Source organism: Hemiscyllium ocellatum, chromosome 15 (assembly GCF_020745735.1).
Source record: "Hemiscyllium ocellatum isolate sHemOce1 chromosome 15, sHemOce1.pat.X.cur, whole genome shotgun sequence".
In the NCBI taxonomy this organism is placed as follows: Eukaryota; Metazoa; Chordata; class Chondrichthyes; order Orectolobiformes; family Hemiscylliidae; genus Hemiscyllium; species Hemiscyllium ocellatum.
In genome coordinates, this window is record NC_083415.1 from 55,482,703 (window position 1) to 55,585,035 (window position 102,333).

The following is a 102,333-nucleotide window of genomic DNA, read 5'->3' on the forward strand; positions in this document are numbered from 1 at the left end:
ATCTGCAGTTCGCATTTCCTTCTGTTTAGTTTTTCTTGTTAATAAACTCAGGACACACCATTGTGAAATATTATTTAACAGATTGCAGCCTAAAGTAGAAGCTATAAGCATTTGCACTGATGTATACTGTCCCAAATCAATTTGTACAAAAAGACCACATTTTGCTTCAGAAAGCAGATATATTCAAAAAAGGTCTGCAATTGCCTAAAGTTCAAAAGGTCGAGGAGTGATCTATATAAAGTGTTATAATTGATGAAGAAAACCTTTCCAATTCAGGTCAATATCAAACAGTAAGAGTGGGAGAAATTTCTGGTCAGCTTTGTAAGGGAAATAATCTGCAGTGGGCGGCACGGTGGCACGGTGGTTAGCACTGCTGCCTCACAGCGCCAGAGACCCGGGTTCAATTCCCGCCTCAGGCAATTGACTGTGTGGAGTTTGCACGTTCTCCCCGTGTCTGCGTGGGTTTCCTCCGGGTGCTCCAGTTTCCTCCCACAGTCCAAAGATGTGCGGGTCAGGTGAATTGGCCATGCTAAATTGCCCGTAGTATTAGGTAAGGAGTAAATGTACGGGTATGGGTGGGATGCGCTTCGGCGGGTTGGTGTGGACTTGTTGGGCCGAAGGGCCTGTTTCTAAGTAATCTAATCTAATCTAATCCTTGCAGAAGCTGAATGGCCTATCCTGCTCCTATTTTCTATGCTTTCATCTTTCCTTATATAAGGGGCCTACAATTGTTCACAGTATTCCTGCTGTGGTTTGACTAGGAATCCAGTAACAACTTGGTCTATTTGCCCAATATGGAATAATGCCAAGAGACCTTTTAATTCAATTTCAGTAGACAGACACTTTATGTCTCACCTGACAGGTAGCACTTCCAACAGTGGTGCACACATTCAGTGCAAGGAGATAGTGAGGACTGCAAATGCTGGTGAGGAAGGTAAAAAGCCACAAAGGAATCGGTTCCATGTTTTACTTCTCTTTCAAGACATACTGGGGACTCAAGGGTTAAATAATCCATTACCAAACAGATTCACTGCAGTATTAATTGCATATCTGTCCTCTTACAGAACAGACAGATCATCTCAGTAGGGAGGAGGCTGACTGAATCTTAGAGAAGGAATCTGTTGGAGCCACACATGTGGATTCCTCTGCAGCCTCAGGCAAAGGTATTTGTCCTCCCTAGGCAATAGTCTTGGCCACGGCCCTGTTAAACTGCCTCCTGCTCCCATTATCTTGGTTCCCCTCTGTACTAATATAGGTATGTGAATCCCCCATTGAGAACAGGCAAAGCCCATCTGCTTTAATCTCTTCCCATCCCATCAACACATAGTCAGAGAGTCATAGAGATATACAGTATGGAAACAGATCCTTCGGTCCAACCCGTCCATGCCGACCAGATATCCCAACCCAATCTAGTCCCACCTGCCAGCACCCGGCCCATATCCCTCCAAACCCTTCCTATTCATATACCCATCCAAATGCCTCTTAAATGTTGCAATTGTACCAGCCTCCATCACCTCCTCTGGCAGCTCATTCCATACACACACCACCCTCTGTGTGAAAACGTTGCCCCTTAGGTCTCTTTTATATCTTTCCGCTCTCACCCTAAATCTATGTCCACTAATTCTGGACTCCCCGCCCCAGGGAATAGACTTTGCCTATTTACCCTATCTATGCCCCTCATAATTTTGTAAATCTCTATAAGGTCACCCCTCAGCCTCCGACACTCCAGGGAAAACAGCCCCAACCTGTTCAGCCTCTCCCTATAGCTCAAATCCTCCACCCTGGCAACATCCTAGTAAATCTTTTCTGAACCCTTTCAAGTTTCACAACATCTTTCCAATAGGAAGGAGACCAGAATTGCACGCAATATTCCAACAGTGGCCTAACCAATGTCCTGTACAGCCGCAACATGACCTCCCAACTCCTGTACTCAATACTCTAACCAATAAAAGAAAGCATACCAAATGCCTTCTTCACTATCCTATCTACCTGCGACTCCATTTTCAGGGAACTGTGAACCTGCACGCTAAGATCTCTTTGTTCAGCCACACTCCCTAAGACCTTACCATTAAGTGTATAAGTCCTGCTAAGATTTGCTTTCACAAAATGCAGCACCTCGCATTTATCTGAATTATACTCCATCTGCCACTTCTCAGCCCATTGGCCCATCTGGTCAAGATTCTGTTGTAATCTGAGGTAACCCTCTTTGCTGTCCACTACACCTCCAATTTTGGTGTCATCTGCAAACTTACTAACTGTACCTCTTATGCTCACATCCAAATCTTTTATGTAAATGACAAAAAGTAGAGGGACCAGCACCGATCCTTGTGGCACTCCACTGGTCACAGGCCTCCAATCTGAAAAACAACGCTCCACCACTGCCCTCTGTCTTTTACCTTTGAGCCAGTTCTGTATCCAAATGGTTAGTTCTTCCTATATTCCATGAGATCTAACCTTGTTAATCAGTCTCCCATGGGAACCTTGTTGAAAGCCTTACTGAAGTCTATATAGATCACATCTACTGCTCTGCCCTCATCAATCGTCTTTGTTACTTCGTCAAAAAACTCAATCAAGTTTGTGAGACATGATTTCCCACACACAAAGCCATGTTGACTACCCCGAATCAGTTCTTGCCTTTCCAAATACAAGTACATTCTGTCCCTCAGGATTCCCTCCAACAACTTGCCAATCACCGATGTCAGGCTCACCAGTCTGTAGTTCCCTGGCATGTCCTTACCACCCTTCTTAAACAGTGGCACCACATTAGCCAAACTTCAGTATTCCGGCACCTCACGTGTGAATATCGATGATACAAATATCTCAGCAAGAGGCCCAGCAATCACTTCTCTAGCTTCCCACAGAGTTCTCGGGTACACCAGATCAGGTCCTGGGGATTTATCCCCTTTTCCAGTTTCAAGACATCCAATACTTCCTCCCCTGTAATCTGGACATTTTGCAAGATGTCACCATCTATTTCCCTACAGTCTATATTTTCCATATCCTTTTCCACAGTAAATATTGATGCAAAATATTCATTTAGTATCCCCCCCATTTTCTGTGGATCCACTCAAAGGCCGCCTTGCTGATCTTTGAGGGGCCCTATTCTCTCCCTAGTTACCCTTTTGTCATTTATGTATTTGTAAAAACTTTTTGGATTCTCCTTAATTCTATTTGCCAAAGCTATCTCATGTCCCCATTTCGCCCTCCTGATTTCCCTCTTAAGTATACTCCTACTTCCTTTATACTCTTCTAAGGATTCACTCGATCTATCCTGTCTGTGGCTGACATAAGCTTCCTTCTTTCTCTTAACCAAACCCTCAATTTCTTTAGTCATCCAGCATTCCCTATACCTACAGCCTTTCCTTCCACCCTAACAGGAATATACTTTCTCTGGATTCTCGTTATCTCATTTCTGAAGACTTCCCATTCTCCAGCCGTCCCTTTGCCTGCGAACATCTGCCCCCAATCAGCTGTCGAAAGTTCTTGCCTAATACCATCAAAATTGTCCTTTCTCCAATTTAGAACTTCAACTTTTAGATCTGGTATATCCTTTGCCATCATTACTTTAAATGTAATAGAATTATGGTCGCTGGCCCCAAAATGCACCCCATTGACACCTCAGTCACTTGCAGTGCCTTATTTCCCAAGAGTAGGTCAAGTTTTGCACCTTCTCCAGTAGGTACATCCACATATTGAATCAGAAAGTTTTCTTGTACATTCTTAGCAAATTCCTCTCTATCTAAACCCTTAACACTATGGCAGTCCCAGTCTATGTTTGGAAAGTTAAAATTCCCTACCGTAACCACCCTATTATTCTTACAGATAGCTGAGATCTCCTTACAAGTTCATTTCTCAAGTTCCCTCTGACTATCGGGGGTCTATAATACAATCCCAATAAGGTTATCGTCCCTTTCTTATTTCTCAATTCCACCCAAATAACTTCCCGGGATGTCCTTTCTCAGCACAGCTGTAATACTATCCCTTATCAAAAATGCCACTCCCCCACCTCTCTTGCCTCCCTTTCTATCCTTCCTGTAACATTTGTATCCTGGAACATTAAGCTGCCAGTCCTGCCCATCCCTGAGCCATGTTTCTGTAATTGCTATGATATCCGAGTCTCATGTTCCTGACCATGTCGTGAGTTCATCTGCTGTCCCTGTTAGGCCCCTTGCATTGAAATAAATGCAGTTTAATTTATTAGTCCTACCTTGTCACTGCCTGCCCTGACTGTTTGACTCTCTTCTGTTCTCAACTGTACCAGTCTCAAATTGATCTCTTCCCTCATTATCTCTGTGGGTCCCAACACCCCCCCACACCTTACTAGTTTAAATCCTCCTGAGCAGTTCTAGCAAATTTCCCTGCAGTATATTAGTCCCCTTCCAATTTAGGTGCAATTCGCCCTTCTTTGTACAGGTTACTTCTGCCCCAAAAGAGATTCCAATGATCCAAAAATGTGAATCTTTCTCCCACACACCAGCTCCTCAGCCGTGCATTCATCTGTTCTTTCCTCCTATTCCTGCCCTCATTAGCTCGTAGCACTGGGAGTAATCCAGATATTACTACTCTCGAGGACCTCCTTTTTAAATTTCTGCCTAACTCTCTGTAATCTCCCTTCAGAGTCTCAACCTTTTCCCTTCCTATGTCGTTGGTTCCAATGTGGACAATGACCTCTTGCTGGCCCCTCTCCCCCGTGAGAACATTCTGCACCCTCTCTGAGACATCCTTGATCCTGGCACCAGGGAAGCAACACACCATTCTGATTTTTCACTGCTGGCCACAGAAACGTCTGTCTGTACCTCGCACTAGAGAATCGCCTAACACAATTGATCACTTGGAACCTCACACACTCCTCATTGCATTAGAGCCAGTCTCAATACCAGAAACTTGGCTGTTCATGCTACATTCCCCTGAGAATCCATCACCCCCTACATTTTCCAAAACAGCATACCTGTTTGAGATGGGTATATCCACAAAAGACTCCTGCACTAGCTGCCTACCTCTCTTACCTTTCCTGGAGTTAACCCATCTATGTGACTATATCTGAGACTTTCCCCCCTTCCTATAACTGCCATCCATCACATATTGCTGCTGTTGCAAATTCCTCATTTCTTCTAATTGTCTCTCCCACCGATCCATTCATGCTTTGCATGCAACAGCATTTATGACAGATATAATCCACAGTAACCCTGAAACTCTCTTTAAACTCCCACATCTGACAAGAAGTACATATCACTCTATTAAAGGCCATTTTTGCTCCTTCACAATCTACAGATCCAGAAAATAACACTGTCTTATTCCTCTACAAACACTGCCCAGATTAAATTAATAGTGATGGCTTATATTTTAAGTTTAATCAAGAGACATATCTCCAAAAACATATAATCAAGAAAGAACCCACTCTACTTCTTTCTGCAGATTCTCTGTAGGCTGCACTTAAAATCAACGATTAACTTATCTGATTCTGTGAACTTCGCCCAACAGTTCCTCCAAGATTAGTTGTGAATTTCACTGCTTGTTAATTTTCCCAGATGCGATACATGAATTCAATCAGCAAAGGCAGTAACTGTGCAAGTTCTCTCTCTCTCTCTCCTGCAAAGACCTTACCATGTGCTGCCTTTTTAATACTGCTGTTGTTTTGACTTTTTTTTCCAAAGTTCCTAAATAATGCAATAGCATATAAAACAGTAATTGCTGCTCCTGGAATTCGAGGACGAATACAATAATCAGCCCCTGTAATCTATCCACTAGTTATCACAGGACACCGACAATCACTGGGCCTTGTATAATGATAATTGCCCATCTTAAATAATGTAACAACAATCAACCACATGACTTATAGGCAGAAGTGGGTGTTGCAGATGCTGGAGATTAGAGTCAAGATTAGAGTGGTGCTGGAAAAGCCCAGCAGGTCAGGCAGCATCCAAGGAGCAGGAAAGTTGATGTTTCAGGCAAAAGCCCTTCATCAGGAATCATGTGTCTTATGAACCTTTTGTATTATTACTATAAAACGTGCTGCCTTTGTGTGTAGGGCAGAGATTCGTGGAGAAGTGTCACCACAAGTAGACACAGGACTACTTGTGGGGACATTGAGAATCGCTTGTTGGTTGTCCGATAATAAAGCATCTACCGTTGTATTGAAACTTGTGTCGTCCGGATTTGTGGAACAAAATATACCCCAACATTTGGTGCCGTGACTTGGACCTCAACATACGGAACATCTCACTGGGCTGAGTAAGTGACATGAAAGTCTGAATTGAACAAAACAGTGGTGAGCGTGGTATTTTATCCCAGACCGCTCCTTGTGTTCAGCCAGACAATCTGTCCCTCGCCCAGTGGAACTGGCACCTTGAAGAGGTCAAACGAATCACCCGGACCCAGCCTGAAAGGTAGGAAAGTTTTGTCAGATTGTTCTTGATTGCTGTGAGGTGACATTGGCTACTCTGTATTGTTCCTGTCGGAAAAAGGTCAGGACTGGGCATCCCAGTCAGGGAAGTGTTCGTCACTACCTGACGCATTTGGTTTAGGGAGCTGCCTCTTTCAGATATGGCTGGTGGAAATTAATAAGGAAAGCGGGCAGGCTCGGTAAATCTCTCACCCCACAGTATTGATATGGGGTGGAAATTGTTTATAGCAGAGCAGGGAGCCATAAGGTAAAATGGAACAGTCCATCTATTTTGTTGGGAAGGGGGGCAATCTGTAAGAAAATACCTGATCAGGAAAATGACTATAAGGGTTTTTGGTCTGAGAGATTGGTAATTTTGGTAAATTGTTATATACAAATTAAAGGATATCCAGTTTGAATTTGTAAGTGATTGCAATGGTATTTGTGGTGAAAGCTTTCATTTGAATGGTGAATTGATTCCAAAACTATGAATTAGCACTTTTAATTGCGATCGCATTAAAACAATTGACCAGGATGTCAGTGTTTAGTTCTGTCTGTGTGGGTTTTGTGTTGTTGTTTGTTCTTTGTTTCTTGTTTTTTTGGTTACAGAACACTAGGCTGAACTCTGAAATGCCAGAGACAGATTAACCCCGGGGACAAATAAGCCTTGTCCCTGTACACCTCCATCCCCCATCACGAAGGACTCAAAGCCCTCCGCTTCTTCCTTTCCCGCCGTACCAACCAGTACCCTTCCACTGACACCCTCCTTCGACTGACTGAACTGGTCCTCACCCTGAACAACTTCCCTTTCCAATCCTCCCACTTCCTCTAAACCAAAGGAGTAGCCATGGGCACCCGCATGGGCCCCAGCTATGCCTGCCTCTTCGTAGGATATGTGGAACAGTCCATCTTCCGCAGCTACACGGACATTTACTACAAACCGACCGACTCCCACAGCTACCTAGACTACACCTCCTCCCACCCTGCCCCATGTAAAAATGCCATCCCATACTCCCAATTCCTTCGTCTCCGCCGCATCTGCTCCCAGGAGGACCAGTTCCAATACCGTACAACCCAAATGGCCTCCTTCTTCAAAGACCGCAATTTCCCCCCAAACGTGATCGACGATGCCCTCCACTGCATCTCCTCCACTGCCCACTCCTCCGCCCTTGAGCCCCGCCCCTCCAATCGCCACCAAGACAGAACCCAATTGGTCCTCACCTAACACCCCATCAACCTGCACATACATCGTATTATCCGTCGCCATTTCCGCCACCTCCAAACGGACCCCACCACCAGAGATATATTTCCCACCTCTCCCCTATCAGCATTCCGAAAAGACCACTCCCTCCGTGACTCCCTCATCAGGTCCACACCGCCCACCAACCCAACCTCCACTCCCGGCACCTTCTCCTGCAACCGCAAGAAATGCAAAACTTGCACCCACACCTCCCCCCTTACTTCCCTCCAAGGCCCCAAGGGATCCTTCCATATCCGCCACAAATTCACCTGCACCTCCACACACATCATTTACTGCATCTGCTGCACCCGATGTGGCCTCCTCTATATTGGGGAGACAGGCCGCCTAATTGTGGAACGTTTCAGAGAACACCTCTGGGACACCCGGACCAACCAACCCAACCACCCCGTGGCTCAACACTGCAACTCCCCCTCCAACTCCACCAAGGACATGCAGGTCCTTGGACTCCTCCATCGCCCGACCATAGCAACACGACGGCTGGAGGAAGAGCGCCTCATCTTCCGCCTAGGAACCCTCCAATCACAAGGGATGAACCTAGATTTCTCCAGTTTCCTCATTTCCCCTCCCCCCACCTTGTCTCAGTCAAATCCCTTGAACTCAGCACCGCCTTCATAACCTGCAATCTTCTTCCTGACCTCTCCGCCCCCATCCCCACTCCAGCCTATCACCCTCATCTTGACCTCCTTCCACCTATCGCATTTCCAACGCCCCTCCCCCAAGTCCCTCCTCCCTACCTTTTATCTTAGCCTGCTGGACATACTTTCCTCATTCCTGAAGAAGGGCTCATGCCTGAAACGTCGATTCTCTTGCTCTTTGTATGCTGCCCGACCTGCTGCGCTTTTCCAGCAACACATTTTCATCACTGAGAAGGATGGCCAAGCGTCGTTCTGTCATCTCGCAGAGAATGCAGAAGTGCCCCATTGCAAGAGTAAGGTATGGGGAAAGGAAATGTAGAGGGTCAGTGCTGAGCCCCTTTGTGGGATAGGATTTGTGTGATCCAATGCCTGGATGCATTTGGGAAGATGGCGGGGGTGGGGGGGGGGGGCAGCATCAGTCCCCTAAAATTAAAGCATCCTGAGGGCTCTTTTGGGAGGCCCTCCCATTACCCCATCACCCTATATCCCTTAGTACCCCCAAAGTTGCTGTCAGTGCTGAGCAATCTGACCCTCGGGTGAATGAGTTCGCTGCTTTGGTCCCTCCCAGCCACGCTGTGGGTGGCTGTTAGAATTCTCAATACTGGGCGACAAATTACTCGTGTCAGTACTCAACAGGGTCCTAATGTCCGAATGGAAAGTGATGGTGATTTATGAAGCTTGTCTGCTGATTTCTTTACAAAAAAATTGAAACCTAACATTGGGGAAAGTCACCTCAGACTTTAACATTAAGTGGAGGAATCACAGTGAACTTTATATTGTTTAATTAAAAAAATTGTAAAACAGAGTATAAAGCTAGATCTGGATATATCAAAACAACAATATTGTTTTCAGAAAATTATTCTGGTTGAATTGAATCTTTGTTTCGGACTCTTTTACCTCCACTTAGTTTTCAGACTGCTGCATCTCCTTTGTCAGTATGGAGTGCCATTCATAGCTTTATTCAATGTCAATGTCCCTTCCTCACTGAGAATTGAAATGTCAGTTCAATATTATCTTGAAAATCAAATCATGTAACAAAGGTTAAGATACTATTGTAAATATCTTGCCTTCAGGTTAATCATTATTTGTGCAATCGAAGCATCTTGACAAGACTTGCTCTGGCCTGAAATGTCGAATTTCCTGTTCCTTGGATGCTGCCTAACCTGCTGTGCTTTAACCAGCAACACATTTTCAGCTCTGATCTCCAGCATCTGCAGACCTCACTTTTTACTACAGTCATTTCACAGCCTTATAAATGAGCCATGACTGATCAGAACTGCTTGAAAAAAAAAACAAATTGGGGATTTTAATTGAAAGACTAGAACCAGGTAACTATAATGGAGTTCAGAGTTGGAAACTGTGCACATTCCACGTTATAGCACTGGATTTTGATTAAATGAATTTCCAGTTTATATTGAAGACTCCTAACAAAACTCCTACTTGATAGGAAAAAACTTGTGATTTGGTCAGCTGAGTGGGATATGCATGTACTTGAACAATCCTGTTACAATTTTATATATACAACAATAAGCAGATTTTAATCATTTCTGTGAAATCTGTTTGTTCATTCTTATTACTTCACAGTGCAATGTCTAGTCACTTGTTCAGTTTCCATCCTTCATTAATTATGTTTATTACTCAATATTTTGAAACAATTTGTTCTATCCTGAACTGCATTATCACAGTTAATTAGTTAATTGGCAAGGTTTTATACCTTTCCACATTGTCAGTGATCTGTGTCATTGCCCCATGGTTACTTTAAAGCATGGCTGCATTGATTAATGTTCTGTTGGTGACAGAAGTTATGACAATATGAGGAAACATGTCGGTAGCATAGCAAGTGAGGAACCATTAAGGGAAAGTGAGACCTTGTGTTCCTCATGCAAAGCACTGGCACTGAAACAAGAGGTTGAATAACCTCCTGTGTGGTAGGCACTTTTATTTTTACAAGATAAACTTGCCTAGGAGTAGGACAAATCTAATTAATGGGATTCTTTACACTACTATTTCTGGACAGTATGGAGGCAATACTTCTCTTAGATGTTGAAATTGCATACATTAATGACATGTTTTAAAAAAGGGAACAGGAGAAACAGCATAAAGAAGCTAAAGCTGAATAAGATAAACAAGAGGGCTAAAGCAACAAAGCTCTAGAGAGAACCTAAGCACTTCTCGGAATCCTGAGCTCAAGTCTGGCATACCAACCCTGTTTGAGGAGAGAGGGAATGACACCGAGGTAGGAGGGGAATGGGGATATTAACATAGTGCACCGGTGCCTCCCGTTGAACCACCTATGACTCCATCCCCATCACTGTACCCGAGCCCCTGTAGAGCTGATCGGGTTAAGATGCACTCTAGGAAACCAGTGGCATCCCCTGCTACCTTTGCACTGGAGTTCACCATTTCCATGTCACCCCACCCCAACAAAACTATGCTCTTATCAGACAACTACTGAACCCCAAGGCAGATGAGGGAGACGAGCAACCAAGTAGTGGGGTATATTTCCCCTAGAAATCCCAAGAGAGGATTGTGATAATGAATTAGGCTCCGGATCGCTAAAGATAAACCTGCCCAATTCGCCCAATACGTCCGGCACACAATTCAAATGGACAATGCAACAGCCCGGGATCTGTTTGCCCTCTGTTGTATGATCTTGTCACCAGAAGAAGTTACTAAGTGGCAGGAACAAATGGGCGAGGGTGACGGAAAGGGACTAGTCCACACTTATGATGATTTAAATGACAGATTCAAAGAGGACACCTCAAGTGTTGCGGAAATGGTACGCACATATAACATGGATTCGTCTGAGAACATCAGGACACAGATGAGGAGAGCCCTTATTTATTATTGGGATGGATTGAACGACCCCAAGTTGTGCTCTAAAGATCACACAAAAACTGAGTTTGTTCAGCTGCCCCTTGATCACAACGCACCATCAGCCAGCACTGAGGAATTTCATTGGGACTGGTATACTACAGACCTGCCACTTGAACACGCAGACTTCAGTTTCTATGTGGATGGCAGCTCCTTTATTTCACCTAAAGGTCAGCGATGCTCCAGATACGCGATTGTTACGGATTCTGAGGCGGTTGAATGTAAAGGCTTTGAGACTCCACTGTCAGCATAGAAGGCTGAATTGTTTGCCTTCACTCAGGCTTACATCCTGGAAGAAGGGAGGTCGGCCAATATTTATACAGACTCTCGCTATGCCCACGACTATGACGCCGAATGGGAGCATACGTGATTTTTCACCTCCACAGGGCAATCCATTAGTAATGCTGTTTTTGTGTATAACCTTTTGCAGACCTCACAGTTACCATCCAGCCTAGTAGTAATCAAATGTTCAGCTCACACTGGTGCCATGACAGAATCTCCAAGGGCAATGCGCAAGTAGGTGCTGCCACCAAGCAGGCAGCCCTACACCCCACTTTCCTGGTTCGGTTGGCCTCACAGCAACACCTTGTTACAAAAAGTATGAGGACGGGTGTGCCAGACCTGGTTGAGACATGTCACTTATAGAGGAACGCCCCTACAGAGGAACACAGACTGTGATGCACTCTTGATGTTCATACTAAATTGTGGGGCAAGTCTGTGTTCCTTCTTTGTTTTTATCAATCTTGGTGGATTATGTACATAACTGTGCACACCTACACAAGGAGGGAATGGTCAGTGCTTTGCTACAAACCTGGTGACATCCTGACTCCCAAAACAATGGCTGAAAAACGAGCCAAAGCATGCTTGATCCACAAAAAGACAAATGCTGGAAAAGGGCTGCCTTGCAGTTCTGGGACTATCCCCTCGTCTGGTGGGCCTTTCAATTGTCTACAACTAGGTTTCATAGAATGTGCGGGTCAGGTGAATTGGCCATGCTAAATTGCCCGTAGTGTTAGGTAAGGGGTATATGTAGGGGTATGGGTGGGTTGCGCTTCGGCGGGTCGGTGTGGACTGGTTGGGCCGAAGGGCCTGTTTCCACACTGTAAGTAATCTAATCTAATCTAATCTTATAGAATTACCCAGGGTACAATGTTATAAGTATTGTTTGGTAATAGTAAATGTCTTCAGCAGATGGATTGAGTCAATCTCGACAAGGGACAGCATGGCTGCAACAGTGGTAAAAATATTGTTCAGGGAAATAATTCCCCGCTATGGACTCCCGGAGACAATAAGCTTAGACAAATGGCCACATTTCGTGGGTAAAGTTAACGAGGGGATCTGCAGGGAACAAGCAATAAAACAACAATTCCACTGCATTCACCACCCATAACTGGCTGGAGAAGTGGAACCAGCAAGTGGTACCCTAAAAAATAAGCTGGCAAAACTAAAACAGGAAACAGACCTGAGTTGGGTGAAGGTCCTACCCTTGGTACTGTTCCACATGAGGGTTACCCCTTCAAGCAAAACTGGTCTGTGTCCTGCTGAGGTGGTTTACAAGAAGCCCATGAGGATCCCATGGGGACTTGAGATAGTGCCCCCCACCCTCTGCCCTGAGAGACTAGATATGAACACCCTGGGAGAGGAGGTGGGGGCGCACCTACAGGGGTTAACCAAATCTCTTCGAAGTTTGCATTCGCAGGTACGTCAGGCTTACGGAGAGAGTGACAATCTGCTTGAAGGGGACCTCCCCACTGCTGAGCCTAATAAAAGACTGGGAATGAAAGAAGTTGGGAGCAAGATGGAAAGGACCGTTTTAGGTGCTGCTGACCACCCCCAACAGTTGTGAAGGTACAAGGGCAGTCTCAGTGGATACACTGCAAAAGAATTAGCGTGGAAGATGTTTTCCATACTTGTGACTTTAGGAAATGGGCCTTGGGAACAAATGAATTTCAAACTGACACCCTTATGCATAATACCTTTTTGCACCTGGTCTACCAGACAGCCTGTGTAGTGGGGGGAGACATCCAACGCCCGGTATGTGCCCACATGCTACGCCGCTCGGTAGGGCTGAGTGAGCGAAATCCCTTTGGGACTCATACTTCTTCACTGGCTGCTGCATCAAAGCCTTTCTAACACTGGTGATGCACAGGAATGGCAGTCGGCAGGGTATAACCTGACCTTATTCACCGATTGGTATCAACCTAATTACAACCAATCACATAGACCTCCCTCCCTTGTCGTTCTCAATAACACCATCAACTACACTATTTGTGGGAGGAAAGGGAAACCCTCTAAAAGTACTAATGTGGGGACGAGTAAGTGCTGTTTTGCTATCCCTGGGTCAAACCTATTCAGAATTTAACAGAATATGGCTACTTTGTATTTGATTGGTCTGCTGTCCCAAGCAGAACATCAGGCTGCCCCTAGAATAATCCTGCACCCAGTTTGTGGAGGGGGTGACAGTTTCCATCTTAACAGCCTACAGTGGCACATATTGTATTTGCAGGTTGAAAGCCGACCCCTGGCTTCCCTCCGATTGGAGGGGTCATGCTACATGGGGTATGTTGTACTCTGCATTCACGTCTTGGACAACTCACCCTCACCCCCGAGACTCAGAATGTCCCTCATTGGTTCCTCATCTGGATGGGAATGTTCTCTCCTCCAACGGGAATCTATTTACATGCCCAGGAACTTAGCTCAGGACCATATGGGAAAGGGTCGCCAATGATACGGCTAATGCTTTAACTGAAATTAACGTAGAGCTACTTGCAGTTAGGACTGTGGCCCTCCAGAAATGTTTGGGCCTGGACTTCCTGCTAGCCAAGGAGAGTTGTACCTATGCTATTGCTGGGGGAGAGTTCTGCACCTACATCCCTGACAAGTCCACTAGCATCACTGACTTCTCTAAACACATCACATGGGAAATCCAGACTCTCCAAACTATTGACAAGGGGTTTAGCAATGGCATGGAGGGGTGGCCAGTAGAGGGCATTCTTGGAGGACTGGGAGGCCTGCTAGTAGATATCGGAATTACAATATTAATTGTAATCACCTGCATTCTAGTGCTCCGGTGCTTATGGTCACTGTTGTCCGAGTGTTTTCGTTATAGGCTCTGAGGGGACCTGGTTGATCATCGAATGATCAATAGGAGGGAATGAGGAAGTTAGAAAGCCACAAAGGAATCAGTTCCGTGTTTTATGTCTCTTTCAAGGCATACTGGGGACTCAAAGGTTAAACATTCCACTAGACACTCACTGCAATGTCAATTGCATGTCTGTCCTCTTACAGAATACGGCTGAAAAATGTGTTGCTGGAAAAGCGCAGCAGGTCAGGCAGCATCCAAAGAGCAGGAGAATCGACTTTTCCGGCATAAGCTTATGCCCAAAATGTCGATTCTCCTGCTCCATGGATGCTGCCTGATCTGCTGCGCTTTTCCAGCAACACATTTTTCAGCTCTTATCTCTAGCATCTGCAGTCCTCACTTTCTCCTCTTACAGAATACACAGACCACCTCAGTAAGGGAGGAGGCTGACTGAATCTTAGAGAAGAAATCCATTGGAGCTACACACATGGATTCCTCTGCAGCCTCAGGCAAAGGTATTTGTCCTCCTCAGACAAGACTGATAGCCTTGGCCCCAGCCTGTTAAACTGCCTCCGGCTCCCATTATCTTGCTTCCCCTCTGTATTAACATAGGTATGTGAACCCCCCCATTGAGAACAGGCAAAACCCTTCTGTTTTAATCTCTTCCCATCAACACATGATCATGAAGAATACGATAATCAATTCCTGTAATCCATTCACTCGTTATCATTGTATATTGGCATTCACCATGCCTTGTAAAATTATAATTGCCCATCTTAAACAATGTAACGACAATCAACCATGTGACTTATAGACCTTTTGTATTATTCCTATAAGATGTACTGCCTTTGTGGGTAGGGCAGGGATTTGAGGAGAGATGTCACCACAAGTAGATGCACAACTACTTTTGGGGACATTGAGAATCTCTCGCTGGCTCCGATAATAAAGCATCTACCATTGTACTGAAACTTGTGTCGTCTGGATTTGTGGAACAAAATATACATCAACACTGGAGAGCCAGAGTCAATTAAGTTCTGAGAGAGGTGGCTGAGGAAATAGTGGAGGCTTGGTTGAGATCTTTCAAGAGTCACTGGAGTCAGGGAAAGTCCCGGATGATTGGAAGATCGCTGTTGTAACCCTCTTGTTCAAGAAAGGATCAAGACAAAAGATGGAAAATTATAGGCCAATTAGCCTAACCTCGGTTGTTGGTAAAATTCTAGAATCCATCATTAAGGATGAGGTTTCTAAATTCTTGGAAGAGCAGAGTCTGATTAGAACAAGTCAACATGGATTTAGCAAGGGGAGGTCGTGCCTGACAAACCTGTTGGAATTCTTTGAAGAGGTGACAAGTAGGTTAGACCAGGGAAACCCAGTGGATGTGGTCTATCTAGACTTCCAAAAGGCCTTTGATAAGGTGCCACAGGGGAGGCTGCTGAGCAAGGTGAGGGCCCATGGTGTTCGAGGTGAGCTACTGGTATGGATTGAGGATTGGCTGTCTGACAGAAGGCAGAGAGTTGGGATAAAAGGTTCTTTTTCGGAATGGCAGCCGGTAACAAGCGGTGTCCCGCAGGGTTCAGTGTTGGGGCCGCAGCTGTTCACATTATATAATAATGATCTGAATGAAGGGACTGGGGGCATTCTAGTGAAGTTTGCCGATGATACGAAATTAGGTGGACAGGCAGGTAGTACTGAGGAAGTGGGGAGGCTGCCGAAGGATCTAGACAGTTTGGGAGAGTGGTCCAGGAAATGGCTGATGGAATTCAACGTGAGCAAATGCGAGGTCTTGCACTTTGGAAAAAAGAATAAAAGCATAGACTACTTTCTAAACAGTGAGAAAATTCGTAAAGCCAAAGTACAAAGGGATCTGGGAGTGCTAGCCGATGATTCTGTAAAGGTAAACATGCAGGTTGAGTCCGTGATTAAGAAAGCGAATGCAATGTTGTCACTTATCTCAAGAGGGTTGGAATATAAAAGCACCGTTGTGCTACTGAGACTTTATAAAACTCTGATTAAGCCCCATTTGGAGTACTGTGTCCGGTTTTGGTACCCACACCTCAGGAAGGATATACTGGCACTGGAACGTGTCCAACGGAGATTCATACGGATAATCCCTGGAATGGTTGGTCTAACATACAAGGAACGGCTGAGGACCCTGGGATTGTATTCATTGGAGTTTAGAAGATTAAGGGGAGACTTAATAGAAACTTACAAGATAATACATGGCTTGGAAAGGGTGGACGCTAGGAAATTTTTTTCCGTTAGGCGAGGAGACTAGGACCTGTGGACACAGCCTTAAAATTAGAGGGGGTCAATTCAGAACAGAAATGCGGAGACATTTCTTCAGCCAGAGAGTGGTGGGCCTGTGGAATTCATTGCCGCAGAGAGCAGTGGAGGCCATGACGCTAAATGTCTTCAAGGCAGAGATTGATAGATTCTTGATGTCTTGAGGAATTAAGGGCAACGGGGAGAATGCAGGTAAGTGGAGTTGAAATGCCCATCAGCCATGATTGAATGGCAGAGTGGACTCGATGGGCCGAATGGCCTTACTTCCACTCCTATGTCTTATGATCTTAAGTGTAATGCTGGAAAAGGCACAGCAGGTCAGGCAGCATCTGAGGAGCAGGAGAGTCAACGTTTTGGGGATATCCCTCCTGAAACATTGACCCTCTTGCTCCTCAGGTGCTGTCTGACCTGCTGTGCTTTTTTCCAGTGCCACACATTTATCAACTCACACATTTAGTACTGCATGGAGATATCACCCTAAATGACGTGCTCAGGTGGAATTGGCCTTCAACTCTCAACTTCAGAGTTAAAAACATATTGAATTGTCTGGACTCAAGAGATAAGGTGAATATAATTTTGATCTAATACTCAATACATTCAAGTGTTGTTTGTAGTTTGTTGGGAAAATATTGGCTTGGAACTATTCTATGGCTCACTTTGTTATTTTACAATAATAGCTTAGATTTATATGATGCCTTTCACATGATAAAATATTGCAAGATGCTTCACAAAGTGCATTGCAGAAAATGTAATCTCGAAGTCTGAAAAGGAAATCATGGGAATGGTGGGTTGACGTTTGGTCAGAGGTGGGTTTTAGTAAAGATCTTAGTGGGCGAAATACAAATGGAGTGGTTTAAGAAGGATTCCAGCGTAAGATCTAGTTTTATTAGATATTTAACGTCTAACACAAGTTGAATACTCTTGCAACTGCACTGTAATAGAACTGAAGCAAATACGTGCCATTTCAATGATTGAGAGCTACGTGATGCCAGGACTAAAGATGGCAGCTCCCATATCGGCTTCAGCCAGACACACTGTGTGCCGGGATAGTGGAGGACCATCGCAGCGCCCCACTCCCGACGCGGTCTGCAGCAACGGAGCATGAGCAGGAACTTCGCCTTGTCTTTTACTCCTAGCCCGGAATAAAGTGCTACAGAGTAGCGAGGCCCTGGGAGGGTAAGGCCGGTGTGGCTGGGGGAGGCAGCTCAATGACTAGAGCAGCCATTAGGGGGTGGGGGTGGGGGAGTGGGAGAGGGGGAGGAGTGGAGGGGAGAGGGGGAGGAGTGGGGGAGTGGGGGTGGGAGAGGGAGAGGGAGAGTGGGATTGGGATGGGGATGGTGAAGTTGGAGTGGGGTGGTGAAGATGCAATGTGGTGGGTTCCAAAGGAAAAAGCGGTGGAGGAGAAGATAGAACTGAAGAGGGGATATGTAAGGGGGAGTACTCTCAGGAACAAGGGAGATGTGGATTTGTAATCCTCTGGATCAGATATACCTCATCCCTGAGTGGAAGTAGCTGTGCAGGTCGTTGGATGCATTGGTGGTCATCTTTCAAACTACAATAGGATTTGGAACAGCTCTTGCAGACTGTAGCAATGCAGCTCCACTATTTAAGAAGAGAGGTGGAGAAAATGGAGATCTGCAAACCTGTTGTTGACATCAGTTGAGAAAATCTTTTGAGTGTCTTATCAAGGCTGTGATAGACACTCAGAAAAACAATGGTATGATTGGGTTGAGTCAATGATTTATAAAAGTTTGATAACTCAATTGAATTTTTTGGGGATGTAACTTTTCTCAAAAATTAAGAACAAGTAGATACAGTAGAGGAAATGATTTGGAGCTGTGTCTTACAATTGTGTACTCCACAACCACCTGATGAAGGAGCAGTGCTCGGAAAGCTAGTACTTCCAATTAAGCCTATCGGACTATAACCTGGTGTTGTGTGATTTTTTAATTCAGTGGAGGAGAGATTGAGTAGACTGGGGCTATACTTACTGTAATTTAGAAGAATGAGCGGGGGATCTTATGGAAATGTATAAAGTTATGAAGGGAATAGATAAGATAGAAGCAGATGGACAGGCTCCTGAGTATAAGAGCTGGCAGGTCATGTTAAAATTATACAAGATATTGGTTCGGCTGCATTTAGAATACTGTGTACGCTTCTGGTCGCCACATTACCAAAAGGATGTGGACGTTTTGGAGAGGGTGCAGATAAGGTTTACGAGGATGTTGCCTGGTATGGAAGGTGCTAGCTATGAAGAGAGGTTGAGTAGGTTAGGATTGTTTTCACTCAAAAAAGGATGGGAGGGGGACCTGATTGAGGTCTACAAAATCATGAAGGGTGTAGAGGGGATAGATAGAGATAAGCTTTTTCCCAGGGTGAAGGATTCAATAACGAAAGGTCGCGCTTTCAAGGTGAGACGTGAAAGGTTTAAGTGGGATACACACGGCAAATACTTTACACAGAGGGTGGTAGGGTGCCTGGAATGCATTGCAGCAGAGGCAGGCATGGTGGAGTCACTTAAGATGCATCTGGACAGATGCATGAATAGGTAGAGAGCAGAGGTATACAGATGCTTAGGAATTGGGCAACAGGTTTAGACAGTGGGTTTGGATCGACAGGCTTGGAGGGATGAAGGGCCTGTTCCTAGGTTGTAAATTTTCTTTGTTCTCTAAGCAGGGAAGTTGTATCCACTGGTAGGTGAAACTAGAACGAGGAGATATAGCCTCAAAGTAAAGGGGAGCAGAATCAGAACTGAGTTGAGGAGGAACTTCTTCACCCAGAGGGTTGTAAATCTGTGGAACTTCCTGACCAGTGAAGCAGTTGAGGCTACTTCATTGAATGTTTTTAAGGCAAAGATACATTTTTGTACAGGAAAGGAATTAAAGGTTATGATGAACAGAAGGGAGCTGAGTCCATAAAAATAACAGCCATGATCTTACTAAATGGCAAAACAGGCTTGATGGGCCAGTTGGCTTATTCTTGCTCCTATTTCTTATGTTCGTGTGGACGTGGTATATTTGGATTTTTACAAGGTTTTTGATTAGGTCCAACAGAGGAAGTTGGTAATCAATGTTAGAACATGTGGGAATGGGGATAACATAATGATATGGGTTGAGAATTGATTAACAGACAGAAAACAAATAAGAATGAATAGATCATTCTCGGTATAGCAGGCTGTTAGCATTGGTGCACCAGAAGAATCTGTTCTAAGGCCAGTAGTGTTCACAATCTGTATAAATGTTTTGACATGGGAACCAATTATTATTCTTTCCAAATTTACTGATGACACAAAGCTTGAGAGTGGATATTACGAGGAGGGTGCAAGGAGACACCAAAGGGATCCGGAAAAGATAAACGAATGGCAGAATCATGGCCAAATGAATGTAATGTTAATAAGTAATAAGTTATCCGAAGTAAACAGAATGCTGTAGATATCCAACAGGTCTGGCAGCATCTGTGGAGAGGGAAACAGAGTTAACATTTTGAATCCAGTATCAGACTCGAGCATAAACACTTTCTGTCTTTACTGATGGGAGGTTGTGAAATGTTGATGTCCAAATGGATCTGGGTAATTTTGTTTCTGAGACACCAAAAAGCTAACATGCAACAAATTATTAGGAAGGCAAATGATACATTAGATTTATTGAAAGGAAATTTGAGTATAGGAGTAAAGCTATCTTGCTGCAATTGCATAGAACCTTGATGAGACTACACCTGGAGTATTATGTACAGTTTTCATTTCCTAATCTGAAGAGGGATAAATGTGCCATCGAGAGAGTGCAGTGGAGGTTCATCTGACTAATTCCTGTGATCATGGATTGTCTGAGAAGGGATTGAGGAAACTGAGCATGTAGTCTCCAGAATGTGAAAGAATGAGGGGTGATCTCAGTTAACCTTCTAAAATTTTTACAGACGTGATCAGTCTACATGGATAAAGTGTTTTCCTGACTGTTGAGTCTAGAATAAGAAAACATAAATGGTTTACCTTTTAATTTGAGGTTAAAACTGACAATGAGAAGGAAGTTTTTCACTCAGGTGGTGAATTTTTAGAATGCTTTACCCCAAATGGGTGTGGAAAATGGATGTTGATAGATTTCTGGGTACCAATTACATCAGGGTTCTTATGGCAAAGTGGTAGTCTCTGTACTCTGAGCCAGGGGACCAGAGTTCAAGTCCAACCCGCTCCAGAGTGCGAAATAACATCTCTGAGCAGATTGATTAGAAAAGAAGATAAAAATCAGTAATAGGAGTTTAGCTTGGGATAGTGGTATTGAAATAAATGATCAACTCTTGACCTAATTGAACAGCAGCACACACTTGATGGGCCGAATGGCCTGCTGTTATGTCCCTATGGGGAGGGAATGTGAGAATTGAAGGGGACATGGATATGGTGATGGAAAGTAGGACAAAAGATCTTTGACTAAGGGGTTAAAAGAATGGTTGCAGGGAGTTTGGAGTGGGGTTGGAAAGGGGAAAGTGGAGGAGAAAATGGAAATGGAGGGTAAAGAAGAGGATGGAAATAGAGCTGAAGGAAGTCAGTTATGTTGAGAAATTGGAGTGTGGTAACTCTTCAAGCCATAGAGATGTACAGCATGGAAACAGACTCTTCAGTCCAACTCATTTATGCCGATCAGATATCCTAAATTAATCTAGTCACATTTGCCAGCATTTGGCCCATGTCCCTCTAAACCCTTCCTACTCATGTACCCATTCACTCACATTTTAGATGTTCTATTTGTACCAGCCTCTGCCACTTCCTGTTGCAGCTCATTCCACACACGCACCATCCTCTGCATGGAAAAGTTGCTCCTTGGGTCCATTTTAAATCTTTCCCCTCTCAACTTAAACCTATGCCCTAGTTTTGGATTCACCCACTATGAGCTATTTACCCTGTCCATGCCTCTCATGATTTTATAAGCCTCTGTAAGGCCACCCCTCAGCCTCCGATGCTCCGGGGAAAACAGACCCAGCCTATTCAGCCTCTCTGTATAGGTCAAACCCTCCAACCCTGGCAACATCCTTGTAAATCTTTTCTGAACCCTTTCAAGTTTCACAACTTCTTGCCTGTCTCAGGAGACCATAATTGCATGCAATATTCCAAAAGTGGCTTCACCAATGTCCGAGGAGAAAGTGAGGTCTGCAGATGTTGGAGGTCAGAGTCGAGAGTGTGGTGCTGGAAAAGGTCCTGATGAAGGGCTTATGCCCAAAATGCCGATTCTCCTGCTCCTCAGATGCTGCCTGACCTGCTGTGCTTTTCCAGCACAGCACTCTGGACTCATCAATGTCCTGTACAGCCACAACAAGACATCCAAACTCCTATACTCGATGCATTGAAGGCAAGAATATCAAATGCCTTCTTCAATATCCTGCGAATCAACTTTCAAGGGACTCTGAACCTGCACCCAACGTCATTGTTTGGCCACACTCCCCTATGATTAAGTGTACAAGTCCTACCCTAATTTGTCGTACCAAAATGCAGAGTAGAGAAAATTTAAAAGGCAACCTAATAGTTGTTGTGAAAATTGAGATGTTTTGATAGAGCGAATAGGATGAAACTGAAGCCATGGCCAGCAACAGTGCATTGAAAATCAACAGCAAGCAAGCGGCCAGAATTAGGAGAGTGTTGAGATCTCAGAGGTTTGTAGAGCAAGAGGAGGGAAGAGGCCCATAACGTAGGTACAGCAGATAGCTGCGGGTTTAGAAGGGGATGATTCTTCCTGACCAACTTCTGTGTGAAAGTGATCATCCAAACAGACTGTGGAAAACCCCATAGTGAAATGCACCGAAATTTCCATGCAAAATTCTGCGTCATTAATTAAACTCAAAGTTCAGGAACAAGCTTGAAAAGGACAATAACGTGGCTCAAGTGTAGAAAGTAAGGTTGTGAAAAAGGGAAGCACTGAATATGGTGATCCAAGGCCAGGTTCCTAATTCACATTGATTGCTTGGATTCAGAAATATCGTGCAATTTTTAAAAATTAAATTTGGGGTCAAAACAGCAGCATTTAAAACTGAAATCTGACAAGTCTTAAGTACTGCATAATGGAAAAGGGAGGATGTACTCCAAGAAGCAAGTTGAAATAATAAATACATTTGAGAGGTTTTGGACACTTGGATTTAAGCTCCAACAGTTTAAGAAAGCTAAAGGCCATTGTTAGCGGTCAGAAGTGGAAAAATGGTCTATTTTGTAGTACTGATGTTTGAATTTTGTAATAAAAATTCACAAAGGTATAAATTTGGTGAACATATGTAAGTAATTTTGGATGGAAGCCCCATTTCGCAGTAACTTGGGAAAGTGTACATCAGTGTACCTTCTATTCTAGTTTTTCTTCAGTGTTTTCCTGTGGTCTGACCTTGACTGCAGATTTTCCTTTGAACTCCATACATCACAATGGCAGAAACTTCACAGCAGGATGAGCTGGAAACAATTGGGAAGCTGCGAGTCCAAGACTTTCTTCTTCATTTCCAAATGGTCAAACAAGGTGCCGAAGCCAAAATCTACAGGGGCAATTTCCTTGGAAAGCCAACAGTTGTGAAGGAAAGATTCCCCAAATCATATCGACACTCAACTCTGGATAAGAAACTCACAAATCGCAGGACTACTCAGGAAGTACGATCCATCCTCAGGTGCAGGAAAGCTGGTCAGTATTATAATGGATTATTCTTACTGATTGAAAAGCTGAAAGCCCATCAAAATGATGGAGGACTGAGTGTTAACATTTCAAATGGGAATGCTTTGTCAGAAAGTGTTACTTCTGGATTTCTAGTGGCAATTTATTCTACAATAAGAAGCCATATTTTATGAATTATAATTCCCTAAAAATTTTTTGTCTCAAATTCAGGAGACAGCCTATTCCTCCTAAGTAAACATTGAGCAGTTGGGATTCAGAATTTTGGTCTTCATTTTCGGGAATTAGATTTTAAACTGGATTAGTCTAAGAGTATACACAGCTTCAAGAAAGAAAGGCGAGCATTTGTTTACTGTCTTTTACTGCCTCCAGATATCCCAAAACATTTTACAATGTTCTTTCTATTAATTTTAGTAGATAAAAAAAAGGCAGGAAAGTCTATTCTATGTCACTGGAATCTAATAACTGATAGAACCAATTTTTGTGCATTGGTGCTTAATCCCTTTGCTGATTTGGTTTAGCAGAGGTGTTAATATAAGTAAACTGGTTAACATTTATGTCAGGAAGCAAAGAAATTTCATTATGTAAGTAGTGTGTAAATTTGCGAACATGTCAACTGTAATTTCCAGTTTGGCAGTTTAGTTTGTAACGATGATTTGTGGTACAGTATTTATTACTGAGAGCATAGAGACCTGTAGTCATATGATATTGCTTTGACAGTTTAATTCTGCATTTTAATTATTCTGTATACAGGTTTGTATTTATTTCTTCCTTAAAATTCAAACCCATGATTCCACGTTAAGTGTTCAGTTTCCCATTAGCTCAGTTATTCATAGAAGTGTATAACTGGAGTTCTCATTGAGTTGAGTTCAGTACAGCATCTGCCATATCAGTTGATCTCAGCTGATATCGCAAAGGACAAAGAAAATTACAGCACAGAAACAGGCTCTTCAGTCCTCCAAGTCTGCGCTGATCCAGATCCTCTATCGAAACCTGCAGCCTATTTTCTAAGGATCTGTACCCCTTTGCTCCCTGTCCAATCATGTATCTGTCTAGTTACATCTTAAATGACGCTATCGTTCCCGTCCCTACCACCTCCACTGGCAAAGCATTCCAGACACCCACCATCCTCTGCGTGAAGAACTTTCCCCATTTTTCTCCCGTAAACTTTTCCCTTCTCACTTTGCACTGGTGATCCCTAGTAATTGAATCCTCTCCTGTGGGGAAAAAAAATTCTTGCTATCCACCCTGCAGTAAGGGCATAACACCTAACTGTGCACCAACTGGACCAGTGAAGGAAAAATTGATTAAGGTTCATAGCATTGGCCTTGAATCAATAGAAAATGTGTGAAAGTGACTCAGAAAATATTGGGCTCAGGTATGATACCCCGTAAAATGAAATAGTTTGCTTTCAATTGCAGTGTGGGCCTAGATATTAGTTACATGGTGACAGTAACAGAGCAACAAAAATCTGTCAAACTATATATTCTGGATGGAGTTGAACCTTCCATGCGATTGGAGAGGAAGAAAATTCACTGAGTTAAAACAAAATATGTGGAAAGTCATTTTTTTCTTCTTTTAATTTTAGGTATTGCAACCCCTGTAGTGTATTTTGTGGACTACAATACAAGTTGCATCTACTTTGAAGATTTAGTTGGGGCTGTAACTGTCCGTGACTACATAACTTCCACTCACAGTTCTGCAACAGATATAGCAAAGCTTTTTCCCTTGGCCGAAAAAATCGGGCAGATCCTGGCAAAGATGCACGATGAGGATGTTATCCATGGGGACCTCACTACCTCAAACATGATGATACGGCAACCTGGGGAAGAGTTGAGTTTGGTACTGATAGACTTTGGCCTAAGTTTTATATCTGCTTTACCTGAGGATAAAGGGGTCGATCTTTACGTTCTGGAAAAAGCTTTCCTGAGCAGTCACCCCAACACAGAAAATGTGTTCAAAGTTCTCCTTAAGAGTTACTCAACCACTTCTAAGAAGTCAGGCCCTGTGCTAAAAAAACTTAATGAAGTTAGGCAGAGAGGGAGAAAACGATCAATGGTTGGATAATGAAAATATTTTTATTTTCTCTTAACTTTTAAGTTTCTCAACTTTTTTTTAACTTTGTCAAACTCTGTTTAAAAAAAAGTCTGAATTCGAAATTATATCTGTTTTTCAGAGCTGAGTGTTTAAAATCCATTGCAATGGTTTTATAATTCATAGAGCTATTGTAAATAATAAATATTTAAGGGGTGAATTCATAGGGGTCCTTTTGTATTATCTTTTGCTATGTACCTTCTTCATTTGTTACATATTATTCTGACAGCAAGGTGACATATATGACAAAAGAAACACCAATTTACATAATTCTGGCTTCAGCAATATTTTTTCCTAAAAGAAAACATAGGAATTAAAAGGACCAAAGAAAGAAAGTTGCAATTTATGACAGGTGCAGATATATTCAGAAATTACAAAGTGAAGTTATGGCTGCAAAAACAGCAGACCATCAAGTGTTTTATACTGGTAACTTGTCCAGGTAATCACAATTAGGCTTGTTAATTATGTATTTATCTTAGGAATTTATTAACCATTATCATGGATTTCCCTGACTTCCAATGGTCCAGACGTAAATCAAATTGAACTGGTCTCCCAGACAATACAGAACCACATCACTTCAGGAGATCTCCTACCCACAGCTTCCAACCTCATAGTCCGGGAACCCCGCACTGCCCAGTTCCACTTCCTTCCCAAGATCCACAAGCCTGACCACCCTGGCCGACCCATTGTCTCAGCATGCTCCTGCCCCACTGAACTCATCTCTACCTACCTCGATACTGTCCTAGTTCCCCCCTAGTCCAGGAACTCCCCACATACGTTCGAGACACCACCCATGCCCTCCACCTCCTCCACGACTTCCGTTTCCCCGGCCCCCAACGCCTCATCTTCACCATGGATATCCAATCCCTCTACACCTCCATCCGCCATGACCAGGGCCTCCAAGCCCTCCGTTTTTTCCTCTCCAGACGTCCCCAACAGTACCCTTCCTCCAACACTCTTATTCGTTTGGCCGAACTGGTCCTCACCCTTAACAATTTCTCCTTTGAATCCTCCCACTTCCTCCAGACCAAAGGGGTAGCCATGGGCACACGTATGGGCCCCAGCTATGCCTGTCTCTTTGTTGGCTATGTAGAACAGTTGATCTTCCGTAATTACACCGGCACCACTCCCCACCTCTTCCTCCGCTACATTGATAACTGCATTGGCGCCACCTCATGCTCCCGCGAGGAGGTTGAGCAATTCATCAACTTCACCAACACATTCCATCCTGACCTTAAATTTACCTGGACCATCTCTGACACCTCCCTCCCCTTCCTGGACCTCTCCATCTCCATTAATGACGACCGACTTGACACTGACATTTTTTACAAACCCACCGACTCCCACAGCTACCTAGATTACACCTCTTCCAACCCTACCTCTTACAAAAATGCCATCCTGTATTCCCAATTCCGCCGCCTCCGCCGTATCTGCTCCTAGGAGGACCAGTTCCACCATAGAACACACCAGATGGCCTCCTTCTTTAGAGACTGCAATTTCCCTTCCCACGTGGTTAAAGATGCCCTCCAACGCATCTCGTCCACATCCTGCACCTCCACCCTCAGACCACACCCCTCCAACCGTAACAAGGACAGAACGCCCCTGGTGCACACCTTCCACCCTACCAGCCTACGCATAAACCAACATTTCCGCCACCTCCAAAAAGACCCCACCACCAGGGATATATTTCCCTCCCCACCCCTTTCCGCCTTCTGCAAAGACCGTTCCCTCCGTGACTACCTGGTTAGGTTCACGCCCCCCTACTACCCACCCTCCCATCCTGGCACTTTCCCCTGCCACCGCAGGAACTGTAAAATCTGTGCCCACACCTCCTCCCTCACCTCTACCCAAGGCCCTAAAGAAGCCTTCCACATCCATCAAAGTTTTACCTGCACATCCACTAATATCATATATTGTATCCGTTGCTCCCGATGCGGTCTCCTCTACATTGGGGAGAGTGGGCGCCTCATAGCAGAGCGCTTTAGGGAACATCTCCAAGACACCTGCACCAATCAACCACACCGCCCCGTGGCCCAACATTTCAACTCCCCCTCCCACTCTGCCGAGGACATGGAGGTCCTGGGCCTCCTTCACCGCTGCTCCCCCACCACCAGACGCCTGGAGGAAGAACGCCTCATCTTCCGCTTCGGAACACTTCAACCCCAGGGCATCATTATGGACTTCAACAGCTTCCTCATCTCCCCTTCCCCCACCTCATCCTAGTTTCAAACTTCCAGCTCAGCACTGTCCCCATGACTTATCTGGAGTTGTCCGACCTGCCTAGCTCCTTTTCCACGTATCCACTCCATCCTCTCTTCCCTGACCTATCACCTTCATCTCCTCCCCCACTCACCCATTGTACTCTATGCTACCAGCTCACTGCCTTTATTCCTGATGAAGGGCTTTTGCCTGAAAAGTCGATTTCGCTTCTCGTTGGATGCTGCTTGAACTGCTGTGCTCTTTCAGCACCACTGATCCAGAATGGAGCTTCAGTGTGGCTATGTTAAATCTCACCAACTGAAATGGACTTGAGAGCCTTTAGTTTGCGTGGGTGAGCTACTGTGTAGGAATGTATGTCACTCAATGCAACTATAAATGAGCCATGTGATAAGCCTGACAAATTAAGTTTATTATTATGTTACTCTTAGTTTAATGATCAGTGTGCACTCATGATTATTCAGCAGGTGTTGCCCAATCACAGAATTACCTCTGACAGACGTTTTGCTTTGGTTTTGCAAGAGTAAGCTCATTTAGTATAGTCTGTACTCTGCCTATTGTGAGATGTAATCCAGCAATTCAGAAGCATTTATAAACAAAAGGAACATGTTAAACCCTTGTGCCTTTTTTTGAATAACTCATGAGTTAAGAGAGTTTATATTCGCTATTGTTTCCACAATGGCAACCCCATGGCCAATCAGGAAACTTGACAATTGCTTAACACCTCTTTACAACATACAAACAAGGAACAAGAGTAGAAAATGTGTTGCTGGTTAAAGCGTAGCAGGTCAGGCAGCATCCAAGGAACAGGAAATTCGACGTTTCGGGCACAAGCCCTTGTTCCTTGGATGCTGCCTGACCTACTGCGCTTTAACCAGCAACACATTTTCAACTCTGATCTCCAGCATCTGCAGACCTCACTTTTTACTCGAAGGAACAAGAGTAGGCCATTTTGTCCTTCCTGCCTGTTTCAACAATCAATAAGATCATGGCTGACCTGATTTTAATCTCAACTCTATATTCCTGCATAACCCTGTTAATCTTTGATGCCCTGCGGTATAGTTTCTCCTGCTATAGTATAAATAGTTAACGTTTAAAATTTGGCATTCTTCAGTTTGTCCTGATGAGTGAAAGATTCAAAAGCATGGATGTCTCGAAATAGTCAAGGTCTGAACTACTGTTAACACTATTTATCAATTTGATACTGCAAAATGATGCCTGCAAAGAATCGTATTTTGAATTTGTGACTTTTCAAAACTCTTTTGTTAAAAATCACACAACACAAGGTTATAGTCCAACAGGTTTAATTGGAAGCACTAGCTTTCAGAGCGCTGCTCCTTCAGGTGGATGTGGGCTACACAGTTTTAAGACAATTTATAGCAAAAGTTTACAGTGTGATGTAACTGAAATTATACATTGAAAAATACCGTGATTGTTTGTTAAGCCTCTCATCTGTTAGTTTCACTTCTTTCATATGTAAATCGCAAAATCTTTTTTAAAAGTTACATTCTCAATCAAGTTACACATGACTCCAAAGCCCTAATTTTCCTTTAAATAAGCAGCATTCTTATTAACCACAAGGATGTTTTATTCAAAATCTGTTATCAGTTACATTTAACTTTTTCCAATGTTTTGTTGTATTCACATCAAAAAGACCATTTCCATAAACAACAAGCCTTGTGTACTGATCTAGTAAGCTTATACATGCCACAAAATGGAGCACCATGTCAACTGTTAACCTTAACTGACAGCTTTTTACATTTGAGACAACACTAATGTTTCATTTTTCTGTTCTTGTGATATTGATGTAGATGCGGGGCCAGTATTTATTGCCCATCCCCAATAGCCCTCAAGAGGGTGGAGTTGATCTGCCTTGAACTGCTGTAGTGCATGGTGAGTACGTGCACAGTGTTGATAGGAAGGGAGTTCCAGGTTTACCATCATTCCTTCATGAAATATTGGACGTACTATATTGTCAGACTTAATATTTGTTTCTATTTTCAATATTTAGATTAGATTAGATTCCCTACAATGTGGAAACAAGTCCTTCGGTCCAACAAGTCCACACCGACCCTCCGACGAGTAACCAACTCGGACCCATTTTTCTCTGACTAATGCACCTAACACTATGGGCAATTTAGCATGGCCAAATCACCTGACCTGCACATCTTTGGACTGTGGGAGGAAACAGGAGCATCCAGAGGAAACCCATGCACACAAATGTTTTTCTTTAAAAATCTATCACAAAATGCCCCTCTACCTACATTCAGAAGTTTATCTATGAGCAGAAACTGAACCGGACTCGCCTTTGTTTATTCACTCGTGTGATGTGGACATCGCTGGCTGGCCAACATTTTAGTGCCTGTCCATAGTTGCCCTTGAGAAGGTGGTGGTGAGCTGACGACTTCAACTGCTGCAGTCCATGTGATGTAGGTTTACCCACAATGCCCTTAAGGAGGGAATCCCTGGATTTTGACACAGCGATAGTGAAGGAACAGCATATATTTCCAAGTCTGGGTGGTGAATGGTTTGGAGGGGAACTTTCAGATGTTGATTTTCCCATGTATCCGCTGTCCTTGTCCTTCTAGATGGAAGGGGTTGGAAGGTACTGTCTAAGGATCTTTGGTGAATTTCTGCAGTGGATTTTGTAGGTAGTGCACACTGCTGCTACTGAGTGTTGGTAGTGGAGGAAGTAAATGTTTGTGGATATGGTGCCAATCACACTGGTTGCTTTGCTGTCAAGCCTCTTGAGTGTTGCAAGTATTCAGGAAAATGGAAATATTCTGACTTTTGCCTGTGTGTGGTGGACAGATTTAGGGGAGTCAGGAGGTGAGTTACTTGCTGCAGTATTCCCAGCTTCTAACCTGCTCATGTGGCAACTGCGTCCAGTTGAGTGTCTGGTTAATGGTAGCCCACAGGATGTCGACAGTGCAAGATTTAGTGATGCTAACACCAGTGAATGTCAGGGGCAGTGATTAGATTGTCTCTTATCGGAGATGGCATTGCCTGGCATCAGTGCGGCATGAATGTTACTTGCAACTTGTCAGCCCAAGTGGTAAGATATAAATACAAGAGCAACAAAAGCATGTCAGAAGCAAGGAATACTGCAGAATAACTCACCTCCTGACTCTCTAAAGCCTGTCCACCAAGGCACGAGTCAGCAGTTTGATGGAATACTCCCCACTTGCCTGCATGAGTGCAGCTTGAGTAACATTCAAGAATCTTGATACCATCCAGGATAAAGTAACCCACCCAATTGGCACCACATCCGAGTGGCGGCACGGTGGCCCAGTGGTTAGCACTGCTGCCTCACAACGCCAGAGACAATTCCTGCCTCAGGTGACTGTGTGGAGTTTGCACATTCTCCCTGTGCCTGCGTGGGTTTCCTCCGGGTGCTCCGGTTTCCTCCCACAGTCCAAAGATGTGCGGGTGAGGTGAATTGGCCATGCTAAATTGCCTGTAGTGTTAGACGAGGGGTAAATGTATTGGTGGGTCGGTGTGGACTTGTTGGGCCGAAGGGCCTGTTTCCACACTGTAAATAATCTAATTAAGATTATTGGGCAGCGCGGTGGCACAGTGGTTAGCACTGCTGCCTCACAGTGCCAGAGACCCGGGTTCAATTCCCGCCTCAGGTGACTCTCTTTGTGGAGTTTGCACATTCTCCCCGTGTCTGTGTGGGTTTCTTCCGGGTGCTCAGGTTTCCTCCCACAATCCAAAAATGTGCAGGTTAGGTGAATTGGCCATTCTAAATTGCCCGTAGTGTTAGGTGAAGGAATATGGGTCTGGGTGGTATACACTTCGGTGGGTCGGTGTGGACTTGTTGGGCCGAAGGGCCTGTTTCCACACTGTAAGTAATCTAATCTAATCTAATCCACAAACATTCAGTCACTCCACCTGTGCTCAGAAGCAGCAGTATGTACTATCTACAAGAATCACTGCAGAAATTCACCAAGGTTTCTTAGATAGCACCTTCCAAACCCATAACCACTTTCATTTGGGAGGACAAGGGAAGCAGTTACATGGAAACACCACCACCTTTAAATTTGCCTCCAAGCTATTTACCATTTTGAATTGGAAATATCTCCATTCCTTCATTGTTGCTGGGTCAGAATCCAGTAATTCCCTCCCTAATGGCATTGTAGGTTTACCTATGGCACATTGTAGGTTTACCTACAGCTGTGGTTCCAAATGGCAGCTCACCACCATGACTTTCCCAGTCGACCCATTGTCTCAGCCTGCTCCTTGTTCCACTGAACTCATTTCTGCATACCTTGACATTGTCCTGTCCCCCTTCGTCTAGGAACTCCCAACCTACGTTCAGGGCACCACCATGCCCATCACCCTCCAAGATTTTTGTTTCCCTGGCCCCCTACACCTTATCTTCACCATGGACATCCAGTCCCAGTATACATCTATCTGCCACGACAAAAGCCTCCAAGCCCTTTGTTTCTTTCTCTCACTCCGTCTCAACCAGTACCCTTGCACTGACACCCTCATCCACCTGGCTGAACTGGTCCTCAACCGAAACCATTTCTTCCAATACTCCCACTTCCTCCAAAAACAGGGGTAGCCTTGGGCACCCACATGGACCCCAGCTATGCCTGCCTCTTTGTTGGGTATGTGGAACAGTCCATTTTCCGCAGCTACACCAGCACCAACTCCCACCTTTTCCTCTACTACATCAATGACTGTATCAGCACTACCTCGTGCTCCCAGTATGAGGTTGAACAGTTCATCAACTTCAGTAACACTTTTCACCCTGACGTCAAATTCACCTGAACCATCTTGGATACCTCCCTCCCCTTCCTAGACCTCTCCATCTTGATGTCTGGCAAGTGACTTTGTAGATGTAAATTGGAGGTGTAGTGGATAGCGAAGAGGGTTACCTCAGATTACAACAGGATCTTGACCAGATGGGCCAATGGGCTGAGAAGTGGAAGATGGAGTTTAATTCAGATAAATGTGAGGTGCTGCATTTTGGGAAAGCAAATCTTAGCAGGACTAATACACTTATGGTAAGGTCCTTGAGAATGCTGCTGAACAAAGAGACCTTGGAGTGCAGGTTCATAGCTCCTTGAAAGTGGAGTCGCAGGATAGTGAAGAAGGCGTTTGGTATGCTTTCCTTTATTGGCCAGAGTATTGAATACAGGAGTTGGGAGGTCATGTTGCGGCTGTACAGGACATTGGTTAGGCCACTGTTGGAATATTGCGTGCAATGCTGGTCTCCTTCCTATCGGAAAGATGTTGTGAAACTTGAAAGGGTTCAGAAAGGATTTACAAGGATGTTGCCAGGGTTGGAGGATTTGAGCTATAGGGACAGGCTGAACAGGCTGGGGCTGTTTTCCCTGGAGTGTCGGAGGCTGAGCGGTGACCTTATAGAGGTTTACAAAATCATGAGGGGCATGGATAGGGTAAATAGACAAAGTCTTTTCCCTGGGGTCTGGGAGTCCAGAACTAGAGGGCATTGGTTTAGAGTGAGAGAGGAAAGATATAAAAGAGACCTATGGGGCAACTTTTTCCACACACAGGGTGGTACATGTATGGAATGAGCTGCCAGAGGAAGTGTTGGAGGCTGGTACAATTGCAACATTTAAGAGGCATTTGGATGGGTATATGAATAGGAAGAGTTTGGAGGGATATGTGCTGGGTGCTGGGTGGTGAGACTAGATTGGGTTGGGATATCTAGTCGGCATGGATGGTTTGGACCGAAGGGTCTGTTCCATGCTGTACATCTCTATGACTCTATGACTAACCACGGACTTCCACAGTTACCTGGACTACACCTCCTCCTGCCCTGCCTGTTGTAAAAACATCATCCTTTATTCCCAATTCCTCAGTCTCTGCTGCACCTGTTCCTAGGATGACCAGTTCCACCATAGAAAATGACAGATGGCTTCCTTCTTCAAAGACTGCAATTTCCCCTCCCACATGGTTGACGATAACCTTCAGCACATCTTCTCTAATCCCACACCTCTGCCCTTGAACCCCACCACACCCAATGCCGTGAGGACAGAACCCCCCTGGTCCTCTACTACTGACATCACGCCCACTGGTCTGATGTTCCCTGGCTTTTCCTTACCACCTTTCTTAAATAATGGCGGCACATTAGCTAACCTCCAGTCTTCTGGCACTTTACTCATTGTTATCAGTGATATACGAATCTCAGCAAGGGGCCCAGCAATCTCTTCCCTAACTTCCCACAATTAAGCATTATAATTTGTTCCCTGGTCATTATACTCTCCAATATGGGATATCTATTCAACTCCTGTCATTCCTTCATCTTCAGTCTTTTCAATCCCAAAGCCACTTTAAAAAGCTCCCTCAATGTTGTCCATCTCTCAAGATTGCAATAATCCCTTCTGGTCAATGACTGATGTTTTACTGATAGCACTTTGAATTAAAGGAAAAGTAGATTGTAAGTTGTGAAGAGAACATAGGAGTCTACAAATGGAAATAGGTAGGTTAAGTGAATGGGAGAAATATGGCAAATGGAATATAATATTGGAAAATCTAAATTTGACCAATTGGCAGCAAGAATTGGAAAACAGCTCATGATTTAAACTGAGAAAGATCGCAAAACTTTGAAGTACAGAGGGATCTAGGTGGTACATTAATTACAATGTGTTAATATGCATGTATGGAGCAAATGAGGGCTGCAGGTGCTGGAGATCAGACTCAAAACCTGTGGTGCTGGAAAAGCACAGCTGGTCAGGCAGCATCTGAGTAGCTGGACATTCGACGTTTCAGGCATAAGCCCTTCGTCAGGAATGTGGGAATATGCAGATATAGTACCTGATTAAGAAGGCTAATTAAATAACGTCACTTTTTTTTGCAAGGGGAATGGAATACAAATGTGGGAGTGTTTCCTTCAGCTGTCCAGGGAGTAGGTGATACCCTACCTGGAATATTGTGTATAATTTTGGTGTTCTTGTCTAATTAAGAACATAACTGAGTTAGAAGCTGGACTGAGCTGGTTCTTGGAATTGTGGTGGTTATCTGAACAAAGGATGATCTGTTGAATCAATTGAAGTTAAGAAGAATAAGAGGTGATCTTATTAAGATATATAAAGTCCTGAGAGGACACGAAAGGGTGAATACAAAAAGAATGTTTCCCTTGTGGAAGAACTAGAGAGTTGTCTTCTCCGAGGGTCATAATCAGATCAGCCATGATCTCACTGAACGATGAGTAGACTCAAAGGGTTGACTAGCCTACTCCCAGTCCTAATTCATGTCGTCTTATGTACGGAAATAAAAACGTATTGTATGAAGCTGGCTACTTTATTACTTATCATGGATGGATCCCATCCTCAAAGAGTATGGTGGCAGGAAACACACGCCATGATTAGCAGCAGCGCAGACAACGTCATACAATATGATCAGTGGTTACAACTGCTCACACAGCAAATAGAAGAATTTTAAAAACAAAAACAGAAATAGTTACAGAACCTCAATAGGTCCAGCAGCATATATGGAGAGAAAACAAGATCAATGTTTCAGGTCCAATGACTATTCTTCAGAACATAAAGCATTTTTAAACATTTTTTCACAGGATATGGATGTCTCTGGCAAGATCAGTGTTTGCTGCCCTTCCATATTTCCCTTGAACTGATTTGTTTGATTGTCTATTTCAAAGGGCAGTTAAGAGTCAAGCACAATGCTGTCCATTTGGAGTTGGGTGTAAGCCAGAGTGAGTAAGGCCAACACTTTCCTTCTGTGAAAGGCATTAGTGAATTGGATGGGTTGTTGCAACAACAATGGCTGAAGATTGGCAAAGGAATTTAACCCTGATGAGTATTAGGTGATATATTTTGGGAGGATTATAAAGGCAAGGAAGTACAAATATTTGCTACAGTAGGTCTTCAAGAAGTACAGAGGATCAGAGGGACCCTGGTGATGCTTGAAGGCAACAGGACAGAGTAGATCAGGTGGTTAAGAAGGTATAGGGGATACCTGTCTTTATTAGTCAAGGCACTGAATACAAGAGCAAGGAGTCGGGATGTCCTCGTGGGTCTGCTCCTGGGCCTGGCCAAACTGGCCATAAACAGGTCCAGGCAGCGGGCCGTGGAGGGGGTCATTAGGGCCGACTGCCTGCCCCTCTTCCGCAGTTACGTTAGAGCCCGTGTGTCCTCCCTCCAATTCTATATTGATTTAATCTCTGCCCTCCCCTGCACTGTTTGATCACACAGCATTCCCCTTTGATGTGAAGGGCACTGCTTGTCACTGGACACCTGGCTGTTTCCTTTCTTCCTGGTGGTGGAAACTGAATTAAAAAAAGGAAAAAAGAAATAGAAGAGCAAGGAGGTTATGATCGAGTTGTACATAACATTAGTTAGACCATAGCTGGAGTACTGTGAGCATTTCTAATGGTAACACTAGGAAGGATCAGTGCTGAGGAAGGGTCACTGGACCTCAAACGTTATTTTACTTTAGAATAAATGGATATTTGATGTCCAGCAGGAACACGATGGGCCAAAGGGTCTCTCTGTGTGGGGGGAAAAAAACTCTGCGATATAGCGATGGCGTCAAGATCACCGCAACTGAGACTGATTGCAGACTCATGAACTGTATTTAAATCATTTGAACCCACATCTGACCTGCGGAGAAATGAGAAAAACTCCCACTGCCGTCGGTCGAGGTCGCTGTCACGTGATCCCTGCTGCCTTCCACCTCCCTCTCCGCCACAAAATGGCGGCTCGCGGCGGCGGCGGCGCGCCCACCGAGCATGCCGGGACGCTGGAGGACCCGTGGGGCGCGCGTGCGCGGTGCTGGCCCTTCCCTCCCCCCCCTCCCCCGCAGCTATCGGCGTGTGTGGTGGCAGAGTGCGGCACTGCTCCCGGGGCTGGGAGCGAGGGGAGAACGGGAGGCAGAGAGCGAGGAGGAGGAGCAGCCGCAGCCGGTGACAGGAGAATGAGTGGGGGCAAGTCGTCCAGAGAGCACCTGGCCAATGGCGGCGTGAAAGTGTCCGTCTGGAGTAAAGTGCTGAAGAGTAACGCGGCCTGGGAGGATAAGGTTAGAGCCGGGTGGGTGAAAGGATTGGGGCAGGGAGACAGGCGGAGTGGGTCTGGTCCCCGGCCTGGGGAGTGGCACCAGGCCCCGGCCCCGGCCCCGGCCCCAGCCCCAGTGAGAGTGTCTGACTGACACAGTCAGAACTCACTGGGAGGGACAGTGACTGTGTAAACCCATTCTCGTGGAAAATCTTCTGGGGCGACAGAGTTAACCCACTTTGCAAGCTTCTGCAAATTGAAAGGAGGTGTAGGGGGTGGGAGAAGGGGGGAAGATTATTTACCCCGCCCCGACGCACAGCACTGGGGTACTTCAGAGATTTGTCACTTGTGAGACATTTCTCAAGTTTGTGCCTAAGCTCGAGTGCAAATTTTTGTGGCCGGTGTATTGAGGACAATGTGCCGAACTTGACCAGTGATAACATGTTGGACTGTCACCCGGTGTCGTTTGACTTGTGACTTTGTCCACCCCAGTCCAACACCGACACCTCCACATCAGTGGTAGTGAAGGCTGAACAGATCTGTCTGACATGATTTTTAATTTGGTCATTGAGAGGGATTGGAAGCGTGGAATCTCATTAATATTAAGATGTGTGCAATTTTTTTTTTGTTTAATTATAAATGGTCAGTAATCAAATATTGATCGGAGGGGGATGCAGTGGGGTAGTGGAAATGTCATTGGACCACTAATGTTAAAACTCTGGGCACATCAATTTGATTACCACCATGACAAATTGTGCAAAATTTGAATTCAGTAAATTCCAGAATAAAAATGGAAATTAATTAATTAATGGAAACCAATCTCGGTAGTTATAAAAACTCGCCCAGTTATTAATGTCCTTGAGACAAAGAAATTCACCTTCCATAATGGTCTGGCCGACACATGACTTCGGACCCTCAGCAATGTAGTTGATGATTAACTGCTCTCAATAATAAATGTGGGTCGATTGAGCAATGCCCACATCCCATGAACCAGTAAAAAATAACTGCACCATCTTAAACATTCACTTCCTTCACCAGTGATGCATTGTAGCAACAGTGTGCAAGATGCATGACAAGTGACTGTGCAAACTCCACACAGCCATTCTCCCCATGTCTGTACGGGTTTCCTCCGGGTGCTCCGGTTTCCTCCCGTTGTCCAGGCATGTGTAGGTTAGGGGATTAGCCTTGGGAAATGCAGGGTTACCGGGAAAAGGTAGGGCTTGGATCTGGGTCGAGGCTGTTTGGAGGGTCAGTGTGGACTTGATGGGCCAAATGGTCTGCTTCCACACTGTGGGGATTCTAAAAACAACTTATTAAGGTTTTTTAGACAGTACCTTGAAAGCCTGTGACATCTGCCACTTAAAAGGACAAGGGCAGCAGACACATAGAAACTTGACCATTTCCAAGCCACACACCATCTGACTTAGAACTGTATCATCATTTCTTCATGGTTGCTGGATCAAAATCCTAGAACATCTTGCCTAAAGGCTCTGTGGTATACTGGCACCCACACTGATGTCCACATGTCACAGAAAAATTAAAAAGTGATATTGCAGAATGTTCGTGCCATCTGTCAAGTACAATGCTATCTTGATGAAATTGGAACCCATTTTAAGAAAATTGTGTGTGCCAGATGGGTGCTCTGATTTTTTTTCAGGGCAAGGTTGAATGTAGTGAAGGTATATGGGTCTAAAAAGAAAGAAGGTTGCATTCCAACTCTATGACTTAAAGTCATAGAGATAATCAGCATGGAACAGATCCTTCGGTCTAGCTCATCCATGCTGACCAGATATCCTATATAAATCGAGTCCCAGTTGCCAGCATTTGGCCCATATCCTTCTAAATCCTTCCTATTCATCTATCCATTCAGATGCCTTTTAAGTCTTGTAATCATACCAGCCTCCTCCACTTCATCTGGCAGCTCATTCCATACACTCACAGCCCTTGGCATGAAAATGTTGCCCCTGAGTTCCCTTTTATATTTTACCCCTCTCACCTTAAACCTAAGCTCTCTAGTTTTGGATTCCCCCACCCTGGGGAAAGATCTGGCCTATATACCCTGTCCATGTTCCTCATGATTTTATAAACCTCAGCCTCCAATGCTCCAGGGAAAATAGCCCTAGCCTATTTAGCTTCTAACCCTGGCAACTTCCTTGTAAATCTTTTCTAAACCCTTTCATGTTTTGCAACATCCTTTCTATATGTGAGAGACCAGAATTATACTCAATACTTCAAAAGTGGCCGAACCAATGCCCTGTACAGCTGCAACATGACCTCCCAACTCCTGACCAATAAAGTTCATCATGTAAATAGAGGAGTGCAATGTTTTCAGAGTTATTTCATCGGATTATGAGGACAGATGGTTTTAAGATTGCATTACTTAGTTTTACACAATGAAAGTTACCGTTTAGTGTTGTGAAGGATTTATATGTCTATTTTTACGATCCTGTACAGTAACAGTGGTTATGCAAGATCAGTTGACTTGCATTTTAATTTTTACTTTCTGATAGTCAGTGTCATAGTCATAACAGCACGGAAACAGACTTTTCAGTGAACCAGTCCCTGCCGACCATAATCCCAAACTGAACTAGACCCATCTGCCTGCAGTTGGCCCACATCTCTCCAAATATTTCTTGTTAATGTACTTATCGAAATGTATTTTAAACATTGTAACTGTATCCATATCCATCACTTTCTGTGGAAGTTCATTCCACATATGAACCAGTCTGTAAAAAAAAAACATTTTTTTAAACATTTCTCCTCTCACCTTAAAAATTTGCCCCCTTGTAGGGGTTGAGGGGTGATCTTATAATAATTTTATAAAATTATGAGGGGTGTAGATAAAGTGAATGCAGGCATGTTTTCCCAAGGGTGATAGATTTATAGACTAGGGGGCATAATTTTAAAGTGAGGAGAAAGATTTTACAGACATGAAGGGCAGTTTTTTTTTTACACAGTGGTTCATATGTGGAATAAACTTCCAGAGGAAGTGATGGATGTGGGTACAGTTACAACATTTAAAAGACATTTGGATAAATATGTGAATAGGAAAGTTGTGGAGGGAATTTAGCCAAGTGCAAGCAGATGAGACTAGTTTAGTTGGAATTCTGGTCACATGGACTGGTTGGACTGAAGGGTCTGTTCCTGTGCTCTATTGACACAGTAAATTGCCCACCTTAGGGAAAAGACACCTGTCATTCACCTTATCCATACCCCACATGACTTTATAAACCTCTATAAGGTCACCTCTCAGCTTCCGACACATCAGTGAAACATGTTCCAGCCTCTCCTTGCAACTCAAACCCTCCATTCCTGGCAATATCCTGGTAAATTTCTTCTGAACTCTCTCCAGCTTAATATCTTTCCTATAACAAGAATTGATTTCAATCAGTTACTGATATCAATTGTACTGAAGTGATTAGATTTTAATTGGAGATCCAGTTTGTTGACATAACCTGAGTCCTGATGAAAGATTCTGACCTGAAACTGCTCCTCTGCTGCTGTTTGACCTGTTGTGCTTCTCCTCGCTCCACACTTTTTCCACTCTTGACTTTCCAGCATCTGCTGTCCTCACGATCTCTAAATAACCTGCATTATATGTGATTAGTTATAAGATACGTGACGTTTTCTTTTCAAGTAATATTAAGTAGATGGAAAGGATTTTATGAAATATGTGTAGGAAATTCTGAATTTGGGCATTTTTACTATTGAATACAAAATTTCCCTGGTTATGTCAGTGTTTTTCTATTCATCTTATAACATTATTGTATTTTAGAGTTGGCAAAATAAATAACAAAATGCAGATCTTGTGATATCCATAACGCATTGGAGAAAGTTCTGAAGGAGAGAATTGATCTTTACTTGGAGAAACATGATTTTATCAGGTGTAGACTATATGGCTTTGTCTGAGGGTGGTCATGCCTAACAAATTTAAAGGATATCTCCTCAAAATTCTGTGTAGGTAGTGCAGTTGATGCCATTTATATGGATTTCAACAATTCTTTGCCAAGATCGCACATGGGAGATGATAAAGAAGACGAAGATAAAAGCACATGCGATCTAGTGTAATTTGTTGACTTCAACCCTTGCCTTAGTGGTGGGACAGGTGGTGATGATAGAAGACTGCTTATGTCACTGGAGGTCAGTGTTCCACAGGGATCAGGCCTAGATCCCTTTATTGCTTTTGAAAGAAATGTGAGGAGACTAAGTTTGTGGATGACACAAAGTTGACTGGTTGTTTGACAGTGAAGAGGAAGATCTTTGGAGGATAAAGGTGGATTGATCAGGGGCAGATAGAATTTAATCCTGAAACATGTAAGGCGAAGCACCTTGAAAGAAGGAATAAGAGAAGGGAATAAAGAATGGCAGGACACTGAAGCACAGAGGGATCTTGGAATGCTTGTTCGCGGATCGCTGAAGATGCAAAACAGGCTAATAGGATAATTAAAAAGGCATACTGATGTTTGCCTTTATCAGACGTGTCATAGTTTATAAGAGCAGGGAGGTAATGTTAGAGGGTTAGGCCACAGATGGAGTACTGTGTGTGGTTCTGCGCACAGGCGGGGATGCAGAGGAGATCCACCAGGATGTTGTTTATGATGGAGCAATTTAATAATGGAGAGAAGCTGGGTTACCTTGGGTTGTTTTCTTTAGGGCAGAGAAGGTTGAGTTAGGGCCTGATTGCAGTCATAGTCATACATCATAGAAACAAGTCCTTTGGCAAACCATGTCTATGCCGACCAACAAATGGCAAACTACATTAATTCCATTTAATCGAAACATATACTTGTACAAGATCGAGGGCAAGGTGAATAGAAAGCACTTTAAGGGTCAATAAAATGGGGCACAGTTTTAAGGGAGAGGCAGATGGTTTAGAAAGGATTTAAGAAAAATGTCTTTTACCCAGAGAGTTGTGGGAATGTATCTGGAACATACTGCCTAGGAGGATAGTTGAAGCAAAAAGCCTCCCAACTTTTAAAGCATCTTGGATGTGCACTTGAAATGTTAGAACATTTCCACACTGTATGGAATCTAATCTAATCTAATGATGCAAGGCTAGGGCCAAATGCTGGAAAATGATGTTAGTACAGATTTAGATTCGTTTTTTTTAGTGCAGATTCAATGGGCAGAAGGGCCTCTTCTGTACTATATGATTCTGTGATATCACTCTTCTTTACAGAGAAGAAACAAGTCTTTTATCTGGATCCTGAGATTCACTTTACCCTCTGGCCAGCTTCTGTTTTTGTTAACAGGTACAGTTACGTTTTTTGGCCTATTTGAAGTAATGATCCTAAAGACTTTTTGACAACAAAATGCCACAATCCTGCTCCAAACAAAAGATAGTATTATAGTGCCAGCATTAATTTGCTGGCCCATAGGTGAAAACATCAGTGTAACACCACCGACTCCAGGATCTCTTTAGCTCAGTTTCATGACAAAATAGCTTTACTGAACTATTTGTTTTTTTAAATTATGGGCACCACTCTTTAGGAGTGATGTTGGGGCTTGTCAGAGGTTATAGACTTTTCCTAAAGGTAGGAGTGTTCGAAAGTGGAGGGCATCATTTTAAGGTGAGGGGATAACAATTTGAAAGGGACCTGAGGGGCAACATTTTCAGAGGTTCGTATGTGAATTGAACTGCCAGAGGACGTGGTGGATGCAGGTGCAGTTACAACATTTAATAAAATATTTAGACAGGTACTTGATAGGAATGTTTTAGAGGGATATAGGTCAAACACAGGCAAATGGGACTAATTTAGTTTGGGACACTTGGTCAGCATAGACAAATTGGACCAAAGGCTCTGTTTCCATGCTATTTGAGTCTAGAAGATGAGAAGCAGTTGTCTGTTTCAGATGGTTAGTAATAGAATCAGAATGCATGTTTTTTTAAATGCTGTGACGCATGCAAAATTTGTGCTCTTTTACTTAAATTTCCAGGCAGTTAGTTCTCATGAGAACTCCAACGTTGGAATTGATTGGAGGGGAGTCAAAATTAATTGTGTGGAAAAGCACAGCAGGTCAGATAGAATCCAAGGAGCAGGAGGGTCAACGTTTTGGGCATAAGCTCTTCATCGGTAATGTGGAAGGGGAAGGGGGCTGAGGGATAAATAGGAGGGTGATGCAGGGGCCCGAAACGTCGACTCTGCTGCTCCACAGATGCTGTCTGTCCTGCTGTGCTTTTCCAGCCCACACTTTTGACTCTGACTGTCCAGCATCTGCAGTCCTCACTTTCTCCATTGGTTGGAGGGGAGTCCTTCTCTCACTTTAAATATGGTGTTTATTACCTTAGTTGTGAAGATAACTTGCAGATTGTTCGGTGGTTTCTGATGGAACTCTGTCTCTGCATCGTAGTTATTACTGTTATTTTATAAGCATCCAACAAAATGGTAACTACTTCACCTGACTTGTACAATTTCAGTCTCCTTTTTGCAGCAGAGAATGTGTTGATTACAAATTCTGTATTGTCATTTGACATCTTGGGACACAGCCAGCCTAATTTATTTGAGGGCACCATCATAATTCAATGAAAGCTCAATGGAATCCATTCACATTCATCTAATACATTGAATTTTGCTGTTTCTTTTGACCATGATGAATTAGAATGATGGGAATGCTATAATTCTTTTGTTGATGGACCATCCTTGAACAAAGGATTGTGTGAATTCCTTGGTTGGCTGTGAATGTCCAAATTTAATGAGGTATTTGCTTGACCCTCAGGACTATCTTGAGTTCAAAATGCCAGTAGTTTCATGTTGTGTAGCAGTAATTTTAATAGCCTGCTGTTTTCAAGGCTTTAAATTATTGAATGCAACTTCATCATGTACTGGAACATGAGAGAAACAAGTTACAATTATCTGCTTTGAGCTATCTGAAAGGACAGTGACAGCAGACTCAGTGGTGGCTTTAAAAGAGAGTTGGATAAATACTTAGACAGGAGAAATATATTTTGCAGAATCATGGGGAAATAGTCAGACAATGAATATAATTGAATACCTGCTTCAAAGTGCTAACAGAGCTGCCAGTTTGTTCCCAGGAGGGCCAAGCATCGATCCTTGTGGCACTCCACTGGTCACAGGCCTCCAGTCTGAAAAATAACCCTCCACCACCATCCTCAGTCTTTTACCTTTGAGCCAGTTCTGTATCCAAATGGCTAGTTCTCCCTGTATTCCAGGAGATCTAACCTTGCTAACCAGTCTCCCATGAGGAACCTTGTCGAACACCTTATACACCACAGTCCATATAGATCACATCTGCTCTGCCCTCATCAATCTTCTTTGTTACTTTTTCAAAAAACTCAATCAAGTTTGTGAGACATGATTTCCCACGCACAAAGCCATGTTGACTATCCCGAATCAGTCCTTGCCTTTCCAAATACATGTACATCCTGTCCCTCAGGATTCCTTCCAACAACATGCCCACCACTGAGGTCAGGCTCACTGGTCTATAGTTCCCTGGCTTGTCTTTACTGCCCTTCTTAAACAGTTGCATCACGTTTGCCAACCTCCATTCTTCCGGCACCTCACCTGTGACTATCGATGATACAAATGTCTTAGCAAGAGGCTCAGCAATCACTTCTCTAGCTTCCCATAGTGTTCTCGGGTACACCTGATCAGGTCCTGGGGATTTATCCACCTTTAACCGTTTCAAGACATCCAGTACTTCCTTCTCTGTAATCTGGACATTTTGAAAGATGTCACCATCTATTTCCCTACAGTCTATATCTTCCGTATCCTTTTCCACAGTAAATACTGATGCAAAATATTCATTTAGTATCTCCCCCATTTTCTATGGCTCCACACAAAGGCCACCTTGCTGACCTTTGAGGGGCCCTATTCTCTCCCTAGTTGCTATTTTGTCTTTAATATATTTACAAAGCCCCTTTGGATTCTCCTTAATTCTATTTGCCAAAGCTATCTCATGTCCCCGTTTTGCCCTCCTGATTTCCCTCTTAAGTATACTCCTACTTTCTTTATACTCTTCTAAGGATTCACTCGATCGATCCTGTCTGTACTTGACATATGCTTCCTTCTTTTTCTTAACCAAACCCTCAATTTCATTAGTCATCCAGCATTCCCCATACCTACCAGCCTTCCCTTTCACCCTGACAGGAATATACTTTCTCTGGATTCTTATCTCATTTCTGAAGGCCCCTTGCATTGAAATAAGTACAGTTTAATTTATTAGTCCTACCTTGTCCCTGCCTGCCCTGACTGTTTGACTCTCTTCTGTTCTCAACTGTACCAGTCTCAGATTGATCTCTTTCCTCACTATCTCCCTGGATCCCACCCCCCACCTTACTAGTTTAAATCTTCCCAAGCAGTTCTAGCAAATTTCCCTGCCAGTATATTAGTCCCCTTCCAATTTAGGTGCAATCCGTCCTTCTTGTACAGGTCATTTATACCCCAAAAGAGATTCCAGTGATCCAAAAATGTGAATCCTTCTCCCATACACCAGCTCTTGAGCCATGCATTCATCTGCTCTATCCTCCTATTCCTGCCCTCAGTGGCTCGTAGTACTGGGAGTAATCCAGATATTACTACACTTGAGGACCTCCTTTTTAAATTTCTGTCTAACTCTCTGTAATCTCCCCTCAGAGTCTCAACCTTTTCCCTTCCAATGTCGTTAGTTCCAATGTGGACAATGACCTCCTGCTGGCCCCTCTCCCACATGAGAACATCTGAGACATCCTTGATCCTGGCACCAGGGAAACAACACACCATTCTGCTTTTTCTCTGCTGGCCACAGAAACGTCTCTCTGTACCTCTGACTAAAGAATCCCCTAACACAATTGACCTCTTGGAAGCCGACGTACTCCTCGTTGCATTAGAGCCAGTCTCAATATCAGAAACTTAGCTGTTTGTACTACGTTCCCCTGAGAATCTATCACCCCCTACATTTTCCAAAACAGCATACCTGTTTGTAATGGGTATATCCACAAAAGACTCCTCCTCTAGCTGCCTACCTCTCTTACCCTCCCTGAAGTTAACCCTTCTATGTGACTGTATCTGAGACATTTCCCCCCTTTCTATAACTGCCATCCATCACATATTGTTGCTGTTGCAAATTCTTCATTGCTTCTATCTGTCTCTCCAACCGATCCACTCGATCTGATAAGATTCGCATCCAACAGCATTTATGGCAGATATAATCCGCAATAACCCTTAAACTCTCTTTAAGCTCCCACATCTGACAAAAGTACATATAAAGGTAATGAGCCAGGTGCAGAGTGAAGTGCAGAGACAAAGGCTGAGCAAGGCACGTACTGTGTGGAGCAGGTGAATGGGTGTCTCTCAAGAGGAGTGGGAGACCATCAAGTAGATACCAATTCATGTATTGGATTGGACAGGGTTAACACCACAATCAGATCACCTTTCAAATATGACCTAGTTTTCTGACTGTGCTAATCATGGATTCAGCATTATTATGTAGGCTGGTAACACTCCATGAAGTGTGTCATTTTGTCTAATATCGCCTTATGTGACTCAGTGCCATACTTTGTTTTCTCAAACCCCTGGAGCATTTTATTGGGTATATGCAATTTGAACACAAATTGTTGATTATACTATAAAGGAAAACGATCCCACTTGATTCTTTTGTACGTCCCGAAAACAGTGAAATACAAAAGCTTGCTAATATTTTACGTAACATGCAGCTATGGTCACTCAAATTCAAATTTTAAGTTAAAAATAATCTGGTAAAATTTGTCAAAAGAGCAGAAGAACAATACTTCTACGGCAGGAATTTGTCCTCTGTGATTCCAGTTAAGCTTCACTTTGTGCGATGTGCGAAGGACAATGCAGGCACGTGACAATCTGAAATTGGAAAGTAACTTTTACAATTTGTTGATCTTGAAAGAGAAGTACATAAATAGGAATGAGGTTAAGCCACTTGGTCCCTTGAGCATACTTTGTTATTCAATAAGATGCAAGTGATTGGCCTTAGCTATGCCTTCCCACGCTATCAAACAATGTCAACTTCCAAATGAATATACTAAATGACTGAACATCCACAGCTTTGTGCAGAATTGAATACCATAGCTTTACAACCTTTCGAGTGAAGAAATTTCTCCTTACCTCAGTCCCAAATGACTGTTCCCTTTAATCCAAAACTACTCCTGATTCATTGCTTCAACATTTCTAGGGCTTTAGAAGAGTTCTCTCATGCCTGCAAACCCATAATGGCCAACATTTACTGAAAGCTGTAAATTAAAATGAAGTGATGGAAATATGTGGCGCACATCAGTTATATATCATGCACTATACATAATGTATAGCCTGTTTTTGCCATCACAAACACAGCATTGTTCTTAATAAGTGTTCAGATATTATCGAAAATGTAAATTCTGACATTACTACTTAAAATGCTGGTGCTTCCAATGGTGAAATAGGGCTTTGTTCTAGGAAGGAGAGAGATTGCCCAGGCTGCAGTCTAGTAAAAACCATGGAAAATAGGCAAGTTTGGGCAAGATTACATATGGCAGCAATGTCCACCATGATCGATCAATCTCATCCATTCTCCATGTTTAGTAGACTGTAACATAGAGTCAGACCAACCAGAGATGTTTATCTATCCTATACTGATGCACTTGCACCTCCAATCGTTATGCACATTCAGATAAAATTCCATTACTATATCATTTATGATTTGTTGTCAGTTTCAATCAAAATAGTTTTAAATTGAAGTGTACGGAATTGTTGGCTGATAAATGTTAATCGTTTTTACAAGTTGAAAATGGTGGACTACAAATTGTGCCAAAGTTAATTGAATTTCTCCTCCTCCCTACAGGATGAGTTTCTAGATGTGATCTATTGGTTTCGACAATTAATTGCAATTTTTTTAGGAGTTATCTGGGGCGTTGTTCCACTTAAAGGATTCTTGGGAATAGCAATGTAAGTTCATGTTATGTTCCTTTTTATTAATAAAATGGGAGTAAAACGTTTACTGTTGAAGGTAGTTTTGCCTTACGAAGTTATAATTCATCTCCATCCTTATTAAATGACTTTACATTGTGGGGTTTCATGAAAAAGACCTATTTCCTAATCCATCTTTTGTTTAAAAAAAAGCTCTTTTAAGTCAGCCATATGACGTTTCCTCCCCCCCCCCCCCCCCCCCCTCAAAAAGTTGGGAAGTAAGCAGATGATTAGCTGTGATGCTGTTCTAATTAAAACTATAAGAAATAGATTACGTTCTTCAGCCCCTGAGACCGTTCAATAGGATCATGGCTGATTTGACAATCCTCATATCCACTTTCCAGTCCTTTTCCCTTTAACCTTTGATTCCTGACTGATCCAAGAAACAATTTCAGTCGTAAATACTCACAAGGGCTTTGCTCCCACACATTCTGTGGCAAGGACTTGCAAAGTCACTCAATCCTCTGAGAGAAGAAATTCTGCCTCATCTCAGTCTTAAATTGGTCCTTTTATTTTGAGACTATGCCCTCTGGTCTTAAACTGTCTCATGAGGGAAAACATCTGCTCATCATTTACTGTCAAGCCCCTTAAGAATCCTGTACATTTCAATGAGATCCCCCCTCATTCCACTACAAGTTACCAGCCTGAAAAAGAGCCCTTATCTCGACTTGCTGTTTCCTGCCCATTAACTAATTTTCTGTCCATACCAATATACTACCTCCAACACCATGACTTAACTTTTGAGGTACCTTATCAAATGCCATCTGGAAGTCCAAATACAACAAATCCACTGGTTCCCCTGTATCCACTCTGGTTGAGACTCCCTCATAAATTAGTCAAGTGCAAATTCTCTTTCACAAAGCCATACTGACTGCTTGCTTATATTACAACTTGCGAAATCTACTGCTATTACTTAATAATTGATTCCAGAAGTTTTCCTAGAATGATATGTGTTCGACTAACTGACCTATAGTTAGCCACTTTTTGCTTCCTTCCCTTTTCTTTTAATCTTCCACGTCTATAGCTCTTTGTTCTAGGAAGGAGAGAGATTGCCCAGACTGCAGTCTAGTAATAACCACTGAAAATGGGGGTGGCTGGGCAAGGTTGCATATGGCAGCAATGTCCGCCATGATTGATCAATCTCATCCACACTCCAGGTTGAGTATACTGTAGGATAGGGTTCCTGACTGTATTCCATTCTGAATCGGCGTCTGTGGATGGGGTTAGTGATGTTAGAGGTGGATCAGTGCAAGGGTGAGTAATATAAGTGCTTCCTTGTTGTCATGTTGAACAGACATTATTATAAATTCTGTGTTTTCTGCTTCTAGATTTTGTCTCATCAATGCTGGACTTTTGTACCTCTACTTTAGCAGCTTCCAGCAAGTAGATGAAGAGGAATATGGTGGAACCTGGGAGTTAACAAAAGAGGGATTCATGACATCTTTTGCGTTGTTTTTGGTAATTACTTATTTCTGTGCTCAATGTAGGGAAATTCTGCCAATAACAATTTTTACACTGAGACATTTACAGATTTCAGTATTTCAGCTCAAACTGCACCCTTTTTAGAAACTTGAGTCTTGCTGCTCAATGTGTTTGTATTAGTGCCGTTCTCTGACAGGTGCGAATTGTGTGGTTCCTTCTTTCTATGATGCACCTAAAGGAAGTAGATTTGGATATGTTCTGATATTCTTGTGTCTCAGTTATTTCACAATTCGTATGATTTTTATTTTCTTGTCAACCTGTTCAGAGATGTTGTTGCACACCTCTGGAGCACGTGGACTTGAACCCAGGTCTCCTGGTTCAGAGGGAGGGTCACTAACAGTGCACCACAAGAACCTGGGCATGTTGCAGATGATTAGTAATAGAACCAGAAAGTTTTAAAGTATGCATTATTTGGGAAATTACTATCACATGTACAGTTGACAAACTCAAGATTATTGAACAGCTTTAAGTAAATGAATCATTTAGTGTAAAGCTAAATTAGATTTGAAAAAAATTCAAAGTAGGCAGGAGGAATAACAATCAATATGCTGCATGTTCCGGCAGTCAATGCCAATACAATTAAACAATGACAAAATGAATATGTTTTCTTTTGGACTTCAAGATAAAGTAGCCACTTCTGAATGTGATAAGTTAGCTATTTTTATGTTTATGTCCAAAAACAAAGATTACCTAATAGTCTATTACGCTCATTCTATGCATATGGGGCAGATTGTCATAGAATGCAGTGTTCAGTTTAATTTCTTAAAAAAGACTTAGTTATTCTAAATCGTTGAAAGTAGTTAGATTTGTTGTATCCCCATAGGAGAAGTAACACTTAAGCTATGCACCTCCTTTTGGCTGGCTTAGAATGGCTCGGAAAAGCTTTGAAGTAGAACTTCTGAGGATGGATTATAGTTGGTTTGAGGTAGTTGCTGGGGGTGAGTTTTGTTTGGAATAATGAGGATGGTGTATATAAACGTGGATCATGCAAAGTGAAAGTAGCAATTACCTTGAAGCATTTTTTAAAAAATACGGCTTCCATATTGCAATCGCATATGATATCTTGGATGAATAAAAAAAATTGGAACAAGGTGCACCACTTGATTAGAAACACAGAAACATACTTGGCTTGATTCTTTTGTTTGTGATATCTCTCCTTGCCCTGAATTAGAACATGGTGGGTTCAAAACTTGTTCCAGACTTTGAAGCACAACATTTAGGCTGGTGTTTCAGTGCAGTTCTGAAAGTGCAGAACTTAAAACAGTGTTTGTGTGCTGGGAGGTGCACCAATAGGGAGCAAATCAGTTCAGTTATGATTCTCTCAGGAATGAAATAGCCTGATGGATGAGACAAGTTGGTGCATGGATTATGCATGTTGGAAAATTGTTTTCACTTTTGAAATCAATTTGCAATGCAAGTCTACTCCTTTTAGGAGCTGAGAGGAGGGGAAACCTAAATGCTCGCTAAATTAGTTAAAACATTTTTTATTTAAGATCTATTATCACTTATTTATATATTACCCAAATGTTGACCTGAATAATCTGATGCTGTGTGGATTATTTTAGTTCTATAGATCTGTCATAGCTTTAAAAAAGGTAACCTGTTCTTCTAAACAACCTGTTCAGGGATGTTGCACACCTCTGGAGCAGGTGGTACTTGAACCCAGGTCTCCCATTCCAGGGCAAGGGACTCTACGCCACAAGTGGGTCCCTTTGTTTTCCCCAAATGTTACCATTGGCCAAAGTGGATTTGAACAGATCCTGTGTTATTCGTTCAGTGACAGTGTCATTAGAAACTAACTATTTTCAGATGTAGCTTGATAACACTTCTTTTTTTTCCCCTTCCAGGTGGTTTGGATAATTTTTTATACTGCAATTCACTTTGATTAAAGACCAAAAACAGCTGCCTAACCCTGTCAAGTTTAAAATTACCGAAAGAGAGAAATTAAAATACTGTAACTGTGTTTACATTATAAAAACTGGCAATAGTTCAGAAATGTTTTGTGCCATCAAATCACGGGACCTGTGATGAAACCTTGGGATATATTGCAGGAAGCAGTATTCCCACTGAGGCTGTTTTAATATCTGCAATAATGTATGGAACATCCCAGGAATCTTACAAGACATGGATCTCTGTATTAAGACTCTTTCAAGAGCTCCAGAAGCATCGAAGTCTGAAGACAACCACGTCAAAGTGCAGCTTTCCAGTGTCATGCCCTCTAATGTTGGTACTCTTGTTGTTAGTATCTGTTTTAATTTAACAAATGTAAATGACTTGTAGAATTGGAGAAGAAACATTAATTTTTGACTTGTGCATCTTTCAGAGTTTGTATTTCAGTCTTTATAATGGACAATGATTGCCCCTTGGGTGTTTTGTACCTGTTTTAAAAATCCAAGTATTCAGCCAGCATTTCAAAATTACACCCATCCAGTAAGGGCCAGTTTTAAGTTTCTCATCCTAACCCCTATTCTTGTCTTCCTCCTTTGTGTGTGTTTTGGTACAAATATATGTTGTCTGGTTAATGAATAGCTATCAAACACTTTATTTTTGGGGTACAGTGTTTTGAAAGCTTTACCTGTCCGGTAAATATCAGAGAATTGACCACCAGTAGAAAACCTCCTTATCTGTCCAGGCTGGTCCACATACTTGTAATACCTCTTTCAATTTAAAAAAAAATTGAGTATCTTCCCAGGAGAGGTGGAAAAAAATATAGATTTTAAAACAAAGGTCAACTTTTGAGGAGAACATCTTGATAATTCCTCTCAAACCCTCCTACCAAATTGAAACTAATCCAGAGAATCGCTCTGACCCCTATTAATTTTTTCAATTATCTCCTTTTTTTTGTAAGAGGTAACGTAGCCACAACCAGAAGCAGGTGGAACTCTTGCTTGAAGAAATTTGATGAATTAGTGCCTCCCATTCAAGGAAGCAATTTGTTAGAGTTCCAATATTCTCTGACAGAAAAAGTACTAAGACCTCATCTTTTCCATCTTAAAATTATGACCATTGGTTATTGCCAGTCCTTGATTTAGAATAAATTACAAACTGCCTAGCAACTTAGTCCTTACACTTTATCGATCAAATTGTCCTCACATCTGCTGTTCTCAAATGCTGGCAGCTCAGCTTTCTTCTCTTGATAAATTTTATTTTAATACTTAGTGAAGTGCAAAGCTATATAAATGATACACCACAGTGGGAGCAGTCAATATGCAATATGAGTGACCTACTAGATTGTATTAATGCTGAAGGAGTGCAGTCTGTACTGCATGTGGAATTAGAGGTGATCTGAATTATTAAAATATTCTTCGCATAATCTTAAGATCAGAGCTATATGTCTTAGTGTTCAAATGCTGCTTCGCAACCTGATGTTATAGTTAATATTTTCATTGATGTGATCCACTTATGAAATCTGAGTCTCGACTTTTCTCTAATATGTTTCATGATGTGCAGTCTGTTTCAAACTGACGGACTCTGAATTTTCAACAAGGCTCCTCGTATCTTCTGGTCGGTTTGCTCATCACTCCAGCTGTGTACCAAGGTTCAAATGATCAGAAGATTTATTTTTTTAAAGATTAATAAGGACGATGTGCCTGGGGAGCCTTTAGATAACTCAGTGATTTCAGGACCCACTTTGAGCTGCTGTTGCTGATATAGTGCTGAAAAGATGAAGAACAGAAACAGTTTGGGCAATAGCAGAACTAAGGGCTATGGTTTGTGTTTTGTCCGTATTTGCTATTAATCTCTGCTGTGGTAGCACTGCCAGATGCAGTGAGCAAGAGGTCAATGCTTCACCATGGATTTAATTTCAAACAGACTATAGAGCGCATTTACTCATCCCATTCATTTGGAGTTAGAGCCACAGCTATGATACTTGTTTAGGTTGTATGTGTTGGGTATATTTCAATGATTGTATGCAGTAAAACCCCTTTTTAGGGAGTAGAGGACAGCCACAGCTTTCAAAGCGATCAAACCTTCTGGTTCTGTATGTTGGAACCATGCTGCTCACTGCTGTGGAGACCTTGCAAAGATAAGGGAGTAAATACTCTAATTCAGTTTAACGATGCTCTTGCACGTTGTATCCTGTCTTGAGCATGGATATAGTGTAAATAACAAAATAAAAGTACAATTTACTTTGATTATATAGTGCTATTCTGAACAATCCTCTTGGAAGCATTTTATAGTTGTCGCAGTTTGGTTTACTGCCTTGAAACTAATGAATATCAAAGTATGCAAAGTATTTGTACAAAGATGTAACCTGAATGCAGTGGTTGTCTGATCTTTTATATTTTGATATGATTTCATACTGTGCACTCTATGGCCTTGTCTCTTGAAGTGACAGCTTCTATTAGGTAGTGTCATTCCTGACTGAGTTAAAGTTTGTAGGTTCACAAGGCAGCGTAGAAGGTAACTATCTGGTCCAGGCTTAATGTCAAGATAATGCAGGCAGAATGATGCATTGATGAAGGTGCCACCCCATCTCTCAGATGTTATGAAACCAAAGTTTGACTGCTTGATCAAGTTGATGTAAAAGATCTAACGTCACAATTTGTTGAAGAACAGGGAGTCCCACTGTCTTGACCAACATTCCTACCTCAACCAACAGCACCACAACACAGTTACTAGATTTTTGAAATCTCATTTGCTGTTTCCAGCACTTTGTCCAGATTGGTTGTTACAAATGCCTCTGCAAAATTGTCCACATCAGACAAAAAATTTCCTGGATGTGCGGAAAGTTTGAATATCGTAAAGGAATTCTCTTCTTTGTAACCCTGTCATACAGATTTACTCCCCATTGTCAGAATTCCAAGGAAACATTGAGTAGTCCGTTCTAAAGGTTATTGCATTTATCACACACTGAAATATTTAGTTCTAACAACCCAAATAAAGGGGAAGGTTGTTTGAGGTGAGAGGAATAGAAGGAGCAGATGAGAAGTTCTTATATTTTAACAGAATGACAAGTCATTACATTGGTAATATTGATTTAGGATGAAAATTTGAATTGTATAAGTACAGATTGACCATTAAAATCACTTCTGATGAGTGTGCTAATGTCATTTTAAGAGTTGTTTTTACTTTAATGCAAATGTTTTCTTGTGAAAACAAGAATATATCTGTTCAGCTAAATCTTACAGTAAGGTGGAACGGCTTGATGGGCTGAGTGTCTTAATCTTTGCTCCTAATTCATTTGTTTGCAAGTCTCCTAGGTTTTGTTGCTAAGTGATGCTGATGCAGCCTTCAACTATATCTGCTGTACAGGGGCTGAAGCTTCAATCACCTCCTTTTGAACACTGAAGGAAAAATGTGTTTTGAAATGTATTCATTTATGCCTTTGTTGTGGGCATAAATGAATTCAGTCTCTTCACCAGATAACCTGAAAATTACAGTCTTAAAAATATGTTGTGTTAGACTTGATTTTTACTTTCAGTAACACAAATTAGTACCATCAGGTTAAATTGAGCATATTTTTTCTGAAGTGTCTGAGTGCATACATTGTGTTTGCTTATAAACAATGGTCTTCTAAATTCGTTGTACTATGATAGTACTTTATATTCCAGCAAACCATCATGATGCTTAATTCAGAACAAAATGATGAGACAACAACGGTAGTAGTAATGCAGAGCCAGAGCTAATGCTCAGGGGATGTGGGTTCAAATTCTACCACAACAGCTGGTGATATTGAAATCCAGTTACTAAATCTGCAATATAAAGATACAATCAGAATCTGTATCACTGATGCCCTTTAGACAAGGAAATCTGCCTTTCCTGGTTCAGCCGACATGTGACTCCAGGCCAATAGTGATTTGGCTAAGTTCTGAGTGACCTCTGAGAAGGCCACAGCACATCACTTAGTTCCAAGAAAATGTGGATGGACACAGATGTTGGCCTTTCTCGGAGTCCCCACATCCCATGGAAGAAGTGCTGAAATTGCATTAGGGTTAAGTAATCTATCGTTCTTTGATTATTTTCTTACCAGACCTGGTACGTTGAAGTTACTGGGTTGAGGTCGTATATTCTACCACCAGTCGTCTTGAGACTTTAAAGTCATGTAGAATATTACAGAAAAGAGGAAGTCATTTTTGCAGCTGTATCTGTCAGATTTTCAAAAAAGCCATCAATGATTCTCCTATTTTTGCTGCTTGGTTGTAACCCTACAAAATTTATTTTACAAATATATGTTTGATGTCAATTTGAAAGGAACTCTTGAATTTCTTTTCAACTGCCTCTATAATTGCAAAAGGAAATCTTGCTTCCCCTTGAATCTTCCTCAGAGTTATTTCACTGATTAGTAATCACCTTGCTGGTGGAAACAGGTTCTCCCCAATTCTCCAAACCCTAAGTACACAAGCAAAGAAAACAGGACTCATCAAGTCCACTGCCATTCAGCGTGATCATGGCTGACCTTGCAGCTGAATGCTATTCTCTTGCTCTCTCCTCTTACCCCCGACATCTTTAAGTTCCAGAAATAGTCATCAAGATGTACAGCATTGAAGCAGACCCTTTGGTCCAACCTGTCCATGCCGACAAGATATCACAACCCAATCTAGTCCCACCTGTCAGCACCCGGCCAATATCCCTCCAAACCCTTCCTATTCATATACCCGTCTAAATGCCTCTTGAATGTTGCAATTGTACCAGCCTCCACCACATCATCTGGCAGCTCATTCCGTGCACGTACCACCCTTTGCATGAAAATGTTGCCCCTTAGGTCTCTCTTATCTTTCCCCTCTCACCCTAAACATATGCCTTCTAGTTCTGGACTCCCCCATCCCAGGGAAAAGACTTTGTCTATTTATCCTATCCATGCCCCTCATAATTTTGTAAACCTCAATAAGGTCACCCCTCAGGCTCCGACGCTCCAGAGAAAACAGCCCCAGCCTGTTCAGCCTCTCCCTGTAGCTCACATCCTCCAACCCTGGAAACATCCTTGTAAATCTTTCTGAACCCTTTCAAGTTTCACAACATCTTTCCGATAGAAAGGAGACCAGAATTGCATGCAATATTTCAACAGCGGCCTAACCAATGTCCTGTACAGCCGCAAACATGACCTCCCAACTCCTGTACTCAATACTCTGACCAATAAAGGAAAGCATACCAAATGCTGCCTTCACTATCCTATCTACCTGCAACTCCACTTTCAAGGAGCTATGAACCTGCACTCCAAGGTCTCTTTGTTCAGCAACACTCCTAGGACCTTACCATTAAGTGTACAAGTCCTGCGAAGATTTGCTTTCCCAAAATGCAGCACCTCGCATTTATCTGAATTAAGTTATATCTGCCACTTCTCAGCCCATTGGCCCATCTGATCAAGATCCTGTTGTAATCTGAGGTAACCCTCTCCGCTGTCCACTACACCTCCAATTTTGGTGTCACCTACAAACTTACTAACTGTACTTCTTATGCTTGCATTCAAATCATTTATGTAAATGACAAAAAGTAGAGAGCCCAGCACCGATCCTTGTGGAACTCCACTGGTCACAGGCCTCCAGTCTGAAAAACAACCCTCCACCACTGCCCTATGTACCTTTGAGCCAGTTCTGTATCCAAATGGCTAGTTCTCCCTATATTCCATGAGATCTAACCTTGCTAATCAGTCTCCCATGGGGAAACTTGTTGAATGCCTTACTGAAGTCCATATAGATCACATCTCCTGCTCTGCTGTCATCAGTCTTCTTTGTTACTTTTTCAAAAAACTCAAGTTTGAGAGACATGGTTTCCCACGCACAAAGCCATGTTGACTATCCCTAATCACATCCTGTCCCTCAGGATTCCCTCCAATAACTTGCCCACCACTGAGGTCATGCTCACCGGTCTATAGTTCCCTGGCCTGTCTTTACCGCTCTTATTAAACAGTGGCGCCACGTTTGCCAACCTCCAATCTTCTGGCACCTCACCTGTGACTATCGATGATACAAATATCTCAGCAAGAGGCCCAGCAATCACTTCTCTAGCTTCCCACAGAGTTCTCGGGTACACCTGATCAGGTCCTGAGGATTTATCCACCTTTAACCTTTTCAAGACATCCAGCACTTCCTCCTCTGTAATATGGACATTTTGCATGATGTCACCACCTATTTCCCTACAGTCTATACCTTCCATATCCTTTTCCACAGTAAATACTGATGCAAAATATTCATTTAGTATCTCTCCCATTTTCTGTGGCTCCACAAAAAAGGCTGCCTTGCTGATCTTTGAGGGGCCAATCTATTTCTTTCTTAGATTGGTGGAGTGACTTTCCCTTTACAACTTTGTGTTGGGTATTCCAAAGGTTCACCACCTTCTGAGTGAAGGAATTTCTCCTCATCTCTGTCTGAATTGGCTTATCCCCTATCACAAGGTAGAGAATCAAGCTGTGTTCCTTTGATCTGCGATAGAACATCATTCCTGCATACATATCAGTATGGTGAACCTTTTCTGCACTCCTCCTATGGCAAGTATACCTTAAGTAAGGAGACAACGTATACAGAATGTTTTAGATGTAGTCACAAGATCCCTGTAGAGTTACAATAAGCCTTTGTGGTTCCAGTATTCAAACCCTCTTGTAATGAGGGCTAACACACCACTTTGTCTTCCAACTGTTTGCTAACCTGCAGGCTGGCTTTCAGTGACCAATGTACAACAACCAACTATCACCATTTAAATAATACTCTGCCTTTTTGTTTTTCTTATGAAGTGAACAACTTCAAATTTATCCAAGTTATGTTGTATCAGTCATGCATTTGATCACTCAACTTGCCTGATTTCACTGAAAACTCTAAAGATTCTCCTCACCACTCTGACACCCCAGCTAGTTTTGTGTCAACAAATGTAGAAATATTACATTTGTTTGCTTCATCCAAATTGTTGGTGTACTCTGGGCATTTTGGGAGCCCAAGCACTGATTCCACGTTACTGCCTTCCACTCCAAAAACAAACCCATTTATTTCTATTCTGTTTCCTTATACCCCAGTCCCCTAGCCACAAGGGCCAATGTTCCACTAGATTTCTTGATTATTTTCAGTTGTATGTTTTCTCAATCTGTGGTGTTAAATAGCACATCAAGATCATAAGTTGTTCCTGTCTGATAGCTAATTCTCTATCCAACCAGTATGTTACCACTTAATCCCATGTGCTTTGACTTTGTGGGACTCATGTTAAACATGACTTTCTTGCATAAATTCATATTGACTAACTTTTTTGTGGGATGCTATCATATGCAACTGACGTGTTAACCAACTGACTGGATGGTACAGTATAGCAAAGGAAATACATTTTCAGTTTCCTCTGCCAAAACCAGAGGAAGCAAGGCGATGTTAGGAGGATGCCTGAAAGCTTGGATAAAGGTGGGTAGGTTTTAAGAAGGGCTTTAAAATGGGAAAGATCTAGCTAAGTAAGACACATGAGAAACAAGAAGGTATTCATTTCCTCAATATCTACTATATATTTACTTGCTGTTGAGTGGTCAGGTTGTCCCATTTATAGACCATAATTTAACATGCTACTGTAATTCCATGCTGCTCCTTAAAGCTTTTATTAAAAATTTATTCCCTCCACCATTATTCCCTCAAATTGGAAAATAATGAGTATCATGTCTAAAGAACAGCAATTCATGACAAGATGAAGAGGAACCATGAGTGGCAAACTGTTGGACAAAGCACTGCTTTGCTACTAGCCTTGAATCAATCATCTGTCAAGACATTGCTATATTTACACCAATAAGATGAAATAATCTTGTCATGTATTTTGGACAAAATACTGTCACGTTGCAGGATCCTGTTAATGACACAATTTATGATCTTAACATGCTACTTTAACATCACCGGTCTAGAAAACATACAACTGAAGATAATCGAGAAATCTGGTAGAATATTGGACTTTGTGGCTAGAGGACTGGAGTATGAGGATGTAGAAGTTATGCTTCAGGCATACAAAAGCCTGGTTAGACCACTTGAACTACTGTGAGCAGATCTGAGCACCACAGCTTAGAAAGGATATATTGGCCTTGGACAGAGTACAACTAGGTTTACAAGAACAAATATTGGACTTGAGGGATTAAGTTTTCAGGAGAGATTACAAATTAAGTCTGTTTTCTCTAGAATACAGAAGGTTATGGGGTGTTCTGATTGAGGCCTTCATAATATTAGCAGGATATAGCCGTGTAGATAAAGTTAAACTATTTCCACTTTGGGGATTCTAGAACTAGAGGGCATAGACTTAAAAATTAGGGCCAGGCTATTTAGGAGAGATTTTAGGAAGCACTTCTATACACAAAGGGTAGTAGATGTTTGGAAGTCTTCCACAATGGATTTGCTAGATCAGTTATTGAATTAAATCTGAGACAGATAACTACTTGGTAAGCAAAGGTATGGGCCAAAGACCGGTATATGGAGTTAGGCCACAGGTCAGCCATGATCTCATTGAATGGTAGAATATGCTTGAAGGGCTGAAAGAAACCGGAATAGGCCAAAGTAATTGTAAGCAGTAAATTATTCCTCGAGTTTTTCTTTTCCGAAAAACTTTCATTTCCTGTTTGTTTTCTAACTTAATCCAAATTCTAACTCGTGGTTTTTCTTTATGTATCTGATTTAATTCTAATTCACCTCATTTTGCTTTGGTGTTAGCTGTTACTTTCTCGATGCTTTTACCATTGGGATGATCATCATGTCCCATGTATCAGCACCTGTAATCTCCATAAACCTTTCACACTTTAAAAAATGGTAATATTATAAATTGTCGGCAGTGTTCTGTGTGATATTTAACACTTTGTTGCCTTAATAAAGGAAAATGCTGTTTGTTGAAAATAGAGTATTAGTTAGCATCCGAGGAAAGGATCAGAACAAGCTATGTAAAGTAAGGGCAGCAACAGAGTACTTGAAGTTGAAGGTTGAAAGTTATGAGAGTGTAACAAATAATATTAAATGGGTCCATTGTTAACCTTATCATAAGTAACAAGATTAGGTAATTCTATTCAATCATGGATGATTAGTAATGATAATTGTACAGCGCAATGCCTCATTTCTTGCCCTGATATTTCTTTACATTTTTGACAAAATTGATTTTTTTTTCCAGAAATAAATTGGGGTTGCCATTAACAATTTCATGTCTTTTTTTATTTCAATGCATTTAAAAATGGAACATTCCAATCTCATGCCGAAGTTGCTGAATATTTGTGCATCGTAGCTATTGCCTGCTCAGAGTTGAATTACATTTGCTCTGAACGTGAAAGAACCAAAAAATTCAGTTCTGGAAGTCAGAGTTCTCTAATTACAATCAACAGAAGTTTATTCGTGATGTGAAATCTAACACCACACAAATTTGATATATTAGAGTTACTTATGCTCACTTTAATTGGTCTCTTTGTTGACAGGATTAGCAAATAGAGTTCCCAACCATTAGAGCAGCAGCGAATCTTTTTTTCTATATTGAGCTTGGGAATAGTGAAGACAGATTGTTGTATCCACTAACTCTCCCTTGCTTTAATGGAGATTGGTGAATAGAAAACTTACTTCATTGCCTATTGATATGGCTAAAATCACAAAAATGTCCAACCAAGCAATTACATTGCTTTTTTTCATAGATGGATGGTGAAGTCATTACATGCCATCACCAAAACACTGGCACTCATTTATGGGGTGTTGTCTAGGCCAGATTTTATGACCCATCCACTTGTTGTCCTTGAGAAGGTAATGGCGAGCTGCCATCTTGAACTGTTGCAAAGTTTGTGAGAAGATTTGTAGCTCGGGTGCTCGTTGTTGTGGTTCTGTTCGCCGAGCTGGGAGTTTTTGTTGCAAACGTTTCGTCCCCTTTCTAGGTAACATCTTCAGTGCTTGGGAGCTTCCTGTGAAGCGCTTCTGTGCTGATTCCTCCGGCATTTATACTGGTTTGAATCTGCCGCTTCCGGTTGTCAGTTGCTGTCTGCTGCAGTGGCCTTTGTCTGCTGGTCATACTACCAGCAGACAAAGGCAGAATGACGGTGATACTAGACAAGTCAGATTACATTCATAAAGCAGAACAACTACTTGCAGACACCAACACCTACCAAAAGAGGGAGTTTGACCCCACTCCACAGCTCACCAATAGGATAAACAACACATTGAGGAATCTACAAAAAAAAGGACAGATAACCACGACTGACCTACAAAGAATGAAACCGGAAAGCAACAACACCCCCAGATTCTATGGACTACCTAAAGTACACAAACCAGACATTCCACTCAGACCCATAGTATCACTACCAGGAACACCATCACACAAACTGGCTAAAGAGCTACAACAAAAACTGAAACACCTAATCAGCGGATCCAGACACTCTATACAGTCAACACAAGAATTCTTGGCCATCATCAGAAATATACACACAGACAAGGAAGAAACCATGGTCTCATTCGATGTAATGGCACTGTTCACTTCTATTGACAAATCCCTAGCCAGAGAAACAATATCCAACTTGCTGGACATACATAACAGACAACAGGATGCTGAACCTATTAACAAAGACGGCATACTTAAATTACTGGACCTATGCCTCACAACACACTTCACATTCAACAACCAGATATATGAACAAATCAACGGAACACCCATGGGCTCACCGATCTCCGGACTCATAGCAGAAGCAGTAATACAAAGGTTAGAAAAAACAATTTTAATGCAATTACAACCGAAACTCTGGGTCAGATACGTAGACGACACCTTTGTAATCATTAAAAACACAGAAATAGAGAACACACACCGGATCATTAACGCCACACTCACAGGAATCCGATTCACGAGAGAGGAAGAAAAGGACAACCAGCTCCCATTCCTAGACGTGATGCTACAAAGAACACCGAACGGAGAATTCACCACGAAGGTATACAGAAAAGCCACACACACAGACCAAGTCCTGAACTATGAAAGCAACCACCCCAACACACACAAACGAAGTTGCATCAGGACATTATTCAAAAGGGCCACAACACACTGCAGCGCACCTGAACTACAAAAAGAGGAAGAAGAACACCTATACAAGGTATTCATCAAAAACGGATACCCGCGCAATATCATCAACAGATGCCTAAGGGAAAGACAACGAAATGAGGACATGCCACAACCCAAAGGACTGGCCACACTCCCATACATCAGGAGCATTTATGAACTGATGGCCAGACTGCTGCGACCACTAGGACTCATAACAGCACACAAACCAACAGCCACTCTCAGACAACAACTCACCAGGACAAAGGACCCGATACCCAGCATGAGCAAAACCAACGTAGTGTACAAAATCCCATGCAAGGACTGCACAAAACACTACATAGGACAAACAGGAAGACAGCTAACAACCCGCATCCACGAACACCAACTAGCCACGAAACGACACGACCAGCTATTCCTAGTAGCCATACACTCAGATGACGAACAACATGAATTCGATTGGGACAACACCACTATTATAGGGCAGGCCAAACAGAGAACAGCCAGGGAATTCCTAGAGGCATGGCACTCATCCACAAATTCTATCAACAAACACATCGACCTAGACCCTATATACCGGCCACTGCAGCAGACAGCAACTGACAACCGGAAGCGGCAGATTCAAACCAGTATAAATGCCGGAGGAATCAGCACAGAAGCGCTTCACAGGAGGCTCCCAAGCAATGAAGATGTCACCTAGAAAGGGGACGAAACGTTTGCAACAAAAACTCCCAGCTCGGCGAACAGAACCACAACAATGAACTGTTGTAGTCCACTTACTACAGGTAGACCCACAAAGCTGTTGGGGAGGGAACTGCAAATGTTTGCTCCAACAACATGGAAGAAATGATGATATATTTACAAATCAGGATAGTGAATAGCTTGGAGGGGAAATTGCACAGGGTGGTATTCCCATTTATCTGCTGCCACTGTCCTTCTAAGGTTAATGGCCATGGATTTGGAAGGTGCAATGTAAGGAACCCTGGTGAATTTCTGCACCTTACACACTGCTGCTACCATGCATTAGTGGTGGAGTGAGTGAAAACTTGTGGATGAGATGCCAATAAAGTGGGCTGCTTTTCATAGAATCCATACAGTGTGGGAAGAAGGTATTCAGCCCATCACGTCTGCACTAACCACCCCAACCCAGCCTCCACCCTATTCCTGTAACACTGCATTTACTATAACTAATGCACCTAGCCTATACATCCCTGAACACTATATGGCAATGTACCACATCTAATCCACACACTAGCACATTATTGGACTGTGGAAGGGAATTGGAGAACCTATGCAGACACAGGGAGAAAGCGTAGAGTTTACACAGTCAGCCAAGTCTAGAATCAAATCCTGGTCCCTAGCACAGCTAACCATCGATGATGTCAAGTTTATAGTGTTATTGGAGTTGTTCTCAACCAGGCAAAGGGAAATCTTTACACCCCTAACATATACCACTGCTAATGGACAGGCTTTCAGGAGTCAGGAGGTCAGATACTCAGTGCAGGACGCCTAACCTCTAGCCTGCTCTTGTAGCCGTTGTCTTTATATGGCTAGTCCAGTTCAGTTTTTGGTCAATGGTAAGCACACCCCCACCACCATGGTGCTGAAAGTGGGGGGAATTCAATAATGGCAATGCCACTGAATGTCAAGGGGCAGTGGTTGTGTGCTTTCTTGTTTGAGAAAGGTATTGTCTGGCACCTGTGATAAGTGTTGCATGTTAATTATCAGCGCACACCTGGACATTACCCAGGACTTGGTGCAGTTGGACATGGACCAGTTCAGTCCGTGAGGAGTCATAACTAGTGCTAAATATTGTGCAGTCATCACCAAACATCCCACTTCTGACCCTATGATATAGGAGAAGTTATTCATAAAGCAGCTAAAGATGGTTCAGCCTCAGGCACCACCTTACACTCTAGAGATATGAAGGTGAGATGCCAAGTAATGCAAGTTAAATTATACTTAGTTATCATAAGACCACTTGTCAAAATATAGAAATATTTATCCACAATTATCAAGAGGAATGGATGGAATTGAAATGACCTTCAAAACACAGGTTTTTAACTAACTGATTCAATTGTGGTAACTCATTGGTGTCTATCATTAGACTTTAAAAACATTCCATTCTCTACCTAACTGGTGGATAGTCACGGTGATCATTGACTAGATATTTGAATCCTCAGTTCCTGGCACAGTTGGCACTCGCAGAAAATTGTAGGCCTGTCACAATCAATTTTTCCAAACTTTAATTAATGAATTTAAACTGAACCAAGATATCCCATCATAACTAGTACAGTAAGTGACCAAACATGAAAATGGTAGACAACCAGATTATTAAAAACCCATCTGGTTCCTTATTGTCCTTCAGGGAAAGGAAACTGCCTTGTGATGTCTCCAGACCTCATTAGCATATGATGGACTCTTAAATGGTCAAATAAACCACTATACTTCAGGCCAGTATTTACTGCCAATCTCCCATTGCATGAATTAATTTAATAGAACAGGAAGATTCGTAACAATGTTTTTTTGTGGAAAATGAGTAATTGCTTCATAAAAATTAGATTATAAGTTCTTTCATTCTTACATCATTTATTCAAATAGAAAATTATGTCTGGCACAGGATGAGTGTGTGCATGTAATTATAACATTGCAATTGTATTAATGGAAGATATTTCTCCAATAGTTACTGCAGATTGAATTTATATAACAGTCTGATTTCCCAACATGAAAGCTGTTATAAGAGTCCAGCTGTTAGTACCATATGGTCAAGAATTTATTTTCTTTGCTACAATCTGTAGCCAAACTACACCTACCAAATCCAGCAACAGCATCTAGGCTTTATCTTCTGATTCAATACACCCTGGTATACTTGCTTGTGTCAATACAACAAATACTCGATGAGAATTAGTTGCGTCAGACATTTATTTAAAACAGGTTTAAATTCAAAATCAAAATACCTAACCATCTTTACAAAGTTGTTTTGTCATGCACGGCATTTCAGTCGAAGATAGTATAGGAGCATTTGTCAGATCTATTACTTCCCATTCAACGATCTCCATCACTTGAGGATATTGAACACTGAAGACAAGACTATTTCCAATAACTTTCTGAAAGGTCAGTTTCACTGTCAGTCTTTTGAATTCTTTTGCACATCATTTATACAAGCACATTCTTGGGCTTTGATACATGCACATATAGGCATCACAAAAAAGTCTCTTTGCAAATCCATCAAGCTGCTTCAGGTCTGTATAAGCCAGAATGTTCTCTGACATCAGCAGGTAATCACCTATTTGTGGACAATCCGTTATCTCTGGAATATTCTCATCACCTAGAGTAAGGACAACAGGTTGGTCAGTGAAATAAGACAAGCATCAATCTGTGCCTAAAGAAAATGTAGACTGTACCATATAAAGATGTTTGGTAAATGGAGTACAAAATTGTGGATTTAAATATATAACGTATTATATAAAACACACACTTCCTTACTTCAGTGTAAACAGAAAGCAGACTGGAGAACAAATCAGGCAAATTTCAAAGTACCAACAGAAAGAATTTCTGTGCTCAAAGAGCAACTTATTTGAAGTAATTTACAGAGCAGAACATTTAATACAGAATCTTTCGTGAGTCAAATGATTTCAAATGACTTTGGGTTTAATAAATCAAAATAAAAAAATAAATTTATAGTCTTGAGACATTATAAAGAGGCATAGAGAGGTACAGCATGGAAACAGACCCTTTGGTCGAACTGGTCCATGCTGACCAGATATCCTAACCTAATCTACTCCCATTTGCCAGCCCTCGGCCCATATCCCTCTAAACCCTTCCTATTCATATACACATCCAGATGCTTTTTAAATGTTGCAATTGTACCAGACTGCACCATTTCCTCTGGCAGCTCAATCCATACATGCACCGCCCTGTGTGAAAACATTGCCCCTTAGGTCCCTTTTAATGTCTTTCCCCTCTCACCCTAAACCTATGCTCTCTAGTTTTAATTTACCCACCACAAGGAAAAGACTTTGTCTATTTATCCTATCCATGCCCCTTATGATTTTATAAACCACCAAATCATTTACATAAATGATGAAATGTAGCGGACCCAGCACCGATCCTTGTAGCATTCCATTTGATCACAGGCCTCCCATCTGAAAAACAACCCTCCACCATCATCCTCTCTTTCCTACCTTCAAGCTAGTTCTGTATCCTCATGGCTAGTTCTCCCTTTATTCCATGAGATCTAACCTTGCTAACCATTCTCCAATGAGGAACACTTGTTGAATGCCTTACTGAAGTCCACATCGATCACATTCACTGCTCTACCCTCATCAATCCTCTTCATTACTTATCAAAGAAACTCAATCAAGTTTGTGAGACATGATTTTCCACACACAAAGCCATGTTGACTATCCTAATTAGTCCCTGCCTTTCCAAATACATGTAACATCCTGTCCCTCAGGATTCCCTCCACAACTTCCCACTACCAATGTGAGGCTTACCAGTCTGTACTTCCCTGGCTTTTCCTTACCACCCTTCTTAAACAGTGGCACCACGTTAGCCAACCTTCAGTCTTCTGGCACCTCACCTAACCTATGACTATCAATGATACAAATATCTCAGCAAGAGGCCCAGCAATCACTTCCCTAGCTTCCCACAGAGTTCTAGGATACACCTGATCAGGTCCTGGGGATTTATCCACTTCTATGCATTTCAAGATATTCAGCATTTCCTCCTCTATAGTATGAACATTTTCAAAACATCACCATCTATTTCCACACGTTCTATATCTTCCACGTCCTTCTCCACAGTAAACACAGCTCTTAAATACTCATTTAGTAGTTCCCCCATCTCCTGCAGCTCCACACATAGGCTGCCTTGCTGATCTTTGAGGGATCCTATTCTCTCCCTAATTACCCTTTTCTCTATGTTTTATAAAATCCCTCTGAATTCTCCTTAACCCTATTTGCCAAAGCTATCTCATGTCCCCTTTTTACCTTCCTGATTTCTCTCTTAAGTATACTCCCACTGCCTCTATAATCCAAGGATTTAGAATTAAAAATGACTGCTTTTTGAAATTCAAGGAACTGCACTATAACTTTGCACACAAAGGTTCCATGTTTAATTAATATACGTTGGTGGTAGTTGAGGGATAAATGTCGGTCAGGAAACAGGAGAATTACTTTATCTTCTCTGAATAGTGCTCTGGGTTTTCCAAAGTCCATAGTATTACCTGTCCTTAGGTAGCACTGTGTGCAGACAGATGACACCTCCATTTAATGCCCCAATTAAAATATGTCACTTTCAATACACCATAATCCCCTGATATTGTATCCTGGGGTTTGAGCTTGAACCAACATGTTGTGATTCAGAGATAGGTGTTATCATTAAAGCAAACTGTAATTTGCTTATCTGTTGTTCAGCAAGAAGTAGGATTCTAAGTGTGTTATCATAACATCGTTACATTACTGTCTAATATCAACTCAAAATCAGTCAGCCCTTATCCTTTGAAAACACTGGGTTGTAGGAAGTGATGATTGCTTTATAATATATCAACTGCCCTTGCTTTCAAGTAAGTCAATCTAGTTAAGGCCAAAAGATATATTCAGGAGAATATCAGAATAAAGAAGAAACTGCTTTGTTTTACAGGTAGTGCAGAATGTATGTACTAGGAGGAGGAGTTGGTCATGCAGGCCCTTGAACCTGCCCTGCCATTCAAAGCATCGTGGTCGATGTGTTTGCACTGCAGATTATTTTAAACATTTTTGAAAATTACATAATATCCATAAGTACAGATCACTTTGAGATTCTGATTCGGGACGTGTCCAGGTGTCACACCAACTGCTTCACCGCCAGGGTAGAATTTGATATGTCATCAAATGTACAGTCCACTTTATCAAATTAAACTGCTCATTTTTCAGTAGTTACTAAAGATGGATTAGGACAAAAGGAGAAGCTCGGAAGAACTTCTGTAAAGACCGACCTAACTTCCACAATCCACAGAAGCAGCAATTCTTCATTCAGTCATCCAGCAAATTTTAACATAATACCAATATATAGAGTTCCCAATATTAGAAAACATTTAGATAACGATCACTAGAGTTGCTTCAGTACTATCACTTTTCCACTCCCCACCAAACACATTTTATTTCCTCCACGGGTAATTAATTATGAAATTACATGGAGGGAAGACATGGGAAGGAAATGAAAAGGGGAATCTTCTGTAAAATCCCAATTCGTTTTGCTTTGAAAATGCAATAGGCTAAGTGGGTTAACTATGTGACATCTGTGGTTACAGTGGATGCTCACTGGAGAACCAATGAGGACTCGATGGGCTGAATGGCCTCTACCTGTACCGTAGAGATTTTATAATAGAAATTACCAATTCGGTCAGCCATACTGTCAAAGAAAAGCCATGAGTGTTTGCTGGGCCCATATTTCACAAATGAAACATAATGGCTGGTTTCAATGCAAAGCACTGCAAACAATTCCATCCTGTGTTGTGGAAAAGGGAATCCAGCAGAAATGTCTCTTGGATATGGAAATTTTCTGAACTGGTGGTCCTTCCTCTCCTTATGGGAATGAACCTGTGGGAAATGTCATGAGAAAAGATATCAGAACAGTACTAGAACAGAAAGCATAACTAAAACAGGTTGCATACAACTATTCGCTTTCAATTTTTGAAATTCAGTATTTGTACCTGTTTATTGCAAGTGATGCAGTATTGTTTTATGGCACCAGGATGAAGTGTTGGGTCCAGAAGACACTGGGCACATTCATATTCTGCCACTTCTCCACATATAAAGCACTGTCTCAGAGCTACAAACAACCAAAATGGCCATTTTTTTTTACACAGCCTGAAATGCATTATTAGCCATCTCAACATTTAGCACATTCACCGTCACTCCCACCCAACTCTATGCCAAGTACGTTTTGAGTTGGGGTGGACCTATACTGACAGTGGGATAGGATAACCTGTACAAAATGGGTTACAAGATCAACTGCATAATTAATTGTATCTGTGATATAAAACAAGTGACAACAAAAGTTATTTCAATCTCTACACTGCACGCAGTAGTTACGAAAAATCTGCAATGCTTTCTAACAGACGCTGCCTAATTACACCGACCATACAATATTGATACTAGCAGGTGAGTAATTACAAAATGGTATGTTTCCCGTTACTGTTCATTAATTCACTTGTACTATTTCAGGTCATCAAGCAAAAGAAAATATTGCTGCCTTTTGATACCTTTTGTTCAATAACTAACATGCAGCCAATACTTACTGTTATTAAGCAAATTTGTGATATCTAGTTCCAATGAGGGCATAATCTTTGGGAACATTTTAAATTGTTTTCCAAATCGTGGCATCTGAACCAGCAGGCATGATGGGATCTGAAATAAGAAACAGTGCTCAAAGTGGTGGAGGATTCTAGCTGACACTGTAACAGCTCAAGATCATACAGATTAGGCAGCAAGCAAAAACCTTGCTACACTGTCCCAATATGTCTTAACTCCCTATCGCCCACTGCACAAAACACTTCACTATCCACACCAGCCATAATGTTCACTACTTTCCCACTACTGCCAAATTATCAGCAGTTTCCAATTAAGTGGGGGAAGTGATAAAGTATTAGAGAAATAATAAATAAAATCCTCCATATAGTAAGTCCCCATTTTGAAATAATAACTTGACTTTTAAAATGGCTAAGCTCAGTGACCATGGGAATGGAACATGAAATGCACGAATTTTGGCAAAGGCTAGTATATGTCTCTTTCTCATGACATTTGCTATAACAAAATGGCTAGAATATAGATTGTAACCTGGATATTAACCTATAACTGACGTAAATAATGTCACATAAATGGCTTTTGTTTAACCTATGTGAAACGACACAAAGCATTAGTTGTCTGGTTCACATGCAGTAATGCAAATAAAACCACATCAGCAGCTTGGTTTAACAATACTAAATTTGTTATATTATCTAATGAGAACCTAATTAATAAAGAAACATCATATGATGAGAATTAGAGAAAATGAGATATTCACGCAGCTTAACAGTATAAATTATGCTGCAACCTTAATAGAATTGAGATCTTTGATTAGCATATTCAGCTATGACTGATACTCTAGATTATTGACTTTGATCTCACGCTGGATTAATTACAATAAAGTGTGTTTTTTGTAACTGATATGTGATTTGAGAATTTGTGTTAACAGAAGAATGGATGTGGGGTTGGGCTGTACATGTTCTCTAGACTGAACCCAGACAATAAACGGAGAATGCTATCAATCTGGACATAATTCAAATCAAGTCCCAGTGATTAATGTAGACCATGCAATGTGAATTTGTTTTTTTAAACAGTTATAAACAGAGTATAATTCATTCTCTGTAACACCCATGACAGCACATAATAGAATTTCCTTCACAAACCATAAGCAAAAACTTTTAAAGTTGAGAAACACAAGACATAAATCATTTGCTGGTAGGCTTTTAAAAAAGTGAAAGCACTGATTATTGAGGTAAGGCTACTTTTAATTCAAATTATCTGATAATTCAGGTTTTTTTTAGACCAGTGTTTTGCTACATTGCTTGCTTCAATTTTGTAGATAGTTCAATGTTTTTAGTGGAAAATAAACAAATGGTCAGAAGTACACTGTATTTGGATGGAGGGATTCTTTTATGTTCAAATATAAGTTACTTATACATGTGGAAAAGATAAGGTCACTAGGCAATACTGAAGCACATTCATCAAACTTTATCTCTGACACTGCTTTGTATTACACAGAATATCGACATTTGCAACTCCTAAAAGATCAAGGGGTAAATAAAAAGATTTAATAAGTTTGAAAACAGACTATAACCAACCTCCTCAAATTTTAAGTCACAAGAGAGAAAGGATCTCTCCAGAAGCAACTGCACTGTTGGTACGGTCAGTTTCTCATCTTTCTCCAGGATTATCTGATAACAGTAGCTCTCTTGAATTTTCTGGCCTGACCTGAATTGTGAGCATGAATAATAACATTACATAAATCTCTTGGGCGCAATAAATATGGCAATTATAAGGTAACCATAAAAACTACCACTAACAATTAATAGGCTAAAGATTTGTAGGTGACGATGAAATTTCCAAAACCTGAAGTAAATGTCATCACCCAAGATGGCACACTATAATAGTGCATTACAAATCACATGTGAGGACATACACGACATAGCATACCAGGAATAGTTTCTGGTCAGGATCCAAGTCACTCAGAAAATACAAGTTGGAAAGAGAAATGAAGCTAAAAATGTCAGGATGAGTTACTGCCCAATGTGGGATTACTGCACTGCTTCTGCAGATTTGAGAATAAAATGTTGTTGGTTTTATAAAAAACGACATTATCACAAAAAGAAACTTTGACCAAAGTGACAATATTTCGGTATAAATTGTATGAACCAAAAATCCAACATCTAATTTCCATACTGCTTGTACTTTCTACTTTTTGAAAAAATGTATTTTCAAAGAAATTATAGAAATTGGGCAGAGACTGTTAGATTTCCAAACAATTTCAGTCATGGATTTATCTACTTTCATTCTCCCTTGATGTGTTAATAGTGGTTTCCTTAATATCAATATTTTATTGTACAATTTAACCACCTTATTCTCAAAATGAGTCATTATAGACTTGACACATTAACTGTTTCTCTCTCCACAGATCCTGTCAGACCATGTAAAAGAGGAACCCTAGGCTCAAAGGAAATTTAATGCAAATTCCCCTTTGTTGAAATCAAGCTGGTCTGATGTCAAGATAATTCCCCAGTGTCACACAACAGTGATGTCTATCAAGGTAAGCAGATGCACAATTAAAAAAACAAGCAAAATGCAGAAATTCCCCTTCGTTTTCCATTTTCGAGACATTGACATAAAAGTTTGAACATACACATGGGAACTAAGGTAGAGCGAAAATATCAAACTTCTTTTTGAAAAGCAAAATCATCAGAATGGCACTACAGGAGTTATTTTATTCACAAAGCTATTAAAAAGGTATCCAAGGAGAAAAACACTTCCACACATATAATACACAGAACAGAAAAGAGCTTTTTAGTATACAAGCTCATAATCTCATAATGGAGAAACCTGACACTCCACAAATGAAAAGGACAGAGATTATTTCTAGCTGAAGATTTAACCTTAGTATATCACTTAAACCCCAATTACACCTAACTCAAAATTATGTAATATTTTTCAAAGCATTTTGCACCAAAACTAGTTGTGTAGAAGAGCAAGTTCTTGTCATTTCATTTATTTCTACTTGTTTGCGTTGGAGGGAACTTTAGCTGTTCATCTGAAGTGGTGTAGAATTACTGACAACCTCTGGATTTCAATATCTTACTACAGTAGGAGTGGCTACAGTAAAAATCGTGGACTCTAGAGGTTGCTGTAGGTTTCAGTGAAATAACGACATAATGCCGACCCATCACTACTCCCAAACCAGCTTCTCTAATTTCCCACTTGTCATGGTTGGGCAGCCATTTCTTATTTTGGAGCTATTGTCATTAGCCTCTTGTCACCAGTGATCACACTAATCCCCTGAATAAATGATAGCGAATGGCAAACTGTCAATATGTGGGATTACTTTTACTGCAGTGCTAAATACAAGCGAAAGTAAAACACAAGTATTTTTGAGAGATAATAGACACCATGATAAAACAGAAAATCTGTGTACTGAATTCAGACTTGCATTTAAGCCAGTATCTCTCAGCTTGACACCAAGTGATAATAGAGGAAATGACTTAATTGCAGCAACTCATGAATTTTATGAAAAGACTGAAACATCCACTTTCAAATAGATGTCTTTTATGTAAAGGAACGGACAAAATTGAACTCCCAAGTTATAATAGTTTGATGACTAACATTCCAAATTTCCCTTCATTTTAAAGTTATTGGCTGACATCCTTTAATGTGACATTGAGTGTAGCACATAGCTACATTGACCAGTACTTCCCAAATATGGTTCAAAACCTATTCTATGTAACCTGAACTCAGATCAGTGGGATAATTTAAGATTTACAATTAGCCCAACTTGCTCAGCTAGGGAGGAAAAAAGAAAATTTATCGACTAATGAACATTAGGTACTCCAGAACTGAGGTTGATCTCTATGTTATTGGCTGTGGTAGAAATAGGGAATGACTTTTGTGGTGCAGTAGTAGTATCTCTAGCTCTGTTCCAGAATGTCCAGTTTAACTCTCACCTGCCACAGGGATGTGTCATAATGTGTCTGAAAATGGTGATTTTAAAAATTCCAATTGATGAATATCATGCTTCAATATGTCCTATCTAGACTCGAGTGAACTGACCACAATGATGTGGTGTCAATAAGCATTTGTAATTTATGAAACTGATCCTGGCAACATTCAATATTGATAGGAACAAAGCAGAAAAAGATTTTTCAAGCTACCTGATCTTTAACAATGGATCAACTGCCAGCACTTCATGCAGTAGGACATTGATGAATTCTTCTGGATCTAAAATTTGAAAAGTTGCACAATTTGTTTGTACTTATGTAAGCAGTGTTAGTCGGCTTAGTTTCACATAATTATAATATTTGAACAGATACTTAATGCAGAACACTCTTGGCTGAAACTCTGAATTGTAAGACCACGAAGTCTTAGCTTGCAAACTACAATGCACTACTACACTGGAGGTGTGTCCCTTTTAAATGAAATTCTAATTGCTAATTAAATTCCAGGCAAGATTAGTTAAAAGCATTCCAGCATTAGATTTCATGCTTTACGCAGTCCTTTGCAAAGCTATCAAAAAAAAAGTTGAAATTAATGCCAAAATGTCCATACTCTTTACCGCACCTCTCCTTACACCTACATTCAGTCCTGAAGAAGGGTTGACTTCTCCACCTTCTGATGCTGCCTGGCTTGCTGTGTTCTTCCAGCCTCCTGCTCGTCTACCTTGGATTCCAGCATCTGCATTTTCTTTGTCTTTAATAATGTCCCTCAGTAACAGACTAGCTAATCTTGAGCAGCTCATCTAATCATATAAAATTTACATTAAGTTTTGAAGACATAGTGGTAGGGTCTAATGGAGATGTTCAGCAGCAGCAGTGTGTACTTTTTACAAGACGCATTGTAGAAATTCACCAAAAGTCCTTCGATAGCACTTTCCAAATCCATGACCAGTTCCATCTCTAAGCACAACAGCAGCATTTACATGGAAATACCACCATTTACAAGTTCCCTTTCAAGCAACTTACTATCCATATTTCGAAGTGCATCACCATACCTTCAGTGTCACTGGGTCAAAATGCTGGAATTTCCTCCCTAACGGCATTGCAGGTTGACTATAGCACATGAACTACAGCAGTTCAAGAAGGCTGCTCACTACTGCCTTCTCAAGGACAACTAGGCATGGGCAATAAATGCTAGTCTAGCCAGCAACACCCATGAGTGAACTGAAAAAAAGTACAGAAAGTTTTTGCATTGCTGAAAAGAGATACACTTTGTTTCATACTTACCTGGGTAGAATCACAGAAACATCTGTTCTAATCATTCTGTCCTGATGAGCGCAAGATTAAAACCTTCAAAACCCAGTCTTTTTTTCAGCAATACTTAAATTCTACACCACAAATTTGCTGCATGAAGGTTTGATGAGACATGGCTGGAAAATTCCAACACTATGAAAGAGCTTATTTGATGCGCTGAAGATATAAAAGATATCTGATGTGGAGAAACATTATTATAAATAGAAGATGGAGTATGGAAATTAGCTTATTTTGTAAAACTAATCATCAAACCATTAAAATCTCAAATCAATATAAAATGATATAAGGTTGCTAGGTCTGGATAAGTTTAAGAGAGAGAGGGCATGCAAATGAAAAGGGAAGAAAGGATAAACGCAACAAATTCATACATTTTGGGCTAATTCAACTTCAACAGAACATTACTTATGAAAGAAAAAAAGCAATTACCCTTTTCTGCTGAAGTAAACGTGTCACATCCTAATAGTTTCCTTAATTTTGTCACTTTATCTGCATTCACAACTCCAGTCCTAGGATCAAAGGATTTGTTGGTTAATCCTTGGCGTCTTGAACACTTAATTAAAAATCTGGATCCTAGGTTACAGAGAAAATTACAAAGTGCAATATTTCAGAACATTTCTACACTAATAATTTCCCTGCTCCCTTTTTGTCACCAAGGCAGCATCTCATGTTTGGTTAAAATTCTGTACGTTCAGAGAGATTTCTAGCAACTCATTGAAGTGGTCACTCTTCAAACTTAAGTGTAGAGAATATTAGACGGTCTGTATATCAGCTAGAAATGGTATTATACTGGGATATTTTCTTGTCAGTTTAAATAAGTTAAACTATGTTCTTGAAGGGATTTTGGTTTAATTTATAGTGTTAGTTTGCAGGCACATTCTGTTTCTGATCAGTTAATCCCCAGAATTTCACCATAATGTCCTGATGTTAAAAGCCTGCAGACACTATACAACAGCTGGTTGAGAAATTCTTTGTCTGATGAGCAGCAGAATTGATGGAAGGCTCATTAAGTCACTCATGTTCCATGCTAAAAATAAACCAAATGATTGGCTTTCAATGAGCCCTACTTCATCAGACTGCTGTTTAGTCTGCTCATGAGAAAGATGGGAGAGGGTATAAATAAGTATGTGAGGAATCACAGAACCCAGTATAAACAACAGTTGATCTATTGTTACAATCTCTACTCCATATTGTTATTTAACCAGATACTGTGCCAGATAAACGTTCTCTGGATGTTAAGAAATGCTATGTCTACTTATCGGAATAGATTGGTGATTCTTAACCCAAAAGGATATCAATGATGGTGTTGTGAAATTGTAACAATGCTGTTTTCAGATCTCTGAACAAATGCATGCTCAGTATAAGTAACCATGATTAAATGGAAGGAAATCCTTATTGGGATATAGGGATGTTGAGGCCTAATGTACTGCCTCTAATACTACACTGAGGTCAATGAACTGAGAATTCACTTGGGGACTCTGCTGCTCTCGTGGATCAGCTGCTCACCATCAGAGGTAGCACAACATGTAATCAGTGGTGATTCCTAACAGAACATTAAAAGTAATAAAAATATAAAAACTGTAGAAAGCTTTAAATTGTCAGGTACAGATTTGCAAACACTATCCTCACTCACTTGCGTAGTGGGTTGACTATGTCCTCCCTCAGTACATGTTGAATTTTCTCACTGTGTCCTCCAGGCATGTGAAGTATGCTATCCACCACTGAAGTGAATGCGAACAAGCTGGAAAAGCATTATTTTAAATAATGAAATTCTTTGGAACAGGAAACAATCAGATCTGATTCAATAGATGTTATTATACACCATCACAATTGTTCTCAGAGTAAGGAATGCGTTTACTACTGACACTAGGCAGCACTAAACCAGGTATAGTCTCAGTAAACAGAAAGAAAAGCAGCTTCACTGATTTTGCACTAATTGGTGCAATCTATTTTTCTGTCCATTGCCACCCCAAGGGCATTTCATACTCCCAGGTATGAAATCTGAAATAGTTAATAGAAGGCACACAAAGGCTTGGGAATTACTTCAATTTTTACACCACGTCTCTCCTTGAATATGGCTTAGCTTGGGAACACAAACTGTAGAAGCACTAAAATTGTCCACCCACAACTCTTGAGATAGTAAATTAAAGCATAACACTGCGAATGCTTGAGACTTAAAATGAAGACAGAAAGAGCTGGAGAAATTCAGCAGGTACGTCAGCATCTACAGAGGGAGAAGCAGACTTACTGTTTTGAGTCTTATGAGTCTTCAGAACTCAACATGGCTGGAAAATGATGATATTTACGTCGATGACTAAGGGGGAGGGGTAGCAAGTGGATCAGATGGTGAAGTGTCCAGACCAAAACAAAAAGGGAATGCCACTGGTAAGGGAGAGAAGTTGATGCAAAGGGAACCCAGTGTTGAATCCTGATGGCTGTAAACTGCCTAGGTAGAAAAGTAACTGATGTTTGGGTTCCACCAGAACACTGCAGCAGGGCTGGGACAGAAACGCTAAGGAGCCTGACGGTGTTCCAAATGACAGGCAACTTATGGACAGAGAGGCAGACAAAGTGGTCACCCAGTCTGCGGTCAGTCTCGAGTTGAAAATGTGTTGCTGGAAAAGCGCAGGAGGTCAGGCAGCATCCAAGGAACAGGAAATTCGACGTTTCGGGCATAAGCCCTTCTTCAGGAATCATGCCCAAAACATCGAATTTCCTGTTCCTTGGATGCTGCCTGACCTGCTGCACTTTTCCAGCAACACATTTTCAGCTCTGATCTCCAGCATCTGCAGACCTCACTTTGTCCTCTGCGGTCAGTCTCATCAATCTAGAAGAGACCACACTGTGCACAGCAAATAAACTTTCCCTTGAAGCTGTGTTTGGGGTCCTAAACAGTAAAGAGAGAAAAAGAAAAGAGCAAGTATTACATTTAACATGATTGCAACAGTTAGGTTGGATGTGGGGGTGCCAGTAGAGGACCTGATGAAGGAGCAGCGCTCCAAAAGCTTACAATTTCAAATAAACCTGTGGGACCATAACCTGGTGTTGTGTGACCTGTGACTTTGCAACAGTTAGGCACCACAGGAGAGTGAGGAAGTGGTTAGGAGTGACAGAGGAGTGGATTAGGTTGTCAAGGAGAGAACAGTCTGACAGAATGCTGACAAGACAAGAGGATGAAGTGTTTGGTGGTGCATCCTAGATATGGCAGTAATAGTCAAGGTCAACTGGCAGGATAGAAAACAAGGACCAGGGGAATCCTACCATAGTTCAGAGGAAGGACATGGGGAAGAGGACAGAAATGGGAGTGATAGGTCAGACATGCCTGAAGTTCTGTAGTAGTACCCATTAAGGGCCCACATATTATTCAATGGGAGGTCTTGTGGCCCAGTGGGTAACATCCCTGCCTCAGAGCAAAAATACCCCAAGTTCAAGTCCCACACAGGACTTAATGGTCAAGGATAGTGCACTCAAAACACAACCAAACAGGGCGAGTACCAACTTGTAAATCCTTCTACCGTATGTCAATGGCAGGCAACCAGAATGGACAGAGTCTAATCAGTCATGTGATGGGAGTATTGGTAACTCTAGGATCACTCACTCAGACCTTTTGAGTATATACGTCAGGATGTCATTAGAGATTGTTCAGGACGTTAGTAGAGTACTATGTACGGTTCTAGTTACCCTGCTATAGGAAGGATATTATTAAATTGGAGAGGGTTCAGAAAAAATTAACAGAATGTTGTGGGAATGGAGGGTTTGAGTTTTAAAGACAGATTGTGATATTTTTCATTGGAGCGGAGAAGGTCGAGGGGTGACCTTGTAGAAGTTTATAAAATCATGAAGGGCATAGTTAAGATGAATAGCAAGGTTCTTTTCCTTACGGTGGGAGATTTCAAAACCAGGGATTATATTTTTAAGATGAAAGATCTAAAAAGGCAGGCAACTTTTTTTTTTACACAGAGTGGTTCATATTTGGAATGAACTGCCAGAGGAAGTGGTGGATGCAGGTACAATTGCAACATATAAAAGACATTTGGATAAGTACATTATTAGGAAAAGTTTGGAGGGATATGGGCCAAATGTAGGCAAACGGCACTAGTTTGGTTTGGGAACATGGTCAGCATGGACTATTTGGACCAAAGTGTCTACTTCCATGATGCGAGACTCCATACATAGTTCCAGGTTAGAATGCGTGTGAAAGAGGGTATGTTGTCACACTTAGAGGGTCTGGTGGTCCACTATACCTGGTACAAATCAGAAACTAGAGTTTATATTCCTTATCAACATTTGCTGGATGCATTCAGCATGCTAGCAACCCCTTCCCAAGAACAGCAAAATCCTCCAATTGATTGAAAACTAGAAAAAAAAAATCAACCAAACCTAAAAATTGTGGAGTCCAGATAGCAAGAATTGTGGTGCCCCTGAATCCCTTTCATTCTTCCTTTCATCAACTGCAGGACTTCATTTTCTCGCACTGGAGGAACGTCCCCTTGTATGGTCAGGTTATCTTGAATTGTCTTCACTTGGAATTGAAACAGACTAAATTAATCCTTTCAATAGTGACAAAAATCTGCATTGTATCCTAATGATCTCAGCAATCCTGGACCCACCTCCATAGCCAGAAACCCCAGCCGAAAAAAAATTAAAATTGCAGTCACTAATTTATTTAGTCTACAACACAAAAACCTACAAAATCTAATCCTGAAGTTCCAATGACTCGAGTGAATGACTGAGCTATGAATTCATCGGAACAATCCTCATTCTTTGCTCTGTACTCAACCCAGTTATTAAAAAAACCAGGTCACCCACAGCACATCATCAGGACACCTCTACTTCATCAGACAATCCACATCAAGCAAAAGGCCACAAACTATTAATGAACAAGAGTCCAAGAAACGACTCCAAGCTTCCTAAGGAAAGCAATCTGCCAACTTAACACTCATCTTTGGCAGTTAACTAATCAGTCCACAAATCACAGGTTATTTCCTGCTTTATAAATATTTCTAAACCACTTCTATCATTTGATGAGTATGAAAGCTATTAATTATCTTCTCTACAAAGATCAACTGTGCGTAAATTCATTCAAGGGCAGAAATAACAGTGTATGAATCCTGGGTCACAATCTTATTAAGCTTCGGCCATATACCAGTAACATCAATCTGTTTATTCCACAAACATTGCCTAACCGGCTCAACATTTCCAATATTTTCTGTTATCATACCTGGTTCAAACGCGGAATGGAAACTTCCAGGCACTCGAGCACTTTACACAAGTTTCTCTGCTATGGCTGCATTTCCTCCAACATGTTTCTGATAATATATTTGTTGAACTGCTTCAGTAATAGATGTATTATTCTTCTCCCAGAAAAAGTACTACTGCATTCCAATTTACTCCACAGGCCCTGCAGTTTTGACAGCCCCACTTCCACGAGGTTATAATTCTTTACTTAAATACCCAAAAGCATTACGGTGGAAAGGATAGTTTTACCTGGTGTAGGAACTGGACTGCTGACTATCTCCCTCAGCAAGTTTGATGAAAAGCGTGCGTCAGGTTTACAGTTCCTTAATGGTATAAAAGTTGCTTTGTTCTGTTCACAACAAAAATAACGATTTTTTTCAAAAGTTCCATCACTCGCATCTTTTAGTTCATAGTCCTATATAATAAGAGACACAAAACATTACCTGACAGTGTTATGAAATTGTGCTTTCTTTCTAGTCTTGACCCTTCTCTCCCTGGGGTGTCATGTCCCATTTAATTTTACATCCCCATTTAACAAATATCATAAATCTATCCTGCAACGACCAGGAAAAACCAAGGAACAGGTTATTCCAGTTGCTGGAAGGTACATCAGGATGGCCCACGCAGATGAAACTCTGGAAATAAACATTTCTTCTGCTCAAAATCTCCCCACAGCACAACGGTCAGGAAATCAAACATCCAATTCAATATCAGGTGACACCTAAATGTCCTAAATGCATAATTAATTAAGAACTTGCCAGAAGTCTAATCGTTTAAACCAGAATGTAGGATACTTAGGAAGGACAGGATAAATTTAGTATTTAAAGCAATTTTATCTCACCAGGGAGATAACATTTTGACCAGAAAGATTACACTCTAATTTGGACTACAACGATGGTCTCAACAGCTCTGTATTTACATGTTAATTCCTAGAGTTAATGACAATAAACTGTAATTGCTCGAAAAGCTCACCAGGTCTGGCAGCATCAGTGGAGTGAAATCAGAGTTAACGTTTTGGTCACTCAACCCGAAATCATAACTCCGAATTCTCTCCACTGATGCTGCAAGACTTGCTGAGCTTTTCCAGCAATTTCTGTTTTTGTTTCTGATTTACATCATTCACAGTTCTTCCGGTTTTGAACAACAAAATAGTACTGTGCATTATTTTGGATTAGGATGGCTGGGCATGGGGGTTTTCTCATGAGGGTAGGTTGAACAGGTTGGGCTTGTTCTCGCTGGAATTTAGAAGAATGAGAAGAGACGTTATTGAAACATACAAGATTCTTATGCAGGAGGTGAAAATGTGTTGCTGGAAAAGCGCAGCAGATCAGGCAGCATCCAAGGAACAGGAAATTCGACGTTTTGGGCATAAGCCCTTCTTCAGGAATATTGTGCAGCAGATTCGTATGCAGCTTGACAAGATGTGGAAAGGTTGCTTCTTCTTGTTGGAGGGTCCGGGACCAGAGACCATAATCTCAAATAAATGTGTCACCCAGTTACGACAGCTATGCAGAGGAATTTCTTCTCTCAGGTAGTAAATATGTGGAATTCTTTATTACATACGTCAGTCAAGTCTAGGTCATTAAGTATATTCAAGGCTGAGATAGATAAATTCTTAATCAGAGTCGAAAAATGTGGCACTAAAAAAGCACAGCAGGTCAGGCAGCATCTGAGGAGCAGCAGAGTTGAAGTTTCAGGCATAAGCCCACCTGATACGTCAACTCTCCTGCTCCTTGGAGGCTTTTCCAGTGCCACATTTTGACTCCGACCCTCCAGTATCTGTAGTCCTCACTTTCTCCTAGATTTTTAATCAGGAAAGAGTCAAGAATTATGGAGAAAAGGTAAGAGGATCGGATCAACCATGATCTCTCATTAAATGGAAGAGCAGAGTGAATAGGCTTAATGGTAGACCTCTGCTCAGACATCTTACGATCCCACAAGAGCCATACCACATTGTAAAGGTGTTGAGGAGAGGTTAGACTTGCCACATCCTCCTAAATTAATTCTGCTGCAGTGGCAATAGTCTGATTTTCAATTGATAGTAATCAAACATGAACAAAAAAGAACAAGATAACCACTACTTTCAAATACAAGTTGCTTAACTAATTCTAATAAATCAGCACAACAGCTCATCACATGAGCAAAGATTTCACTGGATACTTAAATCTGTGGACAAACTGGGTTCTACAAAATTTCTTGTATATTTTGGCGCTCCTCCCAAAGGATGTTTAATGTACAGCACAATAACTAAAATCTACATAAAAATGATAGAGTGAAAAGTTTTCCAAATTTGTTTTTCTCTGAAATAAAATGAAGAACGGTGGATGCTGGTAATCTGAAACAAAAACAGAAATTGCTGAAACTCAGCGTCTGTGGAGAGAAAGCAGAGTTAATGTTTGCAGCCCAGTGACCCTTTTTCAGAACTGTCCTCCAGCAATTTCTGTTTTTGTTTTTTTCTGAGTTGGCTAGTTTGTGGATTACCAAGAAATGGGAACCACTTTTTGAGAACATCACTAGTCACTAAGCTTTTGACACCCCAATATACAATTTTTTTAAACATTCAAATTGAAAAAGGTACATGTGCAATGATTCAGCATTCTCTAAACTCACCAACTCAATTCCTGCCCAGAGACTGTCGTGACCTTCTGGTATACCGATCCATTTGATAACTCCATAGACTACAGCATTATTAGGCAATTTCACTTCCACCATCGACTCAACCTCGAGAGCAATACTGTCACTCTCCACAAGCTTTTGACCAGGAATAGATAGGGTAGAATTGAAAGTTTTGTGTTTAGAAATCTTTGAATGAGCCGATGTGGAAATTTCATCCGATTTTTCTCTGCCCATTTTCCTAGGCGACAAACTAGGAGACTGACTTCCAACTGGCGACTTGTTCCAGATTTCCGTATCTAAGAAAGTAACAGGAGTGTCAAATCACTAACAATTGATTTCTGTGACAGAAGATGATCACTGAGATTATATAAAATACATCCTCATATCAACAGTATTCTGACTTTAACTATCGTGAGTTTGGAGAATACATTTCTCTACCCATACTTCTTGAAGGTAAGAGTCAGGCACGGGAAGATAGTCTCTTCCCATTTTAGACTCCTTACCTGAGGAATTTACACAAAAACATCATGTGCATTAAAGGAAAGTTGCCATGGACCAAACTCATGTTAGCAACTGAAAATCAACTTAGATGCAAATATTGTCAGTTTAAAAAAAAATTGGAGCCAGATATCTGTCAATTGGACTGGGGTAAATGCAGCCCACAATGATGCAAGCCGTTAGAATCAGTAGGATATGGTTCACCTACATAGTTGTGGGCACATACTCACAGCATTAGTCCATAATTCTGTCACATATCTATTATTCCATTCTGATAAATAATAAAGAACTCAAGATTTATACAGCACCTTTCACAATCTTATGCTTTATAGCCAAATTAGAAACTGTTTGATATATATTAACTATTACATTGTACAGGGAGAAAATGAGGACTGCAGATGCTGGAGATCAGATTCGAGAGCGTGATGGTGGAAAAGTACAGGTCAGGCAGCATCCGAGGAGCAGGATAATCGACATTTTGGGAAAAAGTCCTTCATCAGGAATGAGGCTGTGAGCCGAGGGGTGGAGAGATAAATGGGAGGGGGATGGTAGCTGAGAGTGCGATAGGTGGATGGAGGTGGGGGTAATGGTGATAGGTCAGAGAGGAAGGTGGAGCGGATAGGTGGGAAGGAAAATGGATAGGTAGGACAGGTCATGAGGGCGGTGCCGATTTGGAAGTTTGGAACTGGGATAAGGTGGGGGACAAGGGAAACTGGTGAAACCCACATTGATGCCATGTGGTTAGAAGGTCCTGAGGCAAAAGATGAAGCGTTCTTCTTCCAAGCATCAGGTGGTTAGATAGTGACGATGGAGGTGGCCCAGGGCTTACATGTCCTTAGCAGAGTGGGAGGGAGAGTCAGGTCCATGCCCCCCCCAAAAAACCCACTCTTCCCTCCCAGCACCTTTCCAGCTGCTACAGGAATTGCAAAACCTGCACCCGCCCCCCCACTACTCACCTCTGACCAATACCCAAAATGAGCCTTCCATATCCTGCACTTCCACAATTTACTGTATTCGCTGCTCCCAATGCAGTCTCCTCCACACTGGGGAGACAGGACGCATCCTTGCACAGTGCTTTAGAGAACATCTCCAGGATACCCGCACCATCTCCAGGACCATGTGGCTGAACACTTCAACTCCCCATCCCACTCCGCCAAGGATGTGCAGGTCCTGGACCTCCTCCAACACCAGGCCCTAACCACCCGATGCCTGGAGGAGGAATGCCTCATCTTCCACTTCAGAACCCTCCAACCAGACAACATCCATGTGGATTTCACCAGTTTCCCCTGACTCCCAATCTTATCCCAATTCCAAACTTCCAACTCGGCACCGCCCTCATGACTTGTCCTATCTGCTCCACCCTCCTCTCCGACCTATCACCATTTCCCCCCCATCTCCATCCACCTATTGCACACTCAGCTACTTTTCCGCCCCAGCCCTACCCATCTCCCATTCATCTCTCCACCCCCTCAGCTCACAGCCTCATTCCTGATTAAGGGCTTTTGCCCAAAATGTCAATTATCCTGCTCCTCGGATACTGCCTGACCTGCTGTGCTTTTCCAGCACCACACTCTCAACTATTACATTTTACAGACAAGTTTGCACAGAAAGATCTCACAAATAACAAGGATACGAGTAGAGAACCTGTTTTAATGATTGATTAACTGATAGTTGTTTGCTGATTTGTTGAAAGAAACTCTCATCTTTGAATAGTATTGTAGGACTTTTTATATCTAATTACAGGGGCAAGCAAGACCTCAATTTAACATCTTATTCAAAAGATAGTATGTGCCACAGAGCAACACTCCGTCAATACTGCACTGACGTAACAGCCTCAATTACTTGCACAAGTCTCTCAAGTCTGGCCTGACAAGGAATTTAGAAAATTGAAAGTTTTTCTCCTAACTGCATTACAAGAACTTCTCTTTAAATAAATTATTGAATCAGCAATTACAAAAGCTTTCCCCTCCACCTACTTAATTTCCCAACAAAGAAAAACTGTGGATGCTAGAGATCAGATACAAAAACAGAAATTGTTGGTCAAATTCAGCAAGTCTGGCAGCATCAGTGTGCAACATTAGAACTAATGAAGAGTTACCAGTCTCAAAACACTAACACTGTTTTCTTCCCACAGTTGCTGCCAGACCTGTTAAACTGCAATTTCTGATTTTGTTTGCACTTAATTCTCCATTTAGCTTGAGGGAAAATTATAACAAATGACAAGTGTACAAAAATCACTAAATTTTGCTTTATTTCAATGCTGGAAATAAAATGCATCCTATATTTAAACAGGTATTCTTTCTAAATTAAAAATTAAATGCCAATTATAACAAGTATCAGCAGGCATGCAAGTCAAGTTGTCCTTCAAGAGGAGAAGAAACTAACAAAGATTTCATAAATGTTTCACAAAAATGTAACCAGGGATAAGTTTTCAAACTGATCTTTGAGTCATCCTTGTAAAATTTAGAAGATTGCCTCTTTGTTATTAAGCATTATCACACTTTCTTGGAACAGAGAAGGAAATTGGATTTTTTTCACCCAGATCAACGGTTACTTAGCAATAACCTGAATGGTAGGTTTCCAAAGTTCAGATAGAAACAGGTGGTCACTGTTACATGTACATTTGGCAGTGGTTTACTTTAGTTCTTTTAACAGAACTAATTTTATATTGCATTTAGGTTCCAACATCTCTAAGCTAACAACTGTCTACTTCTCCCATGTATGTTACTACTGTCAAATAAAAAAAATTCTGAATTGCAATTTTCAAGAGTCAGAGTCATATAGAAACAGACCCTTCAGTCCAACTCGTCCATGCTGACCAAGTTTCCCAAATTAAACTGTCCCACCTGCCTGCGTTTGGCTCATATCGGTCTAAAACTTTCCTATTCATGTACCTGTCTTTTAAATGTTGTAACTATACCTGTATCTATCACTTCCTCTGGCAGTTCATTCCACAAGCAAATTGCCCACAGTTTCAGTTATAATGAAAGGTCGGATAGAAACAGATTTTTCACTAGAGTATAGGTGGTGAGGGGAGACCTTAAGAGGTTTATAAAATTATGGAGGGCATGGATAAGATGTATAGCAAAAGGTATTTTTCCTAGGGTTGGGGAGTTCAGAACTAGAAGGCATACTTTTAAGGTGAGAGGAGAAAGAAATTAGTTAAAAAGACTTACAATTTCTCTTGCAAATTAAGGTAATTTCCTAAACTACTCTGAAAGTTGATGTTGGCGTTTACTAAAGAGGTTCAATTTGTGATATAAACAACATTATAAAAAGAAATCCAGCAATTGAAAATACAGCATCTGGAGGCAGTAATGGTGCCTCATTCCGTGCACTATGCTGAGATGCAGCAGCTAGGAATTGTTTGAAAGAGAGGGTGGTAACATGACAGCAAACTGACTATAATCTTTGTTGCAGAAGAATCAGTATCACCCAACATTATTGGTGTCAAGCACTAAGGATGACTCATTAGCCTGAATATTGTTTTTAAAATCTAATAAAAACTTCAGTATAGTATTATAGGGGTGAATAGATTTGAAGGCATAGATATGGATGTACAATGGGAATTTCTGGCAGCTTATGAAATTGGAGTTTTTTTCTTATTTATTTTCCCCTCAAAAAATTTAAATTTTCAAAATTGAAACGAGAGATCTAACTGGATTTGTCCCACTATCCAAGACAGATTTTTCAGCCATGACATGCCCTCCACTTGGGACACTTTTACAAAATGCCTCGGTCTCACAAAATTAGCAATTAGCGAGTATGCATTGTGCAGAAAAAATCAACCTCATTGTACCAACATTTGTAGGGGTACAACAGCAATCTGAACCTTCTTCACACATTGACTGCAGTACCCACTTGCCATCAATACAGAGAACTCCACATAGTTCAAATGATCTACACTATAAAAGGCAAAGGAGCACAGAATCAATGGATAAAATGTAGGAAAACGGTAATAAACGTGTGTTTCTCTTATGTATTTTGCCTATATTTACTATACTTTTAACTAAAAAGTGGATATTTGATTGTTATCAAGAACAAATGGAAATCTTTTCTGCAATTGTAGCACTATTTTCCTTTAGTTGGTGATGGAAACTTTGCAAAACTAGGAGAGGATCGTGTTAATATTTACTGGAGTCTCTTCCCTTAAAAAAAAACTGCACACCACTTCAACATGAACATGGAATTTATTTTCTACTTCTAACTTTTCCTACTCCAAGCCTAATTCCCAAAGTACATTGAAGATAACGTTGAATGGCTAACAACTGTATGGTTGCAATGGGATTCTGAACCTACCACAGTCATGAAGTGCATTATGAAGTGTGATTGATAACATGATTATGTTTGATCTGTTTCTTTAACTAATGTAAAATGGAGCAATGAAAAAATTCACATGATCTGTGGAGTTCTGCCAAACGGGCTGCATGACTTGGATACCATATGACAGGAGGCCCAGGTAAAAACTTGAGAACAAGGTGTAATGTCACATACCTGAAAACAAAGGATGAAGCAGATGTTCTTCTTTTTACAGATTTTCTATCTCAAAGTCTTTGAACAGAGACTGAGGAAGAAAGAAAGAGATGGCTCAGCAGTTGGGGAAAGACCATCTTGTCAGTTAGCTGCCAGACAGAATACTGGGAATAGCTTGTCCACTAGTTAGGGACACTGGAAGGTCTGTTCCTGGTGAGCCAAAGAAAGAAAAAACAGCACTGGCTCTTATACTGACTGACAGATCAGAAATTCTGACAGGGTCAAGGAAGAGAGTCTTCAATGGTTTTTATGGGTTCAGCAAAGTTGGGAAATATGCACCCATTGGCAGTATTAAGACATCAATAAAAGCTATTTTTTCTGCTGCTTGGAGTATGAGTTGCTTACTAAGTAATATTTAGTCAGTACTGATTTTTGTTTGCTACATTAGAAGTGTTAGAACAATTCTAACTTGGTGAGTGACAATTCAAATCTTTCTTTTAGAGTTACCGCTCTCTATGGGATCATAAAAAAACATTGCAGTACCCATCTTCAGTCATGATTTGGAGATGCCAGTGTTGGACTGGGGTGTACAAAGTTAAAAATCACACAATACCAGGTTATAGTCCAACAGGTTTAATTGGAAGCACACTAGCTTTTGGAGCGACGCCCTTTCATCAGGTGGTAGTGGAGGGCTCGATTGTAACACAGAATTTATAGCAAAAATTTGCAGTGTGATGTAACTGAAATTCTACATTGAAAAATTGATTGTCTGTTAAGCCTTTCATCTGTTAGAATACAGTGATAGCTTCACTTCTTTCACGTGTAAATCACAAAACCTTTTTTTTTTAAAAAGTTGCATTCTCGGGTTAGCTGTTAACAATGGTGATAGCTAGACAATATGTTGAAGGTGTTAGCCCCCTGTGTTCTCTGTCTATGCCATGATGTTTAGATTGATTCTAATCTAAAGAGTGAGATAACAGAGTTTTACATAAATTCATGCAGTTTTTGAGCTCAGAGTTCTACATGAATGAATGCAGTTTTTGAGCAAAGTGCAATGTAACTCTGCAAGTACAAATTCACCCCACACAATATATGTGTGCATGTGGGTCTTTGTCTGTCTGTGTGTCTGTCTGGGATGGGGATTGAGAGGGAGATAAAGTGTGTGCATGTGTATGTGTAGTGAGTGCAGAGTGTCTTAAGTCTGTGAGGGGGTGCATGTGTGAGTGTGAGTGTGTGTGTCTATAAGGGTGTGTGTGGGTGTCTGTGTGTGTGTACCTGTGTCTGTGTGTATGTGAGAGTGTGGTGTATAGTGCAATGGTGATCACCTGTAATGTGACATGAACCCAAGTTCCCGGTTGAGCCCCTCCCTATGGGTACCAAACTTAGCTATCAGCCTCTGCTCGGCCACTTTCCTCTACTGCCTGTCCCGCAGTCCACCTTGGAGGATGGTCACCCGAAGGTCTGAGGCTGAATGTCCTGGACCACTGAAGTGTCTGTTGATTGTTGTGCGGTGCCCATTCATCCGTTGTCGTAGCCTTTGCTCGGTTTCCCCAATGTACCATGCCTCCGGGCATCCTTGCCTGCAATGTATAAGATAGACAACGTTGGCTGAGTCACAAGTACCTGCCATGTATAAGGTGGGAGGTGTTCCCACGCATGACAGTGATATCTATGTCCACAATCTGACACGTCTTGCAGCGTCCACCGTGACAAGGTTGTATGGAGTTGTCCTGAGAGCCGGGCAATTTGCTATGAACAATGATCTGTTTGAGGTTTGGCGGTTGTTTAAAGGGAAGTAGTGGAGGTGTGGGGAAGGTCTTGGTGAAGTGCTCATCCTCATTGTCGTAGCCTTTGCTCGGTTTCCCCAATGTACCATGCCTCCGGGCATCCTTGCCTGCAACATATAAGATAGACAACATTGGCTGAGTCACAAGTACCTGCCATGTACAAGGTGGGAGGTGTTGCAGGTCACGAAGAACATGGCGTAATTTTTCAGCCCCTGGGAAGTACTGAACAACGTAGGGCACCCTGTCAGTTGCAGCACGTGTCTGTCTCCTGAGGAGATCATTACGGTTCCTTGCTGTGGCACGTCGGAACTGGCGGTCAATGAGTTGAGCATCGTACCCCGTTCTTGTGAGGGCATCCTTGAGTACTTCCAGGTGTCCGTCACGTTCCTCCTCATCTGAGCAGATCCGGTGTATGTGTAGGGCTTGTCCATAGAGAATGGCTGTTTGATATGTTTAGGGTGGAAGCTGGAGAAGTGTAACATTGTGAGGTTGTCTGTGGGTTTGCAGTAGAATATGGTGCGGAGGTGTCCGTCCTTGATGAAGACGCACGTGTCCAAAAATGAGACAAACAGTCGAGAGTAGTCCATGGTGAGTTTGATAGTGGGATGAAACTTGTTGATGTCACTGTGTAGTTTTATCAGTGACTCCTCACCATGGGTCCAGAGGAAGAAAATGTCATCAATGTACCTGGTGTACAATGTTGGTTGGAGATCCTGCATAGAGAAGAAATCTTGTTTGAACCTGTGCATAAAAATGTTGGCATATTGGGGTGCAAATTTGGTCCCCATGGCAGTTCCGTGTGTCTGGACGAAGAATTGGTTGTCAAAGGCGAAGACGTTATGATTGAGGATAAAGCGGATGAGTTGTAGGATGGTGTTTGGAGACTGGCAGTTGTTGGTGTTGAGGACTGAGGCTGTTGCCGCGAGTGACCTTCAGGTGACCATCCTCCAAGGTGGACTTCGGAACAGGCAGCAGAGGAAAGTGGCTGAGCAGAGGCTGATAGCTAAGTTCGGTACCCATAGGGAGGGCATCAACCAGGACTTTAGGTTCATGTCACATTACAGGTGATCACCATTGCACTACACACACACACACACACACACACACAGACACCCACACACATCCTTATAGATACACACACTCCCACATGCATCCCCTCACAGACTTAAGACACTCTGCACTCACTACACACACACACTTTCTCACACTCACAACCCCCACCCCAGACAGACAGACAGACAGACAGACAGACAGACACACACACACACATATATTTTGTGGGATGAATTTGTACTTGCAGAGTTACATTGCACTTTGCTCAAAAACTGCATGCATTCATGTAGAACTCTGAGCTCAAAAACTGCACAAATTTATGTAAAACTCTGTTATCTCACTCTTTAGATTAGAATCAATCTAAACATCATGGCATAGACAGAGAACACAGGGGGCTAACACCTTCAACATATTGTCTAGCTATCACCATTGTTAACAGCTAACCCGAGAATGCAATTTTAAAAAAAAGTTTTGTGATTTACACGTGAAAGAAGTGAAACTATCACTGTATTCTAACAGATGAAAGGCTTAACAATCAATTTTTCAAAGTATAATTTCAGTTACAACACACTGCAAATTTTTGCTATAAAGTGTGTGTTACAATCGAGCCCTCCACTATCACCTGATGAAGGGGCGTCGCTCCGAAAGCTAGTGTGCTTCCAATTAAACCTGTTGGACTATAACCTGGTGTTGTGCGATTTTTAACCATCTTCAGTCAGTGTAGGGAGCTCCGTCACCATGATTCATGAATGATCTATATTACAGAGGCCTAACCAAATAGCTTTTAAATCAATCGACGTGATATGTAAAACGTCAGCTATCTAAAAGACGAAGATACACTGAGATCAGTATTAAAAAAATGTTCAAAGACTTTAGAAAAATGTAGACACATTGACAGCTATATACACAAGATAAACTCCTACCAGTGAAAAGTATCAATTGATGTTCAAACCTACCATTACTGTACAATTTATTCTCTTTATCATTTGAATGAGACGGTCCCACTTTAGCATTACTTGCGCAAGTGATATCTCCTGCATTAATGAAAACTTCTTTGTCATTTTTCCTCCCCTTCATTTTATGGTCTCCTCCCTCCTGCATTGAATGGGAGAAAAGCAGTATTTGACACAAAACAGCATAACTACAGCATTAGTTTGCAAGTTATTAGGTTTAAAGAGAATGTAAACTGACCCCAAACAGAGATGAGAAAACAACACCAGGGAAAATCAATGGGTCACTTTCTCTAGCTTTTATCTCAATGCTAAAAGAGAGGATCACTCCAGAGTTGAATCATACAGGCAACCAAACAATCACATGACCAGAGAATATTCTACCCACCTAAACCAGCCAAAGTGGGCAAATATCACGAAAGGTCCAAGATCTGCAGTATAGTGAAAGTAAAACTAAAATTGGGCATTCTTGATAGTACAATACACTACACCACACCACTAACATACAGTATCATTTGGTGCACCCAGGAATCTCTACAAATCAATACCCCTTTGCAGCAACTGTGGAGAGGGAAAGAGAAAGTGGAGTCACCTTCAATACAGAAAAATCAAAAGCTGCATTCTTTGTTAAAAAAAATTGTTTCTTTCAGAGTGAAGCCTGGGATTAAGGATTCAAAAAACTTATTTGCCTGGGAAAGAGACTAGGTCATGCCAAAGCAAAGAAAATCATTCCTGCTCTAGTGGAGAAAATAATATACATACCCTAGTTTTCCAAACCATCTAAGATGGTCACACAAGTAACAGGTCATGACCATCTCCCCAAAAGGTTCAATGGCATTACCATCATTGAACCCTCCACTATCAATATTCTGGGGGTTACCACTGGCCATATAAATACTGTGGTCACAAGGGCAAGTCAGGGCTTAGGAATTCAATGGCAAGTAACTCAAGTCCTGAGTGTCCAAACTTTGCCCACCATCTACATGGCACAAGCCAGAAGTGTGATGAAATATATTTCACATGCCTGGATACCAATACACAAATTGTGCACTATGCAGGACAAGGCACATACTTGACAAGCACGCATTCACGATTTTAAAGATTCACTGCTTCTACCATTGACACAAAGTGACAGCAGTGCATACCATCCACAAAATGTAGTGCAGTAACTCATCAAGTAAAAAGTGAGGTCTGCAGATGCTGGAGATCACAGCTGCAAATGTGTTGCTGGTCAAAGCACAGCAGGCCAGGCAGCATAACTCATCAAGTCTCCTTTGACAGCACTTCCCAAACTCATAACTCCACCATACAAAAGGACAACAAATACATTGGAAATCCGCCACCTACAAGTTCCCTCCAAGCCCCACACCATTCTGACTTGGAACTTTTTCATCGTTCCTTCATGATGGATCAAAATCCTGGAACGTTCGCCCTAACACCACTGTGGCTTACAACCTGCATTCCAGCGATTTTGGACAGTGGCTCATTACCACTTTCCTAAGGGAAGTTAGGCATGAGCAGTAAATTCTGGCCAGCCAGGAAAGTTCACAGGCATTGGACAAATGATTTAAAATCTCAGGTTTGTTACATGATGAAAAGTTGTTATAGCTTTTGTTCAACTCTGAAAATTTTATATTGTTATACGGACTCACTGAAGTCAAAAATCAGATATTAATGGATAAGAACAGCCAATCTACAACACAAATCACCAGAGTTTTCTACCTCATTTTGAGCCTCAGTGCAAAGTGAAAGCCTAGACTCCAGGAGGAAGTCAGACTAATCACTGGACTTTTAAGAATTCCTACAATACAGAAAGAGGCCATTCATCCCATCAAGTCTACACAGACCCTCCAATGAATATCCCATCCAGACCTAGACCCCTGCCTATCTCTGTAATTCCACATTTACCATGGCTAATCCACCTAGCCTACATATCTTTGGACTCACATGGACATGGAGATAATATGCAAAATTCACAGAGTCACCCAAGGGCATAATCAAACCCAGGTCCTTGAAACTGAGAGGCAATAGTGCTAACCATTAAGCACCACTGTGCTGCTCTATAACCCAATATTACACAAATATCTAATTCCAGAATAAGAAGATCTAGATGAGAAAGGAGACAAAAAAAAATTGATATTCCAACAAAACATAATCAACTATACTTTGTCCTGCATCTCGCAGTACTTCAGTACAAATCTATAAATAGCTCCTTGAGTTGGAAAGTGTGATAACGTTTTGTGAGAAACTGCCACCACCCTATAATATTTAGTAATAGTTAAGCGCTTACCACACACTCTACTTGAAACAACAATCCATTTAGTTCCAATCCACTGTCAAGCCTAGATTTGTGAATATCTTTGACAATTCCTACCCATGTTACCCTGTTCCGTTTCACTTGCACAATGTCATTAATTTGTAGGACAGAAATAGACTTGAAAAGATTTTCATTCTGAACAAGTGCACATCGATGAGACATGTCCTGGATTTCAAGAAGCAACTCTGCTTCATCCTTGCTGATTTCTTGGAGATCTTCTTGCTTCACTTTTGCTAACTTTATGGTCTTTTTGTTAAACTCCACAACTGCAGATAATTCATTTTCTGATCTAGTGCAATATCCCAATGAGCCTTTTTGGATCTTCTTCCTGTTTTCAGTAAATTCTTTCATCACAATAAAATAATGTTTATCTCCTTCAATTCCTCCCATTCCGATTTTGGGTGGTCCAAGGACCTGAAAAAGATTACAATTAATTAAATGTGGTTTTTTTTTCCATTTATAGGCCACAAAAATAAAAACAAATTCATTTCATCATGAGACAACTGTATCTGAAGAGGTTCAGAGCAGTTCAAAAAAATCTGATCTCTCACAAGAGTAGTATCCTGGAAATTGCAGACTTGAGCACCTGCTCTTCATAACAGATTACTGAGTAAGCCACAGAGATCCTATTTTGATCTAATTCACTAGGCAAGCTATATTTTGACCATGCTGACATCAAAAGACCTCAAAAGCAGATGACCATCAAACATTTCATCTAACATAAAGGACATAACCTGTTCCTGCACCTTTCTCAGGACGATCCCAAAAATTGTCCATGAAAATATATTGCTGTTCATTCAGTGTTGCTGTATCAAAATCCTGAAACTTCTTTCCAGATGTATTGTAGGGGTATCCACACCAAATGGACTGTAGCAGTTCAGAATATAGCTTACCACTATCTCCTCAATGGTGACCGGATATAAAAATATATGCTGGTCAAGCCAATAAATATACTTCATGATTTTTTTTAAAATAGTACAATACAAATAAGTTCCTTGCAGTATCCAAAATAACAATTTCATTTACTTTTAAAAAAAACTACAGATCTTCCAGAAAAACTTGGCACAGACTATAACAGTTCCTTATGATGTCAACTAAAGTCTCGTTGAAGACAGCAATGAATAGGATGGGTAGACAGTGAATAAACTGTCCTCACTATTCTTTTGAGAGGAATACGAACAGTTTTTGACTTACTTGCACACATATCCTGGTGGTAGAATGTATATTGAATGAAAACTCAGGATTTTATCACACTCTTTTAGTTTTCAGTTTCTTTATTCCTAATGTATGTTATACACAAGAATGTCATCAAGACATTTTGCAAAAGTATCTTCATAAAGAAGTTGTCTGTTGTTGAATCAGTCTAGCAAGCTTATATTAGCTTCAAATGATTCCTTCCTTATCCATTACAGTCTTGGTTTAGAGACTGTGTTCCATTCAAACCTTATGATGGAAAGAAATTATAAAAACATAAGCATGTTAACAAGAGAGTATTCAAGATGCTGTGTTGAACCACTATACATAGTCACAGCAGCATTAGTTACCCGGTTATAGAATTGTAATACTTCTCTACAATAGGAATTAATCTTAATGCCATTCTCTCCTCCTTTACCTATAACCTTGCAAATCAGCACTCTTTAGATATCTATTGACAGTCACTGGCATTACTGTCATTGAATCCCTTACTAACAAATCTAAGAGTTGCCTTGTACCAAAAACTGAACTGGACTACCTGTGGAAATAATGTGACAGAAAAAAGCAGATCAGTGGTTAGGAATCCTATAGCGTGTAACTCACCTCCCTCTCAGGACTGTGACAGAATACTCCCCCATTTACCAGAAAGTGTGTAGATCCAACAGCATTCAAAAAGCTTGATAACATCCAAGTCAAAGCAACCCGCATGATGGCACCACTTCCACAAATATCCTCTCCCTCCACCACTGATGCCTAAATGATTCAGTGCAGAAATTCACCAAGGCTCCTTGGACATCATCATTCAAACACACAGCCACTTTATATCCCACTCTCATCACTGTTGCTAGCGATGTTCACTGTTGTCATTCTTCAGGGTCCCTTCTTGTGGCACAGCGTTATGTTCCTACCTTTAGACCAAGAAGCCTGGATTCAAGTACCACCTGATTTGGGGGGGTGTAATAACATCGCTGAACAAGTTAATTAGATTAAAAAAAGGTAGGGCAAGGACAGTGGACAAATGGGAATATCACTATCTGCAAGTCCCACTCAAAGCCACTTACCATCCTGACTTGGAATTATATTACTGTTTTTTCCAGTGACACTGGGTCAAAATCCTGGCAACAATGTAAATCTACCTACAGAAAACAGACCAGAGCAGTTCAAATTAGCAACTAATACCTTCAGTAAGGGTTGTTAGGCACAGGGAATAAATGCTGACACAGCCAGCTCTAGCCACATCTCATGAATGAATTTTAAAATTATGCACTTCCCTTTTGAGAGCGATGACTGAAGCTGGCACCAATATACACACACAGTCACTGGCATGTTTCTTCATCATCAACTGTTCTGGATCCCTTGTTGTTTTAAACACTATAAAATTGATAACATTGGCTCAGTGCAGTGCCAGGGACCTGGGTTCAATTCCACCCTCAGGTGATTGCATGGAGTTTGCACATTCTCCCCATGTCTGCATGGGTTACCTCCCACAGTTGAAAATGTGTTGCTGGAAAAGCACAGCAGGTCAGGCAGCATCCAAGGAGCAGGAGAGTCCACAGTCCAATGATGTACAGGTTAGGTGGATAGGTCATTCTAAATTGTACATAGTATCCAGGGTTGCGCAAGCTAGGTGGATTAGTCATGGGAAATGGAAGGGGGTAGTGGAAGTGGGATGATGTTAGGTGATAAGCATGGACTGGAAGGCCAAATGGTCTTCTTCCACACTGTAGGAATCTATGATTCTCTGCTTTTAGGACAACCCATCCACATAAAAGCATGTTCTTTAATCTTTTCTGCAATCTCCTAAGCCTTCACCGGCTTCCTAAAGAATTAAATTGCAACGGTTAAACAATGTGAAGCTACATGTGAGAAATACCACTGACAAAAACTAACAACCGTGCTCTAATAGAATTTATAAACCTGCACGGGAAACCACCGAAACTTTCGAATCGTGGGCGCTTTCAATTTTGAGGTAATTTGTGAACTAATGCAGTAGGAAGCCCGCATCCTCAGCCCAACTTCATAAATGGGAACAATGAAAACATTGCACTGCATCAGAACGGACAATCCGCAAACAAAGTGCTGGCAAGGCTCAGCAATCTCTGTTTTTGTTTTGCAGCATAATTTGGGCTTCAAGGTCCAATCAGTTTAATTGTTAAATTTAAAACAGACGTAAACCCAAAACTGTGTGAGGGGCAGAGTTTAAAGACAGGATCTGGGGGGGGGGGGGGGAGGGGGACAACAAACGGTGACAAAACAAACCCCGCGAGGCACCCGTCGCTGGTTTAATGTCAAAGCCGGGTGATTAATAATAATATAACGCAGCGAGTGAGGAGATCTATCCCCGAGGTTTATTTATTTATAAACGGCATCAAACCGGGCTCTGTCAGTTATAATTCAAACCGACTGACAGGGCCCCCCACTGAGGCCTAGGGCGGCCACCGCCGGGCCCGGCTCACTGACGGCCCACAGCCTCCACCTCCCCGGTTATCCCAGTCCCGGTTAAGGAGGATCCCCACGCCCGACCCCCCCCCCCGCCGCACAGGGAGGGTCACCCGCCTTCAGACTAAACATACCACCCCCCAACACACTTACCGCCCGGCCGCACCGACTGCGCATGCCCCAGCTTCAGATCTCGCGAGCTCACGAGGGGCCAGTCACGTGAAACTGAGGGCACGTGCACATCCCAGAGCCGCTTCAGGCACGTGCTGATCACGATGGACAGCACAGAGCTGTTTCAGGGTCATATACTGCACAATAGACAGCACATAGTTGTTTCTGGGATATGCACTGTACAATACACAGCACAGAGCTGTTTCAGGGTCATATACTGCACAATAGACAGCACATAGTTGTTTCTGGGATATGCACTGTACAATACACAGCACAGAGCTGTTTCAGGGTCATATACTGCACAATAGACAGCACAGAGCTGTTTCAGGGTCATATACTGCACAATAGACAGCACATAGTTGTTTCTGGGATATGCACTGTACAATACACAGCACAGAGCTGTTTCAGGGTCATATACTGCACAATAGACAGCACAGAGCTGTTTCAGGGTCATATACTGCACAATAGACAGCACAGAGCTGTTTCAGGGACATGCACTGTACAATACACAGCACAGAGCTGTTTCAGGGTCATATACTGCACAATAGACAGCACAGAGCTGCTTCAGGGACATGCACTGTACAATACACAGCACAGAGCTGTTTCAGGGTCATATACTGCACAATAGACAGCACAGAGCTGCTTCAGGGACATGCACTCTACAATTGACAGCATAGACCTGCTTCAGGCACATGCATTGTACAATAGACAGCACAGAGATGGTTCTGGGACATGCACTGTACACTGGACAGCACAGAGCTGCTTGAGGGACATACACTGTGCAATAGACAGCACTGAGCTATTTCAGGGACATTCACTGCACAACAGCCAGCACAGAGCTGTTTCAGGGCACGTGCACTGCACAACAGACAGCACAGAGCTGTTTCAGGGACATGTACTATACAATAGACAGCACAGAGCTGCTTCGGGGTCATGCACTGTACAATGGATAGCACAGAGCTGATTGAGGGACATACACTGTACAATTGACAGCACAGACCTGCTCAAGGGACATGCACTCTACAATTGACAGCAGGGACCAGCTTCAGGCACAAGCACTGTACAATTGACAGCACCGAGCTGCTTCGGGTACATGCACTGTACAATTGAAAGCACAGACCTGCTCCAGGGACATGCTCTGTACAATAGACAGCACAGAGCTGCTCTAGGTACATGCACTGTACAATAGACAGCACAGAGCTGCTTGAGGAACTTACACTATACAATAGACAGCACAGAGCTATTTTAGGTCATACACTGCACAATAGACAGCACAGAGGTATTTCAGGGACATGCACTGCACAATAGACAACACAGAGCAGCTTCAGGGACATTCACTCTACAATTGACAGCACATACCTGCTTCAGGCACATGCAATGTACAATGGACAGCACAGAGCAGCTTGAGGGACATACACTGTGCAATAGACAGCACCGAACTTTTTCAGGGCATGTACTGTACAATAGACAGCACAGAGATGCTTCGGGGACATGCACTGTACAATGGATAGCACAGAGCTGCTTGAGGGACATACACTGTACAATTGACAGCATAGACCTGCTCAAGGGACATGCACTCTACAATTGACAGCAGGGACCAGCTTCAGGCACATGCACTGTACAATTGACAGCACCAAGCTGCTTCGGGTACATGCACTGTACAATTGAAAGCACAGACATGCTCCAAGGACATGCTCTGCACAATAGACAACACAGCTGCTTCAGGCACATGCACTGTACAATAGACAGCACAGAGCTGCTTGAGGAAATTACACTATACAATAAACAGCACAGAGCTGCTTGAGGAAATTACACTGTACAATAGACAGCACAAAGCTGTTTCTGGGACATATACTGTACGATAGACAGCACAGAGCTGTTTCTGGGACATGCACTGTACAATAAACAGCACAGAACTGACATGCACTGTACAAGAGAAAGCACAGAGCTGATACATGGACATGCTGTGTACAATAGACAGTGCAGAGCTGTTTGAGGAACATGCATATAAAATAGACAGCAAGAGCTGTTTCAGGGACACGCTCTGTACAATAGACAGCACAGAGCTGTTACATGGACGTCCTCTGTACAAGAGACAGCGCAGAGCTTTTTGGGGGACATGCACTGCAGAATAGACAGCACAGAGCTGTTTGAGGGACAAACACTGTACAATAGACAGCACAGAGCTGCTTCAGGGTCATGCACTGTACAAGAGACAGCCCAGAGCTGTTTGAGGGACAGGCATGTAAAATCGACAGCAAAGAGCTGTTTGAGGGACATGCTCTGTACAGTAGACAGCACAGAGCTGTTTCAGCGACATGCACTGTACAATAGACAGCACGGAACTGCTTCAGTGATGTGCACTGTACAATAGACAGCACAGAGCTGTTTCAGGGACATGGGCTGTGCAATAGACAGCACAGAGCTGTTTCAGGGACATGGGCTGTGCAATAGACAGCACAGAGCTGTTTCAGGGACATGGGCTGTGCAATAGACAGCACAGAGCTGTTTCAGGTTAAAGCACTATACAATAGACAGCACAGAGCTGTTTCAGGGACATGGGCTGTGCAATAGACAGCACAGAGCTGCTTCAGGGACATGCACTGTACAATACACAGCACAAAGCTGTTTCAGGGACATGCACTGCACAATAGATGACACAGAGCTGCTTCAGGGACATACACTCTACAATTGACAGCATAGACCTGATTCAGGGACATGCACTGTACAATAGACAGCACAGAGCAGCTTCAGGGACATGCACTGTACAATAGTCAGCACAGAGCTGCTTCAAGGACATGCATGTAACGTAGACAGCACAGAGCTGTTACAGGGACATGCACTGTACAATAGACAGCACAGAACCGCTTCAATGACATACACTGTACAATAGACAGCACAGAGCTGTTACAGGGCATTCCCTGTACAAAAGACAGCGCAGAACTATTTCAGGGACATACACTGTACAATAGACAGCACAGAGCTGTTACAGGGCATTCCCTGTACAAAAGACAGCGCAGAACTGTTTCAGGGACTTGCACTGCACAATAGAGAACACAGAGCTGTTACAGGGACATGCACTGTACAATAGACAGCACCGAGCTATTTCAAGGACATACATTGTACAATAGACAGCACAGAGCTGTTTCAGGGACATGCATGTAAAATAGTTAGCACAAATCTATTTCAGGGACATGCACTGCACAATGGACAGCACAGAGCCGCTTCAGGTAGATGCACTGAACAATAGAGAGCACAGAGCTGTTACAGGGACATGCTCTGTACACTAGTCAGCGCAGAGTTGTTTGAGGGACATACTCTGTACAATAGACAGCACAGCGCTGTTACAGGGTCATGCTTTGTACAATGGACAGCGCAGAGCTCTTTCAGGGACATGCACTGTACAATAGACAGCACAGAGCTGCTTCAGCGACATACACTGCACCATAGACAGCACAGAGCTGTTACAGGGTCATGCTCTGTACAAAATACAGAGCAGAACTGTTTCAGGGACATGCTCTGTACAATAGACAGCACAGAGCTGTTACAGGGACATGCTCTGTACACTAGACAACGCAGAGTTGTTTGAGGGACATGCTCTGTACAATAGACAGCACAGAGCTGTTTCAGGGACATGCACTGTACAAGAGACAGCACAGAGCTGCTTCAGGGACATGCACTGCACAAGAGACAGCACAGAGCTTTTACATGGACATGCTCTGTAGAATAGACAGCATGGATCTGATTCAGGAACAGCAACTGGACAATAGAGAGCATGGAGCTGCTTCAGAGACACGCAATGCACAGTACACAGCACAGAGCTGCTTCAGGGACATGTACTGCACAATAGACAGCACAGAGTGTTTGACGGATATGCATTGTACAACAGACAGCACAGCCCTGCTCCAGGACATGCACTGTACACTAGACAGCACAGAGCTGTTTGAGGGACATGCACTGTACAATAGACAGCACAGAGCTGCTTCAGGGACATGCACTGAAGAAAAGACAGCACAGAGCTGCTTCAGGAGTATGCACTGTACAATAGACAGCACCGAGCTATTTCAAGGACATACACTGTACAATAGACAGCACAGAGCTGTTTCAGGGACATGCACTGTACAATAGACAGCGCAGAGCAGCTTCATGGACATGCGCTGTACAATTGATAGCACAGCGCCTCCTCAGGGACATGCTCTGTACAATAGACAGCACAGAGCTGCTTCAGAGACATGCACTGAATAATGGACAGCAGAGAGCTCTTTCAGGGTAATGCACTGTACAATAGCAAGCATAGAGCTGTTACAGGAATATTCTCTGTATAATAGAGAGCACAGAGCTGTTTGAGGGACAAGCACTGTACAATAGACAACATAGAGCTACTTCAGGGACATGCGCTGTAAAATAGATAGCACAGCGCCCCTTCATGGACATGCACTGTAAATAGACAACACAGAGCTGCTGCAGGGACACGCACTGAACAATAGACAGCACAGACCTGTTTCAGGGACACGCTCTGTACAATAGACCACGCAGAGGTGTTTCAAGGGGTTTGGCTGTACTTGAGACTGCACAGCTGTTTCAGGGATTATGACTGTACAATAGACAGCACAGAGCTGCTTCAGGGGTTATCAAAGTATAATAGACAGCACAGAATTGCTTCAATTGATTTGACTGCACAACAGACAACTCAAAGCTGCTGCTTCAGAGTCAAGCACTGCACAAAAAATGCACAGAACTGCTTTGGGGGATATGCATTGCACAATAGACAGAACAGAGCTGCTTCAGGGGTCATGTTTAGTATGCTTTCCTTTTTTTGGTCAGTGTGAGATATGTCTCTTGATTAAATGTAAAAATACAAGCCATAAGTATTAAGTTAACCTGGACTAGTGGTTTATAGAGTAACAATACAGTGCTATCTTCTGGGTCTGTAGATTGGAAGAAGCAAAAATAGCCCTTGGTAGAGTGATATGCTCTTCTTGTTGGATGTGGGAGTGTCGGGAGAATTTATGTGTTACTGAGGATTATATCTGCAATAAATATCGTTGTTTGCAGATCCTATCAACTCGAATGGATTGTTGGAGCAGCAGTTAGAGGCAATGAGGAATTTACAAGAGCAAACTGTGTGGAGTTTGCACGTTCTCCCCGTGTCTGCGTGGGTTTCCTCCGGGTGCTCCGGTTTCCTCCCACAGTCCAAAGATGTGCGGGTCAGGTGAATTGGCCATGCTAAATTGCCCGTAGTGTTAGGTAAGGGGTAAATGTAGGGGTATGGGTGGGTTGCGCTTCGGCGGGTCGGTGT

At 41.9% G+C, this 102,333-nt stretch overlaps 3 protein-coding genes across 8 annotated transcripts; 2 read left to right on the forward strand and 1 right to left on the reverse strand.

The window, feature by feature from the left end:
• Positions 1-17,604: 17,604 nt before the first annotated feature.
• On the forward strand, positions 17,605-25,392 carry tp53rk (TP53 regulating kinase). Of its 3 annotated transcripts, none has more exons than XM_060836136.1 (3): positions 17,605-17,693; positions 22,882-23,158; positions 24,735-25,392. In XM_060836136.1, exons 2-3 carry the CDS (start codon positions 22,909-22,911, stop codon positions 25,211-25,213), a joined length of 729 nt encoding a protein of 242 aa, XP_060692119.1. In that variant the 5' UTR covers positions 17,605-17,693; positions 22,882-22,908; the 3' UTR covers positions 25,214-25,392. The 3 variants fall into 3 exon arrangements, with proteins under 3 accessions (XP_060692119.1, XP_060692121.1, XP_060692120.1); XM_060836138.1 differs by having other exon boundaries at positions 17,645-17,693; positions 22,916-23,158; XM_060836137.1 differs by lacking the exon at positions 17,605-17,693 and adding an exon at positions 17,899-18,234.
• Positions 25,393-36,232: 10,840 nt separating this feature from the next.
• On the forward strand, positions 36,233-53,887 carry rab5if (RAB5 interacting factor). The gene is made up of 4 exons (XM_060836490.1): positions 36,233-36,466; positions 47,227-47,330; positions 48,680-48,809; positions 50,681-53,887. Exons 1-4 carry the CDS (start codon positions 36,365-36,367, stop codon positions 50,720-50,722), a joined length of 378 nt encoding a protein of 125 aa, XP_060692473.1. The 5' UTR covers positions 36,233-36,364; the 3' UTR covers positions 50,723-53,887.
• Positions 53,888-64,670: 10,783 nt separating this feature from the next.
• Positions 64,671-97,039, reverse strand: cyldb (cylindromatosis (turban tumor syndrome), b). Of its 4 annotated transcripts, none has more exons than XM_060836493.1 (15): positions 97,017-97,039; positions 94,425-94,673; positions 93,204-93,644; positions 90,920-91,058; positions 82,147-82,448; positions 79,786-79,951; positions 78,679-78,820; positions 75,932-76,039; positions 74,728-74,807; positions 73,207-73,273; positions 70,633-70,762; positions 69,049-69,157; positions 68,461-68,579; positions 68,143-68,347; positions 64,671-65,094 (listed from the first exon to the last, which is right to left on the reverse strand). In XM_060836493.1, exons 3-15 carry the CDS (start codon positions 93,618-93,620, stop codon positions 64,919-64,921), a joined length of 2,160 nt encoding a protein of 719 aa, XP_060692476.1. In that variant the 5' UTR covers positions 93,621-93,644; positions 94,425-94,673; positions 97,017-97,039; the 3' UTR covers positions 64,671-64,918. The 4 variants fall into 4 exon arrangements, with proteins under 4 accessions (XP_060692476.1, XP_060692475.1, XP_060692474.1 ...); XM_060836492.1 differs by lacking the exon at positions 97,017-97,039 and adding an exon at positions 95,486-95,854; XM_060836491.1 differs by lacking the exon at positions 97,017-97,039 and adding an exon at positions 95,028-95,854.
• Positions 97,040-102,333: the final 5,294 nt, after the last annotated feature.

Bases quoted from the DNA above. Each gene is read 5' to 3' on its own strand.
- tp53rk (XM_060836136.1), top strand. From the start codon at position 22,909: ATGGCAGAAACTTCACAGCAGGATGAGCTGGAAACAATTGGGAAGCTG. The intron at 23,159-24,734 runs GTCAGTATTATA...TTTTAATTTTAG, and splicing joins CCTCAGGTGCAGGAAAGCTG to GTATTGCAACCCCTGTAGTG.
- rab5if (XM_060836490.1), top strand. From the start codon at position 36,365: ATGAGTGGGGGCAAGTCGTCCAGAGAGCACCTGGCCAATGGCGGCGTG. The intron at 36,467-47,226 runs GTTAGAGCCGGG...TCCTCCCTACAG, and splicing joins ACGCGGCCTGGGAGGATAAG to GATGAGTTTCTAGATGTGAT. The intron at 48,810-50,680 runs GTAATTACTTAT...TTCCCCTTCCAG, and splicing joins CATCTTTTGCGTTGTTTTTG to GTGGTTTGGATAATTTTTTA.
- cyldb (XM_060836493.1), bottom strand. From the start codon at position 93,620: ATGGGAGGAATTGAAGGAGATAAACATTATTTTATTGTGATGAAAGAA. The intron at 82,449-90,919 runs GTAGGTTTGAAC...TTACTTTCTTAG, and splicing joins GAATAAATTGTACAGTAATG to ATACGGAAATCTGGAACAAG. The intron at 65,095-68,142 runs GTAATTTCTATT...TCCTTACTCTAG, and splicing joins CAGTATGGCTGACCGAATTG to GTGATGAGAATATTCCAGAG.